This window comes from Danio aesculapii, chromosome 11 (genome assembly GCF_903798145.1).
Source record: "Danio aesculapii chromosome 11, fDanAes4.1, whole genome shotgun sequence".
NCBI lineage: Eukaryota > Metazoa > Chordata > Actinopteri > Cypriniformes > Danionidae > Danio > Danio aesculapii.
Genome location: NC_079445.1, coordinates 14,288,886 through 14,391,790, shown reverse-complemented (window position 1 = coordinate 14,391,790; position 102,905 = coordinate 14,288,886). Strand labels below are relative to the sequence as shown.

The following is a 102,905-nucleotide window of genomic DNA, read 5'->3' as shown; positions in this document are numbered from 1 at the left end:
TGCAGTGCAAATGAGCACTGTCTTTTTTTAAACACTGTTTCATGTTGAAATAACTTTTACACACAGTGCCTCTCATCAGTGAAAATTTCTGCCACTGTCCGGATACCCTAGTGCTCTATGCTGAAAATAAGTAAAAAAAATCCTGAGCACTGTGTCTCGAATTTTAGACACAGAAATGCATTCTGCGTGAATGGCCCCTTAGTAGGATTCAGTGGGATGCAGACGGGATGCAGACGAGTTGGCTTGACAAACCATCTACAGTTGGCGTCAGCCACGGCGAGGGCTATGTGACTGCGCGAAGGCTGCGCCTGAGCCATACATGTGTTCTTGAAGCATATGGATAAATCAGCCTTTATGCACCAGACATCTTGGAAAACATTGTGCAATTCTGAGTGTGCTTACACAGGGGATTGGCAAACCACCTGTAGGGCACACTCCCTCCTTTCCATATGCTCAGAGGAAAAGAAATGTAACTAATTTTGATTAATTATGAACTAAACTAACTAATTTTGAAGGCTGATTTATACATCTGCGTCAAGCACACATGTATGTTATGGTGCAGCCTTCGCATGGTCACTTACCTCTCACCGTGGCCCCCGCAGACACTGGCGTGCACCTCGAAAAAAATGTAACTACACATTGCGACAATGCAAATCACAAGCTCTGTGATTGGTCAGCTTGGTAGAGTTGATGAGTGTTTACCTTATGATTAAAGCTGTTGCACATTCCTGCCTTAGAATGGGTGAGCGTTAGCTACTTGTACATTAAGGTAGCATTCAGAAGAAACAAAACACCTACGAAAAAACTTGACACAGAGAAATGTAAAATCCCACTTCCAGCTAGTGGAAGTGTTATTGCAGAGCAACAGACACGCCATGAAGCGCCATGCAATTTAGAATTGTACACATACATTTCTATCAGGTAAGCACACCATTGCTGCAAGTCGGCGGCTGTTCGTAGCGCCCAGCTGTTACTGTTCAAATTTCTGCCACACTGTAGAGCACCATCTGCATAGTTAAGTTATTAAATAACATTATATTGGTTTCCAACTTGCAGGTTATTTGTATTAAGTGAGATTCAAAACTCAGATTCAAAAGCTATTATCAATAAAAAAAGAAAATCAATTAAGTTAGCCATCTTGAAGATGTTGAAGATCCTGCAAGTGATCTTGAGTAAATGTACGCGTCCAGTGGGTGTTATTTCCAACTGTATGTCTGCGGTGCAGCACGGTGCATTCAGTAACATTAACAGCAGGTAAAATATTGAAGACATCACCATTTTTCACAGAAAATGTTTTTCTAAAAGTAGTGCTGGTTTGACATTTTAACCACATGTCAGTAACAACCAAAAAAACGGTTTAGTTTATAAATTAAGGTATGTGTAATAAAATGAAATGACACAAGGAAAAAGTATTGAACACATGAAGAAAGGGATGTGTAAAAAGGCATGAAAGCCCAGACAGCAAATGAAATTTCTCAGTAGTTAGAAAGCAGCTCTGCCTCTTATCTTTGTTAATTAATATTAGCTGCTTTGGTCCCAACAACTACATTAGCAGGATGATGAAGATGAAACCAGGGTGAACATTTCAACAAGATAATCCCAAACACAGCCAAGAAATTTTTCAACTGGTTTCCGAAAAGATAATAAAGCTACTAGAATGGCTCACCCAATGATCTCCTCTGGATCCAAAAGAATTAAAACTAAAGATCAGAGTTCACAGAAGAACCGTCTAATTTTTAGACTCTACTGAAATATAGGGAAAAAAAACACACCTGAGCGACTCTATTCTTATACAATAGGCGTCTTGAAGGTGTCATTACCAAAAAAAAAAAAGAGCCCTTTATACAAAGTTTTAAATACATTTCAGTTTAGTACCTCCTTCTTGTGTCATTCCATTGTAATAATGCATAACTAATTTTTCAGGTTTTTTTGTATATTTGAATTTTTTTGTATATTTGAAGTTTTTACCAAAATCTGGATGAATTTCATGTCAACAGACCCTTTAGAAATATATTTACAATAAAAAAATCATGATGTATTCAATACTTATTTTACCTGCAATATACATAGTACTATAGACGGCACGGTGGCTCACTGGTTACCACTGTCACAGCACAGCAAGAAGGTCGCTGGTTTGACTCTCGTCTGGGCCAGCTGGCATTTCTGTGTGCCGTTTGCATATTCTCCCCTTGTTTGCGTGGGTTTCGTCCGGGTTCTCCAGTTTCCCCCACAGTCCAAAGACATGTGGTACAGGTGAATTGGATTAACTAAATTGGCCGTATTGTATGAGTTACTGTGTGAATGTGAGTGTATGGATGTTTCCCAGTACTGGGTTGCGGCTAAAAGGGTTATCCGCTGCGCAAGACATATGCTGGAATAGTTGACGGTTCATTCCGTTGTAGCAACCTCTGATAAATCAGAGACTAAGCCGAAGTAAAGTGAATGAATGAACATACAATATACTGCTACTTTCTGATGATTAGAAGTGTCTTTAATCCACACCTTTAAGTGTTTTGGATAAAGTATCTGCTAAATGAATAACTGTAAAATGAATAAATGTAAAATGAGTTCGCCAGATTAAACCATTTTGTTCTGAAAAATGTTCCCATACAATTTTTTGTATCAATATTTCACCTACTTTCCTTTCGTATGTTGATGAAGAGACCAAAACATAAATAGATGGTCAGTAAAAGAGCTAAAACACCAGAGACTTATGCACATTGTACTGTGCAGAATCCAGCATACTTTTAAGTTTGATTCAAATATGAAGTGCTTGCATTTGAGACCTGACTTTTAAACAGCTTCTAATTTAAACTGGAGTTTTAATCTCTCCACCACAGATCATTGCTAGCCCAGAGCATTTTACAGCATTTGTGAGGCAGACTCGGTGAAGTCGTTCTTATTAAATGCAGATTAACCAAAGCATTTGCTAGTGCATGAATTCCTAAATATAAAATGGACTTTGAGTATGAAACATGCAATGTGGCAAGGCATCAGCCATAATAAAATGACAGGGAGAGAAATAATGAAAAGATTTTCTACAGCAAAGCACACCATCTGTGACAGATTGCTGTTACTTAAAAAATAGGGATTTCTAAATAATGATTACAGTTATTTTTCCCAGAAAAAAAAAAATGAAACATATGAGATGCCTGTGATGTGTTGTTATTATACTGATTGAGTACAGAGATGAACAAATGATGTTCTTCTCTCCTCTTCAAAAATAAAAATAAACAAATGAAAATTCATATCCTAGTCATAAATAAATAATCTTAGTTCACTCCAAAATTATGATTAGCAATATTCAATAGTGTTTCTTTTTTATATACAGTTAAAGTCAGAATTATTAGCCCCCCTTTGAATTTTTTTTCCAAATGATGTTAAACAGAGCAAGGAAATTTTCACAGTAAGTCTGATAATATTTTTTCTTCTGGAGAAAGTCTTATTTGTTTTATTTTGGCTAGAATAAAAAATTAAATAAATAAATATATTTTTAAAACATTTAACGGTCAAAATTATTAGCCCCCGTAAGCTATTTTTATTTAGATAGTCTACAGAACAAACCATCGTTATACAATAACTTGCCAAATTGCCCTAACCTGCCTAGTTAACCTAATTAACCTAGAAAAGGCTTTAAATGTCACTTTAAGGTGAATAGAAATGTCTTAAAAATATCTAGTAAAATATTATATAAGATAATATAAATAAGAAATGAGTTATTAAAACTATTATGTTTTGAAATGTGTCAAAAAAATCTTCTTTCCATTAAACAGAAATTAGGGAAAAAAATAAACAGAGGGGCTAATAATTCTGACTTCAACTATATGTAAAGTTACAATCACCTGAAGAGCCAAAAGCTTTTTTGGGTGCATCCATGAAACCTATCCTGTCCTCCACATGAGATTCAACACATCTCTGACATTGACCAAGAGACGCACAAAAGCTCTACTGTACATAGTTTCCAAACACTGTAAAACAAATATCTTCAGCTTGGGAAATTAAGCAATGGATGAAAAATTTGTGTCCTTTTCTGATGACACAACAGCCAGTACAAAACATTACACTGTCTGTTTAGGCTCTTTTTTTCTGGAATTCAGTCACTAGTTCTGCTTTCTCAATGACAAATGTCATAGGTCTTGATAAACAGCTGATGATTGATGATTGCATATAAAAGTGATGATATAGCATGTAAAGTTGAAATCTATGATAATATATATATATATATATATATATATATATATATATATATATATATATATATATACTACATTATCTACTTAAAAACACAACAACGCACCAAAATATTGTTCTTCCACCTAGTCATCTCCGATGCCTACCTATGCTGTCCAAACATGAGCCAGTGCCCACGCCATCCACTGCAACTATCATGAAGTCTGCAAAAGCACTCTGACTGTTGCTATGGTGACTGAATTGAACTATGGGGCTTTCAGTGCACAGCAATTTATCATTTTAATAAGAACTATATGTGTTTTTCAAGGGACAGATCTAGGCTTACAATCACATAGACATTCAATTCATTTGATTCCATTAAATGCTTTTGAAAGATGAGAGGCTGAAATGGTTTTTGAGCACTGACAATGTTGCCGTTATTTTCAGTTGTGAAAAGTCAAGACTGGGTTTATTATGTGACGTCCGAGAAAATCATTTTTCAGATGATTAAATAAAAACAAGACAAGTAGAATGTAGAAAGTATTAAACTGAAAAAACAGGACATAGTATTCATTAGTTCATAATAACTATTGACTACAATGTCATTTTTACGATTTTGGTTAGCCAAGGGGTGCCATATGTTCATTGGTTTGATATGTTAAATTGTTTTCTGATATCTATATATAGTAGGAATGTGGCTTAGCTAAGTTTTAAAAATTCTCTAGTAATGGTTTTATATGCTCATTTGTTACCACAGTAATTGAATCCCCAAGAATGAAAAGCTCAGTTTTGACCATATTTAGAAGGTTCATGAATTAGCAATATCACACTCATAGAAGTGCAATATGGCTGTATATCAGCACTGGTGGGAGGCGTGCATCGGCTCGAGGCCATAGTGCCTTAGTGCCCCACCAGTGATATACAGCCATATCGCACTGCTACGAGTGTGATATTTCGTTTATACAACAGTTTGACTGCAAAATTGTGTATATAAAAAATAAAGTCATGCACAGAGTCTCAAAAACCCTTTTGTACGAGGAACTACTTTCCTTCTGCCATTCATTCACATTTGCAGCTGACTGTCAGAACTGCAGAAAATGTTGCCAGTTCACAAATGTCACTTTAGAGCTAGTATTTAAATGATTCTCTTGTGTAATGTCTAAAGTGATGAAAAAACGGGTGATTTTGTTCACATTAAGATTATAAGCCGAACGGCATAAAATGCCATCAGTCTACAGAGATTTACCAGTATTTCTCTGTTGCAATCGGGATATCGAAATAATTAACCTCAAAAAAGCCAAAGCAAAGCAAACACTAGCAGATTACTATGGCATAAATTATACAAAAATTAAAAATTATACAAAATACAAAGGAGAGAAAGTTTGACTTGAATGTCACTTACCTTTTTTATAATGATTTGATCAGCTGTAGTTTGAAAAATGAAAAAAAAAAAAATGCTGAGTTTATCTCCCCTAAGGACTTATTATGCAGTCTCTGTTGTGGCAGTTAACCGTGAATTTCTTTGCTCTAACAGCTATCAATGCACTGAATTGAACTATTTTAAAGTAGGCACTATCCTTATTAATAAACTGCATAGTTGCAGTCTAAATAACTAAATTCTCGCCTTAAAAAAGCCTCAAAAGTTCATTATGTTGTCCAACCACTGCGATATTTGTCAAACTGTAGCGAGTTGTTCCCTCTTCTGCTTGTGTCTCTTTGTGGGAGTAATACACCAAGAAGGGTGAAGAGGCTGTAGGAGTGCTGTTATTGCAGAATACTGCACAACTGTCAGCCAATCAGATTTGAGAACCAAACAGAACTGTTGTATAAATGTTATTATTGAGCTCTGCTCTGACGCTATCAGTGCTTGCTCTGACACAAACACACAGTGTAATGTTTTCTGAAATACACAGGAAATGATTCCCACTTTATTTGTCAAAATATGTTTAAAGAAAAGATGCTTTTATAACAGTCATTTCAACTGAAGTGTTGGAGAGTTTTATTTTAGCTAGAAGGAGTGAGTAAGCTATGTTTATGGAATCAGAGTAACCTAGTTTACCTGTGTTTTGGATAAAATATATGCTATAAATATACTCAACAAAAGGTACAGGCAAAGATATATTTAGTGTTGTATTTTGAAGCTTTAACATATATGAAAACAGGCAGGAATTGCCTTTAATAGTTTTATAAATTTAAAAAAAGTTTATTGGGACCCTTTCAAAGAAAAAGAATCACAGTAAGAGCTGTGTGATATGACATGGTGCATAAACCAGTATTAAATACTTAATCACATGTGTTTGTTACCTCATTACAAACATATGTTGCAAATTTCACAATATGCATGTTAAACTTACAAATGCTACATTTAAACAGATCTTATGTCTCTTCAGGGTGGCACTAAATAAATGTACAATCTATGTCCCACATTTTGGAATCAGCTCTTTGCTGTTTGTTCAAACAACTTATTAAAATGAGCTGAAGCAAGACAATTCTTGCTTCAAAACTGCTGTTTGTTTTTAGGACAACTTAATTGTTATATGTTCAATCCACTTAAATTTGTGAAAACTAATAAATTAACTTAATTCCTTCCATATTATTCCAACATAAATCAATTGTGTGAAACCCAGTATTTTTTACAGTGTGTATTTATGTACATAATGTTAAATATTTGCATCAAATAAAAAAAAAAGACCGCTTAGGTGTTTCTAATATAGCGTCTATAGGCGGGACACACTGTAAACAATGCAGGGTTCCACATAATTCATTCATGTTGACCCAACACAAATCAATTAAGTTAACTTAACACTTTTAACAAATGTATGTGAAATGAATATTTAAAAAAAAATTAGTTGTCACAATGAAAGCTCAAGAATTGTGTTGTTTTAGCTCATTTTAATTAAGTAGTGTGAACAAGCAAAAAAAAAAAATTTTTTTGAGTGCAGTAAATTTGATGATATTTTCTGTGCTATTATTAGTCTTACATATTATTCATTTTCTTTTCGGCTTAGTCCCTTTATTAATCTGGAGTCACCACAGCACGTTTTATGCAGCAAATGCTCTTCCAGCCGCAACCCAACACTGGGAAGCATCCATACACACTCATTCACTCACATACACTACGGACAATTTAGCTTACCTAATTCCCCTATACCACATGTCTTTGGACTTTTGAACCAGAGCACCCAGAGGAAACCCATGTGAACATGATGAGAACATGCAAACTCCACACAGAAACGCCAACTGACCCAGCCGAGGCTTGAACCAGCGACAATATTTACACAATAACCTGGAAACAATAATGTTTGCGCCTCATAATATGTCATTTTTATGTGCTGAACTCATTTATTACTATACTTATTTTTCAGCTATGCCTGGGTAGATCCAGATTTATGATCAACAGTTTAATTTTTTATCCACAATATCTTATTTTGTATTAAGCAGAAGAAAAAAAAAACATACAGATTTGGAATAAGTTAAAAGCAAGTAAATTATAGAATTTAAAATTTGGGGTTAAATTACCTCTTTAACTTGACCCAATGGATCAAATTATTTAGGAATCCAAAAAAGTAAATTAAAAATAGCACCCAAATACACACCAGCATGCACAACATACATCTGAACTTGATTATTTATCTCATATTTATGTCTACAACATAAATACAGGAAGAATGCAATAATCTTCTATAAAAGCTGATCCGATAGTGGGTGATGACTTTTAGACTTTTGCTCTTCCCCACCAGGTATTCAGTTTACTTACCCTGATTAAATTCACATTGATTAAATTTTCAGCAGCGTTAATGAAGTCAGCAGTCCTTTGATCTCCAGCTACTTCGGCTGCTCATATTAATAAAGCTTTTTTTTTTTTTTGCAAGAATTTCGAACAGGAAACCACTTCTACAATGCTAAAGAAGGTGAGTCAAACAGGTTGTGGACTTTTCTTGGGAAAACTGGTCATAGGGAATATAACACTTAAGTGAATCCTGGGTCAAAGACGCGAATGGCTTTTGAAGCATTAAAGCATTAAAAGTGAAAGACTGAGTCAAATCATTTATTCATTCATTCATTTTCTTTTCGGCTTAGTCCCTTTATTAATCCGGGGTTTATCCAGCACATGTTTTACACAGTGGATGCCCTTCCAGATGCAACCCATCTCTGGGAAACATCCATACACACTCACTTACACTCATACACTACGGACAATTTAGCCTACCCAATTCACCTGTACCGCATGTCTTTGGACTGTGGGGGAAACCGGAGCACCCGGAGGAAACCTATGCGAGCGCAGGGAGAACATGCAAACTCCACACAGAAACGCCAACTGACCCAGCCAAGGCTCGAACCAGCGACCTTCATGCTGTGAGGCGACAGTACTACCTACTGTGCCACTGCGTCACTCACTGCTTCAAATGTATTTATTTATTGCATGTATAATTAAATGTTATTGTTTATAAACAAAAAAATTACAATCATATATGGTTTGTGGACAAAACCCAATGAAATGTCATTCAGGGTAACAAAAGTATTTTTATTTATGTATAGAAGAATCATAAAAAAACGTAATATATTAAATAATATAAAAATTATACTTAAATAAGAAAACTTTTTAATATATGACCATTTCTCTTTTATAAATAAATAAAAATAGAAAATACCAACATAAAAGAAGGATTACTGAAGAATCTTGTGACACTGAAGGCTGGAGAAAATTCCCTTTTATGACTTTTGTAGAAAACATTTCATCACATGAACTGTCAGTTGTGAGTGTGTGCGTGTGTGTAACGGTAACACTTTACCGTTTAGTTTAGGTCACAATTCATGCTACTGGCTTATTACCTGCCTATTATTAAGATATTAACTGTACATTAGTGGTTATAAAGTATGATCTTATTCTGCATCCCTAATCCTACCCAAAACCTAAACACAACTTGTACGTTACTAACTATTAACAAACAGCTAGTTAGTAGTTTATTAAGCTGATAGTGTTAGTTAATGTGTTAGTTAATGGTTTGTTAATACCATGAATAGTGACATAAACCAAACTGTTACCTGTGAAACTTGTTTTCCTTACATTGTTGGGACCACATGTCCCCACAAGTATAGAAATACCCCGTAAATTTTGATCGTATGGGGTAATTTGTTTGGTCCCCATGAGGAAAACAGCTCATAAATCACACCGAATGAAATATTTTGAAAGTGTAAAAATGCAGATTATTTTTTTTTTGATGGTTGGGTTTATGGAAGGGCAATAGAATATACAGTTTGTACAGTATAAAAAATATGTATATGGAAAGTTCCCATTAAAGTTTTTTAAGCACAATTGTGAAATTAGGGCTCATTTTGTCAAAACGCTTCACACAATATCCACATCTACACACACAAACACCAGAACACATCAGTTCTTTTGCAAAATGAAACACTTCATGCAAAACTTTAAACAATATAACAAAACACAGTTTTGACACCGTGCAGAACACACACGCTATATTCAATAGAAATCTGTTTGCTTCATTTACACACTGCTGTAATCAATCTTAAACAGTTGTATCATTTCTAACTGACTAATACTAATGTAATCTGGGTTTGAGAGATATTGCTATAAAGTATACATGAACATACTGTATTCACCAAACAGTGATAGACTGATAGCTAAATATAGCCCTATCCTAACAAACCATACAACAATATAAAGCTTATTTATTCAGCTTTCTGGTGATGTATACATTTATGTATTCAATGTATACATGTATGTATTAAAAAAAATCCTGTTTACCAATCTTCCTCACTTTCGTGCTTCCTCTTCAATACTGCGACATTACCTTCCATATTTATTGAAGATTAATATTTATAGCTCCTGTAAAACATATTTATTGAAGACTAATATTTATAGCTATACTACAGTAAACATGTTTATTGAGGACTAATAGTTTATACCTATTGCTTTTTTATTGTGGTTCCAGATGATTGGTGAGTCTACAGTTTTGAAGCAGTGTGTGTGCACACCTGATAGCTGTGTTTAACCCATGGTTCATGTGTGTGTTCATTTGAAGGCCTTTGCTTTGAAATTGCAAGGAAATTTCATTATGAAAAATATCTGTGTCAAAAGCACCAAGTGTGTTTAGTGATTTGCAAATCACTGTGTGTAATGTTTTGCAAATAGTGTGAAGCTGACTATGTGCTTACAGTTGTGCCAATCTAGCCTTGTGTTTTGCTCCTTGAGTGTATGATTTTGCTAATTGTGGGAAAAGTTTATTTTTAGTGTGTTAGCAATCATAAAAAACTGTAAGCAATCAGAAAAAAACTGTAAACACTCGTATCATTTATAACTGACTAATACTAATATAATCTGGGTTTGATTTGTTTCAGAGATATTGCTATAAAGTACATGAACATACTGAATTCACCAAACAGTGATACACTGATACACAGCTAAATATTGCCCTATCCTAACCACCCATACAAAAATCTAAAGCTTATTTATTGAGCTTTCTGGTAATGTATACATTTCAATAGCAAAAAAATAAAAATCTCCCGCATCCCGTTTCCTGTTTACCAATCTTCCTCCCTTTCGTGCTTCCTCTTCCTCTTACTGCAACATTGCCTTCCATATTTATCGGAGACTAATATTTATAGCTATACTAAACATATTTATTGAAGACTAATATTTATAGCTATACTACTGTAAACATATTCATTGAAGACAAGTGAAGTTTATACCTATTGCTTTTTATTGTGGTTCCAGCTGATTGGTGTGTCTACAGTTTTGCACCAGTGTGCCTGCACTCCTGATGGCTGTGTTTAACCAATTGGCTTGTGTGTGTTCATTTGGAAGCCTTTGCTTTGAAATTGCAAGGAAATTCCATCCTGAAAATTTCTGTCAAAAGCATCCAAGTGTTTTGCAGATCACTGTGTGTAATGTTTTGCAAAATGTGTGAAGCTGACTATGTGCTTACAGTTGTGCAGATCTAGCCTTGTGTTTTGCTCCTTGAGTGTACGGTTTTGCTAATTGAGGGTAAGGTTTAATTTTAGTGTGTAAGCAATCGTGAAAAACTGTAAAGTTAGTGTGTGTGTGTGTGTGTGTGTGTGTGTGTGTGTGTGTGTGTGTGTGTGTGTGTGTGCGTGCGTGTGTGTGTGTGTGTGTGTGTGTGTGTGTTTACATTAAATACATGGGAATCTTAAAATACAGTAATATGTTGCAAGTAATTCTTTCGTAAAAGACATGCAGACATAAATTTTTGACTTGCACGTGTGTTCAAATTTCTGCGCTACACTCAAACAAATGACCTTTGTTGCTTGTTCAAACTACTTATTTAAAATAAGTTGAAACAAGGGATGTTCAGATCTGATCCCGTGATCGGAAATCAGGCCCGATCACACGGTTTCAGACTCGATTGGAATCGGACATTACCTCCCAATCAGGACTCATTATTTTTTAACACATCTATAGTTATGCTCTTTCTTGACTTCACACGGAAACAGCAACGCGTGCAGCATGACATAACTTTGTTGCAGAGACGCTTTGTAAATGCCGGCAAAGTAGAACACGGAAGCAACTTGAAGTGGAAAGAGCAATTATGTCTGCGGTCTGGTGGTAATATAAAGTTGATGACGACAACATTGTCATAGCAAACTGTGAGATATGTAAACTTGGGATTGCCTGCCGGGTATTTTAAGTTGAGGTGCTATTTGTTTGTATATTAATTTTTTAAATATATATTTACTGGTGCACTAAAGTCTAAAAGTAAAGAATGGATGTTATTTATTACTTGATTGTTCAAGCTACCTCACAGAAGTGCTCTGATTGTAAACATATGATCATGGCATTTATTTTCTACTGTTCTTGCCGACACATAATTTTTCATATTACTTAGGATATAAATAAACAATTCATACTAATATTTGGTCTTTAATGAAAAAGCTATATTCCATATTTTAATTAGACTGTTTTATTTCATTCTACGTTAGAATATTTTGTGTAAATAAATGTTCACATTATTTTAATGAAATTACACATTAAACCAAATATATTTTAGTTAACTAAATCTAGAGTACATTTAGTCAACTAAAACTAGACTTAAACTAAAATGGTTCAGTAGACTAATGATGAGTTCAAACTGCATGATTGTCAAAGTAATCGTGTCACAGATGTTTTCACACTGCATGACTATCTGGGCTAGCATTTTGTCGCTGCTGTGTTTACACTGCAAGATGGATCGGCGACAGGAGGTTTCAAACTGCATGACTTTACAATAGGAAGAATCGCCGACAACTTTGTCCTAACTACAACTCACAACCAAAAACATGTAGCATACTTTTTGCTTGTAACTACATAATGAGAAAGAAGCCTTTGATATGGCAAGCCGTTTAGACTTTTATTCATTCTCAGGATATGTATTCTTGATATCAACAATAAACATTCTTGATATCAACAATTCCGTTCATGATATCAAATATTTAATTGTTGATATCAAAAACTGAATTGTTAATATCAACAATTAAAATTGTTGATATCAACAATTACATTTTTGATATCAACAACTGAATTTTCACTAGTTAAATGTCATAGGCTGCCATTTAAATTTAATTGTTGACATCAAGAATTGATTTCTTACAAGTTAAAATAAAATTCTTGATATCAATAATTTAATTGTTGATATGAAAAATGTAATTGTTGATATCAGTAATTTAATTGTTGATATCAGTAATTACATTGTTGATATCAAGAAATACTTTTCAACTAGTAAAGATGTTCATTTTTGATATCAACAATTAGTTTGTCACTAGTGATGATGTTCATTTCTGGAATCATGAATGTAATTGTTTAGTGAGATTAGTAATTTTAGATTTCATAAATTACTTCCCTAATTGTTCATATCAGAAATACATTTTTAGATATCAGAAATAACAAATGTAACGTGTTAAAATATAATTGTAAATTTCAAGAATTAAGATTTCAATTAGTGAAATTAAGTTCTTGATATCAGGAATTGACATTTTTACTAGTAACAATTCAATTATTAATATTAAGAATAGACATTTGCACTAGCATCCATATGACAACTGATACAAAAATATAAATGCTTTTACAAGTAAGAATTGTATTTCTGATATGTAAAATAAAAATTTAACGAGTAAGAAATCAATTCTTGATATCAACAATTAAATTTGAATGGCAGTCTATGGTGACATTTTACTAGTGAAAATACAATTACAGATATCAAGAACTGTAATTCTTACTAGTTGAAATTCAGTTCCTGATATCAAGAATGAACATACTAGTGGATGCTGCTCTCTTATTGGCTGTAGGTAATTGCAGATGTTATTTTCAACCAGAACACCTTTCATACGGCATGATTTGAATCGCCGACAGCTCCAGATATTTAGCACGCCAAATATCTCACAGGCATCGGTGACTCATCGTCGATTCTCTAAGATTGCGTCTTTGAGTTCAGACTGTGTGATTGTCACTCACATGAACGATCACCGATTTGCCTGTGACTTCAGGCATTTGTCGACAATTTATCAAAAACTGTCTGCGAGTCAAAATTGGGGCTAAAATCATGCAGCCTGAACTCAGCATAAAATATCACTAAATCTAAAATGGAATTTTAGTTAAGACTAAGACAAACTAAAGCAACATTGGCTGTCAAAATTAACACAATTTACACAAATTAACAATCCACTTAAATTTGTTAATATGATTAAGTTAACTTAATCGATATATTTTGATTCAATTACATAATGGAATTGTTTGGAAGCCAGCATTTTTTTGCAGTGTAGGCCTACACTCAAAAAAGTATTTTTGCTGCTTGTTTAAATTGCTTGTTTAAAATGAGCCAAAACAAAACAATTCTTGAGATTTTTTTGGGCCTACTTATTAGTTTTATATTCAATCCACTTTATCGATTTGTCTTGGGAAAACATTAATGGATTGTGTAAAACCCTTTCAGTGTAATATGTACAGTAGCTATGTGTAGAACTGATGAATGTTGACTGAATGTTTGACACACAGCATCACGCTGAAATCAAAACCTCCTCCATGCATGCACAAGCATTCCGCAGCCATTTCAACCCCCTCTCATCCTGACAAAAATTTAGACTCAGCAAAATCCAGAAGGCTGATCATCTGAAGAAAATCCTTTATTCAATATTGCAGAAGTGTCATTCAGACGGATTGTTTTGCGTTATTACAAAATCACTGCTCTCAAAGGAAATGATTTGCTTCATGAATGGATCATTTAACCCTGACCACAGAGGCCAAGCTACCACCCAGATGGTATTTCACAACCACATCCACCACCCCGCCAATTCCCTGCCTCCATTTCTTTTGTGTGTGTGTGTGTGTGTGTGTGTCTTCCCTGTCTTGGAGCAAGAGAGAGATAGAGAGAGAGTTACGTTGCACTCCAAGAGAGCTGGCAGCGCTCCAATCCCCTGCGACGGCAACATTTCCATTGATCAGAGCAAATGGAGACATGTCAAGTTACCACGGCAACTGGCAGGCCAGTGAGGCAGCTCCGTTTGCAGGCTGCCAAAGAGGACTGGCTGCAAGAGCATCAGGGTGGAGCTGTGTGGGCTGGAATCCTTCTAGAATAAAAGCTTTGCTATTTATTATATATATATATATATATATATATATATATATATATATTTAGTTGAAGTCACAATTATTAGCCCCCCTGTTTATTTTTTCCCCCAATTTCTGTTTAACGGAGAGAAGATTTTTTTTAACACATTTCTTAACATAATAGTTTTAATAACTCATCTCTAATAACTGATTTGTTTTATCTTTGCCACGATGACAGCAAATAATATTTTACTATAATATTATATTTTCAAGACACAGCTTAAAGTGACATGTAAAGCGTTAACTAGGTTAATTAGGTTAACTAGGCAGGTTAGGGTAAGCAAGTTATTCTATAACAATGGTTTGTTCTGTAGGCTATCAGAATTAGCCTAATAATTTTGACCTTAAAATGGTTCCTAAAAAATAAAAGCTGCTTTTATTCTAGCCAAAATAAAACAAATAAGATTTTCTTGCTCTGTTAATCATCATTTTGGAAATATTTAGAGACTGCAGATTTCTACAGATTTTTAGCCCATCGTTCACTCTGTCTATTTACTTGTGTAAATGTGTGTAAATTTTGATTTATTCAGTTGTTAAAATAATTTTAGTAATATTATTGACTTACATGAAAAATTCATATGATTTATTTACAATACAGTTTGTAAAGTAATATTTTCTGTCTTTTAGTAGATATATCATATGAAAGACTTGCTTTGTTTCCCAAATAAGTATATCTAATTGGATTTGCATTATAAACATCAAATAAAAGTTAAAAAGGTATTACTTTTTATTTCATATATTAAGGTTTTAGTTATGATAGTCCCAAAATCATTCCGCAGAAATCCGCAGATTTTTAACAAAATTCTGCGCAGAAATGTCAAATGATGTCCCCAGATTCCATCTGGCTATAACTAGGTTATAGGGTTAGTTAAATAAATTTCCAATATGTTATCAGCTTCTAACACAAGACAATTGGTGGATACTTAAACAATAAGCCAGACGAGATCCATTTATTAATTAATTAATTAATTAATTAATTAATTCATTAAAATAATAAGCATTATTCTTTCACCAAACAACGTGGTTTCTTTAGAAGTGACTGTGGTTGCAACAAACACACACACAAACAAGTAATATACATAACTGGTACAGCAATACTGTCATGAGGTGTACTGTCTTGGTACTTGTGCCTGTAGAGTGGACTTGTAGAGTAATATACAACAGCTTCACACATGGCTCAACCAATGAGAATCAATGCCTAGAGCCTTCTATTTTGATAATTGATACTTGACCGCTGAAATATTTGACACTGGTTGCTCTTCTTGAAGACTTGAAGATATGAATTTCTGAAAGCCAGGCAGATTAAAGTTTTACTGCTGTCTCTGGACACATTTCAGGAATTTCAGAATGGATGAGGAGAACAAAATATATCATTGACTGTGTTTTTAGAGACTTATCACATATTTTAAAATGAATTCTGATTTCCATAATAGAGTCCATTGTAGAGTATAATAGAGTCCATTTTCCATGGCATCTTTTACTCCATCTACAGGCTGCCTGCCCAAAACACACATGCACCCACGAAAGCGCGCACACACACAAACAATGCAGCTGCAGTGTCTGTTGAAAGATTTACACAATGAACTGGGAGCCAGATCAGTCTCAAAATAATATATTTACTAAATTCATAAATCCACAACACAATTCACATTTACAAAATTCAATTTGTAAATTTGTAAACACAATTTGTGAATTCACAAGTAAAAATCATAAATGTTTTTGGCAAATGAATTGGATTTGAGTCTTTATGAATTGTGTTTTGAATTTATGAATTGGATTTCAGTATTTATGAATCGTATGCTGAATTTATGAATTGGATTTCAGTATTTATGAATTGTGTTTTGAATTTACGAATTGGATTTCAGTATTTATGGATCAAGTTTTGAATTTACGAATTGGATTTGAGTATTTATTTATTGTGTTTTGAATTTACGTATTGGATTTGAGAATTTATGAATTGTGTTTAAATTCAGGTATTGGATTTGAGAATTTATGAATTGTGTTTAAATTTACGAATTGGATTTAAGTATTAATGAATTGTGTTTTGAACTTATGATATGGATTTGAATATTTATGAATCGTGTTTTGAATTTATGAATTAAATTTGAGTATAAATCGTGTTTTGAATTTATGAATTGGATTTGAGTATTTATGAATTGTGTTTTGAATTTACGAATTGGATTTGAATATTTTTGAATCGTGTTTTTAATTTATGAATTGGATTTGAGTAATTATGAATCATGTTTTGAATTTATGAATTGGATTTGTGTATTTTATAATAATTTTTTTTTACTTTTTTTTTTTTTTGCAAATGTGAATTGTGTTGTACATGTATGAATTTCATTTTGTAAATGTATTATTTTTGAGACTGATCTGGCTCCATAAATGTAATATTGACATAAGATTTTGTACATAATATTTGACACTGGTAGCTCTTCTTGAGGTCTTCAACATTTTTTACTGATGTCTCTGGACACATTTTAGAAAGTGCTAACCACTGAGCCACCGTGCTGCCTAGACTTAATATATTATCACATATTATAACATACAATGAATTGTTTAAATTAATAATATCACATTTTAGAATTACATAATTAAAAACAATTTAGAAATATTAAAATATATTTTAATAGTTAATCCCTCTAAATATTTGTGTATAATTTTTTTTCTCACATTTCAGATTAAAAATGTATAACTATGAGCAGGTCTGCAAATGCACTCTCACACAAGGAATATAATTTCCTCTTTTAAAAATGGTTGAAAAATTCATGAAAATCGTTTGCCTTTTTTCACACATTTTGGAGCAAAGTGCCTATTGAATAATGGTAGGTTTCTAGAGGTAATTTTTAATGAAACCATTAATAGGTAAAGGGGTTACAAAAGCAATCATTTTACATAAAAGTTTGATACTTAACTTGACTTTGCATTGACGATAAATATTAACTTATTAAATATTTATAGACACGTAGTACCTTTCACATCCATGAAGTGGCGACAAAGCTTTTCTTTAATGGTCAGATTGGGCCAGATCCTTATTAAAAAACATCATTATTCGCCTATTAGCGAAACGCAAATTTCTAGAAAAAAAACAGATACTTTTAAAGAGTTCAGAAAGACATGCTACAGTGTGAATATCTTAGAGTTCGTTGACTCGCGGACTTTATTTTCCGGGTTGCGGTGGTCTGATAACAAGGCGCAGAGAGAGGCAGATTCAGGGGAGGGACGCACGCAGCAGCAGCTCCCGGTCTCACAGCTCACACACAGGGAGAAGACACAGGGCTGACACTAATGCTGCTGCGCCTCTGATAAAACAAACAAACAGCCGGGAAAATAATCTGAAATTTGAGGGGGAAACAGCATTGAGACACTATGGAGTGAGTATAGCAACTATTCTTCATTTAGTGGGCAGGCCAATGTAACGCTGGCCCTTAGAATGAGTGAATAGAGCCACACCTGCAAAACATCCCAAGCTCTGCTCTTCTCTTGCCATTTATGTTCAATGAGATTTGCTGTTATGCGTTGTTTACATTAGGGCTCATTTAAACGAAATATTTGAAATAAGCATGCTTTTCTTTTCTTTGTTCTTTTTTATTGTACCGTTTGCCTATTTTGTGGTGGTGTATAATGTGTGCGGTAACGGATAACGGTTTGACATCCAGCGGTGAGCAGCATCCAGCACACATGCGCTATAGCCCGTGCCGACAGAAATAGGCTTCTCCTTAACGGCTTTGACATTCAGTGCAGTTGTTTACTTGCCTAATTTAGAAACAGCGTCTCTTTTTTAATCCTTGCGATACTTAGCTATCAAAAATGCTAATCATCTGACATGTGTGTGTGTTTAGCACAGCACAGAACCGTGATTCGAGGCCGCTCGTTCCATATACAGCCGCACGATTGTCTCTTTACAGGCTGTAAACAAATGATATCGGATAGGCCTAATTTAAGTTTCAGAATTTGTACAATTTAATGGTTCAATTCAACTTTATTTGTATAAAGCTTTTTTATTTACAGTAATTATTGTTCCAAAGCTGCTTCACAAAAGGTGAACGTTATTAGACTACATTTCAATCAAAATCAGTAAGATGCGAATATTTGTGTATTTAATTCCGCCATGCAGTTTAGAAAGAAAAAGGATATTTAAAACTGGGTTTTGCGTGGAAATAAGCAGCACACAATATAGTGGATCACTTGTTACCACCGCAGGCTCTATAATGGATAAAATGGGCTTACTGAGAGATCCATTTCAACAAATCATTGGCTGAAACTCTAAAAAAATAATTGTATATTCCCACTCCATGCACACAATAGTGAGAGTTGACAAACTTTCATCTTATTTTCCAATCCGCTCAGTTATTTTAGCAGCACGAAACATGTTTGTTATCGCAAATTGGGAAAAAAAAAACTTCAGTAGAAAAACAATGGATGATCATACAACATCAGACAATTACAATTAGAATAAAATTACAAGTTAAATCAGTTTAAATTAGGTTATTGCAAATTTGCAAACAGAATTGTAGATGGTTTTCTTTTTTCATGCATTTGGAGAATGAATTGTGCTGAATTTATTTTTCTTGAACTATTGTATTTCTCTAATTCCTATACCTAAACCTCTCCTTATGCCATACTGGTATTTTCTGAAAACTACAAAACGCACAAATTCATTTTTAATATTTAATTGCACTTTAGCGTTTGTGTAATGAATCACTTTTAAAAATATGTTGACAGATTCCAACAATAACAGAGTCGGGAATTAATGTCACTATGACAGATCATTTATTCTGTATCGTGATGTAAATACTGTAAATTGAAATGGAGAAACCTGGGACAGTGCGGTTTCTGATTGGATGGAGGCAGATTTGAATGCAAACATGCATGCAATTGAAATAAAGAGTTAAGTTTATGTAGATTCAATAATTAAAGATATCTGACACACATTATGTGATAGAAGTCTGTCATTTCCCTGCACTGTTAACAATCTCTGTAAAGAATACAGTATTTAACTGTAAAATGAACTGCATTTTACTGTAGAACAGTTATACAGTATTGTACTGTATTTTAAAGTTGCATTGTGTGAAATATCCCCTTTGGCGCCATTAAAATACAGTATTTTTTTATTTGCTGTACATGGAAATACAGTATTTACAGTTAAAGTAAGAATTATTAAACTCCCTGAATGATTAGCCCCCCCAGTTTATTTTTTCCCCCAATTTCTGTATAACGGAGAGAAGATTTCTTCAGCACATTTCTAAACATAATAGTTTTAATAACTCGCTTCTAATAACTGATTTATTTTATCTTCGTCATGATGAGAGTAAATTATATTTTACTAGATATTTTTCAAGACTTACTTCATCAACTATTTTCACTATCAGCTTCTAATGATTCATTCATTCATTCATTTTCTTTTCTGGCTTGGTCCCTTTATTAATCTGGGGTTGCTACAGCAGAATGAACTGCCAGCTTCTAACGATATAAGAAAAATAATAAGACATAGTCGATTTCTGTCTGTCCCCTTTGTGAATCTGAAAGGACAGATACTGTACGTCTTGACTGGGGCTTTAGCTAGAAGAGCAGAAACAACTGTTGGCAGACTTAATTACTCTAATGTACTACACTAGAGAGAGAGAGAGAGAGAGAGAGAGAGAGAGGGGGAGAGAGAGATGAGGGATAGACTGACAGTTGCTCTTGGAATCTGAATGAAAGGCCCTGCCCATATCGGATGACACATGCCTCTCCATTAGTGACTCGGAGAAGTCTGTCTGAAGCCCCATAAATGACCACTCCGTTCAGAGGATGAAATTAGTCGCTTTATTGGCACAATGAAAATATCTTCCCTGAAATATGACCTGAGCTGCTTTTAGCTGCAAAAAAAGTAATGTAAATTTTGTGGATCAATCTATTGTGAATTTTGGTTACACTGCTCAGCATAATTGAGTACATCCTATTTTGAAAATGAATATTTTTATCCATTTCTCAGTGAATATAGGCAATGTATTTTAGTGCATTTAAACAAAACAGATTTATTAAACAGATATTTTTATTAAAATGATATTTTAATCACGAAACATATTTCGAAATTGAAAAATAATACAATTAAATTCAAGCTAAATATTGCAACAAAAAAAAAATACAACCTAATTTTTTTATTACATTATTAACTTTATTAACATTAATTTTTTATTTTTTATTATTAACCTATTATTTTTTTAATACAACTAAATTTTTATTTTATTTATTTTTTTGCTTCTCTTGATTTTTCCTTTTTCAAAATTTATATTTAATATTTTTCTATAACAAATAAATTTGGGTGTACTAGTTTTTGGACTGTTATCATAAATTATTTTGTTAGATAAGCTCCAGATTTGGCTTCAGTACTGACTAATCTAACATATATATGCACAAATATAATATTGTATAGCTTCCTATTAAAAATACGAATTTAAAAGAGAGATTTGTGAGGGGTGTACGTATATGTTGTACTTAAATGATTTGTATGACCAGTTTGGCTATGGTGAAATTTGAATTTGTTAAAACATGTTTTCATACTTTTATTTAAAAACTAAACCATTCACCTCAGGCTTCAATGAGAATGTTGATGGACACATCAGTTCCTGTTGATGTTGCTTTGAAACTCAGCATGTGTACTATTTCCCCACTGTCGTCCTTCCCTCTTGCTTATGAAGTGCTGATTTCTGCCACATGTGCTAAGGAATTCTGTGAGGCTTCAAAGGACTCATCAGACTCTGTGTCTGAGCTCAGCCCTAATGAACAGGCCTGAAACTGCTATGTCAGTGTCCTAAAGACTGAAGAAAACTGAGTGGAAAACTAAAGAGAATTAGCAGCAAAGGGGAAATGCTTTTCACTACTCATCATCATACAGTATGCTACTTACTTCCTCTTCATTTTGTTATCCTCTTGGCTCTGATGTTCACTATCATTGTCATATGAGCTCACGGCTGTCTCCTTTATCTGCCATGGCCAACACCCTTTATTGACAATATGGGGTAAGCTTGTATAAATTAGACAGTCATTTTAATTCAATTCACTGAGCAAATCACATGTAATCCCATAGGGAGGTTCCTATTTTAGTGCTGTGAATAGTGTTGATTTCAGTACAGGGATTTTGAATGTTACTGTAATATGTAGTATTATAAGATTATTGCCTTTTCAGCAGTGAAAAGGATTAGATGAAGTAATTGGAGTAAATGTAATTAGTTTCTGTACTTAAGTATAAATTCGGCTACTTTGTAATTGTACAGAGTAGATACAAAGATATTGGCAATTTCTGAAGATGTAAATGTACTTTTTACTCCACTACATTTGTATTAATAGTGAATTCACGAATTACATTTTGAATGGCGACAAACTTTCTCTTCTGATGTTTATTTTTAGTACAAAGGAGTATTATTACTATCTACAACAGTGATTCATTTTAACTCCAGTGCTGTGGACTCACCACTCTGTACATTTTGTGAGTTTCCTTTACAGCTCTGGATCAGGAGTGTTTAATGACAAAGATATACAAAATGTGCAAAATGGTGTGGAGTTTTACGTTCCTAATATGTAGTATCTGAAAAACAGTAAATGAGTTGAGATTAGAATGTCCGAATTCATAATATTGGAAAACAGGAAGTATGACCCACTAGTGCCATGTGAAGCTGCTTTGACACAATCTACATTGTAAAAGCACTATACAAATAAAGGTGAACTGAATTGAATTGAATAGTTACTTCTTGCTACTTCAAGATTCTGAAATGTGCATCCAATTGACATTTTACTATCCCATGAGACCAGGAGATAATTAATGAATGGAAGTGAAGTGACGCAACTGACGTGGGTCGTGATAATGACGACAATGACAATGACAATGACGATACAGTACATCTGAATTTTATACTACCCATATTCACAGGGTGAAATTATACATTGACAATCTGGGTGGGGTCAAGTTTTTCAGTTATCTTCGGTAATTTGCCTCAGTGAACCAAAGTTAGATATTTAATTCAATTACATCTAATTTATTAATCAAATTTTTGTTTTTGTTTTGAGGGATATTGAGTAGTTCTCAATGACATTTAGTGATTTAGTGAGATTAAATAAATCCTGCATTCCTGCACTTTTTAATGGATGCCCATTAAAGACTGCATTTTTTATTTATTTATTTTTTTATTTTACTGTTTATCCTCCATATGCAAGCAAGTGTAAAATAAAATACAAGATATCTATCTAGTTTTATGGACACCAACAGTACAAATGCCTTTTTTTTTTTTTTTTACAAGAAACATGTTTTGTGAACACTTACGCTGTCTCTAGATTTGCTACTATATTAGTATTTTTGGTGCAGACATGCATTCACAATAGTATAAACCATTATAGGGGTGGTCAAATGTATATTTATGTTATCTATTATTTTAATTAGTTACATTATTTAAGAAACAGATCAGAGCAAACTACTTTGTGACTATTAAAAGACAGACCCCCCAATACATCTTGTTTTGATGTACTTTAGGGCAGGGCAAACCATTACTTAAGAAGGTCACCCTACCCCCCTGTCATGTACAGTAAAATACAGCATTTCAGTCATTTTTGCAGATTTCTTTGTTTGGGGATTCATTTAACAACATGGTGTATATATATATATATATATATATATATATATATATATATATATATATATATATATATATATATATATATATATATATATATATATATATATATTTCAGGGTGTTCGCGGGGTCTTAAAAAGTATTAAAAGTTGATGAATCAATTATGAGAAGTTTAAGGCCCTTAAAAGTTTTTAAAAAGCCTTAAATGCATTTTTATGAGGTCTTAAATTTAGTTTAAGCATTGTACAAAGTGTTGCAAAAAAGCATGAATATATTTATTTTCCTCCTAATATTAACAATGGCATGCTCGATCCACGCGATTGGTTCAGGCCGGGGCGTGTCCGGCCAAGCTCCTCTGTCGGGGTGATGTCATGTAATGATGTCATGTAATTTTCGACAAACGTGGGATGTGACGCGATGTGACGCTCTATACATGTAGCGAAACTATAGAGTAAAACAGATGGCAAAATGGGAAAATGTGAGTTTGCATACTGCTGGATAGAAAAAGACGAGTTTAAACAGTGGCTGAAGCCTGTCGCTGAAAACAACCGTGTAATTTATTCTTTTAAGCTTTGTTTCTTCCGAGCTTATCTGAGTTCTGTTGTATGGTTGTGCTCCATTGGCTTATTTAACTACAACTGTTCATTAAGTTAAAGGTTTGATACTGATTAGAACTTGAAGCGGCGATGAAGTCTGAGTGTGTAATATTCTGAGAAGGTCTTTAAAAAGTCATCTATGTATCAATTTGTTTGTAGATATCAGTTAGAGTATATTTTTAAAGGCTGTTTTTTCATGCTTAAATGGGACCTAATATGCAAAAATCACTTTAATAACTGGTTTAAACACAGTTGTGTGGCAACACTCTTTTAATATAACCAGCTTCCAATAATAAAATGTTATTAATTACGTTTTTTTATAATCACACTTGATAAAAACTGTCTGCAGAAACACTTTGAGTGAGATTCTCCCTTTGTACATGTCATCAGAGGGGGAAGGTCCTGCCCATTAGTGACAATCTCTTCCTCATTTGCATAGGACGTCTTGTTTTCTGCTACTATTCTGACACATAGACATTTGTAGCTCCGCCCTCTATTGAAAAGAGAGCTGGGAGCACAATCTCAATTAAATTTAAATTGACAGTCACCAAAGTAGCACAATAAGAATCAAAGACTAAAAGCGCCAGTTTCAAAGTGTTATAAAACATTATTTGTGGGATATTTTGTGTTTTTCAGAATTATTTTACTCCTAAAAAGTGACATTTAAGAACAAGTTGTCATAATAAAAATAATAATCATTCATCTATTTTAATATATTAACATTATGACCACATTTGCTTGTTTTAATTCAGTTACATCATAGCCAGTTCATTTACTTTAACTTTTTTAAAGTTCTGACACTGACTGTAATTCAACATACTGGTTGATTGATTGTTCAACTTTTTTGGTCGATCAAGTGGTTCTAGGTAATCTCAATTATTATTTGTTTTTTTGATGTATGTTAGTTTTTTGTAAGCATACCTGATTTTTGAAAGTGTTGAATTGTGACAGTATTTTTCAATAAACTACACCACAGGTAGACACATAGGCCATTCCTACATTGTGAATTGCATTTAAACCTGAGGTGAAATAAATAATTCAATCAAAAACAATTGAATCTTTGTGTTATTTTATACTGTGCGGCAAAAATCTATATGTTTTATTATATTTTTAATAATTTTTTTGTTTTGTTCAAAGGGTGAATCTGTATTGTTCACTATTCTTTAAATCCGTCCCACTGGCTTTATTATATGAAGAATATATTTAAAAAATGTATTTATTATCGTGCAAAATTCATGTAAACTGGAAGTTGTTCTGTGTACTACAAATGGAAAATTGAGTAGGGGTGGGCTTTCTTTCATCGTTCCCTCATCAAAAACTAACTGAAAAAGGGGCTAAGAATATATTTTGGATGAAGGTATCAAACTGACATCAACAGAGAAGGACCAGCATTCAAACATGAAAGCAAAGGATCAAATTTTGATTAAAGATTACCAAAACAAACAAAAAAATTCAGTGGATTAACTTGCATGAATTAAATGTTCATCTAAAGAACAACAATGTGCACTAGCAAAATAAACACTGTAAATTTTAATTTCACACTGACTTTAGATGTATAGGCAAATATACACTCACCGGCCACTTTATTAGGTACAACAAGGCATTCAACAAGGTACTGAAAATATTCATTGTCCATATTGACAAGATAGCATCATGCAGTTGCAGCAGATTTGTCGGCTGCACATCCATGATGCAAATATACACATCTCAAAGGTGCTTCATTGGATTGAGATCTTATGACAGTGGAGGCCATTTGAGTACAGTGAACTTATTGTCATGTTCAAGAAACCAGTCTGAAATGATTCGCGCTTTATGACATGGTGCGTTATCCTGCTGGAAGTAGCCTTCAGAAGATGGGTACACTGTGGTCATAAAGGGATGGACATGGTCAGCAACAATACTCAGGTTGGCTGTGGCGTTGACACAATGCTCAATCGGTTCTTATGGGCCCAAAGTGCGCTAACAAAATATCCCCCACACCATTACACCACTACCAGCAGCCTGAACCGTTGATACAAGGCAAGATGGATCCATGCTTTCATGATGCTGATGCCAAATTCTGATTCCGAATGTCACAGTAGAAATTGAGACTCATCAGACCAGGCAACGTTTTTCCAATCTTCTATTGTACAATTTTGGTGAGCCTGTGAGAATTGTAGCCTCAGTTTCCTGTTCTTAGCTGACAAGAGTGGCACCCGGCAGAAGGTCTTGGTGTGGTCAAGCGGAGTGGTCTTCTGCTGCTGTAGCCCATCCGCCTCAAGGTTCGTCGTGTTGTCTTTGAGTTACTGTTGCCTTTCTATCAGCTCGAACAAGTCTGGCCATTCTCCTCTGACCTCTTGCATCAACAAGGCATTTGCATCCACAGAACTGCAACTCACTGGACATTTTCTGTTTTTCTGACCGTTCTCTGTAGATACCCAAGAGATAGTTGTACAATGGTGCTCGGTTAAAACTGCAAGTCCAGAGAAATAAGCTATTATAACTAGTGACATGGATCGTATCCTGTATCAACTGGCTAATTACGCCAAACCCCTGATTTCCGGTTTGGTTTTACACTATAGAAAACAGAGAAACACCAAAGATGCTTTAATATAATGTGCATTTTATTAGACTAAATGTATTATAACTATAGAATTAAAATATAATGTATTTAGTATGAATAAACAGCATTGCTACTTATCCTATGTGATCGCGTTGCAGAAGAGGTTGACTGTGGTATGGTTGAATGATTTTAGAATGTACATTTTTGGGGGACTTAATTTTAATAACAATACACATGTACGTTGGTCTCTACCAAGCACCACCACAATCCAGCCTGTGATGCTCAGCTGTGCTTGTGATGACTCTATAACCAGACGTGATTACTTTGCTGTGACGCTTCTGTCTTTGAGGCCGCGGAATGCCTCAGTCACTAATGCTGAGCCCAAAGGCATGAATAGCCCTTCACATGGGTTAAACAGACTATAAATCTAAGTCTGAGTTCATCTATAGAGTCTGAGTCTATGCTTCAGGCTAAGTATTCAATTTCTTTGACTGAATTCTGTTTGGAAATTGTTACAGTAGACAGATTTATGTAAACAGATATGATTTCACATTATTTATAATAAATCACCTGCGGAAGCCTCTGTCTCATTTCCACAATGAGCAGCAGTAGTAAAAGTCAGTGAAATACTTAGCATTGACATTTAAGTGAGTTATGGTTATTAGTTTTGCAGGGTCTTTCATTGGAGCATGGCTCATTAGGCTGATTCTCTAGGGTTCTGCTGCTGGAATGCAAGACTTACTTATGTGGCATGATCTGTGATGCTAATTTGATTTGTGTGGGAACTGTGGTATTTTTACTTTATTTTATTATATTTGTTCTGTTTTGCTTTTGTTCATGATCTTGATCCCATTATTTATTACTTAAAGGGCAAGTTCACCCAAAAAGCAATTGTACCAGCTCATTCAAAGACCAGAAAAGTATCAAAAGACATAGTCAGAACATGGGCATGTGTCTTCAACAATTCAATCAGAATATTATCAAGCTACAAACAATTTTTGTGTGCACATAAATAAAACAAAGCAAAAAAATGACTTTAGTTATGTGCACTTATGTAGGGCTGCTCGATTGTAGAAAATGATTATTTAAAACGATTATCAGTAACCAATTTCCCAGTACTGGAATGCAGCTGGAAGAGCATCCACTGTGTAAAACATATGCTGGATAAGTTGGCGGTTCATTCCGCTGTGGCAACCCCTAATGAATAAAGGGACTAAGCTGAAGGAATAAATGAATGAATGACCAAAATGGTTTATGATTTATATATACACAGTGGTGAAAAGAGTACTGAAAAATCAAGTAAAAGTAAAAGTACCATTACTTGCCCAAAAATGTAGTGCAAATAGAGAACTGTTGTAAATATTACTCAAAATATGAGTAAAAGTAGCCCTTTTAAAATTACTCATAAGTAGTGAGCAGTGAGTATTACTCTGAAAATTTGATGCATTTGCATGCAGTTTGTGCATGTGTGAAAACGTAACATTCTGTAGTGCATTTAGTCATTTTTCTATATTTGGTCGTTCCTTCCAACCTTTCTTCCAATGTTTGTTTGTTCTGTCCTTCATTCATTTGTTTGTTCGGCCCTTCCTTCATTCTTTTTTTCCTTCCTTCGTTCCTCCCTTCATTTGTTCATTCATTCATTCGTTCATTCTTTTGTTCCTTCCTTCATTTGTTCAGTCCTTCCCTGAATCCTTCCTTCATTCATTTGTTCCTTCCTTCGTCCCTTCCTTCATTTGTTCGCTCATTCATTTTTTTGTTAGTTCATATTTTTGTTCCTTTCTTTATTAGGTCCTTTGTTCATTCATTCGTTCGTTCATTTGTTCCTTCCTTCTTTAGTTTGTTCGGTCCTTCCTTGAATCCTTCCTATATTCATTTGGTCCTTCCATCGTTCCTCCCTTCATTCGTTTGTTCATTCATTCGTTCGTTCATTCAGAGTTTTGTCCCTTCCTTCATTAGGTCCTTGGTTAGTTCGTTCATTCGTTCGTTCGTTCACTCGTTCGTTCCTTCCTTCCTTCCTTCCTTCCTTAGTTTGTTCAGTTCTTCTATGAATCCTTCCTTCATTCATTTGGTCCTTCCTTCGATTCTCTCTTCATTTGCTTACTCATTCATTCGTTCATTCATTTTTTTGTTCCTTCCTTCATAAGGTCCTTTGTTTATTCATTCATTCATTCATTCGTTTGTTCGTTCCTTCCTTCCTTAATTGGTTGAGTCTTTCATTGAATCCTTTTTTCATTAATTTGGTCCTTCCTTCCTTCATTAGTTCAGTTCTTCCTTAGTTCTGTCATTCCTTCCATTCCTTATTCGGTCCTTCCTTCATTTGGCCCTTCCTTCCATCCTTCATTCGTTCCATTTAGTGATTGTTTAAATCTGTTTGGTGGTTTTAATCTTCATACAATCAACATCCTTCATTTTCCCATCAGTGACAATCTATAAAAAGTCTCTGGGTCATTGTGTGTAAAGATTTTGGACATTGTCGTGTACATGTTTAATGCTTCTAAAAGGTTTGCTGCATATATAAAGTGCCCATGTCTTGAGGTTGCTCAGTATGATACGTTTTACTTTCTATGTGCGATTTGATTGGACAGGAATTGCAGGCCTGATTTTTCTACTTAAGCCAATCACCATAGACAAGAAAGAAATAAAGTAGTGACTGCAGGATAAAGGAAAGCAGTGGAGTAAAAGTACTGATACACCACTCAAAATGTACTCAAGGGAAAGAAAAAGTACGCATTTTTAAAACTATTAGCAAGTTACAATTCCTGAGAAAAACTACTCAATTGTAGTAATAGGAGTATATGTAATTTGTTACTTTACACCACTGTATATACATATAGTTAAGGTTGCTATTACACCTATATACTGTATTTGAAAGATTTTACGAAATTTCAAAAATACCTAAGCAGAATTAGATTCCAAAAATATGGAAAATAATTCAAAAATTACATTAATGTAAAAATAAACATGAAAAAGCAACTGTTATGTTATAGCAGAAAAAGCTAAAATGTCATCCAAACGCTGCTATTTCCACAGAGCTTGTTCTGTTTCTGTATTTGGGCTTCCAAAGGACATGACACAATTAGAGAAGTGCTAACAATTTAATTTTAATTACGTTCCAGAGAATTATAAAAAAAGTATAGCTAGCATTTGACAAAGGACAGCTTCCAGAATCTCTTTCAGTTCCCCTTCGGATGGGGAACTCCAATGCTATGTGGAAACTTCCACTATGGGGATTTCGTCAGAATCCAATCATCTGAAAGAGTATAAAAACGGGCCAATGAAATGCCAATGAGTTGGCAGCGTCAGCGTGCACAGCTGGCGTCAATGACAATCAGTCATGCTATAAAGACGCAGCCAGTGCCATGCTCGACATCCTTTCGCTTTCAGAGCCTTTCACGAAGCTTCTGAGAGAGTCTTTGAGGGTATCTCCAACCTGTGTCTACAGAGAGAGATCGAGAAGCAGCTTCTCCCGGTCCAGAGCGCGTATACGCAGTGGCAGATGGTCGAGCTGGGTATTTCTCCCTTGCCTGGCGTCCTTTGGGTCCGGTCCTCCAAGAGCGGTTTGTATATAGGAAAAAAGCTTTCCTAAAAGAGCAACACGGTCGTGCAGCGCGTCTTTTTCAAGACGTCACTCCGACCGTGCGTTTCTGGATGCGGTGGTTTCCTATCCCTGGATGATGGGCACGAGCACAGCGTTTCATGTCTGGGGGTCCAGCATGTTAATGCGGTGCTCGCGGGCAGTGCATGCCATCACTGATGTCATGTCTGTTGCGCAGTTAAGATCGCGGCTCGCTCTTGCAAAAGAGCCACCCACCCCAGTTGTCCCCCGCACTGCGGTTGGCACTCGGGCAGATCTGAGGGTTTCAGTGAGAGTAAATCCGCCGCCCCCGGGCCGTGGACCTCTCGCTCCTCCACGCGCTCCATCCAAGCTTCAGGTGAAGAGAAGCGCTCCGTCCTTGGATGGTCGCTCTCTCACCTGATGACACCGGGGGTCAGATGTCCATCGCTGCATCGGAGGATGGGCTGTCATTGTCTGATGAGGATGCGAGCCCGCTCGCTCCCTCCCTCCGGGGAGGAGAGCGCGGCGTTAGCATCTAAAAAGCAGACGTGATGGCCGTGCTTTCTCGGGCTGCTTCGGCCGTGGGTCTGGTGATGGTTTATCCCCCAGCCCCGCGGCCGGACCGACTAGATGGGTGTATGTGGAGGATATAAGGAGGCAAGACCTTCAAAGCCTCCCGTCCCCTTCTTCCCGGAAGTGCACAGTAAGCTCATGCTGTCCTGAGGGCACTTTTTTCTGCCCGATCTGCGTGCGCTTCCATCCTCACCATCCTTGGAGGTTGGGCTGTCAAGGTCTGACGAGGATTCGAACCCGCTCGCTCCCTCCGGGACTTTGAGCGCGGCGTCGAATCCAGAAGCAGACTTTGCGGCTGTGCTTCCCCAGGCTGCTTCGGCCGTGGCTCTGGAGATGGTTTATCCCCCAGCTCCGCGGCCGGACCGATTAGAGGGGTGTGATGTGGAGGATGAAGGCGAGACCTTCTAAGCCTCCCCATCCCCTTCTTCCTGGATGGGCACAGTAGGCTCACGCAGTGTGCTGCGTGCGCCTTCCCCCTCACCATGCACGCTATGGCCACCTACCAGCGCTACCAAGCGCAGGCGCTGGCCCGGCTGCACGAGGATGGTTCTGACCCAGGACTGAGCATGCGCTCCGCACCGCAACCGACTATGCTCTTACAAAAAAAAAAAAAAAAAAAAAAGTCGGCTGTGTGTGCCCTGGGAAGGACGATGATCACATCCGTGATCCAGGAATGCCACCTCAGGCTAAACCTGGTGATGTGCGTGACGTTGACAAAGTTCGCTTTCTTAACTCACCCATATCCCAGGCTGGCCTGTTCGGCGACACTGGCGGTGAATTCGCCCAGGAATTCACGCCGGTGATAGAGCAGTCGGAGGCGATGGGCGAGGTCTCTATCGGCGGGATTGTATGACCGCTCCCCCCCGCCGAGCCATCCACATCCACTGCTTTTTCGCCGAGGACGCCCGCCCGCAGCTTTGCTTCGCCGCCCCCGCCTGCGCCTCCGGCCACGCGGCTGCGCCGAGCATCGCGCCGGCAACCAGCGTCCCCCGCCCAGGGCGCCGCTAAGTTCGGTAAAACGGACCGCGAAGCGTCCCTGAGGCGGGCCATCTGGGGAGGAGGGAATTTGCTCTTTCCCCGCTGGAGGGCGGGGCACGTTATTTAAAGGCGTAAAAAAAAAAAAAAAAAACGCCATCAAAATCCTCAGTGAAAGAGCACTTTTCCCCTCCTCCGGATGTGACAGCCCGAACACTGCCAGTCTGGGACGCTATGCCTTCCAGCTCGCAGGATCGGTGCATTTCGCCAATGGCTCATGGAGCACGAGAGAACGGTCTCCTTTCTCTCCACTCCCAGCCCCTCTCCTGGAGTTTGAGTGCGAGACGAGAACATCTCCTCTCCTGCTCTCCTGTGGGACCCCAGCGCTCCCCGGATGAGCCCACTCACTCCACGCTGCCCCGCCGCTGGCACGTCAGCGATCGTGCGGGTGGGACCATTTGCGGGGGCTCTGCCTGCCTGGTTAGCGCGGGCCAGCCCATCGCAATGGCTCATCCATACGACCAGACTCGGCTATGCGATTCAGTTCGCTAAACGGCCCCCCAGGTTCACGGGCGACCAGGGTCAGTCCTGCGTCCGCCCCTGTCTTGCGAGAGGAGATTGCTGTCCTCCTGGCGAAGGATGCAATCGAGCCGGCCCTCCAGCCGAGATGGAGCGCGGGTTTTACAGCCCGCACTTCATCGTGCCCCAAAAAAAAAAAAAAAAAAAAAAAAAGCGGTGGGCTATGGCTAATCCTATATCTGCACATTTTGAACCGCTGCCTTCACAGGCTGCGCTTCGGAATGCTTACGCAGATGCGCATCACGCGATGCGTTCGTCCTCAGGATTGGTTTGCAGCAATAGATCTGAAGGACGCGTATTTTCATATCTCCACACTTCCACGCCACCGGCAGTTTCTGCGGTTTGCGTTTGAAGGTCGAGCGTGGCAATACACGGTCCTCCCCTTCGGGCTCTCTCTGTCTCCGCGAGTTTTCACCAAGCTCGCGGGGGGTGCCCTCGCGCCCCTTTGGCTCGCCGGCATCCGCACGCTCAATTATTTCGATGACTGGCTGATTTTTAGCCCACTCTCGGGAGCAATTGATTATGCACAGAGACAAGGTGCTCCGGCACCTCCGCCCGTTGGGGTTTCAGGTCAACCGAGAAAAGAGCAAGCTCGCCCCCGTGCAGAGCATCTCCTTTCTCGGGTTGGAGCTGGACTCGATCACTATGGAGGCGCGCCTCTCACGAGAGCGCGCCGAGGTAATGCTGAACTGTCTGAGAGAGTTCGACAGGAAAAAAAGTGGTCCCCCTGAAATTATTTCAGAGGCTCCTGGGGCATATGGCATCCGTAGCCGCGGCCACGCCGCTCGGATTGCTCCATATGAGACCACTACAGCATTGGCTTCACGATCGGGTCCCCAGACGCGCATGGCACGCGGGCCCACACCGAGTGACTGTCACTGCGCTGTGTCACCGCACCCGCACCCCCTGGAAAGGACCCCTCCTTCCTACGGGCCAGTGTGCCCCTAGGTCAGGCGTCCAGGCAGGCTGTCGTTTCGGCAGATGCCTCCAGTATGGGGTGGGGGGGCCGTGTGTAGCGGGCATGCTGCTGCGGACCTGTGGAGGGGAACCCAGCTGCATTGGCATATCAACTGCCTAGAGCTGTTGGCAGTGTTTCTCGCTCTGCGCCGCTTTTTACCGGTGCTGAGGGGGCAACACGTGCTGGTCAGGACGGACAGCATGGCCGCGGTAGCGTATTCCATCCGGATGGGGGGTATACGCTCCCGCTGCATGTCTCAGCTCGCTCGCCGTCTGCTCCTCTGGAGTCATACGCGGCTGAAGTCGCTGCTTGCTATTCACACCCCGGATGGGCTCAACCGTGCGGCCAACAGGCTCTCACGGCAGCTCCTTCCCCGGGAGAATGGCGACTCCACCCCGAGTCATGCGTAAGTATGCACTCCCCCCAGTGAGCCTACTCGCGCAGTTTCTGTGCAAGGTCAGGGAGGACGAGGGGCAGGTCTTGCTAGTTGCGCCCCTGGCCCAACCGGACCTGGATATCAGAACTCTCCCTCCTCGCGACGCCCCCCCTGGCGAGTCCCTTTGAGAGAGGACCTACTCTCTCAGGGACAGGGCACCATCTGGCACCCTCGCTTAGTTCTGTGGAACCTCCACGTGGGGTCCATAAGACGCGACGAGGAAGACTTAGGTAACCTACCGGTGGCGGTGGTTAATACCATCACTCAGGCTAGTGCACCCTCTACGAGGCATGCCTACGCCCTGGAGTGGAGTCTATTCACTGAGTGGTGCGCTTCTCGCCGAGAAGACCCCCGATCTTGCCAGATCAGTGTTGTGCTTTCTTTCCTTCAGGACAGGTGGAGCGAAGGCTGTCGCGCTCCACACTGAGGGTTTACGTGGCCACCATCTCCGCTCATCATGATGCGTGGATGGCGGCACCGTGGGGAGGCATAACCTCATCATCCAGTTCCTCAGAGGTGCGAGGCGGATGTTTTCCCCCGCCCCCCTCTCATACCCTCTTGAGATCTCGCGGTAGTGCTACGAGCCTACGTGGGGATCCCTTCGAACCACTCGACTCAGTATCCTTGAGATTTCTGTCCTTGAAGACAGCTCTGCTGGTCGTGTTGGCATCGGTTAAGAGGGTTAGGTACCTGGAGGCATTTTCGGTCAGTGACTCGTGCCTAGAATTCGGGCCGGCCTACTCTCACGTTGTCCTGAGACCCCGGCCCGGCTATGTGCCCAAGGTTCCTACCACGCCGTTTAACAATCAGGTAGTGAGCCTGCAAGCGCTGCCCGCGGAGGAGGCAGACCCAGCCCTTTCATTGTTGTGTCCTGTTCGCGCTTTGCGAATATATGTGGACCACACTCAGAGCCTTAGATCCTCTGACCAGCTCTTTGTCCATTACAGTGGTCGGCAGATGGGAAGTGCCGTATCTAAACAGAGGTTGGCCCACTGGGTAGTGGATGCCATCTCCCTCGCCTTTGGGCCAGGGTGAGCCGTGTCCCCCGGGGGTGAGAGCGCACTCCATTACGGAGCATCGCATCCTCCTGGGCGTTAGCACGCGGCGCCTCTCTGACAGACATTTGTAGAGCTACGGGTTGGGTGACACCCAATACATTTGCAAGGTTACAATCTGCGAGTGGAGCCGGTTTCCTCAAGGGTATTAGGCAACCCTTGGTGATTGAGGAAACGATTCGGTTGAGGTGTCGAAACACGCTTGCTGCGCCACTCTCCCTAACCCGGAGATACGTGCGCTTTTTCAGCTTTGTCAGTTTAGTTCCCCATTTCTTTGGCGAACCCTGCAGAGTTCCTCCGAGGCCCCCAGCACCTGACTCAGCGGAGGAGTCAGGTGTTGGCCCGTTACGTTGTCGGCATGCCCGCTGGTCAGCCCGCGTTCTGGGTATAGGTGCCTGCTATGTGTGATCCCCGCTGGCGATCCCATACGTTCACACAGCCACGGTATAGTCCCCCCTTTTAGGGCAGGCTCGTGTCTTCCCTCCCCGCTAACCATCCTTATGCTAGGACCCCCCCATCTCTGGGCTGGTCCATAGATTGTCACCAGGTCTCCCCTCTGGGTAGCAGGTGAGCTCCGCAGCGTCCTCCCTATCGGGACTGAACGCTTTCCCAACGTACTGTCGTATCAAAACCTTTTTACAGGGTTATTGCGACTCCCCGAAAAATATAACCGTTTCTGAACAGGTAAGTGAGGGCCAGGGGACACGTTGGAAGACTGTGTCTCGGGGCGTTGTAGGTGCGCTTGCTCTACTGCGTGGCACACCCTTCGCCAGGGGCGCAGTAAGGTTCTTTCGTTGTGGCGTTTTCCATAGATTTCCCCATAGTGGAAGTTTCCACATAGCATTGGAGTTCCCCATCCGAAGGGGAACGCTACGGTTACTAAAGTAACCCTTCGTTCCCCGAGGGGGGGAACGGAAATGCTATGTTCCTTCGCCACAACGATTGTCCCTTAGCTGTTGAGCGTGAAAGTCTCTTCAGCTAGAAAAGGATGTCGAGCATGGCACTGGCTGCGTCTTTATAGCATGACTGATTGTCATTGACGCCAGCTGTGCACGCTGACGCTGCCAACTCATTGGCATTTCATTGGCCCGTTTTTATACTCTTTCAGATGATTGGATTCTGACGAAATCCCCATAGTGGAAGTTTCCACATAGCATTTCCGTTCCCCCCCTCGGGGAACGAAGGGTTACTTTAGTAACCGTAGCGTTCATTCGGCTAAAAAACTCCTCAAAGGAGCAGCTCCAACAAGCAGAAGCTGTGGATTGTGAGGCACAATCTGTAAGTATTTTTAATTTGTTAAAATTGATCAATGACATGCACAGAGTCTAGCGTTAACGTTAGCTCACCTAACTTGTGTTGCAGCAGAAAAGTCAATCAAAGCTCACATGGGTCACATTCCACATCTTGCGCTTTATTTTTCTGTCAAAAGCGTCAGTGTATATTACCGAAAAATAACTCAATTTGGGCATCAGAGAAAAGTAAAAATAAACATTGGTCCCACATACAAGCGGTTTTCCTGTTACGGAACGCAACTGTCAATATGAAGATCGCTAAAACTGAACTGTAAAAATACGTTGAAAGCAAATTACACCTAAGAGAGATGACTTTAATGCTTTTTTATTTTTAATCATTCCAACTTTGAATGTTGGAATGCTCTAAATGAATAGGGCATAGGGGGATAAGTGGGAATAGAACACAGCCAGGAACTATGTTTCTAACTACAGCTCCAGAGATGTAGTTGCAGGTACACAAGTTTGTGAAGCAGTTTGCGAATGTTCGGTGGAACAATGGATTTGGGAAACGGCAAATCAACGAACTATGTTTGTAACGACAGAACTTGCGACCTTAGTTGGCTAATGATGGTTTTGGGAAATGCACCCCTGACTGACAGCTTTTACACAGCAGAGGCAAAATGCATGCTTGTGGAGGCGTGATACTTTTCTGGTGACGTGGAGCCGATCAGCGAATCAAAGCACAGCATGTTAGCTGACCAATCAGTCTCTTGGGGGTAGGCCTTTCGGTGGAACTAGGAAATATGACGGTCATTTTCATGTTAGCTGTGTAGCTGTATAAAATCAAAGTAAGATATCTGGAAAAAATAATGTTATTTTCTACAAGTGAAGCATGAGCACACATTGCTTTGCATCTTATAAACACAGCCAAGCCATAAAAATACACTCTGGACCACCACTTTAAGAACTGTGACTAAGATATCAAGAAATTCTAAAGTTTATAGATTTAACAAAGATTAATTGTATTTAATTATTTATACAATGAAGACAATACAGTGCTATTTTACATTTTATTGATATTGAGTTTATGTTCATAAAGGCTATAAGACTGCTGTAAGACAGAAAACCATAAAACAAAACATGTTCTATTTTATTAATCTTTGCTTTCAAATTGTTTATTATGTTTTATGCAGATGTATAAATTCTTTATTTAGGTTATTTAGTTATTTATCTCTAAAATTATATTTATATTGCATATTATAATGTATATTGCAGAAAAACAAAATATTGCAATGTCAGTTTTTCCAATATCATGCAGCTCTAGTCTTCACTGTAAAAATTAAACTTGATTTGTTACTTATTAAAGCTACAAAAGTCCTTCAGTCAAGAGCAGTGAATGATTTTGCCCCTGTCTTTTTATGTTTGGTTAATAGTGATAAGCACAATCAGCAGCAGTACTTATAACCCGCTGTCACTTTAAGAGCCAAGCGGTTGCGATTTACAATTACACGTGCCTTTTCATTCTGAACTTTTTATGTTCATTTATTACACAACAAACAAGAGTGTATTTAAAGAATCATTAAGTGCCGTGTTTTGATGCAGTTTCGCATGTGATTGTCCATTGAGGCATGCACCTTAAGCTAAAAGATGACTAAAAGATGACATGTGTGTGTTTGTCACGATCACCAGCAATCCAGCCTGTGCAGATCACTGGTAAACACACAGTATTGCATAGAACTTCAAATCCGCAATTAGATGGACCACAAGATCCAGTCATGCACCAAAACAAAGCGAGGGTCAAAAGATAAGGCATGGAAAACGCTTTGTAATGTCACAGAAACAGGTAACAAGACTCAGCCCTGAAGTGTGTGTGTGTGTGTTACAATCATAAATACTGTATGGAGACATGAAAATACTTGGTTGAAAATTCTTGATTCTTCTTGCTTTATTAAAAAAAGAAAAAGGAAAAAAATGTTCATGTTATAATGTTTATGCTTTTGTTTACAGCTCTGTCAAATTAACATGCTAGTCATCGTCTGTTTTTTGTATAAGAAACAGAAGTTCACGCGAAAAGTAAATTTTGTGGATAATTTACTCCTCCTCCGCCAAATATGTAGGTGATTTGTTTAGCTTAATTTTTGTGTGTGTGTGCTGTATAAATAGTCCTAGTAATCAGTTCATGAATAGCTTCAGTGGTGTCTGTCTGCAATCATTGGGATCTAGGCCAGGTGTGTGAGTGGTGCATGACTGGACCTTGTGGTCCATTTAATGGCAGATTTGTAGTTCTATGCAATACTTACAAGTGATCTGCACAGGCTGGATCGCTGGTGATCGTGACAGGGTTCTATTCATCTGAGTGCATGCACACAACAGCACAAGTTTTCTTTCTTGCTTTTAAAAACATGAATGGAATACACTTCAATAAATGAGACACGTCCCATGATACAACAGTTGCACTATGATTTCATTGATTTACATGTGAAATTGGGCTTTGCAGAGGAGCGAATGCAAACTGAGGCAGGATATGATGTAATAATCTTTTTATCTCAATTAATATTTAGCATAATTGTTGCACAGCCCTATACACTGATATACACTCTGGATGCCTGCGCACATGACGTCTTCTGCACAAGCGCATCCAGTGTATACGTCAGCAGCGAGAATGAGCATGAAATGTAATGCATAAAAAGCACAGCACTCTTGTGAACATGCTCCCTTGTATTCTCATGGCTTGATAATATTCTTATAGAGCCACTGAAACCATATGGTCTGTTTTGAGGATTTTTAGGAGGGAATTTTTCTGGACTTCTAGACCATTGCTTTCAATAGAAGATGAAGGAACTCTCTGAATTCATCAAAAATATCTTAATTTGTAATCAGTAAAATGAACAAACATCATTTTCATTCTTGGCTGAACTAACCCTTTTTGAATTTGTAGTGCCTGCGTAGATTTGTTGCTGCTGAGAGGATAAACCAGAGCCTTTTTTGTGATGCACAAAACAAAAATATGTAAATACAAAAGGTATTTTTTGTACTCATTCATACGTCATACAAAATTTCTTCCAATGTCTTCTCGTTTATTCTTCAAAAAACCTTCTTGACATTAATTTTAATTTTGATTTTGGCCAACAAAAAATTCAGAAAGTATTCATAGCGCTTCCCTTTTTACACAAATTTTTTTATGTTACAACCTTATTCCAAAATGGATTCAATTCATTTATTTCCTCAAAATTCTACACACAATACCCCATAATGACAATGTGAAATTTTTTTTGAAATTTATAAAAAATAAAAAACCTGAAAAATCACATGTGCATAAGTATTCACAGCCTTTGCTCAATACTTTGTTGATGCACCTTTGGCAGCAATTACAGCCTCAAGTCTTTTTGAATATGATGCCACAAGCTTGGCACACCTGTCTTTGGGAATTTTTGCCTATTCCTCTTTGCTCTCAAGCTCTATCAGGTTGGATGGGAAGCGACGGTGTACAGCCATTTTCAGATCTCTCCAGAGATGTTCAACAGGATTTAAGTCTGGGCTCTGGCTGGGCCACTCAAGGACATTCACCGAGTTGTTGTGAAGCCACTCCATTGATATGTTGGGGGTGTGCTTTGGGTCATTGTCCTGCTGGAATATGAACCATCGCCCCAGTCTGAGGTCAAGAGCACTCTGAAGCAGGTTTTCATTCAGGATGTCTCTGTACATTGCTGCATTTATCTTTCCCTCTATCCTTTTCCCTATTTCCCTATTTCTCTAATCCAGTTCCTGCTGCTGAAAAACATCCCAACAGCATGATGCTGCCACCACCATGCTTCACATTAGGGATGGTATTAGCCTTGTGATGAGCGGTGCCTGGTTTTCTCCAAATGTAATGCCTGGCATTCACTCCAAAGAGTTCAATTTTAGTTCCATCAGAATAAAATTTTGTTTCTTATGGTCAGAGAGTCCTTCAGATCCCTTTGACATGCACTGTCAACCCTGGGACCTTATATAGACAGGTGAATGCCTTTTCAAATAATGTCTATGGCCAGACGGAATCTGCAGACGTTTTTTGCTATTTCTGCTGAGAATTTTAGTAAAAATCTGCGGATTTCTGCTGAATTATTTTATGAGTATCAAAACTAAAACCTTAATATGTGAAATAAAAAATAATATCTTTTAAACTTTTATTTAATGTTTAAAATGCAAATCCAATTAGATTCACTTTATTTGGTAAACAAAGCAAGTCTCTCATATAATAGATCTACTGAAAGATAGAAAATATTACTTTACAAACTGCATTGTACATAAATCAGATGAACATTTTCATATGTCAATAATTATTACAATTATTAATAAAAACAAACTGATAAATTATGGATTTACACACATTTACTCAAGTAAATAAACAGAATTAATGATGGGCTAAAAATCTGCAGAATTCTGCGCGTGCAGATTCCGTGTGGACCTAATAATGTCCAATCAACTGAATTTACCACAGGTGAACTCCAATTAAGCTGCTGAAACATCTCTTCACAGCAAAGGCTGTGAATACTTATGTACATGTGATTTTTCAGGTTTTTTTATTTTTAATATATTATTCTACAATTTCAAAAAGTATTTTTTTCACATTGTCATTATGGGGTATTGTGTGTAGAATTTTGAGGAAATAAATGAAATGAATCCATTTTGGAATAAGGTTGTAACATAAAAAAATTTAGAAAAAGTGAAGCGCTATGAATACTTTTCGGATGCACTGTACAATGTTCACATCCCGCCTCTCTCTAAAACTTTGTGAATGAACAGGTGACCAATATTACCTTTTCCCTATTTCCCTATTTCAGACTATTTCATTTCTATTACAATTCAGACCCCCCTTTTTATTACAATCATAAATACTGTATGGAGACATGAAAATACTTGGTTGAAAATTCTTGATTCTTCTTGCTTTATTAAAAAAAGAAAAAGGAAAAAAATGTTCATGTTATAATGTTTATGCTTTTGTTTACAGCTCTGTCAAATTAACATGCTAGTCATCGTCTGTTTTTTTGTTTAAGAAACAGAAGTTCACCCGAAAAGTAAATTTTGTGGATAATTTACTCCTCCTCCGCCAAATATGTAGGTGATTTTTTTTAGCTTAATTTTTAGTTGAAACCATCTTGTAGATTTATAATATGGCAGTGGCTACCAGCACTTTGAGACTGAAAATAAAAACACAATGAATGGAATTAAATATGTAGGTGATTTTTTTGTTGTTGTTGAATTTTTAGGTCAAATTATATTGATGATTCATAATATGGCAGTGGCAACCAGCACTTTGAGATTCACAAAAACAAACACAGCCAAAACAAACTTAATACTTGATGATACAGTCCAGTTATCTGAATTGAAATAGTTGTTCAGTGCAAAAAACTTTACATTATTACCTTTAATCCATTACCTTAACAAACAGCCACAATCAAAAAATACAGGGTTCTACACATTTCATGTTGTCCCAACAAAGTTCGATTAAGTAAAAAATTTAAGTAAATTGAACATATACAATTAGCTTGTCCTAAAAAACTGAAGAATCGTGTTGTTTTTTGCACATTTTAAATATATAGTTTGATATTTATATTTGATATATAGTAATTTTATAAATAATTTTTTGAGTGCATCAAAATGACAACATATGGGGACAGACACAGGTGAGCAGTTTATTTACATTGTTTGTCTTTAAAGACAGCTGTGAAAAGAAGCAAACTGTTCATCGATATTAGATGCTACTGTAAAACAGATAAACTGATATATAAGTAATATATTATAAATAAATAAATAAATAAACAAATAAATAAATAAAAACTAAGCCTATTATACTGAAAAAAAATATTTCTGCAGTATTGTTGCAAACAATTTATATGAGTTGAATTTAAACAAACAAATTAAATTTAGTAAACTTCAGCTTAATTTGTTTAAATTCAGCCCAAATAAACTGTTTACAACCACTTTACTTAAAATTTTTTAGTAAATGTAAGGAATCATCTTTAAATCATTTGTTTAAAAATATTCAATTATTAATGTTTATTAATTATTGATATTTTGTGTAAAATAAATAATAATATATATATATATATTATTTATTTATCTATTTTTTTTCAATAAAATGTATGATATTACAGGAGTCGTACAACATGAACTTATCTTCTTAGAAATAGTTTAAAATTAAACTTGATTACTTCAAAGGGTTGCAAACAATGTACTGTAGCATTATAAGATCTAAAACTAAAACTGTTGAACAAATATCACATAAAACAGAATTAAAATGTAAATATCAGAAAGAAGTTCTGCTATGGCAACTAACTAAAAAAAAATAAGTTTAAGCATTAAAATCTTTATTCAAAATATATTCTTTTGTGTTCAGAAGAACAGGTTTGGAACAAGTGAGTAAACCTTAAAAGACCTTTCAGTTTTGGGTAAATTATGCCTTTAAAGAATAAATGAGAAAAAAAAAAGTTATTCATATTAATAAATAAATATATGAGCGCTACAGATTTATAAGCCTTATTAATTTTGGGTCCTTCAGACTGTGAGAACAGACAGAAAGTTGGCAGCATTAATCTATTATCCAAGTCTACAAACTGTGCTGTGTCAAAATCTTGCTTAAACAGTCCGCTTAAATGACTTCTGCGGGACACTCTCACAGTCATGAGGTCTCAAAGCTGTGCTTTTTCACGGCAGGAGCCCATTTGCTCATCCACATGACCTCAAAACATCTCTGAACTGTAAGATGTGAAATGCTCTAACTGCTGAAACTGTGAGAAGAATGTATTCATACCGTGTTGGCGAGATTAGGTTCTGCTTTATTGAGTGGAAAAACATCTGTTTTAGTTCTCTAGCATGTCTGATGTGATTTCTTTAGGGTGATGCCTGGAATTCCTGCTTTTTCCTAGACTGTTTCGAGCAAGCGATGCATTTCAAAAGCAGCTTAGTTTGCGAAATATGTCAATAATTTGACGTCTAAGAAAAATATAAAATATCTACAATAGACACAATAGTACTTTTTGAACTCCAGAATTGAACTCTCTAATTATTGGCCAATAAAATGCAGATGTGGAGACAATTGTGGGTATGTGGGTTTTATACAATCAGACCCTTTTACTTGGTATTTTTGGTCTGTTTCGCAGTTGTTTGTTTTTGGGTTCATGTTGGTCCAGGCAGACTCATAACCAACTTTATTACATATTTAAAAATTCTCTATTTACCATCAGCCAGGATTCATTTATCTTATCCTGGATAGCAGGGTACTGAGAAAATATTTCTGCTGATGCTGTGATTACAGAATGCGAGGAAAACTCCAGACAAGTTCATTAAAAAAAGCTTTTTTTTTATATATATACATTTTATTCTGACAGTATTTTTATTTACTTAGTAATAAATATATCTTCCAATGACAGTCCAGACAATTTATGTGGAATCACCTGCACCGTCTGCTCCAGACGAATGTGTGTCCAAGCATTCTGAAGGTCATGTTTTTTTTTGAGAGAATGAGTGTTTTTGTTTACATTTAGATGATTGATAGGCAGATGATTAAATAAAAATAGTTTCAAATGATAAAACATTAAAAGTACTGTTTAAAATTAAGACAAATAATTGTTTTTAACACTTTCTTGTCAAACTTCATTGGAGCATGCTTGAAATGATTACTACAAATTACCATACCTGTCAGCATTGGAATGCAAAAATACGGGACAACAATTAGTCTCAAATGATAGAATACATAGCAAACATTAGAAAATATTGAAAATATAATAAAAGGTATAGCCTATTAAAATCAATGGCCTTTACAGAAATTAAATCAAGTTATAAAATCTTGTTAACTTTTTATTCCCTGTATATATATATATATATATATATATATATATATATATATATATATATATATATATATATATATACACACATATATACATATGTTCAAAGTTTTACAAAACAGAACTAGCAACAGCAGAAATACTCTGCTTTCTGTTTCGAATAAATTAAACTTTATATTAATAAAGAATATATTCTTAATATATTCTTTTCTCAAAAGAAACCTTAAAAAATACAAATAAGTAAATATAAATATATCACGGCTCCCGCATAAAATATTAAACACTTACATTAATATTAAGATTTTATGTCAGGTAATTTATGTATCTCTTTGCATAATAAATAAAATAAAATAAAATAAAATAAAATAAAATAAAATAAAATAAAATAAAATAAAATAAAATAAAATATTAATCAGCCCAACTGCTTTTAACAAGAAGTGTTTCTTGAGAATAAAATTGACATAGTAGAATAATCTACGAACAATAAATAACACAATAGAGTGGAGGATCTACGACGTCATAAACCCATAGGCGAGTTAGCATTTTAGCAGTTCCGGTTCCCTCGTCCCAAAGTCAATAGGTTTTTTCAATGGGATTTCGGTTAAATTGCTTAAATAAGGTTTGTGGCTACCACAAACTCAAAATACTTTCACGTTTTATTCTATGACATAAAACACATCAGTTACATCCCATTCTTGATTTTCTCAAACGTTTATGCTTATTTAAAAAAAAAAAAACGGTTGCTATCAAGTTGTTAAATAGAACTGCAGGTGATGTTGGAGACATTACATGTCATTGAGCTGAACTTGTCTGAAATGCATAGGCCACTTGCATTGCGGATTTAGATTTTTTTGTTATTTAAATATTTTCATAAATTATAGTTTGCAGTGTTTTTTTTAACTTGCAATTCATATTGTGTGTAGATAATGGCTTCACATGTAGAGACCTTCATGACAGATTAATTTGTTGATCATTTATTTTAATAAAACAATTATACAGCCAAAATATATAGCCAAAAACAAAAACAAAAAATCCTTCCAGTCATTAAGAATTACAAGAACAAATGATTAAATTACAATCAAAGTGATGTGTTTAAAAAAGATGAGCACTGTCATTTTTAAGCTACTTTTCAATGGGACTAACTAAAAAGAGCACTTTGACTGAGCAGCGTAGCACTTTTAGCTTCCCCATCAATGACTCTTACGTATCATTACAGGGCAACTTGGACTCTCTGTTGACAGCTATTAAAGCATTAGGCTAGTAAAGGAAGTCTAATCAGCTGGTGAGTGGGGCGTTCTGACCGGACCTGCTCTGAGATCCTGCTGTTGTTTTTGCTTGTTGTGATAAGCATGTGACGGGAGGAAAAATTAGCCAGACACATGACCCTTATTTTTTAGCTCAGCCTTAACTGTACTGAATTCTTCAGCTGTGAATAGATTTTAACAAGAGAGAAAACAAATATTCAGTGTGAGGTCTGAGAAGCATGTTATGTCATTTTACGGATGACAATGGTGACCTACTAACCTTGAACCCAGCACAGTGTGACAGATTCATTCTGAGGACAGTTTGTAGAGAATGTTTTTTTTTTTTTTTCTGAAGCATTTATTCTGTTTGTGAAGCTAATTAACATGTGCATTTGTTCCACTTTATATAGACTCCTATGTATATATATATATATATATATATATATATATATATATATATATATATATATATATATATATATATATATATATATATATATATATATATATGCAAGCTTTTTATAGCAGGCAAAAATAATTCAATGCATCCATTCATACTATACCATAAAAATTATTTTCTTACTTGGAGCTTTAGTCTTTTTTCTTGTCAAAATATCTAAAAATTCTTAAATCAAGAACTAGTTTTGTTGCTTTAAAATAAGATTATCTTGCTTACCCCATTGGCAGATTAGCTTAGCTTATTTTAAAGGGCACCGATTTTACCCCTTTTTCAATTTTAATATAAATCTATTGTGTCTCCAGAGTGTGTCTGTCAAGTTTCAGCTCAAAATACCTATCAGATTATTCAGATTATACCTTTTTAAATCTGGAAAATTTGAGCTGTTAGGACATTGTAGCTATTTTTATTGCCTGTGCCTTTAATGCGAATGAACTGGTGCTCCCCGCCCACTGTTCTCATGTGTGTGTCAGAACCGTAGCCTTCATGCAGATAAACAGCACAGTGACATCCATTATGTTATTGTACAAAATAAACCTGATTTAAGTTCACAAACCGGGATCGAATCGTCTTCTTTTATAATTGTACTGACACTATGAGGCTGTGATGACGAATTACATAGCAAATATACTGTCCTTATTACAAACATGCACTGTTTTAAAAATGTTTTTGAACTTGTAAAACTCATTCTTGATCACATTTGATGATGATTGATGATCACAGCAAGCTTAACAGATCTTATAATCCCAGTAGCTTTGTGCACATCTTGTGGATAGGATTATATGCGTTACTACAGAGACATGTTAATACGCGGCTGTCAATCAATTCAGTGAGTTTGGAAACCGTACTCCTACGTCATGTTGCGGGCCTCAAAATGGGATGCATTTGGATCCTATTTATTTTAACGTCAAGAAAGTTAAAAAATAGACTTATTGTGTTTCTATCAATCCAATATGACAGCGGACACACTATACCTGCAGTCAGTTCTGTTCAAACAAGTTCCAAAAGAAGATTTTTGTCATAGGTGCTCTTTAAGTTTAGCTTTAACTTTAACTTGTCTATAGCGCTTGTTCACTGCTGCTCTTATAGTTGTGTAAATTGCTTCCTTGTCCTCATTTGTAAGTCGCTTTGGATAAAAGCGTCTGCTAAATGACTAAATGTAAATGTAAATGTAAATGTAAATGTTAAGAAAAAAATTACCTAATTTTGATATATTATTTCTGAAAACAAGACAACAATTTTTACTTGTCTAAAAATGCTTCAATAATTTGTAGATATTTTGACTATAAACAAAAACTCTAAGTAATAAAAGCAGTGTAGTACATTCTTTCAAGTTTCAAAGGTTCAAATTGCATTTTTTGGAGTAAAATAACATTTTCATGACACCAGTGCAATGAGCAAGTTGATACATTAATATTTTTATTATTAATATTTCACAGTGGGGGAAAACTGGTAAAGCAATACAGTGTTTCTATTTGACGTCATCAGCAATCAGCCATATTGGAGGCATAAACACTGACTATGTTCCTGTACATGGACATCAGTAATCGAATTGTTTGCTGTAATCTGTAATATGATTAAGGTGTTTACATGAGTTGCTTTTTGTATGTTCCTTTAATGATCCCGTTTACATGTTATAGCACATAGTTCAAGTAACATCATTGTGTCACCATGCTGTGCGGGTTTCCTCTGGAGTGTCATTTAATTTCGGGTGTTTCAGTTTTAATTTGTCGACTTTACCTACAGTTTTGCACTTTCACATTTCATGAATGCCCCCGTGACAAACGGAGGTATTGGATGGGAGTATGCATAGACTAGCAAACATTATAACAAATCAAATGGAAAAGAGAAAACTCTACTTAAAGGGGGGGGGGGGGGGGGGGTATAGTATGTATAATCATACTTCCCCTTCGGATGGGGAACTCCAATGCTATGTTGAAACTTCCACTATGGGGATTTCGTCAGAATCCAATCATCTGAAAGAGTATAAAAACGGGCCAATGAAATGCCAATGAGTTGGCAGCGTCAGCGTGCACAGCTGGCGTCAATGACAATCAGTCATGCTATAAAGACGCAGCCAGTGCCATGCTCGACATCCTTTCGCTTTCAGAGCCTTTCACGAAGCTTCTGAGAGAGTCTTTGAGGGTATCTCCAACCTGTGTCTACAGAGAGAGATCGAGAAGCAGCTTCTCCCGGTCCAGAGCGCGTATACGCAGTGGCAGATGGTCGAGCTGGGTATTTCTCCCTTGCCTGGCGTCCTTTGGGTCCGGTCCTCCAAGAGCGGTTTGTATATAGGAAAAAAGCTTTCCTAGAAGAGCAACACGGTCGTACAGCGCGTCTTTTTCAAGACGTCACTCCGACCGTGCGTTTCTGGATGCGGTGGTTTCCTATCCCCGGATGATGGGCACGAGCACAGCGTTTCATGTCTGGGGGTCCAGCATGTTAATGCGGTGCTCGCGGGCAGTGCATGCCATCACTGATGTCATGTCTGTTGCGCAGTTAAGATCGCGGCTCGCTCTTGCAAAAGAGCCACCCACCCCAGTTGTCCCCCGCACTGCGGGTGGCACTCGGGCAGATCTGAGAATTTCAGTGAGAGTAAATCCGCCGCCCCCGGGCCGTGGACCTCTCGCTCCTCCACGCGCTCCATCCAAGCTTCAGGTGAAGAGAAGCGCTCCGTCCTTGGATGGTCGCTCTCTCACCTGATGACACCGGGGGTCAGATGTCCATCGCTGCATCGGAGGATGGGCTGTCATTGTCTGATGAGGATGCGAGCCCGCTCGCTCCCTCCCTCCGGGGTGGAGAGCGCGGCGTTAGCATCTAAAAAGCAGACGTGATGGCCGTGCTTTCTCGGGCTGCTTCGGCCGTGGGTCTGGTGATGGTTTATCCCCCAGCCCCGCGGCCGGACCGACTAGATGGGTGTATGTGGAGGATATAAGGAGGCAAGACCTTCAAAGCCTCCCGTCCCCTTCTTCCCGGAAGTGCACAGTAAACTCACGCGGTCCTGAGGGCACTTTTTTCTGCCCGATCTGCGTGCGCTTCCATCCTCACCATCCTTGGAGGTTGGGCTGTCAAGGTCTGACGAGGATTCGAACCCGCTCGCTCCCTCCGGGACTTTGAGCGCGGCGTCGAATCCAGAAGCAGACTTTGCGGCTGTGCTTCCCCAGGCTGCTTCGGCCGTGGCTCTGGAGATGGTTTATCCCCCAGCCCCGCGGCCGGACCGATTAGAGGGGTGTGATGTGGAGGATGAAGGCGAGACCTTCTAAGCCTCCCCATCCCCTTCTTCCTGGATGGGCACAGTAGGCTCACGCAGTGTGCTGCGTGCGCCTTCCCCCTCACCATGCACGCTATGGCCACCTACCAGCGCTACCAAGCGCAGGCGCTGGCCCGGCTGCGCGAGGATGGTTCTGACCCAGGACTGAGCATGCGCTCCGCACCGCAACCGACTATGCTCTTACAAAAAAAAAAAAAAAAAAAAAGTCGGCTGTGTGTGCCCTGGGAAGGACGATGATCACATACGTGATCCAGGAATGCCACCTCAGGCTAAACCTGGTGATGTGCGTGACGTTGACAAAGTTCGCTTTCTTAACTCACCCATATCCCAGGCTGGCCTGTTCGGCGACACTGGCGGTGAATTCGCCCAGGAATTCACGCCGGTGATAGAGCAGTCGGAGGCGATGGGCGAGGTCTCTATCGGCGGGATTGTATGACCGCTCCCCCCCGCCGAGCCATCCACATCCACTGCTTTTTCGCCGAGGACGCCCGCCCGCAGCTTTGCTTCGCCGCCCCCGCCTGCGCCTCCGGCCACGCGGCTGCGCCGAGCATCGCGCCGGCAACCAGCGTCCCCCGCCCAGGGCGCCGCTAAGTTCGGTAAAACGGACCGCGAAGCGTCCCTGAGGCGGGCCATCTGGGGAGGAGGGAATTTGCTCTTTCCCCGCTGGAGGGCGGGGCACGTTATTTAAAGGCGTTTAAAAAAAAAAAAAAAAAAACGCCATCAAAATCCTCAGTGAAAGAGCACTTTTCCCCTCCTCCGGATGTGACAGCCCGAACACTGCCAGTCTGGGACGCTATGCCTTCCAGCTCGCAGGATCGGTGCATTTCGCCAATGGCTCATGGAGCACGAGAGAACGGTCTCCTTTCTCTCCACTCCCAGCCCCTCTCCTGGAGTTTTGAGTGCGAGACGAGAACATCTCCTCTCCTGCTCTCCTGTGGGACCCCAGCGCTCCCCGGATGAGCCCACTCACTCCACGCTGCCCCGCCGCTGGCACGTCAGCGATCGTGCGGGTGGGACCATTTGCGGGGGCTCTGCCTGCCTGGTTAGCGCGGGCCAGCCCATCGCAATGGCTCATCCATACGACCAGACTCGGCTATGCGATTCAGTTCGCGAAACGGCCTCCCAGGTTAACGGGCGACCAGGGTCAGTCCTGTGTCCGCCCCTGTCTTGCGAGAGGAGATTGCTGTCCTCCTGGCGAAGGATGCAATCGAGCCGGCCCTCCAGCCGAGATGGAGCGCGGGTTTTACAGCCCGCACTTCATCGTGCCCCAAAAAAAAAAAAAAAAAAAAGCGGTGGGCTATGGCCAATCCTATATCTGCACATTTTGAACCGCTGCCTTCACAGGCTGCGCTTAGGAATGCTTACGCAGATGCGCATCACGCGATGCGTTCGTCCTCAGGATTGGTTTGCAGCAATAGATCTGAAGGACGCGTATTTTCATATCTCCACACTTCCACGCCACCGGCAGTTTCTGCGGTTTGCGTTTGAAGGTCGAGCGTGGCAATACAAGGTCCTCCCCTTCGGGCTCTCTCTGTCTCCGCGAGTTTTCACCAAGCTCGCGGAGGGTGCCCTCGCGCCCCTTCGGCTCGCCGGCATCCGCACGGTCAATTATTTCGATGACTGGCTGATTTTTAGCCCACTCTCGGGAGCAATTGATTATGCACAGAAACAAGGTGCTCCGGCACCTCCGCCCGTTGGGGTTTCAGGTCAACCGAGAAAAGAGCAAGCTCGCCCCCGTGCAGAGCATCTCCTTTCTCGGGTTGGAGCTGGACTCGATCACTATGGAGGCGTGCCTCTCACGAGAGCGCACCGAGGTAATGCTGAACTGTCTGAGAGAGTTCGACAGGAAAAAAAGTGGTCCCCCTGAAATCATTTCAGAGGCTCCTGGGGCATATGGCATCCGTAGCCGCGGCCACGCCGCTCGGATTGCTCCATATGAGACCACTACAGCATTGGCTTCACGATCGGGTCCCCAGACGCGCATGGCACGCGGGCCCACACCGAGTGACTGTCACTGCGCTGTGTCACCGCACCCGCACCCCCTGGAAAGGACCCGTCCTTCCTACGGGCCAGTGTGCCCCTAGGTCAGGCGTCCAGGCAGGCTGTCGTTTCGGCAGATGCCTCCAGTATGGGGTGGGGGGGCCGTGTGTAGCGGGCATGCTGCTGCGGACCTGTGGAGGGGAACCCAGCTGCATTGGCATATCAACTGCCTAGAGCTGTTGGCAGTGTTTCTCGCTCTGCGGCACCTTTTACCGGTGCTGAGGGGGCAACACGTGCTGGTCAGGACGGACAGCACGGCCGCGGTAGCGTATTCCATCCGGATGGGGGGTATACGCTCCCGCTGCATGTCTCAGCTCGCTCGCCGTCTGCTCCTCTGGAGTCATACGCAGCTGAAGTCGCTGCTTGCTATTCACACCCCGGATGGGCTCAACCGTGCGACCAACAGGCTCTCACGGCAGCTCCTTCCCCGGGAGAATGGTGACTCCACCCCGAGTCATGCGTAAGTATGCACTCCCCCCAGTGAGCCTACTCGCGCAGTTTCTGTGCAAGGTCAGGGAGGACGAGGGGCAGGTCTTGCTAGTTGCGCCCTTGGCCCAACCGGACCTGGATATCAGAACTCTCCCTCCTCGCGACGCCCCCCCTGGCGAGTCCCTTTGAGAGAGGACCTACTCTCTCAGGGACAGGGCACCATCTGGCACCCTCGCTTAGTTCTGTGGAACCTCCACGTGGGGTCCATAAGACGCGACGAGGAAGACTTAGGTAACCTACCGGTGGCGGTGGTTAATACCATCACTCAGGCTAGTGCACCCTCTGCGAGGCATGCCTACGCCCTGGAGTGGAGTCTATTCACTGAGTGGTGCGCTTCTCGCCGAGAAGACCCCCGATCTTGCCAGATCAGTGTTGTGCTTTCTTTCCTTCAGGACAGGTGGAGCGAAGGCTGTCGCGCTCCACACTGAGGGTTTACGTGGCCACCATCTCCGCTCATCATGATGCGTGGATGGCGGCACCGTGGGGAGGCATAACCTCATCATCCAGTTCCTCAGAGGTGCGAGGCGGATGTTTTCCCCCGCCCCCCTCTCATACCCTCTTGAGATCTCGCGGTAGTGCTACGAGCCTACGTGGGGATCCCTTCGAACCACTCGACTCAGTATCCTTGAGATTTCTGTCCTTGAAGACAGCTCTGCTGGTCGTGTTGGCATCGGTTAAGAGGGTTAGGTACCTGGAGGCATTTTCGGTCAGTGACTCGTGCCTAGAATTCGGGCCGGCCTACTCTCACGTTGTCCTGAGACCCCGGCCCGGCTATGTGCCCAAGGTTCCTACCACGTCGTTTTAACAATCAGGTAGTGAGCCTGCAAGCGCTGCCCACGGAGGAGGCAGACCCAGCCCTTTCATTGTTGTGTCCTGTTCGCGCTTTGCGAATATATGGGGACCACACTCAGAGCCTTAGATCCTCTGACCAGCTCTTTGTCCATTACAGTGGTCGGCAGATGGGAAGTGCCGTATCTAACAGAGGTTGGCCCACTGGATAGTGGATGCCATCTCCCTCGCCTTTGGGCCAGGGTGAGCCGTGTCCCCCGGGGGTGAGAGCGCACTCCACTATGGAGCATCGCATCCTCCTGGGCGTTAGCACGCGGCGCCTCTCTGACAGACATTTGTAGAGCTATGGGTTGGGTGACACCCAATACATTTGCAAGGTTACAATCTGCGAGTGGAGCCGGTTTCCTCAAGGGTATTAGGCAACCCTTGGTGATTGAGGAAACGATTCGGTTGAGGTGTCGAAACACGCTTGCTGCGCCACTCTCCCTAACCCGGAGATACGTGCGCTTTTTCAGCTTTGTCAGTTTAGTTCCCCATTTCTTTGGCGAACCCTGCAGAGTTCCTCCAAGGCCCCCAGCACCTGACTCAGCGGAGGAGTCAGGTGTTGGCCCGTTACGTTGTCGGCATGCCCGCTGGTCAGCCCGCGTTCTGGGTATAGGTGCCTGCTATGTGTGATCCCCGCTGGCGATCCCATACGTTCACTCAGCCACGGTATAGTCCCCCCTTCTAGGGCAGGCTCGTGTCTTCCCTCCCCGCTAACCATCCTTATGCTAGGACCCCCCCATCTCTGGGCTGGTCCATAGATTGTCACCAGGTCTCCCCTCTGGGTAGCAGGTGAGCTCCGCAGCGTCCTCCCTATCGGGACTGAACGCTTTCCCAACGTACTGTCGTATCAAAACCTTTTTACTGGGTTATTGCGACTCCCCGAAAAATATAACCGTTTCTGAACAGGTAAGTGAGGGCCAGGGGACACGTTGGAAGACTGTGTCTCGGGGCGTTGTAGATGCGCTTGCTCTACTGCGTGGCACACCCTTCGCCAGGGGCGCAGTAAGGTTCTTTCGTTGTGGCGTTTTCCATAGATTTCCCCATAGTGGAAGTTTCCACATAGCATTGGAGTTCCCCATCCGAAGGGGAACGCTACGGTTACTAAAGTAACCCTTCGTTCCCCGAGGGGGGGAACGGAAATGCTATGTTCCTTCGCCACAACGATTGTCCCTTAGCTGTTGAGCGTGAAAGTCTCTTCAGCTAGAAAAGGATGTCGAGCATGGCACTGGCTGCGTCTTTATAGCATGACTGATTGTCATTGACGCCAGCTGTGCACGCTGACGCTGCCAACTCATTGGCATTTCATTGGCCCGTTTTTATACTCTTTCAGATGATTGGATTCTGACGAAATCCCCATAGTGGAAGTTTCAACATAGCATTTCCGTTCCCCCCCTCGGGGAACGAAGGGTTACTTTAGTAACCGTAGCGATACTGAATGACACAATATGAAAAGATTTTATGTTTGCTTATGACATTTTGCTCAGTTATGTCATTTTAAATGTAAAGGTCACTTTGTTTGAAATGTCTTTGTTATGATAACTTGACATAAACAAATATATTTGTGTTTTGTAATAACTTTGCCAAGACAAAATAACTTCTCATAAATCTGTCATAAACATGACTATAATGAGGTCATTATAATTATTTTACAAACATAATAGTTATAATAGTTTTACAAACTAAATTCTGTGGCCTTCTTGTTTTGTCTTTTTATACATGGGGTTGTTTGGTTGCTTAGTGAATGATTAATGTTACTGTTACTTCTCTGCATCCGTGTCTTTGCCCGTATACTGATACGTATTGGTTATTTTGACAGTCGTGTATGTGTTTGAATGAGATGAGTGTTAGGCCTGTCACAATAATTAATATATTGACTTATCACACAATACATGGACATGACCTTAATTTTTTTTGCAATATATTACCCATACATGAAAACCAATTCTAACAACATTTTAGCTGATTGCACAACCTCTCTATCACTACTGGAGATGTCAGTGTCAGTATGGTTAAAAAAAAACACTATAGTATTTTCTATAAAGTACTACAGTATCTTTTCAAGTGGGTGTCTGACAATTGAAAATAAATCTGGTAGCAAATATCACAGCCTTGGTTACTTTTTGCCTTGCACTTTTTTGTTAACAATTATTATTATTTATGTCTTCACATTCTAAATTTAATTAAATTGTTAAAATTACTATACTAGGGTATATGTCGAAGCATGCTAATAGGACTTTTAATTTGCCAGTAACCTGGGTTACGTGCTTCCTGAACTGTTCGCAATTGCAATTTCGGCGCATTTAAGGTCTGTTTTCTTTAAAAATCAGCGATCTCTACTGGCTGAGTGATATCCGATATATACACTCTGCTCCACGCTAACATCATGTCTAGACAGACTATGCCCTCTGACATCCAGACCAACCCGAGCCAGTCCTCCTGCACCCTGGCTCTCTGATGTTCTCCGTGAGCATCGCTCAAAACTTCGGGCTGCTGAGAGAAGCTGGCGAAAAACAAAAAATCCTGAACAGCTCATAACATACCAAACTCTTCTGTCTTCTTTCTCGACTGAGGTTACTTCTGCAAAGCAGACATACTTCCGTCAGAAAGTCAACAGTGCCACCAATCCTCGCTTGCTTTTTAAAACATTTTCATCCCTCCTTCACCCTCCTCCTCCACCCGCATCCTCCACACTCACTACTGATGACTTTGCTACATTCTTTTATACCAAAACTGCAAAAATCAGTGCTCAATTTGCTGCACCTACAACAAACACGCAAGATACACCACCAACACCACACACGCTCACCTCTTTCTCCCAGCTCTCTGAGTCTGAGGTGTCCAATCTCGTGCTATCAAGCCATGCAACCACCTGTCCGCTAGATCCCATTCCCTCTCATCTCCTGCAAGCCATTTCTCCTGCAGTCATACCAACACTGACTCACATAATTAACACATCTCTTGACTCTGGTCTATTCCCTACTTCATTTAAGCAGGCTAGGGTAACCCCTCTGCTAAAGAAACCCAACCTGGATCAAACGCTACTTGAAAACTACCGACCGGTATCCCTGCTTCCATTCATGGCCAAGATTTTGGAGAAAGTAGTGTTCAATCAAGTCCTAGACTTTCTTACTCAAAACAACCTCATGGACAACAAGCAATCTGGCTTTAAGAAAGGCCACTCAACTGAGACTGCCCTGCTCTCGGTCGTGGAGGACCTCAGACTGGCTAAAGCAGACTCTAAATCATCTGTCCTCATCTTGCTGGATTTATCAGCTGCTTTTGACACTGTAAACCACCAGATCCTGCTATCTACGCTTGAGTCACTGGGCGTCACAGGCACTGTTATTCAATGGTTCAGTTCCTACCTCTCGGACAGGTCATTCAGGGTGTCGTGGAGGGGAGAGGTGTCCAACCTACAGCATCTATACACTGGGGTACCTCAGGGCTCTGTGCTTGGACCACTTCTCTTCTCTATCTACACGGCATCTTTAGGAACAGTCATCCAGAAACATGGTTTTTCCTACCACTGCTATGCTGATGACACCCAGCTATACCTCTCTTTTCACCCTGATGATCCCTCGGTTCCAGCTCGCATTTCAGCCTGCCTGTCAGACATTTCACTCTGGATGCAAGATCATCATCTCCAGCTTAACCTCATGAAAACGGAAATGCTTGAAGTCTCTGCCAACCCGACCCTTCACCATAACTTTTCAATCCAGATGGATGGAGCAACCATCACTGCATCCAAAATGGTAAAAAGCCTTGGAGTTACGATTGATGACCAACTGAACTTCTCTGACCACATTTCTAGAACTGCCCGATCTTGCAGATTCGCACTCTACAACATCAGAAAGGTCCGACCCTTCCTATCTGAACATACAGCTCAACTCATTGTTCAAGCTCTTGTCCTCTCCAAACTGGACTATTGCAACTCGCTGCTAGCCGGGCTACCAGCTAGTTCTATCAAACCTCTTCAGCTGCTTCAGAACGCAGCAGCACGAGTGGTCTTTGATGAACCCAAAAGAGCACATGTCACTCCGCTACTCACCCGTTTGCACTGGCTTCCAGTTGCTGCCCGCATCAAATTCAAAGCTCTGATGTTTGCTTACAAAGTGACCTCTAGCTGTGCTCCTTCGTATCTGCTCTCACTCCTGCAGATATATGTGCCCTCCAGAAACTTGCGTTCTGTGAATGAACGTCGCCTCGTTGTTCCATCCCAAAGAGGGAAGAAATCACTTTCCCGAACTCTCACATTCAATCTGCCCAGTTGGTGGAATGAACTCCCTAACTACATCAGAACAGCAGAGTCACTTGCTGTCTTCAAGAAACGACTAAAAACGCAACTGTTTAGTCTCCACTTTTCCTCCTAATCTGCAATTGCCTCTCTGGCTATATCACTAACTGAGCCCTCTTTCTCTCTCTCTCTCTCTCTCTCTCTCTCTATTAAAAAAAGAAAAAAAAAAAAAAAAAAAAAAAAAAAAAAAATTCTACTAATGTTTTTGCTTCTTAGACTTTTACACGCCTGAAACTTGTCTATAGCGCTTGTTCACTGCTGCTCTTATAGTTGTGTAAATTGCTTCCTTGTCCTCATTTGTAAGTCGCTTTGGATAAAAGCGTCTGCTAAATGACTAAATGTAAATGTAAATGTAAAGTGGGTCTCAGATTGTACAAGAAGCACTGCATTCAATTACATTTTCCCCGCCATGTCTTGATTGTATTTTAATTACATTACAACATCCATGCTGTAAAAGGATGTATAAAATGAAAAAAAAAAAACGCAGAATAACCGGTCACCGGAAGTTTATCTGTATGGGAACAACACAAGTTCGGCGTATACCCTATTAAATATTCTTAAGAATAAAATATTATGTGTTCTTTGGAAGAGTGTACTTGCATTATGATGCTATAATATTGTCATTCTGGCATTATATAATGAGTTGCATAAAATGGTCTTAAAATGAAAATGATATCTTTATCGTAATATATTTTGGTGAAATATTTCGTACAACAAATAATAGATATCGTGGCAGGTCTAATGAGTGTAATATTGCTCAGATGCTTTTATGATTATTGGCTCAGTATAATTTCTTGTTGGATAGAAGTTTTATGAATGCAGTAAATATCATATGCATTTTGAAACTTGTATTTATTATGTATTGATTGATTGTTTTATATTTTTAGACAGATTATTTTACCATCAGTCCAAGGACTGGAGATGTAAAAAAGTATTTTGACTAACTCTGGTTTGTTGTACATTTCTGTATTAATAATTTGCATCATTCATGTCAAATAAACCTGGAAAAAAATAATATGGAAAAAATGAAAATTGTCAAAATAGTACAGCCTTTCCTGCTTACTAAGCCCCTATATGATTTAACAGCTTTAATACATTTTTCTGGTGTTGTATTGTTTATATTGAATATATTTGCTAAGTATCAGGGGAAGAATTTTTAATTGAGAAATTTACACCTACTTTTATTATTAAACATTTTTGTTGGTGTGAACAGGTCTTACAGGGTGGGAATAACTGAAGGTCTGACTGATGCCAGGCATGGGAAATATTCAAGAAAACCTAATTGAGTTTAAATAGAATACTACTTTGAGTTGCATTGTTTTTGGAATAGTACTGGGCTGCAAGCAGGGTGCTCGTGGGCTCTTAAGAAGTCTAAAATGTCAAAAAATACATTTTAGGCCTTAAAAAAGTCTTTTCTAATGTCCATGTAATGCTACCAAATTATGCTAACATTCATCCAGTCATAAACACAATGGGGTATATGCACACAGACTTTTAAATTCAGCCAGCCAGCCTGTGGTTAACTGTCTTTTCATTATAAATTGCCATGTTTAAGGTCTGATTTCTTAAAATATCAGTGATCTTCACTGCCTAATAGATAAATGATTTAAAGTGGGTCTCAGACCAGACAAGAAGCACTGCATTAAATTCCATTTTCCCCATGTCTTTAAAATATGGCAGTTTATTTAACCCCAGTATTTTCAATAGAATTTCTGTGCTTGCCTGCTGATCCTGACGGTGCTAGCGGATACATGGTCTTTTAACTCGTTTCACACTTGGAAAAACTAAATTAATGCTTAAGTCTATTTAACTGAATGTATTGTAATTACAGCATTGATGCTGTAAAAGGAAACTTGTAAAATTGAAAATAGTCACATTAGGCTTTCACCGGAAGTCTATCATTGGCTAAAAAACACTAGCTGTGCATATAGCCCGTTAAATAAACAATAACTCGATATAACAATATGGTTTATTTATCTTCCTTACAATAACATTTGTTTAACAGTTGTCAATGTATTTATAGCTACCCTACTAATATTAATTTTTTAAACTTGCCAATTTTTTTGTTAAAAAGGTTTTTGTTAATAAAATGCTAAAAAGGTGCATGTATTCAACAACTGTTTTGACACATTATTTAAAATATGTGGCTAAGAAATTATTTTGACAGGGGAATTAAAAAATCTATTCCAACCATTTTGCATTGAATAAAGTCAAAAATTTCATTCATAATTGTCTTTAAAATGTCTTAAAATCTTACATCTTGCTGAAACCTGCAAAAGTCACATTATATGATTACATTATCTGCTTGATGAAAAATATTGCTTAAAGAAAACAATCCAGTTTACACAATAATTGTCAAAATAATTTAGATTTTGACTTAAAGATCATCATCTCCAGCTAAAGGTCATCATCTCCAGCTTAACCTCACGAAAACGGAAATGCTTGAAGTTTCTGCCAACCCGACTCTTCACCATAACTTTTCAATCCAGATGGATGGAGCAACCATCACTGCATCCAAAATGGTAAAAAGCCTTGGAGTTACAATTGATGACCAACTGAACTTCTCTGACCACATTTCTAGAACTGCTCGATCTTGCAGATTCGCACTCTACAACATCAGAAAGGTCCGACCCTTCCTATCTGAACATACAGCTCAACTCATTGTTCAAGCTCTTGTCCTCTCCAAACTGGACTATTGCAACTCTCTGCTAGCCGGGCTACCAGCTAGTTCTATCAAACCTCTTCAGCTGCTTCAGAACGCAGCAGCACGAGTGGTCTTTGATGAACCCAAAAGAGCACATGTCACTCCGCTACTCACCCGTTTGCACTGGCTGCCAGTTGCTGCCCGCATCAAATTCAAAGCTCTGATGTTTGCTTACAAAGTGACCTCTAGCTGTGCTCCTTCGTATCTGCTCTCACTTCTGCAGATATATGTGCCCTCCAGAAACTTGCGTTCTGTGAATGAACGTCGCCTCGTTGTTCCATCCCAAAGAGGGAAGAAATCACTTTCCCGAACTCTCACATTCAATCTGCCCAGTTGGTGGAATGAACTCCCTAACTACATCAGAACAGCAGAGTCACTTGCTGTCTTCAAGAAACGACTAAAAACGCAACTGTTTAGTCTCCACTTTCCTTCCTAATCTGCAATTGCCTCTCTGGCTATACCACTAACTGTGCCCTCTTTCTCCCTCTCTCTCTCTCTCTCAAAAAATAAAAAAATAAAAAATAAAAAAATTCTACTAATGTTTTGCTTCTTAGACTTTTACACACCTGAAACTTGTCTATAGCGCTTGTTCACTGCTGCTCTTATAGTTGTGTAAATTGCTTCCTTGTCCTCATTTGTAAGTCGCTTTGGATAAAAGCGTCTGCTAAATGACTAAATGTAAATGTAAAATGTAAATGTAGTTAAAATTGGCAAAAAACGTTGAAATAGGAAATAGAGTTAACATTGGCAGAAACAGTCCACCACTCTAATACAATCTTCTCAAATCAACCAGAAACTGGACAATTATTTGGTATGATACAGTGATCACACACTGTAAAAAATGTAATGACAAACAGTCAAGACAACAAATATTTTGATGTTGCTTTAATTTATTTTAATAAGCTAATCAACTACATTTAATGTAATTTCGTATATACATAATTTCAACTACATTTTTAAGTTATACAAAGTTTAATTGATTTTCTTTTCAGTTTGTTTGATTGATGTAAGTTGAGATGACTAGAAAAGATCATTTGATTAAAAGAATTAAGGCAGCAAGATTTTTTTTTACCATTCAACTTCATGAAATATAATGGGCTTTTTTGTTTACATTGCAAGACATGCATGGTAAGGGATTTCTCTTGGTTTAATTTATTTAAAGGTGTTATTTTGTTATTTTGGTGATTAATAAGCTCATCTAAATGGTTGTTAGCATGTTGGTAATAAATTTTCTGTATTTTATATGCTGTTTAAAGTGTTGGCTGGTGGTTCAGGTTCAGGGTGGTTGCTGCAATAAAATCCCCAATAAAAAGAGCACAATCATTTAGGGCTGCACAGTTATTGGGGGAAAACTGGAATATGATCAAGGTCATTATGGCTATAAAATAATAATAATAATAATAATAATAATAATAATAACTATAGTTATTATTATTCATTCATTTTCTTTTCAGTTCATCCGTTTATTATTCTGGGGTCGCCACAGCAAAATGAACCGCCAACTTATCCAGCATATGTTTTACGCAGCGGATGCCTATCCAGCCGCAACCCATCACTGGGAAACATCCATGCACACTTATTCAAACACATACACTACGGTCAATTTAATCTACCCAATTCACCAATACTACATGTCTTTGGACTGTGTTGGAAACCAGAGCACCCAGAGAAAACCCATACAGAAATGCCAACTGACCCAGCTGAGGCTCGAACCAGTGACCTTCTTGCTGTGAGGCAATTTTGCTACCCACTGCGCCACTGTGCAGCCCATTATGATTATGATTATTATTTGATGATGATTATGATGATGATGTTTGTGTGCAGTTTTATTGAGACAATGGGCATGTGCTTCTTGTGAGAACTACACAGTGCATATGCTTATTTATTAAAACAACCTTTGAAATTTAATAATCACACCAAAACATATTATGAACATAATACAGTCCTAATACATTTAATAAACTTAATAATAAAGTCACTTATTAAACTGTCTCTGGTATTTTGGGCATACCCAAGGGGCAAAATTAAATCAGAAATCATGTTGGCGATGGGTATATAAAATACCAATCTGATCTCATGAGGAAACAACTATTTTAAGTTTTGTCAGTTTAGTGACTAGATTGCACAAATTCGTTTAAGTTCAGTTGTAAGAAAATGTTAGATTTTTAAAAGGAGGCATGGCACCAAACTCCACCCCTAAACCCAACTGTCATTGGGAGATGGGCAATCGTACTAAATGAGTGAGTTCATACAAATTAGTCACTAAATCAAAAAGTTAAGTTGTTGTGAGATAGTGATGGAAATATTGGTAATTGCCAGTTAGTGGGTAACAAAATTATGAATTAATACAAATCAGTGAGGAATGAATGGCAGCCAGTTTTTAAATGATTCGCTGTTTCTAACATAGGCAAATCAAATTATATTTTTCATTTGCAAGATCATCATGATTGGCTGTTCTGGCTTCACTGACAACACTGAATCAAGTAATGGGATAAATGTGGGCTAAAAAAAGTTCAGAGAAGTAATTGACTATCTTTCATGGTCCTGATAATTCTAACCTGAGACATAATTGCTTTATTCGGAATGAAACTTTTTTTTTTTTTTTTATTAGCTTGTTTATGCAAAACTCAAGCAATCATTCTGCTAAAACAGAAACATGGTGATAATACAAACAAATGGTTCTCTGCATTTTAGAGAGATATAACATCTCGGTGAGAATGGATCTAAGAAAGACCAGCATGAATTTGATACTGCGACTATGATGATGACATGTTCAATTCAGTTTTATTTTCAAATGGGAAAAGCACAGTAAATATGGTTGGTCATTCTAGTAGTAATAAATATCTGGATTTGTGGAAATGTTTTATGGCTAGTCACCATAGACTGATTTTACACGGCCACCATTTTAAAAGCTAAAGCAAGGTTAACACACGTTTAAATGCCATTTATCAAACTCAAGTTAATGAACTGATTCTTTCACTATATTAGACTTGTCACAATACTGAATTTTGGTACTGAAATAATAAAAAAAAATCTATTTACCACTAACATTTAAGCATTGTTGAGCACGTTTTTAAACACTGCTGATATGCTGCTCAACAGAAATGACTGTGATTGGCCATGGAGGTCATCAGTTCACTGCACTTCACCAATGTTTACCGCGTGCACAGACGAGCGATTCACTGATGAATCGACTGCGGCTTTAAAACGCTCTAGTGTTCCTGTATCTGTGTTTGCATTTGGTAAAGAGCAATGAACCAATGACCTTCACGGCCAATCACAGTCATTTCTGTTCAGCACTGGTGAACACAATGGCAAATTAACGATGTCTATGAACGTGCTTAAATGTTAGCGGGAAATGGACGTTTTTAAAATTTCAGTATCGTGACCACTATTACAGAACACATGAGGGTGTGCTCTAGATATTTTACACAGGACTGCATTGTTTCATCGCTCACTGGGTTACATAGGCTGAAGCAGGGAAGCCTCCATGTTGTTTACCTGGTGCCACGAACTGAAGCCTAGGAGGACATTTAAGCATATTATTCTTAAAGAGATTATGATTTTGTTTGATGCCTATATTTTTAATTAATCTTAACTGAATTATATTAAAGTGATTTTTTCACCACTTCTATACTTTGAAATCGCAGCAACAACTGGAGGTTTGTAGTCCACAGCATGTTGTTGCTCTGTTTACAGTGCTGATCCTATACTTCCGGGTTTCTTCCCACCGCAGCCACTTTCTTTTTTTAAAAAGGCGGGCATGAAATAAGCGGATTAGCAGGTGTGGCAAGTTACTTTTATGGCCTGGACATGAGCTCTTAACATAAGTCAGTGGAATTTTGTCACCCATTTTATCAGCTTCCAAAAAATTTTTTAGTATTTTCTAACCTATCATTTAATAATGGTTTCAGAGATGTAGACATAAATTCACTTAACATTCAATAGCTTATCTTAAATTAAAGGAAGCATATGGCAATTTCTATGCTTTTATAATTTCACCTTTGTGATACCAGCTTGAAATAATATTTCCTTCCATAAAGAAGTTTGCCAGGTTCGGCATCATCATTATCCCTGCTTTCAGCTGTTGTGTCACCATTCAGTTCCTCTGACAGACTGTTTGTACAGGTGTTGTGTTTACTCCTGAAGGGGGATGGTAATGTGACAAGTCAGAGTACAGTCTTCACATTTTTCTTTTCCCTATTGGAATCTCACCTCAGCTTTTGTATTGTCCTTCAGAAGATGGGGCCGACAGCAGGGGTCCATCTCTGAATGGGCAGGCCCTTCGCAAGTGAACAGGGAAATGTGGGTGTGTTGACAAGAAATTAGGGAGTGAGTTGAACTAGGATGTTCCTGATGGGAAACCAGATTTCATTTGCCATTAGGGAGAACTTCATGCTGGCATTTGTCTACAGACATTTCTCCCGCATGAGCTTCAGAGGATGTGGTGAGCGTCAACACAGTTCTTCAGCCGTTTTATGCTGTTCTTGGAATCAGTTGCACAAATAATACAAGGAATTTTTGGAGTTTCTCTCCAAAGCTGAATTTTTCTTCTCTTGCTCAATCAAAATCAGCATGGATAAAATCTCAGAAAGCTCCAGATTCATTTTTCAAAATGTTCCCTACTTGCATTATGACAAAGCTCCATTTTAACCTGAATCTAAGCAGCCATTATTGTTTTTGAGACCTTTAACAGATTTTAAAGGTCTTATATCTCAACTTTTCTACATTTCCATCTTGACTCTTAATTAATGCTTTAAATTCAGGGTTCTAGGAAAATTGGCGGCATGTTGTGTGGGTATGCAGGCCCATAACCAGGGGAGTTCGGGTGGTTCAAAACACCCACCCCCCACTGACAATGTCCAGAATTTGGCCCCTATATGAGCTTATTTTTCCCATTTCTGACAATATGCCATCATAAATTGTGAAAATAACGACTAGAAGAAGGCTTTAAGACAAATGTAATTATTAATGATTATTTAAATAGACAAATTCTGACAGGAGACGAGCTGGCCAGTTTGTTATTTGTCTATAAGCTACAGATTTTAATTTAAAACAAGTTTTAACAGATTCCTAACTTTTTTTTAATGGTGAATGATAATAAATTAGCAAGTATTTTTTCATATTTCTTTGTTAAATTTTTTTTATTTAAAATTGTAATCTCATTTCATTATTTATAAAACTGTAATAACTTAATACACATTTGTAAATAAAAATACATTTTTGTAAGCATAAAATAGTATAGTAAGCACTTTGACAAAATTGGAATTTTCTATTGCATCAAAAAGTGTAGTAATGATAACCATTCGACAAGCTAATCCAGCAAAAAAATAGTGCTTAAAATGAAACTAAAATGCAATATTTGAACTTCATAATTTAATAGAAAATGAAGCAAATTACTGCGAAATGGTCCACTATTTGACAAAAAATGAAACCACCCCTTTTAGCTACGGGCATGCATATACTGATGTGAAGACAGCAACTATGTCATTTTACATTGAGACTTCACCAAAATAACAAAGAAAGGCCAGATGCCAGAACAGGAAGCAAATCTTCCTTCTGTTTGTGGATATTGTACTACATAGTATCTTAATATATATTCTGTCTCTTTCAGGATGTCAGAGTCAGTCTCACAGCAGGAGCGGCTCCAGGCTATTGCAGTAAGTCAGATTCTCACACCAAATGCTCCCCTGGCAGTCCCAATAAACCAACCTACTGAACCCATTTCACAAATCTGAAACTGGGTCAGAGATTTTTACATATGCAGTTTGAAAACAGATGATTTTATGGCTGTGTTTAAAGTGGCTTGTGTGGTCTAGCACCATTATATCTTATTTAAACACTAATTGAATCTATGAAGGTCATGCAGAAACACTTTCAGATGTGTGCTGGCTGGAGACACATTATCTTCTAAAAACAACTGCAAAAGTGGGATTAAGTGGGATTATTTTAAAATTACAATTAAACAACATGACGGCCATGCATAAAGACCATTTTGACAGATGTAAACAATAACAATAATCCTAACGTATTTCCTGTTTTACATTTCCATAGCTTCTGAGAGTCCAAAACGTTCCACCTATTGATAAATAATGTTATGATAGCTGTTAAAACATCAAGTAATGATTGAATCACCTCTTGTTACAGATATGAAAAAGTTTGACAACAAGCTGAACATGTTCATGGGCCAGTGACATCACCACATTGAAATGGTCTATAAAAAACAAAGTTAAAATAACTCTGAAACACAAAAACTAACAACTTTATCATAATATTTATACTTCCCTGCAGTTGAAACTGCAGTCAGAAGTTTGTTATTTTTGATTGATTTTATTGTAGAATCATGTTTCAGCACCCAGTGCATCTATCCATCCATAGTTTCAAAACCAGAAGAAAGAATGCTGTCACTTAGCGAATAATTAAAAAAACACTAGCAAAAATATAACATTGTGGTAAGCTATTGTCAGGTTGTTTGTGCTCACTTGTGTTTTAAGTTACATCAGTGCTTTGAGTGTGTATGACCTCAGTTTTAATGTTAATATCACATGATTTTGATTAACAGGAAAAGAGGAAAAGACAGACAGAAATTGAGAATAAGAAAAGACAACTAGAGGATGACCGACGGCAGCTTCAGCACCTTAAGGTAAGACTATGACATCTAAGGCCCAATCAATGCACTTTATATTCTGAATAAGTTAAGTCAGTTATCGCCTGAAATAACAGACCTTTTTCTTGGAACGCAAAATTACCCATTATGCTTTGCGTGTATGCGCAAGGAGAATGCTAAGAACTTCCGGTCGGCAGCTGATGCGTGTAAACAGTCACATTTGGACAGCTTTGAAATGATAATTTTAATCTATTTTACCTGCATTTCTCTTCTTTAAACTGATACTGTTGTTGATCAGCACCACCTCCTGAACTGATCATTAAAAAAAATGTGATCCAATAGGATGGAAAACAACTGCTGTGAGACATTTTCCCCTCGTTGTCAGACGGCATCTTCTGCTGTTTAAATGAAGCCTCGTCATCGCTAAAGTCACCTGTGCTGTCCCACTAGCACACTGATTTAATAACTGTGACAAAGTGAAAATAAATTGACATTTTGAAATGACAGAAACACACAAACCATGGTATCAGTAACAGAATTTTATTGGTCATTTTTGTAAATTGCATGACTTACATACCTGTTAAGTTTCATGCCAGTAATCTGGTTTGCTCTATAATGCAGTGAAGTATTGTGTGTGGCGTGTGTGTGTGTGTGTGTGTGTGTGTGTGTGTGTGTGTGTGTGTGTGTGTGTGTGTGTGTGTGTGTGTGTGTGTGTGTGTGTGTGTGTGTGTGTGTGTGTGTGTGTGTGTGTGTGTGTGTGTTTGGAAGAGCCACCGAGCTAACAGCTGACAGGCCAGGGAAACACACACACACACACTGTATTTCTGACAGCAGACACGTGAACTAGGAGAACGTTTTTACCACTTGTACAACATCTGACAAATTCTAACGGCTTTAATACACACCTTTCAAAGTTGTGTGTCACAAAAACACTCTGTAATCCACTCAAAACGCTATTGAAACCCATTTTCAGAGCGCAAATTACTGGTTGTAAACGCTGTAAACGGAACTTCTTAGCATTCTACCGGAAGACACTGGTTGCTATGGCGCCCTCCATGCAGCACCCAAGAAAAAGGTCTATAATGGTAAAATCACAGTACTTTACCCAATTATTCATTAATAAACAACTAATCAACCAAATTAACAAACAAACAATTAAATATGGTGAAGATCTAATGCAGTATGGCACATTTAAAGAGTTTGTAGCTTTATTATATTTGTTTTATATTATAAAATTAAGTAAGCCAGTTTCCACCACATAAAAAAACAATGCATTAGTCAATTATAATTAATTATTGATTTTGAGATTACTTGAGAAGAGGAATTTAAGATACTGAGATACTTTATGTGAAGTGATTATAATGAGGAAAAAGTGAGAACTTAGTCAAGGTTATAAAATGGTTGCAAAAACTCACTATTTAAAAAAAAAACTTAGTTTATTTATTTATAACATAGTATTTTATCAAATTTTATTCAGTATTTGTGAGTCAGTGTCATAAATATGCTTTAATATTTACACAATAATTATTAAATAGCATAATTTCTACAGTTTCTTCCTCATGTCATAATTTTTATTTGTTTCTATTAGGTGTTGTATGATTACAACTTATGCCATACATTTATCTTATGACTTAGTATATCATAATTTAGTATATCATAATTTAGTCTTTTAATCATAATTATAATTATACATTTATATTACATATTAATTTGGTCATAATTCTAAATTAACAGTGAATTACGTGAGAAAAGTGCATTTAAAGTTTTTGATTTTAGCAAGCCTCTAATGGTAAAAATTAGTTAATTATATTTTTTAATAATCACACTTCATGAAAACAGTCTGCAGAAACACGTTGATTGACATTCTTCCTTCGTACATGTCATCAGAGGGAGAAATCCCTGGCCATTAGTAACAAGCAGACATCCGCCATAAGAGTTTTCGAGCCGTACCTGCTGAAGATAATGTCAGAGACTCAAGTTTTGAAAGATAATTTGGTCATAATTCTAAATTTATTATGAATTACTTGAGAAATGTACATGCAAAGTATTTGTTTTTCAGTGTTTATTAATTATAAGCATTTTCAAGCATTTTTAGGTAAAGGGTCCCTTTGAGCAAAGACAGTTGGAGTAGGGTTCCCTGTTATAATTGAGTATTGCATTTTAAGCATGTCTGATGATAGAATCTTGGCAGTGGACCTCGAAATATCAGTGTTGACCATTGACCAGACCACTGTGATTCGGGGCAGTCTGGGTCAAAAACACCCTGTCAGACACAGGAAGAAGAACCTTCTATGGGGGATGATGAGACATCCTGTTTGTGTGAAGAAGGAAATGTTTCACTTTGCTAAAAATGGTGTATTGTCTCTGTGGCCTTCAAGGTCAGGTGTACAAGATCGTGAACTGTTGGAGGTCTGTTTACTGTTTATAATGTAGTTTAGAATAGACATTTTAATGGGAACTAAGGCCCAATCCCAGTTCTATTTTTGAAACCCTACCTCTTCAAAATTTAAACCTAAGAAATGGGACAGCACTACAACACCTGCACACGTCATCACGTCATTGCGATCTCTTACTACATATAAGATCAAACGATCGCGACTGCTTTAGTTACTACAATTGTTATTTTTTTGGTCTTTATCTTCAGAAAATCTCAGAAGGCAATGATATCATGTCATCTAAGTATATAATGTGGCAATAAGCTCTTAAAAGTACTGTGCATTTACACCGTGGCCATATTCATTTATGTAAACACACAAAAACATCATTAACATTATAGCAGACACTGTAAAAAGGTCATTCCCCGCCACTGGGATGACAGAATGTTGTAGAACTACTATGCAGGAGTTATTATTAGGGATTATAGTGACATTTAGCGGTTTTTATTTGTGCGTTTTTTTTAAAGCATGATGGTAAAGCACGAACACTGTTATGAATGTATTAAAACATATGCTTGTTTGTGGTAAAAATCATGACGCTTTTCCTGGTGATGTGGAGCCAATTCGCGAATCACAGCACATTATGTTAGCTGACCAATTAGAGCCTCTTGAGGGTGGGCCTTTCAGAGGAACTAGGAAATATGACAGTCGTTTTCATGTTAGCTAAGTAGCAGTATAAGATATATTAAAAAATTATGTGATTTTTTGCAAGTGAAGCATGAGCACACATTTCTTTGCATCTTATAAAAACAACCAAGCCTTAAAAATACACTCTGGACCAGCCCTTAAAAGCGGCGGTGACCAAAACAGCACAATTTGGATCAAAACCTAAAAGGGGCCATTTCAAATAGTTAGTATTTTGAGCTGAAATTTCACATAGACACTTTAGCGACGTCAGAAAATAATTTTAAATCTTGTAAAAAAAAAAGGAATAATTGGTCTTCTTTAATGTCTCTGGATAAGTACCATACTACACTGTTACACAAGCCTATTAAATTCAGATTATTCAAAACATTTCTGGCAAAAATGCTACCTCAGATCATTTATGTAAACCAACGTTTGTGTTTAGTTGAACTTTACATCTTTATTTTACATATTTTTGATGAGTAGGGTGGCACACAGGTGTCTCCCATTAACACTCAGCTCTTGGCCAAAATCTAATTATGATAATGCTACTTACCACTTAATTGAAATATTGAATCAACTAATTTGAGCAGGTTGTTTGCATTATTGTCACATTAACTCACATCTTTGTGATTATGTCTTAGTTAGCAATAGCATGCATTATTGCAGCTGCAGCTATGAAATAGACTTTTTATACACTTGTATGATTATAGAAGAGGCGGCACAGTGGCTCAGTGGTTAGCACTGTCCCCTCACAGCAAGAAGGTTGCTCGTTTAAGTACCGGCTGGGAAAGTTAGCATTTCCATGTGGAGTTTGCATGCTTTATTTTCCTTAAACTCTATAATGCAAATCATGCTGGGAACTATAGAATTCTACTAAATAAAATATAATTTTGAGTTCAGGCAACATTTTTTTATTAAGTACAATGAACTTTCATCAAAATTTGAGTGAAATAAACTGTTTGGTTTTACATTGTACTCATATTACTTCTGTCATATGCTGTATATATACCATGCAGCTATTATTATGCTTTTTTCTGTATGTGTAAATGCAGATCAGCTTTGTAAAAAAAAAAAAAGGGCAAACATACAACATACATTGTTTCTGTATATCTTCATATTCTGTATACCATTGTTGTTATTGCTTACTCATTCTAATACAAATTTAAATTTATTGGAAAACCTAAACATAATTACATTTTTGACTTATAAAATATATAATAATATAAAATAAATTGGAAATATATTTGCCCAGGCCATGTGAATAGTGTGAAATGATGTATTTGCTATAAATGCATGGTATTAGTATCAATTGTGTGTTATGCGCAAAAAAAAATCAACTTGAGTAGAAAAACAAGGCGAAAAACATCCCACAAATAATTGAGAGCGAGTGACGGGATGCTCGGTTCTTGGTATTAACTTGGTATGGTGTGAACCATACTTACTCAACACTCAGTTTCAGTGACCAACTAGAAGAGACATGTTCAAGGAGTGCTAATTTTGACAGCTATGATGTTAATTAAATTCTAGTCTTAATATTTGTATAAAAATGGCATTTATTATTAGTCATATCGTTGTTGTTGTTATAAATAATGCAGACAAACGGGAAAAGTTCCAAGTGCAGCTTTATTTAAGCAAAGTATGGTCGCACTGGCAATGTTTAACAGGCGTAGACGGCAAAAAGGGGTAAAACAAAATCATAAGAAAATAATAAACAGGCAAAAATGTCAGGGCAGGCAGCAAACAATCAATAATCCAAAAACAGTTAAAAATCCAAACCTTGACAGGCAATGACAGGAACCATGGAGTAATACACACTATAACAGTACAAGACTGAGCAATAGTGTATATGTGAGTGGTGTTGCATAGTGTGTGTAATCAGTATAAATGATCTGCAGCTGTGGGTGTATATGCAATGAGCTACTTATTAGCTGTAACAGGAGTTGACTGGCACAATGTCTTATGGAAGTTGTAGTTCAGGTGAGTGTACATGGGAGTGATCTCCAAAAAGGACAACACCACTGAAAATCACAACAACTGTCATCTAATTTTGTTTTTGTCTAGTTTTAGTCACCTTAAATCTACTCTAAATCTACTGAGCTAAGTAATTAGCTCAAAATCAGTAAATTAATTTTTTTCTGGGTATTACTGCAAAAGGCTTTATTAGGCTGTTGTTATTTTAAATCTGAAGGCATGGACAATAAGCTGTACTTATACTCTGATACTTTACCAAGTAAAGAGTATTTTAGAGGAAAAATCTGTGGTCGTGTTTGAGACTCAAATGCGCATACAAAATATATCTCAAAAAATAACATAAATAAAAATGGGTGCTTGCTTGGAGTTGATGCAGAGTAGGGATGTCATAACAAGGATATTATCTAAAATCAAGATTTTGGTTTCCTAACATACCTGACAAAAGTCTTGTTACCTATATCAAGTTTTAGGAACAACAAATAACAACTTGACTTCTAGTTGATCATTTGGAAAGTGGCTTATATGAAAGGCAAAGTAACTTATTAATAAAGACTCAAATAACTTATTAATAAAGTCATCTGGAATGGCAAAGAAAGCATTTTTTGAGTTTATAAAGATTATTTGGATTTATCTTCTATGCCTCCTCCTTCATCTTAGCCCAGACATGCTCAATATTTTTCATGCCTGGTGACTGGGCTGGCCAGTCTTGGAGCACCTTGACCTTCTTTGCTTTCAGGAACTTTGATGTGGAGGCTGAAGTATGAGAAGGAGCGCTATCCTGCTGAAGAAGTTGCCCTCTCCTGTGGTTTGGCAGCACAAATGACCTAATACCTCAGGCTGCTGATGTTGATGTCCACTCTGCACATCTCTCGCAAGCCCCCATACTGAATGTAACGCCAAACCATGATTTTTTCTTCACCAAACTTGACTGATTTATGTGAGAATCTTGGGTTCCAATAGGTCTTCTGCAGTAGTTGTGATGATTGGGATGCAGTTCAACAGATCTATCTTTAGCCACTTTTCCAAATGATCAACTAAACTTCCAGTTATTATTTGTTCCTCTTATAACTGGGATCGATGACAGAACTTTTGTCAGTGTATTTAGCAATAGAACAATATTACATTTAAATTCATAAAAGTTTTAGCAAAAAAAATTTGTTTCTCTTGATTTTTCAGTTTTTATACAATTTTATTAAACATATAATTCCCTAACATATTAATTTTTGGAGTGTGATCTTAAGTTTTTTGATATATTTGTTCCAGTTTTGGCTTTGGGACTGATTAATCAAATTTATATACACAAATATATTATTGTAAAGCATCCTATAGAAAATATGAAATAAAAAGAGAGATCACTCATTTATGCCGAGCAAATATGATTCTTATTTCAACTGTATTACAGCTGTATTTATTTAATATATTTTTTGTTTTTATTTATTGACAAGCCTATCTTGTCAATCGAGCCTATCTATCTATATATTGTGGAAGTTAAAATTGCCATTTTTTTTGTTTCTGCATGTGTTTTTGAAGCTTCACAACTTTACAGCAGCCGGGAGACTTTGCTGTGCTGGCCAGAGATAAGATCCAAAAACTCTCCTCATTAGCAGTTTCTATGGAGCTCCCATTCAGAGTCAGCAAAATGCAGAGGGAGAGAAAGAGAGAGAGATGAATGGCCGAGTGAATAGTGGGCCGCAGGTCGCTAAAGTATGCAGGGGCCTCTGAGAGTCCCGAAAACACATGCTCTCTGATATATGAGCAGGCTTTTCTCAATCTAAGATAAGGACCACAGTGTTCTGCTCAAATATAGAACAATTCCAACCACTTGAGGTATGAAACTGCAGCTTTAGGCGTCTGGCCAAGTCATGCTAAAGCTTATTTGTGTGTGAATTATATAATAGGTATCTCATTCTTTTGTATTTTGGCTCCAAAGCTTCCCTTGTTTTTATTGGCTCAACAGTTCATTTAGACTCATATTAAAGGATGCATGATGTGCCAAGAGTGATCAGTACAGGATGCTAATGAAGATTTGGCATGATGTTTGATTAGGCAGATGGGTTAATATAGGTCTCTTCCACTTTATGGGGTGTATATTTGTAGCTATGTACTGTGTATATGTTGTTCAATTTGTGTGCAGTGGAAAAGTTGTGGTTGTGATTATTGAATTCTATTAAAAGTCTAGCAAAATATTTGAATAATATGATTAAGATTAAGAGTGGTGAACTGTAACACCAACAAAAGGTACTTTGAAACTTGACTTCAGAAAACAATAGTTCAGTCACTAGAAGCACATGTGCGCTTTATTCTGTATTTTTCATTGCATTGTGTTGGTGGAGATGCTTGTGTGTGTGTGTGTGTGTGTGTGTGTGTGTGTGTGTGTGTGTGTGTGTGTGCGTGCGTGCGTGCGTGCGTGCGTGCGTGCGTGCGTGCGTGCGTGCGTGCGTGCGTGCGTGCGTGCGTGCGTGCGTGCGTGCGTGCGTGCGTGTGTGTGTGGTCAGTATGTACTCCCACAGCAGGTCTCTGGAGAGAGGGAGGTGGCAGTTCAAGCAAAAATGAAAACTGAGATGAAAGAAAATAAAGAAATGAAATATGATAAAAGGTTCAAAATGAAAGAGAGATCACTTTTAGTGACTTATTTTAAAATGATCAGTGCTATTCACTGTTTTATATTTTTTTGATCATGTTGTATTAAATACAGCCTTTGTATTAACTGAAAGTTGGGTCAAATATGGACAAACACAACAGTTGGGTTAAAATATTGAATTTAAATTGAATACAAATGATACAATCATTTTAAAGTGTACATACAGTTGAAGTCAGAATTATTAGCCCGCCTCATTATTTTTCCCCCAATTTCTGTTTAACGGAGAGAAGATTTTTTCATATAAACATATTTATAAACATAATAACTCATTTCTAATAACTGATTTATTTTAACTTTGCCATGATGACATTAATAACATTTTACTAGGTATTTTTCAAGACACTTCTAGCTTAAACTAACATTTAAAGGCTTAACTAGGTTAATTAGGTTAACTACGCAAGTTAGGGTAATTAGGCAAGTTATTGTATAACGATGGTTTGTTCTGTAGACTATCGAAAATAGTCTAAAAAAATTGCTTAAAGGGGCTAATAATTTGGACCTTAAAATGGATTTAAAAAAATTAAAAACTGCTTTTATTCTAGCTGAAATAAAACAAATAAGACTTTCTCCAGAAGAAAAAATATTATTAGACATACTGTGAAAACTTCCTTGCTCATTTGGGAAATATTTGAAAAAGAAAAAAAGAATTCAAAGGGGGGCTAATAATTCTGACTTCACTTTATACTATTAACATGGTAACTGATTATAACAGAGTTGTTTTAATTGAAATACTGAGAAATATGTTTGAATCATAATATTTAACACCTTTATATTTTACTTTAATTTTAAGTTGGTGAAGCTAGGCATGGCAAGTTTATTAAGTTTATTTCATACACAATGGCAATTCAAAGTGCAAGACAAGAATAACAGAAACATGAAATATAACAAGTGTTAGAAATAAAAATTATTAAAACAGATTCAAAGTGTGTTTAAACTGATTTAAAGAGAATAATAAATAAAATGTCTGTTAGAGTTGAACAGTTCTCTTTCAGTTCAATCAGATGTGTTTAAATCTTGATTTGAATGTGCCTATTGTAGGAGCTCACCTGCTTATTTTTGTAATCAAAGATGATGTACAAATAAAGGAAAATAAAGTTGCTGGAAATAAAATTAAGCAGTTTTTATATTGCAAAAATATTAAATAATAAATATATTGCAGAGCATGGGTTTCCACCAGGTGTTTCAGTTTTCCCCCACAAGTCCAAAGACATGCGCTATAGGTGAATTGGGTTAGCTAAAATTGTCTGTAGTGTATGTGTGTGTGAATGAGAGTGTACGGATGTTTCCCAGTGATGGGTTGCAGCTGAAAGGGCATCCGCTGCGTAAAAACGCTGTGAAACGGATCCACAATCAAATAGAACACACATACTTAAAGTACAATATGTTTCTTATACCAAGGCTGAGTGTCCTCTCCGACGTTTTTATCAAAACTGTTTAAAAACCGGTATAATCTACATTCAGGCAGTTATAATATCTTTACTACACAAAGTCTATCTTGAATAAAAAGTAAAATCACCTTAAAATAATTAACCGTAAAAATAGCAAAATCACTATAGACATTTTAGATAGTATTAACTCCTAGAAATAACAATAGAAACTATTGCTTCCAGTCCTCAGCCCTTTAATTCCACTCAAGGTCCCCGTGACCTCTGACCCAGTTTGGTGGCTCCTGAAAATAGTTACAAAGAGATAGGCAAATGCACTAAACATTATTTTATTAAGCAATGAGTTAACTTTATTCATTATTCAATAATTATGTTTAATAAAATAGTATGAGGAACAGTATGATGAGAAAAGGAAAAACGTAGATCCATGCTGAGACGGATTGGAAGGTATAAATCCGATTCCTTCAAATCCACTTAAAGTTACCAAAACTAGTAAGTTAACTTAGTTTCTTTATGTTACACTAACATAAATTGATTGTGTGCCACCCAGCATGGCACAATCTTCTTTTTGAGTCGTAAAGTGTATGCTAGAGAATCCAGGACTGGTATTGATGAACTAAATCAAAATACATAATGGTGGTATGCATGTGTTATTAGCATATAAGAATGTTATTTAACTTGACAGCAAGATAGAAGATGGCCATGTTCAAAGGTTTGATCAGTAACAGCTGGGAGAAGCAAGAATGTCTGAGGCCTGGAGTGCATTGTGCAGTAAATGCCAGGAACCCCTTAGGGGATGGACAGCTGCCAAATGATACAACTCACTTCCATAATGTTCCGTCTTTAAGTATGTGCAGAATAACTTTTCTGTGGTCAGTGTTTTTTTTTTTTTGCTGCTTGTCAAATATCTGGATGTACGCACAAAAAGAACTAATCAATCTTAAGTATGCTAGAACTGCAATATTTTAAAATCAGCAAAAGGCGGATTGAAATGGGTTGGCATTAGATTGGGTTTGGATGAGATATTCTAAAATGTTTGTATAGCAGCATCATTGCCATGCTGATTTTAATATCTGCTGGAAATAGTTTGCTATGTTTATGTAAAGTCTTAAGCAGTTTGATTAACAAATTCCTATGTAGTTGCATGCAACCAATAAGCAAGGATTGGTCTCTTATGAGGCAGAGCAAGATCAGTCTCAGAGAGTAAATCAGAGCAGTGTCTTGTTTTGTGCCAAGGCAGCTTAGTGCCAGCTCAACACTTAGATTTTAGTGCCAATTAGCTGAATAATTCAAGGCTCTGAGATCGAGAGCTGTGCACTATTCAGTTAGTAAAGATCTCTGCTCTCATACAAGATCTCCAAAGGCTAGCGATAACAGAATTTAAACTCTTTAGGGCCATCGCTATTATTGTTCAACTACACATGCATCTTCAGTTTCAAGCATGTCTTTTCTTCTTCTTTGCCATACATTTTTTGTTTCATTTATAACTTTTTAAAGTATTTTTTTTTTTTAATCTGGTTTTTTAACCCCACCAAGGCATTTATTTAATCAATATATAAGTCTTCAAGTACAGTACCTGACAAAAAACTATCTAAGTTTTAGGAACAACACATAATAACTTGACTTCTAGTTGATCATCTGGCATTAGAAGTAGTTTATATAAAATATAACATATCAAAGGCCTCTTGATTGTTTATTTTACTAAAATAAAATATGATCATGCCTTAATTTTTAAGGATTTAATTAGGGCAGTAAGGACTGACTTTGCTGAGACAAAAATCCTGTCACTTAACAGAAATAATGCACAGTATAGCATATAAAGTCTTGGTGCAGTGGAAATATAATTAATATTGTAAATGACACTCAAGAGCTCGGAGGACTGCATCCATACATCTCTACATTGACTCAGATAACTTATTAATAAAGTTTGGTAAAGAAAGCATTTTTAGGACTCCCAGAGTTCATCAAGATATTTTAAATTAATCTTTAATGCCTCCTTCTTCATCTTACCACGGACATGCTCAATAATGTTCATTGCTGGTGACTGGGCTGGCCAATTGACAAAGAAGCATTAATATATATATATATATATATATATATATATATATATATATATATACATATATATAAAATATTATTATTATTATTTTTATTTTTTTTTTACACACAGTTGAATACAGAGTTATTAGCCCCCTTTAGAATTTTCTTTTCTTTTTTATATATTTCCCAAATGATGTTTAACAGAGCAAGAAAATGTTCACAGTATATCTGATAATATTTTTTCTTCTGGAGAAAGTCTTATTTGTTTTATTTCGGCTAGAATAAAAGCAGTTTTCAATTTTTTTAAAAACAATTTAAGGTCAAAATTATTAGCCCCTTTAAACTATATATTTTTTATGATAGTCTACAGAACAAACCATCATTATACAATAACTTGCCTAATTACCCTTACCTGCCTAGTTAACCTAATTAAGTATAATTAGGTTAACTGTCACTTTTAGCTGTATAGAATGTTTATAACATATAAACAAGAGTAAATACATAAATAAAGATGGCATAAACACATTACACCCCCCCCCCCCCCCAATCCAAAAGACAACGAACGAGCTGAAAGGGACAAATATCATTGTACACTGTAAAAAATGTCTGTAATTTTAACAGTAAAAGTCTGTGCAATCTACAGTGAAAACCTGTTAAATGATTAACAGCTCATTTCTGTACAAAATACGCAAAATAGCTGTAACAGATCTAACGATACGGTTACTAAAGTAACCCGTCGTTCCCCGAGGAGGGGAACGGAAATGCTATGTGGAAACTTCCACTATGGGGATTTCGTCAGAATCCAATCATCTGAAAGAGTATAAAAACGGGCCAATGAAATGCCAATGAGTTGGCAGCGTCAGCGTGCACAGCTGGCGTCAATGACAATCAGTCATGCTATAAAGACGCAGCCAGTGCCATGCTCGACATCCTTTTCTAGCTGAAGAGACTTTCACGCTCAACAGCTAAGGGACAATCGTTGTGGCGAAGGAACATAGCATTTCCGTTCCCCCCCTCGGGGAACGAAGGGTTACTTTAGTAACCGTAGCGTTCCCCTTCGGATGGGGAACTCCAATGCTATGTGGAAACTTCCACTATGGGGAAATCTGTGGAAAACGCCACAACGAAAGAACCTTACTGCGTCCCTGGCGAAGGGTGTGCCACGCAGTAGAGCGAGCGCACCTACAACGCCCCGAGACACAGTCTTCCAACGTGTCCCCTGGCCCTCACTTACCTGTTCAGAACAGTTATGTTTTTCGGGGAGTCGCAATAACCCAGTAAAATAGGTTTTGATACGACAGTACGTTGGGAAAGCGTTCAGTCCCGATAGTGAGGATGCTGCGGAGCTCACCTGTTACCCAGAGGGGAGACCTGGTGACAACCTATGGACTAGCCCAGAGATGGGGAGTCCTTGCATAAGGATGGTTAGCGGGGAGGGAAGACACGAGCCTGCCCTAGAAGGGGGGACTATACCGTGGCTGAGTGAACGTATGGGATCGCCAGCGGGGATCACACATAGCAGGCACCTATACCCAGAACGCGGGCTGACCAGCGGGCATGCCGACAACGTAACGGGCCAACACCTGACTCCTCCGCTGAGTCAGGTGCTGGGGCCTCGGAGGAACTCTGCGGGGTTCGCCAAAGAAATGGGGAACTAAACTGACAAAGCTGAAAAAGCGCACGTATCTCCGGGTTAGGGAGAGTGGCGCAGCAAGCGTGTTTCGACACCTCAAGCGAATCGTTTCCTCAATCACCAAGGGTTGCCTAATACCCTTGAGGAAACCGGCTCCACTCGCAGATTGTAACCTTGCAAATGTATTGGGTGTCACCCAACCCGTAGCTCTACAAATGTCTGTCAGAGAGGCGCCGCGTGCTAACGCCCAGGAGGATGCGATGCTCCATAGTGGAGTGCGCTCTCACCCCCGGGGGACACAGCTCACCCTGGCCCAAAGGCGAGGGAGATGGCATCCACTATCCAGTGGGCCAACCTTTGTTTAGATACGGCACTTCCCATCTGCCGACCACTGTAATGGACAAAGAGCTGGTCAGAGGATCTAAGGCTCTGAGTGTGGTCCACATATATTCACAAAGCGCGAACAGGACACAACAATGAAAGGGCTGGGTCTGCCTCCTCCGCGGGCAGCGCTTGCAGGCTCACTACCTGATTCTTAAACGGCATGGTAGGAACCTTGGGCACATAGCCGGGCCGGGGTTTCAGGACAACGTGAGAGTAGGCCGGCCCGAATTCTAGGCACGAGTCACTGACCGAAAATGCCTCCAGGTACCTAACCCTCTTAACCGATGCCAACACGACTAGCAGAGCTGTCTTCAAGGACAGAAATCTCAAGGATACTGAGTCGAGTGGTTCGAAGGGATCCCCACGTAGGCTCGTAGCACTACCGTGAGATCTCAAGAGGTTATAAGAGGGGGGCGGGGGACTAGCCTGAGTGATGGTATTAACCACCGCCACCGGTAGGTTACCTAAGTCTTCCTCGTCGCGTCTTATGGACCCCACGTGGAGGTTCCACAGAACTAAGCGAGGGTGCCAGATGGTGCCCTGTCCCTGAGAGAGTAGGTCCTCTCTCAAAGGGACTCGCCAGGGGGGGCGTCGCGAGGAGGGAGAGTTCTGATATCCAGGTCCGGTTGGGCCAGGGGCGCAACTAGCAAGACCTGCCCCTCGTCCTCCCTGACCTTGCACAGAAACTGCGCGAGTAGGCTCACTGGGGGGAGTGCATACTTACGCATGACTCGGGGTGGAGTCGCCATTCTCCCGGGGAAGGAGCTGCCGTGAGAGCCTGCTGGCCGCACGGTTGAGCCCATCCGGGGTGTGAATAGCAAGCAGCGACTTCAGCCGCGTATGACTCCAGAGGAGCAGACGGCGAGCGAGCTGAGACATGCAGCGGGAGCGTATACCCCCCATCCGGATGGAATACGCTACCGCGGCCGTGCTGTCTGTCCTGACCAGCACGTGTTGCCCCCTCAGCACCGGTAAAAAGCGGCGCAGAGCGAGAAACACTGCCAACAGCTCTAGGCAGTTGACATGCCAATGCAGCTGGGTTCCCCTCCACAGGTCCGCAGCAGCATGCCCGCTACACATGCCCCCCCCCCACCCCATACTGGAGGCATGTGCCGAAACGACAGCCTGCCTGGACGCCTGACCTAGGGGCACACTGGCCCGTAGGAAGGAGGGGTCCTTTCCAGGGGGTGCGGGTGCGGTGACAGCGCAGTGACCGTCACTCGGTGTGTGCCCGCGTGCCATGCGCGTCTGGGGACCCGATCGTGAAGCCAATGCTGTAGTGGTCTCATATGGAGCCATCCGAGCGGCGTGGCTGCGGCTGCGGATGCCATATGCCCCAGGAGCCTCTGAAATAATTTCAGGGGGACCACTTTTTTTCCTGTCGAACTCTCTCAGACAGTTCAGCATTACCTCGGCGCGCTCTCGTGAGAGGCGCGCCTCCATAGTGATCGAGTCCAGCTCCAACCCGAGAAAGGAGATGCTCTGCACGGGGGTGAGCTTGCTCTTTTCTCGGTTGACCTGAAACCCCAACGGGCGGAGGTGCCGGAGCACCTTGTCTCTGTGCATAATCAATTGCTCCCGAGAGTGGGCTAAAAATCAGCCAGTCATCGAAATAATTGAGCGTGCGGATGCCGGCGAGCCGAAGGGGCGCGAGTGAAAACTCGCGGAGACAGAGAGAGCCCGAAGGGGAGGACCTTGTATTGCCACGCTCGACCTTCAAACGCAAACCGCAGAAACTGCCGGTGGCGTGGAAGCGTGGAGATATGAAAATACGCGTCTTTCAGATCTATTGCTGCAAACCAATCCTGAGGACGAACACATCGCGTGATGCGCATCTGCGTAAGCATTCTGAAGCGCAGCCTGTGAAGGCAGCGGTTCAAAAATGTGCAGATAAAGGATTGGCTATAGCCCACCGCTCTTTTTTTTTTTTTTTTGGGCACGATGAAGTGGGGGCTGTAAAACCCGCGCTCCATCTCGGCTGGAGGGCCGGCTCGATTGCATCCTTCGCCAGGAGGACAGCAATCTCCTCTCGCAAGACAGGGGCGAACGCAGGACTAACCCTGGTCGCCCGTGAACCTGGGAGACCGTTTCGCGAACTGAATCGCATAGCCGAGTCTGGTCGTATGGATGAGCCACTGCGATGGGCTGGCCCGCGCTAACCAGGCAGGCAGAGCCCCCGCAAATGGTCTCACCCGCACGATCGCTGACGTGCCAGCGGCGGGGCAGCGTGGAGTGAGTGGGCTCATCCGCGGAGCGCTGGGGTCACACAGGAGAGCAGGAGAGGAGATGTTCTCGTCTCACACTCAAACTCCAGGAGAGGGGCTGGGAGTGGAGAGAAAGGAGACCGTTCTCTCGCGCTCCGTGAGCCATTGGCGAAATGCACCGATCCTGCGAGCTGGAAGGCATAGCGTCCCAGACTGGCAGTGTTCGGGCTGTCACATCCGGAGGAGGGGAAAAGTGCTCTTTCACTGAGGATTTTGATGGCGTTTTTTTTTTTTTTTTTTTTTTACGCCTTTAAATAACGTGCCCCGCCCTCCAGCGGGGAAAGAGCAAATTCCCTCCTCCCCAGATGGCCCGCCTCAGGGACGCTTCGCGGTCCGTTTTACCGAACTTAGCGGCGCCCTGGGCGGGGGACGCTGGTTGCCTGCGCGATGCTCAAAGCTGCGGGTGGGCGTCCTCGGCGAAAAAGCAGTGGATGTGGATGGCTCGGCGGGGGGGGAGCGGTCATACAATCCCGCCGATAGAGACCTCGCCCATCGCCCCAGACTGCTCTATCACCGGCGTGAATTCCTGGGCGAATTCACCGCCAGTGTTGCCGAACAGGCCAGCATGGGATATGGGTGAGTTAAGAAAGCGAACTTTGTCAACGTCACGCACATCACCAGGTTTAGCCTGAGGTGGCATTCCTGGATCACGGATGTGATCATCGTCCTTCCCAGGGCACACACAGCTGACTTTTTTTTTTTTTTTTGTAAGAGCATAGTCGGTTGCGGTGCGGAGCGCATGCTCAGTCCTGGGTCAGAACCATCCTCGCGCAGCCGGGCCAGCGCCTGCGCTTGGTAGCGCTGGTAGGTGGCCATAGCATGCATGGTGAGGGGGAAGGCGCACGCAGCACACTGCGTGAGCCTACTGTGCCCATCCAGGAAGAAGGGGATGGGGAGGCTTAGAAGGTCTCGCCTTCATCCTCCACATCACACCCCTCTAATCGGTCCGGCCGCGGGGCTGGGGGATAAACCATCTCCAGAGCCACGGCCGAAACAGCCTGGGGAAGCACAGCCGCAAATTCTGCTTCTGGATTCGACGCCGCGCTCAAAGTCCCGGAGGGAGCGAGCGGGTTCGAATCCTCGTCAGATCTTGACAGCCCAACCTCCAAGGATGGTGAGGATGGAAGCGCACGCAGATCGGGCAGAAAAAAGTGCCCTCAGGACAGCGTGAGTTTACTGTGCACTTCCGGGAAGAAGGGGACGGGAGGCTTTGAAGGTCTTGCCTCCTTATATCCTCCACATCACACCCATCTAGTCGGTCCGGCCGCGGGGCTGGGGGATAAACCATCACCAGACCCACGGCCGAAGCAGCCCGAGAAAGCCCGGCCATCACGTCTGCTTTTTAGATGCTAACGCTGCGCTCTCCACCCCGGAGGGAGGGAGCGAGCGGGCTCGCATCCTCATCAGACAATGACAGCCCATCCTCCGATGCAGCGATGGACATCTGACCCCCGGTGTCATCAGGTGAGAGAGCGACCATCCAAGGACGGAGCGCTTCTCTTCACCTGAAGCTTGGATGAAGCGCGTGGAGGAGCGAGAGGTCCGCGGCCCGGGGGCGGCGGATTCACTCCCACTGAAACCCTCAGATCTGCCCGAGTGCCAACCGCAGTGCGGGGGACAACTGGGGCGGGTGGCTCTTTTGCAAGAGCGAGCCGCGATCTTAACTGCACAACAGACATGACATCAGTGATGGCATGCACTGCCCGCGAGCACCGCATTAACATGCTGGACCCCCAGACATGAAACGCTGTGCTCGTGCCCATCATCCGGGGATAGGAAACCACCACATCCAGAAACGCACGGTTGGAGTGACGTCTTGAAAAAGACGCGCTGCACGACCGTGTTGCTCTTTTAGGAAAGCTGTTTTCCTATATACAAACCGCTCTTGAAGGACCGGACCCAAAGGACGCCAGGCAAGGGAGAAATACCCAGCTCGACCATCTGGCACTGCGTATACGCGCTCTGGACCGGGAGAAGCTGCTTCTCGATCTCTCTCTGTAGACACAGGTTGGAGATACCCTCAAAGACTCTCTCAGAAGCTTCGTGAAAGGCTCTGAAAGCGAAAGGATGTCGAGCATGGCACTGGCTGCGTCTTTATAGCATGACTGATTGTCATTGACGCCAGCTGTGCACGCTGACGCTGCCAACTCATTGGCATTTCATTGGCCCGTTTTTATACTCTTTCAGATGATTGGATTCTGACGAAATCCCCATAGTGGAAGTTTCCACATAGCATTGGAGTTCCCCATCCGAAGGGGAACCTGTGTTTTCGAGAAAATAATCAGTGTGTGAAATCTCACCACACACCATCATTCACTAGTCCTTAAATTAGTCAATTAGTTTAGTCCACTAGACAGAGTGAATGACCACAAATGAGTGAATTCAGACACTGATGAACACCTGCTGTTAACAAGTACAATCACTGAAGGAAAGAACAAGAAATAAACTACAGACACAGCCTCACACCAAACCAACTGAATTAAAACAGAGGATTAAACCATTAAATAACTGCTTTAGCAACTTCACCGATTATAGTTTGACTTCAATTCTCTCAAATCTGCAAGAATATTTTTTATTTAAAATGTTTCATTTGACCTCACCATCATGGAGTTCAGAGGCTGCATTAGTTGGGCTCTTCAACCTTCACTCAACTATCATACTGATTCTCTGGCTGTTATAAGTGTGTTTCTGAAACTCATCAGCTATAGCAAGAAAAGCAATGGAAACTATACTGTGTATAATTTTTCATTACAGATATAATCTCTAGTATTTTATAAGTTAAGCCATAGAAAGTAGCTTTATTTGATGTTGTTTGGTATATGTTACAGCTTCCCATGGATGTTCAACAAACAATTATCAAGAATTAATAAGAAATTATAATTTAATTAGTTTTATGCACAAAACCTTGAGATCTCCAGCTGCATAACATGACAGAGACATAAAGAATCAGGATATGAAAAATCAAAAAATCAAGTCATTCATGCTGCATTGCATGCTGGGTGCCAGCATAGTACAAAACTCCCAGCATGCATTGCAGCTTGAATATATTATGCAGCTTAAAGTTCTTACTATCTCTTTCTTTTCCTTTATTTTTTGTTGTTATTGGGGGGGGGGGGGGTGTTGATGTCTGTGTGTTTTTAAGTTCTGCCATAGATCAAACATTCTCATAGTGAATGATGTATTAAGACCTGTTGAACTCATTAGCTGCTGTAGGTCAGGTGGTTTCATTTGCATATGGTATTTATTTCTCTCTTATAACTAACAAGATTTTCAATTACTGCGCAAGCAGGTGAGGGCTCATTGGTAATCTCATCAGACTTATTATTGTTTTTTCTTTTGGCTTTGCATACTATACAAATAGTGTGATGAGCACAATAAACTATTGCAATATAAATTAGCATCTGAACAAATAGTTGAAGAGCCCAACTAAAGCAGACTGTCCTCCATCGTGGTGACTTCAAATGAACAACACAAATGTAATTAAGAGCTTTTGTTCATGTGACAGAAATAAAGTCAAAGTTCAATAATAAGTGAAGCTCTTGATGTTTGTGTTGTTTAATGATCTCTGCTGAGATCTTGAGAAATTACATTTTTATTGTGTAATTTGTTTTAATTTTATTAATAATTATTTCATTTAGTTTTATTCTCAGTTGATTTCATCTTTGGTTTTGGCTGTTTTTTGTGTTTTGGTTTCCTTCAGTGATTCTGCTGTTAACAGTTATTCATAAATAATTCTCAATCCTCCTTTAATTAGACACTTAATTATCTTCATCACTGTCTGAGTGTTCAACCCTCTGTAGTGAGGACACTAGTGAAGATTTTGCTCTGGGATTTGAGGGGTGAAATGTGTTGGATGAAAAATGCAGACTGTGGAATGTATTTTTAACAGAAATATTCTGTAAACTGAATTTACGAATGTAAAATGTTAAAAACAGTAGATTACTGGCAACCACAGCTGCCGGTATTTTTCCATAAAATCAAGAAAAAAAAAAACTGCAAAATACTGTAAAACTTTTTTTTGTGTCACCATTGTGGAGGATAGTAGCATCTGTGTGCAAGTCCAAGATGAACTAAGAGTAGTTGATGTTATGCTGCATCTTCTTTTGTTTAAAGGTAACTATGTAGATACGAATGTAGTAAAAATCTGTTCGCTAATTGTAACCACACATGAACACATCAGTGTGTTGAATGACTACGTTTTTATGCACTAAGCTATGTTCTTGTGAACTGAACATCGTATCAGTTCATGAAATATGGTTATTTTCCATAAATTTAAACAGTTCTATAAACTTTCGTATTTTTTACAGAAAAATTCTGGCAACCACAGCTGCCGGTATTTTCCCGTAAATTTAACAGATTTCTTTAACAGTGTATAAATAACAAACTCAAAACTCAGTAACCTTAACTTCAATCATGTCATTTTGGATCTGGTACCATGTCTGGAGGGGTTAAAGGTTGTACAGTAATAAGTTGCTTGAACAAACAACCAACAATCAACATTTTTAATTTTTATTTAATAGTCAAAGGCACTTAGGGAAAGATGGCTGCTGGATGGTGCACCCTCTGCAGGACAGGAGGAAGACGAGACAACTAAACAGCTGCGGGAGCATGAGGCCAAAACCAGAGGTCTTGAGGAGACCATTCTCAGGTAAGCCCACCTCAGCAAGATGACGACCTGTTTTTAACCATTATTTAAATATTAAGAATACACTTTTTAATAAAACGAGTACTAAAAAGAAGTAGATGTGTTAGATAGTAAGGCCCTGATATAGGATACATCAGCCTAAGCTGTGTAATATGGATCTAGTGGCCAAGAATGTTCTTATCTGATTTGTCTCAGTTTATTCCCAACGGTATAAAAGAGGCAGAATCTCCAATAGCAGAACAGTCGGTCTGAATCTTCAATACCATGATTAAATTTCTGCTGGAGCTACAAGACCTCCTTGTAAGCAGACCATGAGCTGGGTTAGGAAGTTTACTTTTAAAATGTATTTTACCACATATTAAAAAATACATTTTTAAACAGTAATGAAAAATGAATGTATATAATGAAAGGTTTCTGGAAGGTTTCCAGAAATTTGCCAGCCTTTGCAACACTATTCACAGATGTAATACACTTTAATTCAATTCAAGTTTATTTGCGTAGCGCTTTTCACAATATTTATTGTTTCAAAGCAGAAACTTTAAAACTTTATTAGTTATAACTTGAACTAATTAACTAATACTAATTACTAATAACGTTAACAGTTAAACTTAAACAGTTAAAGGCTATTCCAGATTTTAGGAGCCATATATGTGAATGATCGACCTCCTTTAGTGGATTTTGCTATTCTGGATACTACCAGAAGCCAATACCCATTCTCTTTCTTTTGAGCACAGCCTGGAGAGAGAGCTGGAGGAGCTAGAGACAGGTGTGTCTGCAACATCCACCAAAGAAAACCTTTCAGATGCATTTCAGGAAGTCAACACCAAGACAGTAGAAAAAATGGTGAGTTTTGACCAAATGTGCTTTCTAACCCATAAATTTCACCCCAGGTTTGAGATCCAGAGGCTTCTGTTGAAACCTTTGTGCATGACACATAATGCGGGAAACGTCTCATGTCCGGCTACACAAAGGCCATCTTGATTAAAGCAAGTGATGGATTGTACTGCTTACAATGCAGTTTCACTCAAGCAGCATGCGCTAAACATTTAGGACAGACAGACTTTTGCCTCGTGAAAGAATTAGTGTTCTGCATTCAGAGCAGATTCTGTAGTAACAGCAGTGATGCATCAACAACACTAATTATTTCCTCTAATAGTTCCTTTAAAGTACATTGTATGTCACTGTCCAGGCATTGGCTGACCTCCAACTTACAGTTTAAGCGTTGTCATCAGGACTGCAATAACATTTTTATTTACTTGAATAAATTTCCCAGGATATTCTCAGTGTTCAGATGTGTTGATTACTGCTTTTTTCATGTTTGTCTGAATGACTGTAATTAAGAAACAGCAAGTACAAATGAACAGTTTCTATGGAAACAAATATAATGCCAAAATAGATACATGTGTTGCTTAGTTATTGATGACTAGAAAAAACATACTGATCTCTATCTGTTATAGCAAACAGAAACCACATACTGAAAAACTGAGGGTAAACGTCAGTAAAATGTTAAGAGTTACAGAACATTTTAGTTGTTGGAAATAAATGTGAAATCAAATGTGTACATGGTTCAGATGAAATGAACACTTTTTATTATAGCTAGTTTAAGAGTATACACAAATATATGGAGACCTGAAAAGAACGTGATGGTGGGAAAAAAAAATGAGTGGAAAAAAAACTGGGTGGGAGAAAAAAAACGGGTGGGAAAAAAACTGAGTGATAGTAAAATGTATATTTTAATTATTTTAAAAATAAGTTTTTGCGTTTCCTCGTTTTGTGGGGATGTTTTGTGAGGGAACGCAAAGATGCTGATGTGGGATCAGTTTATCATACAGATTGCGTCCGTCAGTCAGCGCTTAAACATGCATTCACTGATTCAGAGGTTGCATATGAAGGGCGATGATCGGCGCACAGATTTAATAGAAAGAAAATGAATGCGGACATTTTATGTTAATTTCAACGTGCTTTCAAAATTAAAAATATAGGAGAAATATTAAAAAATACTTCATGATAAGATGATAGAATGGTAAAATACGGGAGAATCCTGGCAAAAACTGGAGGGTTGACATGTATGAAGTGAATAGGAAGTGAAAATAATTTGATTGTTTTATATACCAGCAACATTTCAATCATTAAACAATTAATTAAATGACCATTAAACAATTAAATGACCATTAAACCATTAAAAGCAATGTTTGCTTTTGTATATTTTTCCTAACCTATCTAGCTACGTATGCTCGTTCATGTAAATAAATAAATGAACAAATGAGCGAATAAATAAATAACAGATTTTTTTAGAAAAACATCTCTCACTTGTCTGTATGTTTGATGATATAGGTCAGATGGGTCCTACATACTGTAGCTAATTAGAGATGACAGAGTATCCATGCTAACTGCCCACTCAGTTCTGTGTCCCAAGATCATTAAATCTAGGCACGTCATGATATTGCCAAGTACCATGCGATCCTGGATTAACATCTATGTTGATCCTGGAGCATAATTTTTGTTTGAAAATGTAATCCGTACCTATTTCCTACCCCTAAACACATCCATAACTGTAAATTGTTCCCAAAGTTAGAGGAAAACAATCATGTAGAAATGCAAAAACTGTAAGCCTAAACTTAATATAAACGGTAAACATATCCTGTAATTCTGAGTGACTGACTGGAATGTTGTGGAATGTTACAGTAGATGTTGATCCAGGAACATGTCCTTCTTGGTGAAATCAGGTTAAGACAAATCTAGACAGTAGAAAGTTGGTAGAAAGTGAACTGGTCTGAAAGTTCAAGCAGTGCAGATACACAGTGGCCGCAGTGTTATCCTGTGGGCAAAACTTACATGGGACACTTTAGGCTCTAACCAAAACCCCAAATCTCTATTTTGCCAACATTCATACCCGCAGCCTAATTGTTGTGCAATGGAGATTGACTTGAAAAGCAGTAGTCCAGAACACCAATCAGAGAGCAGTTGTGGACAGCCACACCTGTGTTCTCAAAATTCTGCATTTTAGCCCATCTATTTGAAATGGGATACCATTTTCAAAATGCTCTGTTTTTGTTACGGTGTAACCGTAAAATGGAAAAAAACTGCTTAGTGTAAATGCCCGCTGAAGTTTGTTATACAGGTTTTTACGGATCTTTCTAAATGAGCCAAAAACAATAAATGGTCCCACTTTATATTATGTTAACTAGCATGTACTTGCATCAAAAAAATAAATACAATGTACTTACTGTTTTCATACTGTATTAAAGATTACTTGTAGTGCTCTTGAGTTGGGATAGCAGTACGGCTTTGGAAAGGTTTGGTGGTATGGGTAGGTTTAAGGGTGGGTTAAGGTTTAAGACATGGTCAACAGTGTAATTACAAATGTAATGATAGAAATTCTTACGTCCTAAAATCCTTTTCTCTAAATTCGTAATGTAAATATCTTACTACACACAGGTATTAAATTAATTATAAGTACTATGTCAAAACATGTATTTACACAATATGTACATTGTAATGAATTAATAATTTCGGTGTAGGTACATATTAGTTAAGGCCACTTAATATAAAGTGGGACCCAATAAATTACCAGAATTTTTTATTTAAATAAATGGGTTCTGTAATGTGAAACACAACCACCTCTGTTAAAATCATGATTCAAGACCCTTTAACACTGATGCAGTACTCTTGTAGTAAACAGAACAAGTGTATTGTTCAGAATTATAATGTAGTTGATGGCTGTATTTGGATGTTTCATATTAAATACACACATGCATCATATGGATCAGATCAAACTTTAAACAACAGCTTTCCCTCTCTCTCTTGCAGGTGGTGACAGAATCTGTTAAAGGTAACATCCTAAAGTTTTACACATGATACATCTCTAATGATAATCTATCCATGAGCAATATTTGATTGCCACACATTTTAAATGTCAGCAATTTATAGCTTACAATAGTTGAAGGATATTTCAGAGTTGTGTCTAGTATTTCCTTCCCATCCTCCCTCTTTCTCTTCCTCTTCCTCACTCTTGCTTCTTAAACCTTATTATCATTCTCTATCCTTCTCTGTCCTCATTCATGACCCTAATTAGAGGTCAAAGTTCACGTCAGCCCTCGTCTGGAGAAATCCGGAGGTGTCTCTGACATGATGAGAGCAGGTGAGTGTTGGTCCAACCGTAGCTCACAAACTCACTTTCCTGCTGTTTTTACCCTTTACTTCTTTAATTATGACAAAAAAAGTACACGTATTAAAGAAAATAGAAAGCACATGAAAGTTAAGTTGGTCTTAGAATAAGGTTTTATTTTAAAATGAATGTATGCAATTGCAGAATTGGGAGAAAGCCTTAAAACTTTTTAGTATATACCATGTTAATGTCAACCTAGGCTCATTCTGAAAACGTACTGCTATAAACATTTGTGGAGAGCGCCAAATACATCCCAGTAGGTAAGTTTTTTCCTGTTTTTGTTTTCACAAGTCCACCAAAGGCCGCTGTGTACGTTTTCTGAGATCTCAAATTTCTTTCGCGAGTGCCATTCGTGCCTGCTGTTCTCGCGTAAATCCACCCGAGGCTGCTGTGGACTGACTGACTGACCGATCGACTGACCCACCCTCCTACTTTCCTAATCCCAACCAATAGTGTTTTCAAAAGCACTGATTCACCCAACCATCGACTTCCCTAATCCACTTCCATAATCGCGATCTCCAGAAATGTATATAGGGCTACGTTTTCAGAATGAGCCTATGTTGGTTAATGTTGTGAGATATTGTTGTCTATGTTCAGTGTATGCTTAGAAACATTTCAACTCCTATTGTTTTTTTATTATATAATGTGCCAAACTGATGGCTGAATTTATGTCCTAAAAATGTAAACGCACCAAAATTAAAATAATAATTTAATATCCAGATGAAACCAATGTAAAAATGATGTCTATGTTAAAATGTTATCTTTTTTAACTGCTCTTGTTTTTATATTAAGAAATATGTGTGAAACTGATTTCTGAACCAGTGTTTTCAGCAGTGGTAAATACAGCCAGACAAGACTTTTTAGAAAGTTTTTTTTTTTTAATGTCAGTGTTATCTGGCAGGTGAAATGGCATATTCCCTCTAATGTGTGCCTATGTGTGTGTCCACTTGATTACAAAACCAGAAAATCCAATCTTGTCTTGATTTCAACTAATCTTGTCTTCTGATTTTCTGTTCTCTTGGTTGCTGTGTTTGCATGTGTGTGCTTTCATGTGTGTCTCAATCATAAACTAAGCTGAATAACAATGTTAAAGAATGTAATTTTTGGAAAATTATACTATTAAAGTATTAGTTGCCATAGCAGTGCTGCCTCTGAATTGATATGGCTGCATTCAGAAATTGCATACTTTTCTACAGCATATGGTATATAAAAAACAGTATGTGAAAATAGTATAGTAATCATAGCACTGATATTCTGGGCCCTGTCTTTGTCTGTCTGTGTTAGGAAATCAGTATGTAACAGTTTAATTACGGTAAAATTAAGTGTTCCAAAGTGCGCATCACTATACTTGAACGGTAGGCTGTAGATTCATCTTTTTTTTACAATCACATGCTGAATATATCTCTCGTATACATATTTCAGGCCTTTAGGTATGCTTCTGACTGAAATAAAGGTGTTGGGTTTTTTTTTCAGAAATTATTCACAATTTCTCTTTGGAGTACACAATTTGATAGGGGAGTGCTATGGCTAGTACTGAAAGCTTATCGGACATAGAGAAGTGGGGCGGGACATTGCGAAGGGTCACATTATTCCAAGATGACAAATTTTGTTTCAGGAGAATTCATTGTCAAAAACAGATAATTACATTCAAATTATGTTTTTTTTTTTTTTTTTTGGATTGTTCAAATTGCTTATTTAAAATAAGTTGAAACAACACAATTATTGAGTTTTTTGCAAAACAGGCTCCATGAATTTCTGGAGATCGCAAATTATGTAGCTAGAAGTACGTATGGCTGCATTTCATTTTTAAGACAAATGCAACGGGGCGGTATGAGGGCGTTCCTTTTCGCGCTTACTAACTGATCGCTTACCTCTGTGTGGACGGCTTTGCTGATGTTACAAATTTGTTCAGATAGCTCGCCATGTACGCTGGCAGACTTGAGACGCATTTGAGAACGGTTCCAGAGAGCAGGAAAGACAAAAACCAGAAAAAAAATATTTATAAATGAATAAACAAGTATAAAAGTGTGCGAATGTGGTAAAATTTGAAAACGTGGTAGACAGATTCAGTCGATTGGTCAGTCAGTCGACAGCGGACTCTGGTGGATTTATGCAAGAAGAGTAGGCGTGAATGGCTCTTGCGAGAGAAATTTTAGATCTGGTGCATTCGCGAAAACAAAAACTGCAAAAAAAAAAAACATAGCTCCTGGAACATATTTGCTGCTCTCCAGAAATGTATATAGAGGTACGTTTTTAGAATGAATCTGGGTTGGTTTTTTGGGGGGACAACTTAATTATTTTATGTTCAACCTACTTAAAATTGTAAAATATATTAAGCTAAGCAAATTCCTTAATGTTGTCCCAACACAAATCGATTGTGTGGAACCCAACATTTTTTTACTGTGTACTGTATTTACACTGTTACAAAAATAAAATATGAAAAATGTTTATACAAATGAACTCAATTATTGCCTATTATGATAATTATTCAATTATTATTGCCTCTTTAGTCATGATAACAGATTCATGGATGTAGTATAAGGTGACAAGCTACAAGTTCTCAACCTACAAAACAAAAGAGACACCTTTAAGCACATTGGAAATAAAATTTGTCACAAAAAATGCAGATAATTCTCCTGTAACAACATAATCAATAATAAACATTAATACTTTAAATCAAAAAGTATGCAATTTCATATGAAGCCCATGGATTTTTTTTACTTTTACCATATACAATCATTGCAAAACACACAAAAACTGATTATTTTCTGATGATTAATATTTTTATGTATAGAAATGAAACATTATAATGAAGATTTATCTCTAATTAAGACAAATCATCATAACATGACATTAAAACACCATCAAACATACTGTCTATCTGTCTTTACTCATTTAACATTATTATAGTCATATAGAGATGGGCTCCTTTGTCTAGTTATTTGATTAGAGAAGGGAACAGGCCCAAAAATGTATGAAAGTGTCTGTGAGTGTGTGTTAAATGACTTAATCTGAGTATGACAGCGCTTCATTGCAGGATGGTAATGCTTCTTTTTACATGCACTGCAGCAATGTACTCCGTAGAGATCACAGTTGAGAAGGACCTGGTGACTGGCGAGACCAAAGTCCTGTCCACTAACACACTGCTCCCCAAAGACCTCTCGCAGCAGGGGGTCAAAGTCTATGAGGATGAACAGAAAGGTGGCTGGCAATAGAGCAGGCGTGCTTGGCTTTGCTAGATATACCTGCTTTATGAGAAGTGCACAAAATATATTCTGGAAAATTATTCAGCTCTAATTTATCTTAATTGATCAAACCTGGTGTTCAAGATTAAAGGGCTAGTTCACACTAAATGTATTCATTTACTCACCCTATAATTGTTTCAAACCTGTTGGATTATTATTACTGTTTGAAAGATACTGAAACTGGCTGCCATTGACCACCAGAGTATTTTGTTTTATTATTATACAGTATTCTTTCAGAGTATCTTTTCAGACGTCAGTGGCTACTGGTTTCCCATAAGTAAACAAAGACATGTGTGTGTGTGTGTGTGTGTGTGTGTGTGTGTGTGTGTGTGTGTGTGTGTGTGTGTGTGTGTGCGTGCGTGCGTGCGTGCGTGCGTGCGTTAAAAAAGGGTGAGTAAATGTTTTTCTCATCTAGCCCTTTATTCTTTAACCATTAACAAACATAAATTTAACCTCCCTCATTTTGTTCCAAGCCTGTATTATTATTATTTCTGTATTATTTTTTAATGCTCACTTTTCCCATATTCTTGTTCGCTATCTTGTGGGTCATGTGACACATGTGAAATCATTCCGATTAAGTGGAAAATATGTATCTTCAAGTAGCATATTAAAATTTACAAAAGGCATTGACATTTCGTAGCTTTTAGAAATGAGTTAATGAACTGTGAGATAACAAATACAATGAAAGACTAATTAAAAAATATTAACATATATTAGGGGATAGTAGAGATGAAAGTAACATGGGACGAAAGTACCACAGTGATTTTCTCGAAGCCCTGACAACTAGCCTTTCCAGGCTATAACACTGTGCGATAGCACATTCAGCATGCAACTCTTGATGGAGCTGCCAAATATCATGTGATTTCGGAACCCTCAAAATTTCAGTTTTTCATGTGCAAAAACAAGATTATTGTAGTTTTGTTTCTCTTTTCATGTGTCACTCTAATGATAAATCTACAGGTTATTTAGTGCAACAACATATCCTTAAGTTTGAAATGTCTGAGTTTTTCAGTTTAAATAAGAATTAAATTGCAAGAGTTCCTGTGGGGACGAAAGTAACAATGTCCAACTGTTAATAGACAATAGAGTTTTTAGTGATTTGATTGATATGTTTTATGAAATAATGCATATTGCCAATAATAATAAAAATTATAAAAAAATGTGAGAAAATTGTAACATTTTGCATTGAATTGCTTTTGAAACATTTGATGGAACTAAAAGTTAAAATGAAAATTCCGCTTAATATTTTTTGCAAAAATATAGGACAAAATATGTTTGCAGTTAACATTAACAAGGTCAGTCAGATATAATTAAAATAAACAAGATTAAGCCAGTAAATCTAACAAATATTGTTGTGGTACTTTTGACGCACCTGTGTGTTAAGTAATAAGTAATAATGTGTACCTTTTATGTGACGTTATATTGAAGTTCTACATTGATACAAAATAACACTCTTGTGAGGTAGTAACCACAGCAAAAATATATTTCTGCCATAAACATTATCTTTTAAAGTTAGGTTTTATTAAAAATGTTACTTTGGTCGCTGCTCTCCCCTTAATATTAACAAGATTAATAAACACTGTAATGTATTGTTCATTGTTTGCTCAGGAATCCTACTGTGAAGTATTAATGGTTAATTTTGTTCATGTATGTTCATGCCACTTTAATTACACTTGTTTATTTCCTATGATGGATATACACATAAAAATTTTGGCTTATTGGATATTTTACCTAAAAAATGTCCTAAAATGCTCAAGAACCATAAAAAATAATATGCGGAAATGTCACAACAGGTATTTTTTTCCAATGGGACTGGCTTGTAAAATGTAATGTTTATCACGCAAATAAGAATTGTCTCTGTGGTGACAATTTCCAGCTTTCATTGTTTAGTAGCTTGTTTTTGCAGTGCTAAACACCTCTTTTGCATTCCACCTAGGGCTGCACGATATTGGAAAAAAATGAAATACCAATATTTTGTTTTTCTGCGATATACATTGCGATATGAATATAATTTCACAAATGAGGACCTAAATAACACTACTTGTAAAGAATTTGTAAATCTGCATAAAACATAAACAATTTGCAACCATAGATTAATACAATAGAAAATAGATTTTATAAATGTTTTGTCTTTTCTGGTTTTCTGTGGAGTCTAAGAACATAAATTCAACATTAATCGAATAACATTGCATTGTCTTCATTGTATAAATAATTCAATACAATTTAATCATTGTTACATTTAATTTTTTTTAATTCGCTTAGTCACAGTTCCTTAAAACAAATTCATATTAAAAAATTTTACTCTGTTAAGATTCAAATTTGCAATGACCACACAAATCACGTTGTGAAACGTGGTTTCTGGTCATTATAATCACAACTCAACATTGCAGATCCTGTGATGTGACTATTGCAGATGCGCACATTGCGATATCGATGCTAAAACGATATGTTGTGCAGCCCTAATTCTATTATAGAAAGTGAGTAAGATCAATTTGGAACAACAGGAGGGTGAGCTAGTTTGAACCAGCATGAACATTTGGATCTTACATTTGTCAGTTTTAAAAATAGCACACCTTGATGTGTAATCAATGGTCACTTCTCATAAAGGAAGAAGTTCATCTGAGCTTGGCTTTAAATGCAGGATACCACAAACACAAAAAGTTTTTTTTTTTTTTTTTGACTATTATAATTATTTTCTGGCAGAAAACAAAAGACCAGTTAATGCCTATTTGGTCACCCTGCAACTTGACTGCTAGTTGTGAGCATGCAGCCGCTAAGCTTGGCCATGTGCCATAAGTCCAACTTTACTTTCCCCACTTAAATGTGTGTTGTTATACAATAGTAATTTAATACATTTTAAATATATTTTTCTAAATGTTATGGATATTTAATATACATGTTTCACTCATATTGTATCTGTTTTTATGGCCAATGTTTCTAGCTACTAATGCTAACACCAGCATCACTGCTTGCTTCCTGCTTTGTTTACTCAGCTTGCCACACTTTCCCTGTGTTTGATCCCTCACTCAAGTGAGCACTTCTAGCAAGTGAGGCTCACTTAACACGTAATTAAGAAAGACAATACTAACAATAGTTCCTAACAAGTACAGTATGTTTTCCATAGATTTCATCAATTAGTAGATTGATGTTTTCGTAGGCTTACATTAGCTATGTTAGTATCCACCTTGTATGCGCTATTGCATAAAATGCTTAATAGAAATACTCATACATTTTAAAAACGCATATAAAATACATATGCACATGACTTGAGTAGGATAAACTTTTTTTATTTGCATAAACTACAATGGACAGACATTTGCTGAATAAATTCCAGTGTGCACGTTAAAAAAAAAATTTGATCGTGTATTAACAAAAATGGGAGAAAGTGACAGGTATATTTGAGTGGATGAAGAAGTCATTCTGACTTACTTACTCCCAGGGCCATTTATATCGAAGCTGATATTTAGCCGCACCATGTTGGTGTTCCATAACATCTAGGGCCCTATCATTGTTCATTTATTCGTTTGCTGGATATTAGAACTGAATTTAGAAATAGTTTTGAAACCAATCTTTGCATTTAACAAACGAAATTATTTATGGAGGCTAATGCATGTCTTCAGTGGAGTGAGTTTTCACTGTTTCCTTATCCACGAAAGAGAGAAAGTGAAAGTCAAGGCCGAATGAAGGAGGCTCATTATCCTCACGATGCAGATGCTGTTTAACTGTTTTCTCGCTAGTGAAGTGTTCAGTTTTTCCACTTACAAAGTCTGCCATGTAAATAGCAAATGCGCCATGTAGCGACTCTTAAAGGGAATAGGAGATGAGACTGATTGTTTTATTCTCAAAAAACACCTATAACTTATTGAGAGAATAAGCTCAACCATGTTAGACCCTGCGCCGCAGCGCAGAGCATATTTTCCCATCCTTAAAATAGCAAAAGTGGATTCAGACATGCCCATCATGCTTTGCGCCCTGCGCTTCAGACTTTGTGCCTAGACCGTTAAAATAGAGCCCCTAATCTTTACGAGGTGGGTCATTAGCCCAACGCTTAAACCCTAGTCCGGAGGACCCATTCTTCATTTTTAAATGTAATATATGAGAAAGAAGTGAGAACCATTCGTCATTAAAGTCAGCATGAAACAGATGTCCTTTTTTACAATTTCGTAGCAAACATCCATTTGAATGTGAAGTGTGGAAAGGACTGTTTGGCTGTGCATGATTTCATCCTTTGGGAACCAATTGGATCATTGGAAGATGGGCATTGCTAACAAAATTGAGGAGGGAAGAAATCAGATGGCCACTGATAGAGCCGCCCCTTAAGGCATTCAATGTGACCATAACAGAAGAATAGTCATTTCGAGGGGGAGGGAAGGTTATGGTATTTGAGGTTATAGGATCCATTGTTTACAACAAGCAGTACTATATAGAACAAGAGTCAATTTTATTTTCATGTTGACTTTAAAGTGGGCTAGTATTATTACCTCCAAGAACTGTCTTCCTGTCTTCCAAGGTGCGGTCTTGTGCCTTCAAAAGCCAGCTTTGACTGTGTTTACTGTATTTTGTCTAATTTATTAGATAAGAAAGAGATGCATTGGCTTCTCCTATCACACCAAATTAGATTTTTATTTTTGATATTTGATGCCGTTCAATATAAACTGACGATTTTGAACTCTTTGATTCATTGAATGGAAATGTTTTATGCGAAATTCCAGTTTTGTGCATAAGTTTAATTTGGATCTTTGGATGGAAACATAGCTATTGTAAGCAACATGTAAAACATACAATTAGAAAGTAATTTAAAATGATTTGTTTGACAGAAATTCATGAATGTACTGCTAGGAGTCGTTGTATAGACCTACCTATAACCGCCAATGAAGGTAAATTTTACCCATGTACAAATTCTGTTTAGAAATGCTAAAAAAGCATTATTTCACTGTATTATGCCACTGTGGTAACATAAGTATCTGAAGTCTAAATAAAGTCTAAATAAGTATCTAATCATCAACTATATTTTTGTCCTGTTTTTTAATTTGAGGCATTTTTAATGCAGGCTGCATTTTTACTTTCATAATGATAGGTTAGCTATGAGATAAACAAGTCTGCACTGACAAAAACTCAGTAAATTCATATTTTGTTGGTTTAATATTAATCATATATTAAGATATCCGTGTAATTTAAATGACTAAATTAGCCTATTGACAATAACGAACAATAATTCACATCACTGCTTATGATGTATGATTCAATGACAAATTCAAGAGCACAGCTTCACCTAATTAATTATTCATTTGTTTAGTCTTATAATTAGGCCAACACGTAATCTGTGAGTGCAGCAGATTTTTAGCCCGTCATTGATACTTGTATACTTGCATACTTGTGTAAATGTGTATATTTAGTAATAATAATGACTACTATAAAATGATTTATTTACAATACATATTATTATTATGAATAATAATAATAATAATAATAATAATAATAATTTCTTACATTTATATAGTGCTTTTCTGGGCACTCAAAGCGCTTTACACATAGGGGGGAATCTCCCCATCCACCACCAGTGTGCAGCATCCACCTGGATGGCAACGGCAGCCATTTTGCACTAGACTGCACACCACACACCAGCTGATTGGTGGAGAGGAGAGAGATTGATGAAGCCAATTATGATCTGGGGATGGTTAGGAGGCCATGATGGACAGAGGCCAGTGGGCAGATTTGGCCAGGATGCCAGGGTTAAACCCCTATTCTTTTTCGAAGGACATTCTGGGATTTTTTATTGACCACAGAGAGTCAGGACCTCGGTTTAATGTCTCATCCGAAAGACTGCACTCACTGAGCAGTATAGAGTCCCCATCACTATACTGGGGCATTAGGATCCACACAGACCGCAGGTTGGGCGCCCCTGCTGGTCTCACTAACACCACTTCCGGCAGCAAACTAGCTTTCCCATGTTGTCTCCCATCCAGGTACTGACCGGGCGCAGCCCTGCTTAGCCCCAGTGGGCGACCATGTGAGAGTTGCAGAGAGCTAGCTGTCGGCTATTGTAAAGCAATTTTGTCTTTTAGCAGATACAGTTGAAGTCAGAATTATTAACCCCCTGGAATTATTAGCCCCCTGTTTATATTTTCCCCAATTTCTGTTTAACAGAAAGAAGATTTTTTTCAACATATTTCTAAACACAATAGTTTTAATAACTCATTTCTAATAACTGATTTATTTTATCTTTGACATGATGACAGTGAATAATACATAATGATGGTTTGTTTGTAGACTATCGAAGAAAAAAAAAATTAGCTTAAAGGGGCTGATGATTTTGAAATTTAAAAAAAAATTAAAAACTGCTTTTATTCCAGCCAAAATAAAACAAATAAGACTTTCTCCAGAAGAAAAAATATTATCAGACATAATGTGAAAATGTCTTTGCTCTGTTAAACATCATTTGGGAAATATTTTAAGAAGAAAAAAAAAATCAAAGGGGCTAATAATTCTGACTTCAACTGTATATGAGAGACTTGCTTTGCTTACCAAATTAATAGATCTAGTTGGATTTGCATTGTAAACATTTAATAAAAGTTAAAAAAGTTTTTTTATTTATTTCATATATTAAGTTTTTAATTATGATACTGATCATACCAAATAAATCTGCTGATTTTTTTTTTTTTATTCTCCACAGAAATAGCAAAAAATGTTGGCAGATTCTGTCTCGCCCTCCTTAAAATTGATAGTTTAAATAAGAGAACACCAATAAGAGTAGACTAAAACTTAAAGATTTGATCATGGGTTGAGTCTCAGAGGCTCTGGATCGCTGTCAGATACTGAGGTGATCGAGCTGGACATATCACTTATTTCACTCCAAATCACTACTCATTGTGATTTTATTTATTTAACTAAACAATTTTTGACCTCAAGGAATTGTAAATGAGACAATTTTTGCAAAAGTCAATGACTTAGATGCTTGAATGTTTTGTTGAAGATCTGATAGGTACATTTGAAATGGGATGGGTAAAATTTACTCTGTGACGGTTAGTGTCAAACAAAGTATATTATTATTTTACGTCTTTGCAAAAGGCATATTAAAACTTATTTTTAGAAGATTAAGACATTTCTTTTCCTTTTCTTTTTTCCTTTCACTTTAGAGAAAAAAATTACTTTAAACACATGAAACCTGCAACCTTTTCTTGATCTTGGGCACTCTTGTTTGTTCAAGTCACTTGGGCACTCTTGTTTGTCTTGTCAGTTCAGAAACAAAATGCAGTCAGTCAGAAAATTACTGAGAGGTCTCAGAGGACTTTTCCTGACTCAGTTTGTCTTGTTTTTCTCTATATAGTGGTGCATGAAGTGCGCAGTGTGGACGGCACAGTAACCAATGGCGTTCACCAGCTGAGCTCCTCAGAGGTAGATGAGCTCCTCCATAAAGCTGATGAGGTGACCATGGGTGAGAGTAGCAAGACAACGCCACGACTGGAGCGAGGGCAAGCAGAGAAGGAGGAGGAAGTTGATAAAGATGTAACCCCAGCTGCAGCTAGCTCTACCCCCATCATGGAGATCACAGGCGTAGAAGCAAATCCCGCAGCCCCTCAGACGGAAGTGAGCGGAGCAAGTGCGGAGAACCCAGTTACAATGGTGTTCATGGGTTACCAGAGCGTAGAGGACGAGGATGAAACAAAGAAGGTTTTGGGGATGGAGAGCACGACTGTGAAGGCTGAGGTGGTGCTCATTGAGGATGGAGAAAGCAAAACTGCTGGCAGTGACACCAAGCAGGAGCAGGCGCCCCCTAATGGCAGCCCAGCAGAGGCAGATAAGGCTGAAGAGGCAGCAAAAGAGTCTGAGCAGCCAGAAGGGGACACTGCTGAGGTCAAGAGCAAGGAGAAACAACCATGCAAGTGCTGCACCATCATGTGAGCCCAAACACACCCTCCCAAACATGGACTTTACTGATGAAATGCAACAACATGCAAAGAGAACAATGTCAAGGCAGAGAATAAACGTTCAGTATCTTTTGATAAGCTGTTATTTCTTTAATTGATTTTTACCTGTTTTATATTTTATATATTACTTTATCTTCCCCCATGATACTCTCTAACCTCATTTCATTTTTATTTTAAAATAATAATTTTTTTGTTTTATTTATTTTTTTGTGAATGAAATAATGATGTCATATAGAAAAGTCTGAAGATTAAACCAAACTCAACCGATCAGTGTCCGTTCGCTTTAAATAGCGTTTCCTTTCATTGACTTCATTTAACTTCCCTTTTTGCGAAGCATATGTTGCATGCACTACAAAATATTTTCAATCTCACATAAAAAAAGCTCAGTTTATTAATAAAGAAGCTGTGAGATGCATTTAATTTATTTTCATTTTGGTTTTCTTAAAGTAGTAATAAATCCTGTGGGATTGACACATCTTTTCTTAGACATGGCAGTATTGTTTTAAAAAGACTGAGCAATACACAACATTTTTTTTAAAGGAATGTTCCAGTTCTGATTAAAAGTTCTTAGTTACTACAGATAAAAAGGATAGAGTTTTTACTCATCCCACAGTTTGTATGCATTGAAACATTAATTTGAATGTGATTAAAACAACTCTAAGGTTGCCTAAAACATTCTCTTTTCATGAAAGCATGTACGCTTTCATCCCAAAAGCTTGGGGTAGGTAAGATTAAAAAATATAATTTATAATATATATATAAATTATGTCATATATTTACTAAGGGAGCATTTATTTGATTATTGAGTAAAACAGTTCTATATTGTTTTAATTTTTGAACAAGAATCATTTAAATATGATTATTTGGCAATGAAACAATTCTTATTATTATCAATTTTGAAAAGAGAAGTACTGCTGCAACTTTTTGTGGAAACTATTTTATTCCAAAGTACAGTATACATTTGCGATAGTAATGTTTTGTAATTTTATACAAACATTTACCAACCCAGGCTCATTCTGATTATGTACTCCAATATACATTTCTGGAGAGCGCCAAATACGTTCCTGGAGCTACTTTTTTGTTGCAATTTTAGTTTTTTGTGAACCCACCAGTGTCACATGATCATTACATGAACCTAAATCATTTAAATATGATGATTTGGCGATGAAGAAACAGTTATTGTTATTATCAATTTTGAAAAGAGAAGTACTGTTTCATCTTTTTGTGGAAACTTTATTTTTTATTTTTTGGTGAATAAAACGTTTCAAAGTACAGTATTCATTTGCGATAGTAATCTTTTGTAATTTTACACAAACATTTACCAATCCAGGCTGATTCTGATTTTGTACCACTATATACATTTCTGGAGAGCACCAAAAATGTCTCAAGAGCTACGTTTTTTTTTTTTTTTTTTGGTTTTATAAATCCACCAGAGATCGCTGTGTGCTCTGTTTGAGATTTCAGATTTCTCTCATGAGTAGCATGAGATCCACCAAAGGCCGCTGTCGACTGACTTACTGACTAAATGACCAACTGATCCCCCCACCCTCCTCCTTCCCTAAACCCAACCCATATTGTTTTAAAAAGCACCGATTTACCAGCACCCACCCACTTCCTTAAACACAACCGACAGTTTTTTCAAAAGCAATCCAGAAAAAGAAAAGCCCTTGCAGCAGCCTGATTTTTACCACATTTTCCGATTTTACCATATTCTCACCCTGTAATTTACTAGTTTGTTTTATTTTTTGGTTTACTTTCTGGAACAGTTCTTCGCCAGACTCTAACCCCGTCATCGCAGTCAACTTCTTTCTGCATCTCAAATCCTCCAACATACGCAGCAAGCCACTGGACAAACTGGTAACAGTGGA

At 38.5% G+C, this 102,905-nt stretch overlaps 1 protein-coding gene across 3 annotated transcripts; it reads left to right on the top strand.

The window, feature by feature from the left end:
* The first annotated feature begins 17,951 nt into the window (after window positions 1-17,951).
* palm1a (paralemmin 1a) lies at window positions 17,952-101,115 on the top strand. 3 transcript variants are annotated; one of them, XM_056468393.1, is made up of 9 exons: window positions 17,952-18,165; window positions 64,679-64,724; window positions 65,627-65,707; window positions 85,572-85,699; window positions 86,431-86,539; window positions 89,507-89,528; window positions 89,772-89,837; window positions 92,934-93,065; window positions 100,437-101,115. In XM_056468393.1, exons 1-9 carry the CDS (start codon window positions 18,161-18,163, stop codon window positions 101,009-101,011), a joined length of 1,164 nt encoding a protein of 387 aa, XP_056324368.1. In that variant the 5' UTR covers window positions 17,952-18,160; the 3' UTR covers window positions 101,012-101,115. The 3 variants fall into 3 exon arrangements, with proteins under 3 accessions (XP_056324368.1, XP_056324369.1, XP_056324370.1); XM_056468394.1 differs by lacking the exon at window positions 92,934-93,065 and having other exon boundaries at window positions 17,956-18,165; XM_056468395.1 differs by lacking the exons at window positions 89,772-89,837; window positions 92,934-93,065 and having other exon boundaries at window positions 17,965-18,165.
* The last annotated feature ends 1,790 nt before the right edge of the window (window positions 101,116-102,905 follow it).

Excerpts from the sequence above, each read along its gene's own strand:
- palm1a (XM_056468393.1), top strand. Across the intron at positions 64,725-65,626 it reads AGCGGCTCCAGGCTATTGCA|GAAAAGAGGAAAAGACAGAC; the intron begins GTAAGTCAGATT and ends TTTGATTAACAG. Across the intron at positions 93,066-100,436 it reads CTATGAGGATGAACAGAAAG|TGGTGCATGAAGTGCGCAGT; the intron begins GTGGCTGGCAAT and ends TTCTCTATATAG.